Source organism: Podarcis liolepis (genome assembly GCF_965112155.1).
Source record: "Podarcis liolepis genome assembly, chromosome: 18".
Classification (NCBI taxonomy): Eukaryota; Metazoa; Chordata; class Lepidosauria; order Squamata; family Lacertidae; genus Podarcis; species Podarcis liolepis.
In genome coordinates this window covers 12,448,024-12,590,141 of record NC_139572.1, presented here as the reverse complement: position 1 = coordinate 12,590,141, position 142,118 = coordinate 12,448,024, and positions in this window count along the sequence as shown.

The following is a 142,118-nucleotide window of genomic DNA, read 5'->3' as shown; positions in this document are numbered from 1 at the left end:
GCGCCCGGGGCGGGGCGGAGGCTGGGTGTGCGCCGCCGACTCCCCCCCCCCCCCCTTGACCACACGCTGGGCACCAACCAGGGTAAACGTGCTTCATTTGAAGGGAGGGGAAGTATTGCTTAGCAGTGAGAGCACCCCTTTGACCTGGTGCCCCCGACCGACTCCACTCCCCCACCCTGAGCGACGCGGCCTCAGCATGTGAGCTCTGCGCCTGGTACAGCGTGGCTGAGACAGGTAAGCTTGGGGCGCTGGTGGTCGGAAACCCAGCAGGCGCAGAGCCACCCGCTCGGCCTTTTCCCCGGTGTGGTGGGGGAAATGCCGCCTGGCCCGCTTCTCCTAATTCCATATCAATATTATATAACGTGTTTCTAAACTGTAGGACGTATCGTATCAGATAATTCTTATTTATTGATTTCCAGACTACTGACGCGCCTGGTAGGGAAAAGAAAGACCATCCTGACCATTCTTATCATTTACTGATGCCCTGCTTCCCATCCCCCATTGGAGAGTGATAAAAACGAGAGAGGCTGAGACCAGATGACAATTCGCAATCCTCACCGGGGTCAGACTAGATGACCCCCGGACCCCTCAACCCTCCGCCCTTCTCATTGGAGCTGAGCCAATGTCTGTAGAGTCTCCCTGTATTTCATTAAGCCTTAGGTCGGTCTCCTTCTGAGAGAAAAGTGTTGTTGTTCCAAGGAATCCTTGGAAGTATTATGACTATGAGAATATGGTGTTCCTTCTAAGAAAAATGCTATTAAAGGTAGAAGCTTCCATAGCCAGCAATTATCTGAGTCCAGTTTTAAATGCCCTCCCTCGTTTCAGTCGCTTTGTTTTTTCCCCTTCTTACTTCCGTGCCAGGTAAATTTACTCCCGCGTAAGCTTCCTTTAACAAGGAAACTCCAACCCCAACCCAACCCTCTATGTGCGCTTTTGTTTGATTATTTCCAGATCAGATCAGGAAATAAAGCTGCTCAGGGCTGGTGAGCCACTTCTCATGGCATGAGGGGCCAGATCTGGGCCACAAATTGGCCACCCCTGATTGATGTAAACAACAAACTAGCACATTACAATGCAAGAGGAAGTGGTACTTACAGAAGATCTCTCAAGGCTGTTTTAAAGATGATCCGGAGCAATGGCCAGCCACCAATGCCAATGTAAATGCCCAGAGCAACTGCAATACTCCATGACCAGGCCAAGCCCAAAAAAATGCACCAGGCCAAGAGAACCAAGCGAGGCAGTGCAAACGCCAATCATACGCATTCTAGAGAAAGAGATAGGCTTCAGTGTTAACCACTAAGTTCATTTGTTTTGCATCAACGTTTTATTAAGTATGCAGTTGAGCAGTGTCAGAAACTCAAACTATATAAGCCAATTTTCATAGTTTTAGATGCCCCAAACTGAAAAACAAATGTGCATTTTTGAAAAACAACAACCCCGTAATAACCAATATTATTTTAGATTTTAAGATGAACTTTGTTTCATTAATTTTTTCTTTTACAGCTATGGATTGTAGGAAAGTTGTACCCAGCACAATGTCCAAAAAGCACTACATTTGTAGTGTTGTAGTGTTGTTGTTGTTACACTACATAAGAGACCCATAAATTGTATTCTTTATTGAGAAAGAACATTTCTTTGCAATAATTTTCACCATCGAAACCTTTTGATTGCATCATGCCCTAACGCTGAAAATGTAGGTTTCCTAAACCTAGTTTTTCCACCCGAAAAACTACATTTATACATTTTTTTAAGGCATTTATAAAATCTTTTGAGTGCTGGTGTCTTTTCCCCTTAAATCTTCATCATGTTATTGAAGCACATCGGAGCAGAGGCAGATGGGTCTTCGCAGCGGGACGGCTGGAAGGAGACGACCCAACTGGGGCTACCCAGCTGGCCTTGCGACCCTCTGCATGCCGACAACTGCAACTAACTTAAAGGAATGCTATTTCTCTTCTTTCTGAAGCACTTTCCAAAGATGGTGGGTGAGTATATATTGGGAAGGGACCCCAAGGGTCATCTAGTCCAACCTGCTACAAGGCAGGAATTTGCAGGTGTCCCTTACGGGGATCAACCTCACAACCTTTGTGTCCACAGCACAGCTAGATGCTGCACTCTTAAATGGCACTTTGAAGGCTAAAGGCTTAAATGGCACTTTGAAGGCCAAAGGAATCGGGGAGACGTTCCTCGATTCCCCTCTTAGAGAGTGATTTAACCCATCTTAGCATCCCTCAAAGCACCCTGGGAACTGTAGTTTCCTACGGGAGGAGAATATTCAGCACAGCCTTTCCAATCGAACGCTGGGAGTTGTAGCTCTGAGAGGGTCTCCTTGGGAAACTGAACAAACTACAGTTCCCACAATGTCCCCCAAAGCACCCTGGAAATGATTGCTTGCTCTGGGCATTGAGGGTTGCGATTCCCTTGACAGAACTACAGTTCCCAAGCCCATTTCTCTTCTTAGAGAACTCTGGGAACTGTAGTTCATGGGGGAACAGGGGTCTCCTAAGGGCACTTAGTGCCCAGAATGCTGGGAACTGTAGCTTGCTCAGGGCGCCTGATTCTTTCTCCTTCCAGGCTACCGGAATGGGTTGGCACCGCCGGGCGCCGCCTTGGCCCTCAACTTTGAAGGCACCACCTGCGGCTGGGAGGACATCAGCACGTCTGGGTACCGGTGGCACCCAGGGCAGGGCGGAGGCTGGGTGTGCGCCACCGACTCCCCCCCCCCCCTTGACCACACGCTGGGCACCAACCAGGGTAAACGTGCTTCATTTGAAGGGAGGGGAAGTATTGCTTAGCAGTGAGAGCACCCCTTTGACCTGGTGCCCCCGACCGACTCCACTCCCCCACCCTGAGCGACGCGGCCTCAGCATGTGAGCTCTGCGCCTGGTACAGCGTGGCTGAGACAGGTAAGCTTGGGGCGCTGGTGGTCGGAAACCCAACAGGCGCAGAGCCACCCGCTCGGCCTTTTCCCCGGTGTGGTGGGGGAAATGCCGCCTGGCCCGCTTCTCCTAATTCCATATCAATATTATATAACGTGTTTCTAAACTGTAGGACGTATCGTATCAGATAATTCTTATTTATTGATTTCCAGACTACTGACGCGCCTGGTAGGGAAAAGAAAGACCATCCTGACCATTCTTATCATTTACTGATGCCCTGCTTCCCATCCCCCATTGGAGAGTGATAAAAACGAGAGAGGCTGAGACCAGATGACAATTCGCAATCCTCACCGGGGTCAGACTAGATGACCCCCGGACCCCTCAACCCTCCGCCCTTCTCATTGGAGCTGAGCCAATGTCTGTAGAGTCTCCCTGTATTTCATTAAGCCTTAGGTCGGTCTCCTTCTGAGAGAAAAGTGTTGTTGTTCCAAGGAATCCTTGGAAGTATTATGACTATGAGAATATGGTGTTCCTTCTAAGAAAAATGCTATTAAAGGTAGAAGCTTCCATAGCCAGCAATTATCTGAGTCCAGTTTTAAATGCCCTCCCTCGTTTCAGTCGCTTTGTTTTTTCCCCTTCTTACTTCCGTGCCAGGTAAATTTACTCCCGCGTAAGCTTCCTTTAACAAGGAAACTCCAACCCCAACCCAACCCTCTATGTGCGCTTTTGTTTGATTATTTCCAGATCAGATCAGGAAATAAAGCTGCTCAGGGCTGGTGAGCCACTTCTCATGGCATGAGGGGCCAGATCTGGGCCACAAATTGGCCACCCCTGATTGATGTAAACAACAAACTAGCACATTACAATGCAAGAGGAAGTGGTACTTACAGAAGATCTCTCAAGGCTGTTTTAAAGATGATCCGGAGCAATGGCCAGCCACCAAGGCCAATGTAAATGCCCAGAGCAACTGCAATACTCCATGACCAGGCCAAGCCCAAAAAAATGCACCAGGCCAAGAGAACCAAGCGAGGCAGTGCAAACGCCAATCATACGCATTCTAGAGAAAGAGATAGGCTTCAGTGTTAACCACTAAGTTCATTTGTTTTGCATCAACGTTTTATTAAGTATGCAGTTGAGCAGTGTCAGAAACTCAAACTATATAAGCCAATTTTCATAGTTTTAGATGCCCCAAACTGAAAAACAAATGTGCATTTTTGAAAAACAACAACCCCGTAATAACCAATATTATTTTAGATTTTAAGATGAACTTTGTTTCATTAATTTTTTCTTTTACAGCTATGGATTGTAGGAAAGTTGTACCCAGCACAATGTCCAAAAAGCACTACATTTGTAGTGTTGTAGTGTTGTTGTTGTTACACTACATAAGAGACCCATAAATTGTATTCTTTATTGAGAAAGAACATTTCTTTGCAATAATTTTCACCATCGAAACCTTTTGATTGCATCATGCCCTAACGCTGAAAATGTAGGTTTCCTAAACCTAGTTTTTCCACCCAAAAAACTACATTTATACATTTTTTTAAGGCATTTATAAAATCTTTTGAGTGCTGGTGTCTTTTCCCCTGAAATCTTCATCATGTTATTGAAGCACATCGGAGCAGAGGCAGATGGGTCTTCGCAGCGGGACGGCTGGAAGGAGACGACCCAACTGGGGCTACCCAGCTGGCCTTGCGACCCTCTGCATGCCGACAACTGCAACTAACTTAAAGGAATGCTATTTCTCTTCTTTCTGAAGCACTTTCCAAAGATGGTGGGTGAGTATATATTGGGAAGGGACCCCAAGGGTCATCTAGTCCAACCTGCTACAAGGCAGGAATTTGCAGGTGTCCCTTACGGGGATCAACCTCACAACCTTTGTGTCCACAGCACAGCTAGATGCTGCACTCTTAAATGGCACTTTGAAGGCTAAAGGCTTAAATGGCACTTTGAAGGCCAAAGGAATCGGGGAGACGTTCCTCGATTCCCCTCTTAGAGAGTGATTTAACCCATCTTAGCATCCCTCAAAGCACCCTGGGAACTGTAGTTTCCTACGGGAGGAGAATATTCAGCACAGCCTTTCCAATCGAACGCTGGGAGTTGTAGCTCTGAGAGGGTCTCCTTGGGAAACTGAACAAACTACAGTTCCCACAATGTCCCCCAAAGCACCCTGGAAATGATTGCTTGCTCTGGGCATTGAGGGTTGCGATTCCCTTGACAGAACTACAGTTCCCAAGCCCATTTCTCTTCTTAGAGAACTCTGGGAACTGTAGCTCATGCGGGGAACAGGGGTCTCCTAAGGGCACAGTGCCCAGAATGCTGGGAACTGTAGCTTGCTCAGGGCGCCTGATTCCTTCTCCTTCCAGGCTACCGGAATGGGTTGGCACCACCGGGCGCCGCCTTGGCCCTCAACTTTGAAGGCACCACCTGCGGCTGGGAGGACATCAGCACGTCTAGGTACCGGTGGCGCCCGGGGCGGGGCGGAGGCTGGGTGTGCGCCGCCGACTCCCCCCCCCCTTGACCACACGCTGGGCACCAACCAGGGTAAACGTGCTTCATTTGAAGGGAGGGGAAGTATTGCTTAGCAGTGAGAGCACCCCTTTGACCTGGTGCCCCCGACCGACTCCACTCCCCCACCCTGAGCGACGCGGCCTCAGCATGTGAGCTCTGCGCCTGGTACAGCGTGGCCGAGACAGGTAAGCTTGGGGCGCTGGTGGTCGGAAACCCAACAGGCGCAGAGCCACCCGCTCGGCCTTTTCCCCGGTGTGGTGGGGGAAATGCCGCCTGGCCCGCTTCTCCTAATTCCATATCAATATTATATAACGTGTTTCTAAACTGTAGGACGTATCGTATCAGATAATTCTTATTTATTGATTTCCAGACTACTGACGCGCCTGGTAGGGAAAAGAAAGACCATCCTGACCATTCTTATCATTTACTGATGCCCTGCTTCCCATCCCCCATTGGAGAGTGATAAAAACGAGAGAGGCTGAGACCAGATGACAATTCGCAATCCTCACCGGGGTCAGACTAGATGACCCCCGGACCCCTCAACCCTCCGCCCTTCTCATTGGAGCTGAGCCAATGTCTGTAGAGTCTCCCTGTATTTCATTAAGCCTTAGGTCGGTCTCCTTCTGAGAGAAAAGTGTTGTTGTTCCAAGGAATCCTTGGAAGTATTATGACTATGAGAATATGGTGTTCCTTCTAAGAAAAATGCTATTAAAGGTAGAAGCTTCCATAGCCAGCAATTATCTGAGTCCAGTTTTAAATGCCCTCCCTCGTTTCAGTCGCTTTGTTTTTTCCCCTTCTTACTTCCGTGCCAGGTAAATTTACTCCCGCGTAAGCTTCCTTTAACAAGGAAACTCCAACCCCAACCCAACCCTCTATGTGCGCTTTTGTTTGATTATTTCCAGATCAGATCAGGAAATAAAGCTGCTCAGGGCTGGTGAGCCACTTCTCATGGCATGAGGGGCCAGATCTGGGCCACAAATTGGCCACCCCTGATTGATGTAAACAACAAACTAGCACATTACAATGCAAGAGGAAGTGGTACTTACAGAAGATCTCTCAAGGCTGTTTTAAAGATGATCCGGAGCAATGGCCAGCCACCAAGGCCAATGTAAATGCCCAGAGCAACTGCAATACTCCATGACCAGGCCAAGCCCAAAAAAATGCACCAGGCCAAGAGAACCAAGCGAGGCAGTGCAAACGCCAATCATACGCATTCTAGAGAAAGAGATAGGCTTCAGTGTTAACCACTAAGTTCATTTGTTTTGCATCAACGTTTTATTAAGTATGCAGTTGAGCAGTGTCAGAAACTCAAACTATATAAGCCAATTTTCATAGTTTTAGATGCCCCAAACTGAAAAACAAATGTGCATTTTTGAAAAACAACAACCCCGTAATAACCAATATTATTTTAGATTTTAAGATGAACTTTGTTTCATTAATTTTTTCTTTTACAGCTATGGATTGTAGGAAAGTTGTACCCAGCACTATGTCCAAAAAGCACTACATTTGTAGTGTTGTAGTGTTGTTGTTGTTACACTACATAAGAGACCCATAAATTGTATTCTTTATTGAGAAAGAACATTTCTTTGCAATAATTTTCACCATCGAAACCTTTTGATTGCATCATGCCCTAACGCTGAAAATGTAGGTTTCCTAAACCTAGTTTTTCCACCCGAAAAACTACATTTATACATTTTTTTAAGGCATTTATAAAATCTTTTGAGTGCTGGTGTCTTTTCCCCTGAAATCTTCATCATGTTATTGAAGCACATCGGAGCAGAGGCAGATGGGTCTTCGCAGCGGGACGGCTGGAAGGAGACGACCCAACTGGGGCTACCCAGCTGGCCTTGCGACCCTCTGCATGCCGACAACTGCAACTAACTTAAAGGAATGCTATTTCTCTTCTTTCTGAAGCACTTTCCAAAGATGGTGGGTGAGTATATATTGGGAAGGGACCCCAAGGGTCATCTAGTCCAACCTGCTACAAGGCAGGAATTTGCAGGTGTCCCTTACGGGGATCAACCTCACAACCTTTGTGTCCACAGCACAGCTAGATGCTGCACTCTTAAATGGCACTTTGAAGGCTAAAGGCTTAAATGGCACTTTGAAGGCCAAAGGAATCGGGGAGACGTTCCTCGATTCCCCTCTTAGAGAGTGATTTAACCCATCTTAGCATCCCTCAAAGCACCCTGGGAACTGTAGTTTCCTATGGGAGGAGAATATTCAGCACAGCCTTTCCAATCGAACGCTGGGAGTTGTAGCTCTGAGAGGGTCTCCTTGGGAAACTGAACAAACTACAGTTCCCACAATGTCCCCCAAAGCACCCTGGAAATGATTGCTTGCTCTGGGCATTGAGGGTTGCGATTCCCTTGACAGAACTACAGTTCCCAAGCCCATTTCTCTTCTTAGAGAACTCTGGGAACTGTAGCTCATGGGGGGAACAGGGGTATCCTAAGGGCACTTAGTGCCCAGAATGCTGGGAACTGTAGCTTGCTCAGGGCGCCTGATTCCTTCTCCTTCCAGGCTACCGGAATGGGTTGGCACCACCGGGCGCCGCCTTGGCCCTCAACTTTGAAGGCACCACCTGCGGCTGGGAGGACATCAGCACGTCTAGGTACCGGTGGCGCCCGGGGCGGGGCGGAGGCTGGGTGTGCGCCGCCGACTCCCCCCCCCCCTTGACCACACGCTGGGCACCAACCAGGGTAAACGTGCTTCATTTGAAGGGAGGGGAAGTATTGCTTAGCAGTGAGAGCACCCCTTTGACCTGGTGCCCCCGACCGACTCCACTCCCCCACCCTGAGCGACGCGGCCTCAGCATGTGAGCTCTGCGCCTGGTACAGCGTGGCTGAGACAGGTAAGCTTGGGGCGCTGGTGGTCGGAAACCCAGCAGGCGCAGAGCCACCCGCTCGGCCTTTTCCCCGGTGTGGTGGGGGAAATGCCGCCTGGCCCGCTTCTCCTAATTCCATATCAATATTATATAACGTGTTTCTAAACTGTAGGACGTATCGTATCAGATAATTCTTATTTATTGATTTCCAGACTACTGACGCGCCTGGTAGGGAAAAGAAAGACCATCCTGACCATTCTTATCATTTACTGATGCCCTGCTTCCCATCCCCCATTGGAGAGTGATAAAAACGAGAGAGGCTGAGACCAGATGACAATTCGCAATCCTCACCGGGGTCAGACTAGATGACCCCCGGACCCCTCAACCCTCCGCCCTTCTCATTGGAGCTGAGCCAATGTCTGTAGAGTCTCCCTGTATTTCATTAAGCCTTAGGTCGGTCTCCTTCTGAGAGAAAAGTGTTGTTGTTCCAAGGAATCCTTGGAAGTATTATGACTATGAGAATATGGTGTTCCTTCTAAGAAAAATGCTATTAAAGGTAGAAGCTTCCATAGCCAGCAATTATCTGAGTCCAGTTTTAAATGCCCTCCCTCGTTTCAGTCGCTTTGTTTTTTCCCCTTCTTACTTCCGTGCCAGGTAAATTTACTCCCGCGTAAGCTTCCTTTAACAAGGAAACTCCAACCCCAACCCAACCCTCTATGTGCGCTTTTGTTTGATTATTTCCAGATCAGATCAGGAAATAAAGCTGCTCAGGGCTGGTGAGCCACTTCTCATGGCATGAGGGGCCAGATCTGGGCCACAAATTGGCCACCCCTGATTGATGTAAACAACAAACTAGCACATTACAATGCAAGAGGAAGTGGTACTTACAGAAGATCTCTCAAGGCTGTTTTAAAGATGATCCGGAGCAATGGCCAGCCACCAATGCCAATGTAAATGCCCAGAGCAACTGCAATACTCCATGACCAGGCCAAGCCCAAAAAAATGCACCAGGCCAAGAGAACCAAGCGAGGCAGTGCAAACGCCAATCATACGCATTCTAGAGAAAGAGATAGGCTTCAGTGTTAACCACTAAGTTCATTTGTTTTGCATCAACGTTTTATTAAGTATGCAGTTGAGCAGTGTCAGAAACTCAAACTATATAAGCCAATTTTCATAGTTTTAGATGCCCCAAACTGAAAAACAAATGTGCATTTTTGAAAAACAACAACCCCGTAATAACCAATATTATTTTAGATTTTAAGATGAACTTTGTTTCATTAATTTTTTCTTTTACAGCTATGGATTGTAGGAAAGTTGTACCCAGCACAATGTCCAAAAAGCACTACATTTGTAGTGTTGTAGTGTTGTTGTTGTTACACTACATAAGAGACCCATAAATTGTATTCTTTATTGAGAAAGAACATTTCTTTGCAATAATTTTCACCATCGAAACCTTTTGATTGCATCATGCCCTAACGCTGAAAATGTAGGTTTCCTAAACCTAGTTTTTCCACCCGAAAAACTACATTTATACATTTTTTTAAGGCATTTATAAAATCTTTTGAGTGCTGGTGTCTTTTCCCCTGAAATCTTCATCATGTTATTGAAGCACATCGGAGCAGAGGCAGATGGGTCTTCGCAGCGGGACGGCTGGAAGGAGACGACCCAACTGGGGCTACCCAGCTGGCCTTGCGACCCTCTGCATGCCGACAACTGCAACTAACTTAAAGGAATGCTATTTCTCTTCTTTCTGAAGCACTTTCCAAAGATGGTGGGTGAGTATATATTGGGAAGGGACCCCAAGGGTCATCTAGTCCAACCTGCTACAAGGCAGGAATTTGCAGGTGTCCCTTACGGGGATCAACCTCACAACCTTTGTGTCCACAGCACAGCTAGATGCTGCACTCTTAAATGGCACTTTGAAGGCTAAAGGCTTAAATGGCACTTTGAAGGCCAAAGGAATCGGGGAGACGTTCCTCGATTCCCCTCTTAGAGAGTGATTTAACCCATCTTAGCATCCCTCAAAGCACCCTGGGAACTGTAGTTTCCTACGGGAGGAGAATATTCAGCACAGCCTTTCCAATCGAACGCTGGGAGTTGTAGCTCTGAGAGGGTCTCCTTGGGAAACTGAACAAACTACAGTTCCCACAATGTCCCCCAAAGCACCCTGGAAATGATTGCTTGCTCTGGGCATTGAGGGTTGCGATTCCCTTGACAGAACTACAGTTCCCAAGCCCATTTCTCTTCTTAGAGAACTCTGGGAACTGTAGTTCATGGGGGAACAGGGGTCTCCTAAGGGCACTTAGTGCCCAGAATGCTGGGAACTGTAGCTTGCTCAGGGCGCCTGATTCTTTCTCCTTCCAGGCTACCGGAATGGGTTGGCACCGCCGGGCGCCGCCTTGGCCCTCAACTTTGAAGGCACCACCTGCGGCTGGGAGGACATCAGCACGTCTGGGTACCGGTGGCACCCAGGGCAGGGCGGAGGCTGGGTGTGCGCCACCGACTCCCCCCCCCCCTTGACCACACGCTGGGCACCAACCAGGGTAAACGTGCTTCATTTGAAGGGAGGGGAAGTATTGCTTAGCAGTGAGAGCACCCCTTTGACCTGGTGCCCCCGACCGACTCCACTCCCCCACCCTGAGCGACGCGGCCTCAGCATGTGAGCTCTGCGCCGGGTACAGCGTGGCTGAGACAGGTAAGCTTGGGGCGCTGGTGGTCGGAAACCCAACAGGCGCAGAGCCACCCGCTTGGCCTTTTCCCCGGTGTGGTGGGGGAAATGCCGCCTGGCCCGCTTCTCCTAATTCCATATCAATATTATATAACGTTTTTCTAAACTGTAGGACGTATCGTATCAGATAATTCTTATTTATTGATTTCCAGACTACTGACGCGCCTGGTAGGGAAAAGAAAGACCATCCTGACCATTCTTATCATTTACTGATGCCCTGCTTCCCATCCCCCATTGGAGAGTGATAAAAACGAGAGAGGCTGAGACCAGATGACAATTCGCAATCCTCACCGGGGTCAGACTAGATGACCCCCGGACCCCTCAACCCTCCGCCCTTCTCATTGGAGCTGAGCCAATGTCTGTAGAGTCTCCCTGTATTTCATTAAGCCTTAGGTCGGTCTCCTTCTGAGAGAAAAGTGTTGTTGTTCCAAGGAATCCTTGGAAGTATTATGACTATGAGAATATGGTGTTCCTTCTAAGAAAAATGCTATTAAAGGTAGAAGCTTCCATAGCCAGCAATTATCTGAGTCCAGTTTTAAATGCCCTCCCTCGTTTCAGTCGCTTTGTTTTTTCCCCTTCTTACTTCCGTGCCAGGTAAATTTACTCCCGCGTAAGCTTCCTTTAACAAGGAAACTCCAACCCCAACCCAACCCTCTATGTGCGCTTTTGTTTGATTATTTCCAGATCAGATCAGGAAATAAAGCTGCTCAGGGCTGGTGAGCCACTTCTCATGGCATGAGGGGCCAGATCTGGGCCACAAATTGGCCACCCCTGATTGATGTAAACAACAAACTAGCACATTACAATGCAAGAGGAAGTGGTACTTACAGAAGATCTCTCAAGGCTGTTTTAAAGATGATCCGGAGCAATGGCCAGCCACCAAGGCCAATGTAAATGCCCAGAGCAACTGCAATACTCCATGACCAGGCCAAGCCCAAAAAAATGCACCAGGCCAAGAGAACCAAGCGAGGCAGTGCAAACGCCAATCATACGCATTCTAGAGAAAGAGATAGGCTTCAGTGTTAACCACTAAGTTCATTTGTTTTGCATCAACGTTTTATTAAGTATGCAGTTGAGCAGTGTCAGAAACTCAAACTATATAAGCCAATTTTCATAGTTTTAGATGCCCCAAACTGAAAAACAAATGTGCATTTTTGAAAAACAACAACCCCGTAATAACCAATATTATTTTAGAGTTTAAGATGAACTTTGTTTCATTAATTTTTTCTTTTACAGCTATGGATTGTAGGAAAGTTGTACCCAGCACTATGTCCAAAAAGCACTACATTTGTAGTGTTGTAGTGTTGTTGTTGTTACACTACATAAGAGACCCATAAATTGTATTCTTTATTGAGAAAGAACATTTCTTTGCAATAATTTTCACCATCGAAACCTTTTGATTGCATCATGCCCTAACGCTGAAAATGTAGGTTTCCTAAACCTAGTTTTTCCACCCGAAAAACTACATTTATACATTTTTTTAAGGCATTTATAAAATCTTTTGAGTGCTGGTGTCTTTTCCCCTGAAATCTTCATCATGTTATTGAAGCACATCGGAGCAGAGGCAGATGGGTCTTCGCAGCGGGACGGCTGGAAGGAGACGACCCAACTGGGGCTACCCAGCTGGCCTTGCGACCCTCTGCATGCCGACAACTGCAACTAACTTAAAGGAATGCTATTTCTCTTCTTTCTGAAGCACTTTCCAAAGATGGTGGGTGAGTATATATTGGGAAGGGACCCCAAGGGTCATCTAGTCCAACCTGCTACAAGGCAGGAATTTGCAGGTGTCCCTTACGGGGATCAACCTCACAACCTTTGTGTCCACAGCACAGCTAGATGCTGCACTCTTAAATGGCACTTTGAAGGCTAAAGGCTTAAATGGCACTTTGAAGGCCAAAGGAATCGGGGAGACGTTCCTCGATTCCCCTCTTAGAGAGTGATTTAACCCATCTTAGCATCCCTCAAAGCACCCTGGGAACTGTAGTTTCCTACGGGAGGAGAATATTCAGCACAGCCTTTCCAATCGAACGCTGGGAGTTGTAGCTCTGAGAGGGTCTCCTTGGGAAACTGAACAAACTACAGTTCCCACAATGTCCCCCAAAGCACCCTGGAAATGATTGCTTGCTCTGGGCATTGAGGGTTGCGATTCCCTTGACAGAACTACAGTTCCCAAGCCCATTTCTCTTCTTAGAGAACTCTGGGAACTGTAGCTCATGGGGGGAACAGGGGTCTCCTAAGGGCACTTAGTGCCCAGAATGCTGGGAACTGTAGCTTGCTCAGGGCGCCTGATTCTTTCTCCTTCCAGGCTACCGGAATGGGTTGGCACCGCCGGGCGCCGCCTTGGCCCTCAACTTTGAAGGCACCACCTGCGGCTGGGAGGACATCAGCACGTCTGGGTACCGGTGGCACCCAGGGCAGGGCGGAGGCTGGGTGTGCGCCACCGACTCCCCCCCCCCCCTTGACCACACGCTGGGCACCAACCAGGGTAAACGTGCTTCATTTGAAGGGAGGGGAAGTATTGCTTAGCAGTGAGAGCACCCCTTTGACCTGGTGCCCCCGACCGACTCCACTCCCCCACCCTGAGCGACGCGGCCTCAGCATGTGAGCTCTGCGCCTGGTACAGCGTGGCCGAGACAGGTAAGCTTGGGGCGCTGGTGGTCGGAAACCCAACAGGCGCAGAGCCACCCGCTCGGCCTTTTCCCCGGTGTGGTGGGGGAAATGCCGCCTGGCCCGCTTCTCCTAATTCCATATCAATATTATATAACGTGTTTCTAAACTGTAGGACGTATCGTATCAGATAATTCTTATTTATTGATTTCCAGACTACTGACGCGCCTGGTAGGGAAAAGAAAGACCATCCTGACCATTCTTATCATTTACTGATGCCCTGCTTCCCATCCCCCATTGGAGAGTGATAAAAACGAGAGAGGCTGAGACCAGATGACAATTCGCAATCCTCACCGGGGTCAGACTAGATGACCCCCGGACCCCTCAACCCTCCGCCCTTCTCATTGGAGCTGAGCCAATGTCTGTAGAGTCTCCCTGTATTTCATTAAGCCTTAGGTCGGTCTCCTTCTGAGAGAAAAGTGTTGTTGTTCCAAGGAATCCTTGGAAGTATTATGACTATGAGAATATGGTGTTCCTTCTAAGAAAAATGCTATTAAAGGTAGAAGCTTCCATAGCCAGCAATTATCTGAGTCCAGTTTTAAATGCCCTCCCTCGTTTCAGTCGCTTTGTTTTTTCCCCTTCTTACTTCCGTGCCAGGTAAATTTACTCCCGCGTAAGCTTCCTTTAACAAGGAAACTCCAACCCCAACCCAACCCTCTATGTGCGCTTTTGTTTGATTATTTCCAGATCAGATCAGGAAATAAAGCTGCTCAGGGCTGGTGAGCCACTTCTCATGGCATGAGGGGCCAGATCTGGGCCACAAATTGGCCACCCCTGATTGATGTAAACAACAAACTAGCACATTACAATGCAAGAGGAAGTGGTACTTACAGAAGATCTCTCAAGGCTGTTTTAAAGATGATCCGGAGCAATGGCCAGCCACCAATGCCAATGTAAATGCCCAGAGCAACTGCAATACTCCATGACCAGGCCAAGCCCAAAAAAATGCACCAGGCCAAGAGAACCAAGCGAGGCAGTGCAAACGCCAATCATACGCATTCTAGAGAAAGAGATAGGCTTCAGTGTTAACCACTAAGTTCATTTGTTTTGCATCAACGTTTTATTAAGTATGCAGTTGAGCAGTGTCAGAAACTCAAACTATATAAGCCAATTTTCATAGTTTTAGATGCCCCAAACTGAAAAACAAATGTGCATTTTTGAAAAACAACAACCCCGTAATAACCAATATTATTTTAGATTTTAAGATGAACTTTGTTTCATTAATTTTTTCTTTTACAGCTATGGATTGTAGGAAAGTTGTACCCAGCACAATGTCCAAAAAGCACTACATTTGTAGTGTTGTAGTGTTGTTGTTGTTACACTACATAAGAGACCCATAAATTGTATTCTTTATTGAGAAAGAACATTTCTTTGCAATAATTTTCACCATCGAAACCTTTTGATTGCATCATGCCCTAACGCTGAAAATGTAGGTTTCCTAAACCTAGTTTTTCCACCCGAAAAACTACATTTATACATTTTTTTAAGGCATTTATAAAATCTTTTGAGTGCTGGTGTCTTTTCCCCTGAAATCTTCATCATGTTATTGAAGCACATCGGAGCAGAGGCAGATGGGTCTTCGCAGCGGGACGGCTGGAAGGAGACGACCCAACTGGGGCTACCCAGCTGGCCTTGCGACCCTCTGCATGCCGACAACTGCAACTAACTTAAAGGAATGCTATTTCTCTTCTTTCTGAAGCACTTTCCAAAGATGGTGGGTGAGTATATATTGGGAAGGGACCCCAAGGGTCATCTAGTCCAACCTGCTACAAGGCAGGAATTTGCAGGTGTCCCTTACGGGGATCAACCTCACAACCTTTGTGTCCACAGCACAGCTAGATGCTGCACTCTTAAATGGCACTTTGAAGGCTAAAGGCTTAAATGGCACTTTGAAGGCCAAAGGAATCGGGGAGACGTTCCTCGATTCCCCTCTTAGAGAGTGATTTAACCCATCTTAGCATCCCTCAAAGCACCCTGGGAACTGTAGTTTCCTACGGGAGGAGAATATTCAGCACAGCCTTTCCAATCGAACGCTGGGAGTTGTAGCTCTGAGAGGGTCTCCTTGGGAAACTGAACAAACTACAGTTCCCACAATGTCCCCCAAAGCACCCTGGAAATGATTGCTTGCTCTGGGCATTGAGGGTTGCGATTCCCTTGACAGAACTACAGTTCCCAAGCCCATTTCTCTTCTTAGAGAACTCTGGGAACTGTAGCTCATGGGGGGAACAGGGGTATCCTAAGGGCACTTAGTGCCCAGAATGCTGGGAACTGTAGCTTGCTCAGGGCGCCTGATTCCTTCTCCTTCCAGGCTACCGGAATGGGTTGGCACCACCGGGCGCCGCCTTGGCCCTCAACTTTGAAGGCACCACCTGCGGCTGGGAGGACATCAGCACGTCTAGGTACCGGTGGCGCCCGGGGCGGGGCGGAGGCTGGGTGTGCGCCGCCGACTCCCCCCCCCCCCCCTTGACCACACGCTGGGCACCAACCAGGGTAAACGTGCTTCATTTGAAGGGAGGGGAAGTATTGCTTAGCAGTGAGAGCACCCCTTTGACCTGGTGCCCCCGACCGACTCCACTCCCCCACCCTGAGCGACGCGGCCTCAGCATGTGAGCTCTGCGCCTGGTACAGCGTGGCTGAGACAGGTAAGCTTGGGGCGCTGGTGGTCGGAAACCCAGCAGGCGCAGAGCCACCCGCTCGGCCTTTTCCCCGGTGTGGTGGGGGAAATGCCGCCTGGCCCGCTTCTCCTAATTCCATATCAATATTATATAACGTGTTTCTAAACTGTAGGACGTATCGTATCAGATAATTCTTATTTATTGATTTCCAGACTACTGACGCGCCTGGTAGGGAAAAGAAAGACCATCCTGACCATTCTTATCATTTACTGATGCCCTGCTTCCCATCCCCCATTGGAGAGTGATAAAAACGAGAGAGGCTGAGACCAGATGACAATTCGCAATCCTCACCGGGGTCAGACTAGATGACCCCCGGACCCCTCAACCCTCCGCCCTTCTCATTGGAGCTGAGCCAATGTCTGTAGAGTCTCCCTGTATTTCATTAAGCCTTAGGTCGGTCTCCTTCTGAGAGAAAAGTGTTGTTGTTCCAAGGAATCCTTGGAAGTATTATGACTATGAGAATATGGTGTTCCTTCTAAGAAAAATGCTATTAAAGGTAGAAGCTTCCATAGCCAGCAATTATCTGAGTCCAGTTTTAAATGCCCTCCCTCGTTTCAGTCGCTTTGTTTTTTCCCCTTCTTACTTCCGTGCCAGGTAAATTTACTCCCGCGTAAGCTTCCTTTAACAAGGAAACTCCAACCCCAACCCAACCCTCTATGTGCGCTTTTGTTTGATTATTTCCAGATCAGATCAGGAAATAAAGCTGCTCAGGGCTGGTGAGCCACTTCTCATGGCATGAGGGGCCAGATCTGGGCCACAAATTGGCCACCCCTGATTGATGTAAACAACAAACTAGCACATTACAATGCAAGAGGAAGTGGTACTTACAGAAGATCTCTCAAGGCTGTTTTAAAGATGATCCGGAGCAATGGCCAGCCACCAATGCCAATGTAAATGCCCAGAGCAACTGCAATACTCCATGACCAGGCCAAGCCCAAAAAAATGCACCAGGCCAAGAGAACCAAGCGAGGCAGTGCAAACGCCAATCATACGCATTCTAGAGAAAGAGATAGGCTTCAGTGTTAACCACTAAGTTCATTTGTTTTGCATCAACGTTTTATTAAGTATGCAGTTGAGCAGTGTCAGAAACTCAAACTATATAAGCCAATTTTCATAGTTTTAGATGCCCCAAACTGAAAAACAAATGTGCATTTTTGAAAAACAACAACCCCGTAATAACCAATATTATTTTAGATTTTAAGATGAACTTTGTTTCATTAATTTTTTCTTTTACAGCTATGGATTGTAGGAAAGTTGTACCCAGCACAATGTCCAAAAAGCACTACATTTGTAGTGTTGTAGTGTTGTTGTTGTTACACTACATAAGAGACCCATAAATTGTATTCTTTATTGAGAAAGAACATTTCTTTGCAATAATTTTCACCATCGAAACCTTTTGATTGCATCATGCCCTAACGCTGAAAATGTAGGTTTCCTAAACCTAGTTTTTCCACCCGAAAAACTACATTTATACATTTTTTAAAGGCATTTATAAAATCTTTTGAGTGCTGGTGTCTTTTCCCCTGAAATCTTCATCATGTTATTGAAGCACATCGGAGCAGAGGCAGATGGGTCTTCGCAGCGGGACGGCTGGAAGGAGACGACCCAACTGGGGCTACCCAGCTGGCCTTGCGACCCTCTGCATGCCGACAACTGCAACTAACTTAAAGGAATGCTATTTCTCTTCTTTCTGAAGCACTTTCCAAAGATGGTGGGTGAGTATATATTGGGAAGGGACCCCAAGGGTCATCTAGTCCAACCTGCTACAAGGCAGGAATTTGCAGGTGTCCCTTACGGGGCTCAACCTCACAACCTTTGTGTCCACAGCACAGCTAGATGCTGCACTCTTAAATGGCACTTTGAAGGCTAAAGGCTTAAATGGCACTTTGAAGGCCAAAGGAATCGGGGAGACGTTCCTCGATTCCCCTCTTAGAGAGTGATTTAACCCATCTTAGCATCCCTCAAAGCACCCTGGGAACTGTAGTTTCCTATGGGAGGAGAATATTCAGCACAGCCTTTCCAATTGAACGCTGGGAGTTGTAGCTCTGAGAGGGTCTCCTTGGGAAACTGAACAAACTACAGTTCCCACAATGTCCCCCAAAGCACCCTGGAAATGATTGCTTGCTCTGGGCATTGAGGGTTGCGATTCCCTTGACAGAACTACAGTTCCCAAGCCCATTTCTCTTCTTAGAGAACTCTGGGAACTGTAGCTCATGGGGGGAACAGGGGTATCCTAAGGGCACTTAGTGCCCAGAATGCTGGGAACTGTAGCTTGCTCAGGGTGCCTGATTCCTTCTCCTTCCAGGCTACCGGAATGGGTTGGCACCACCGGGCGCCGCCTTGGCCCTCAACTTTGAAGGCACCACCTGCGGCTGGGAGGACATCAGCACGTCTAGGTATCGGTGGCGCCCGGGGCGGGGCGGAGGCTGGGTGTGCGCCGCCGACTCCCCCCCCCCTTGACCACACGCTGGGCACCAACCAGGGTAAACGTGCTTCATTTGAAGGGAGGGGAAGTATTGCTTAGCAGTTAGAGCACCCCTTTGACCTGGTGCCCCCGACCGACTCCACTCCCCCACCCTGAGCGACGCGGCCTCAGCATGTGAGCTCTGCGCCTGGTACAGCGTGGCCGAGACAGGTAAGCTTGGGGCGCTGGTGGTCGGAAACCCTACAGGCGCAGAGCCACCCGCTCGGCCTTTTCCCCGGTGTGGTGGGGGAAATGCCGCCTGGCCCGCTTCTCCTAATTCCATATCAATATTATATAACGTGTTTCTAAACTGTAGGACGTATCGTATCAGATAATTCTTATTTATTGATTTCCAGACTACTGACGCGCCTGGTAGGGAAAAGAAAGACCATCCTGACCATTCTTATCATTTACTGATGCCCTGCTTCCCATCCCCCATTGGAGAGTGATAAAAACGAGAGAGGCTGAGACCAGATGACAATTCGCAATCCTCACCGGGGTCAGACTAGATGACCCCCGGACCCCTCAACCCTCCGCCCTTCTCATTGGAGCTGAGCCAATGTCTGTAGAGTCTCCCTGTATTTCATTAAGCCTTAGGTCGGTCTCCTTCTGAGAGAAAAGTGTTGTTGTTCCAAGGAATCCTTGGAAGTATTATGACTATGAGAATATGGTGTTCCTTCTAAGAAAAATGCTATTAAAGGTAGAAGCTTCCATAGCCAGCAATTATCTGAGTCCAGTTTTAAATGCCCTCCCTCGTTTCAGTCGCTTTGTTTTTTCCCCTTCTTACTTCCGTGCCAGGTAAATTTACTCCCGCGTAAGCTTCCTTTAACAAGGAAACTCCAACCCCAACCCAACCCTCTATGTGCGCTTTTGTTTGATTATTTCCTGATCAGATCAGGAAATAAAGCTGCTCAGGGCTGGTGAGCCACTTCTCATGGCATGAGGGGCCAGATCTGGGCCACAAATTGGCCACCCCTGATTGATGTAAACAACAAACTAGCACATTACAATGCAAGAGGAAGTGGTACTTACAGAAGATCTCTCAAGGCTGTTTTAAAGATGATCCGGAGCAATGGCCAGCCACCAATGCCAATGTAAATGCCCAGAGCAACTGCAATACTCCATGACCAGGCCAAGCCCAAAAAAATGCACCAGGCCAAGAGAACCAAGCGAGGCAGTGCAAACGCCAATCATACGCATTCTAGAGAAAGAGATAGGCTTCAGTGTTAACCACTAAGTTCATTTGTTTTGCATCAACGTTTTATTAAGTATGCAGTTGAGCAGTGTCAGAAACTCAAACTATATAAGCCAATTTTCATAGTTTTAGATGCCCCAAACTGAAAAACAAATGTGCATTTTTGAAAAACAACAACCCCGTAATAACCAATATTATTTTAGATTTTAAGATGAACTTTGTTTCATTAATTTTTTCTTTTACAGCTATGGATTGTAGGAAAGTTGTACCCAGCACAATGTCCAAAAAGCACTACATTTGTAGTGTTGTAGTGTTGTTGTTGTTACACTACATAAGAGACCCATAAATTGTATTCTTTATTGAGAAAGAACATTTCTTTGCAATAATTTTCACCATCGAAACCTTTTGATTGCATCATGCCCTAACGCTGAAAATGTAGGTTTCCTAAACCTAGTTTTTCCACCCGAAAAACTACATTTATACATTTTTTAAAGGCATTTATAAAATCTTTTGAGTGCTGGTGTCTTTTCCCCTGAAATCTTCATCATGTTATTGAAGCACATCGGAGCAGAGGCAGATGGGTCTTCGCAGCGGGACGGCTGGAAGGAGACGACCCAACTGGGGCTACCCAGCTGGCCTTGCGACCCTCTGCATGCCGACAACTGCAACTAACTTAAAGGAATGCTATTTCTCTTCTTTCTGAAGCACTTTCCAAAGATGGTGGGTGAGTATATATTGGGAAGGGACCCCAAGGGTCATCTAGTCCAACCTGCTACAAGGCAGGAATTTGCAGGTGTCCCTTACGGGGCTCAACCTCACAACCTTTGTGTCCACAGCACAGCTAGATGCTGCACTCTTAAATGGCACTTTGAAGGCTAAAGGCTTAAATGGCACTTTGAAGGCCAAAGGAATCGGGGAGACGTTCCTCGATTCCCCTCTTAGAGAGTGATTTAACCCATCTTAGCATCCCTCAAAGCACCCTGGGAACTGTAGTTTCCTACGGGAGGAGAATATTCAGCACAGCCTTTCCAATCGAACGCTGGGAGTTGTAGCTCTGAGAGGGTCTCCTTGGGAAACTGAACAAACTACAGTTCCCACAATGTCCCCCAAAGCACCCTGGAAATGATTGCTTGCTCTGGGCATTGAGGGTTGCGATTCCCTTGACAGAACTACAGTTCCCAAGCCCATTTCTCTTCTTAGAGAACTCTGGGAACTGTAGCTCATGGGGGGAACAGGGGTCTCCTAAGGGCACTTAGTGCCCAGAATGCTGGGAACTGTAGCTTGCTCAGGGCGCCTGATTCTTTCTCCTTCCAGGCTACCGGAATGGGTTGGCACCGCCGGGCGCCGCCTTGGCCCTCAACTTTGAAGGCACCACCTGCGGCTGGGAGGACATCAGCACGTCTGGGTACCGGTGGCACCCAGGGCAGGGCGGAGGCTGGGTGTGCGCCACCGACTCCCCCCCCCCTTCGACCACACGCTGGGCACCAACCAGGGTAAACGTGCTTCATTTGAAGGGAGGGGAAGTATTGCTTAGCAGTGAGAGCACCCCTTTGACCTGGTGCCCCCGACCGACTCCACTCCCCCACCCTGAGCGACGCGGCCTCAGCATGTGAGCTCTGCGCCTGGTACAGCGTGGCTGAGACAGGTAAGCTTGGGGCGCTGGTGGTCGGAAACCCAGCAGGCGCAGAGCCACCCGCTCGGCCTTTTCCCCGGTGTGGTGGGGGAAATGCCGCCTGGCCCGCTTCTCCTAATTCCATATCAATATTATATAACGTGTTTCTAAACTGTAGGACGTATCGTATCAGATAATTCTTATTTATTGATTTCCAGACTACTGACGCGCCTGGTAGGGAAAAGAAAGACCATCCTGACCATTCTTATCATTTACTGATGCCCTGCTTCCCATCCCCCATTGGAGAGTGATAAAAACGAGAGAGGCTGAGACCAGATGACAATTCGCAATCCTCACCGGGGTCAGACTAGATGACCCCCGGACCCCTCAACCCTCCGCCCTTCTCATTGGAGCTGAGCCAATGTCTGTAGAGTCTCCCTGTATTTCATTAAGCCTTAGGTCGGTCTCCTTCTGAGAGAAAAGTGTTGTTGTTCCAAGGAATCCTTGGAAGTATTATGACTATGAGAATATGGTGTTCCTTCTAAGAAAAATGCTATTAAAGGTAGAAGCTTCCATAGCCAGCAATTATCTGAGTCCAGTTTTAAATGCCCTCCCTCGTTTCAGTCGCTTTGTTTTTTCCCCTTCTTACTTCCGTGCCAGGTAAATTTACTCCCGCGTAAGCTTCCTTTAACAAGGAAACTCCAACCCCAACCCAACCCTCTATGTGCGCTTTTGTTTGATTATTTCCTGATCAGATCAGGAAATAAAGCTGCTCAGGGCTGGTGAGCCACTTCTCATGGCATGAGGGGCCAGATCTGGGCCACAAATTGGCCACCCCTGATTGATGTAAACAACAAACTAGCACATTACAATGCAAGAGGAAGTGGTACTTACAGAAGATCTCTCAAGGCTGTTTTAAAGATGATCCGGAGCAATGGCCAGCCACCAATGCCAATGTAAATGCCCAGAGCAACTGCAATACTCCATGACCAGGCCAAGCCCAAAAAAATGCACCAGGCCAAGAGAACCAAGCGAGGCAGTGCAAACGCCAATCATACGCATTCTAGAGAAAGAGATAGGCTTCAGTGTTAACCACTAAGTTCATTTGTTTTGCATCAACGTTTTATTAAGTATGCAGTTGAGCAGTGTCAGAAACTCAAACTATATAAGCCAATTTTCATAGTTTTAGATGCCCCAAACTGAAAAACAAATGTGCATTTTTGAAAAACAACAACCCCGTAATAACCAATATTATTTTAGATTTTAAGATGAACTTTGTTTCATTAATTTTTTCTTTTACAGCTATGGATTGTAGGAAAGTTGTACCCAGCACAATGTCCAAAAAGCACTACATTTGTAGTGTTGTAGTGTTGTTGTTGTTACACTACATAAGAGACCCATAAATTGTATTCTTTATTGAGAAAGAACATTTCTTTGCAATAATTTTCACCATCGAAACCTTTTGATTGCATCATGCCCTAACGCTGAAAATGTAGGTTTCCTAAACCTAGTTTTTCCACCCGAAAAACTACATTTATACATTTTTTTAAGGCATTTATAAAATCTTTTGAGTGCTGGTGTCTTTTCCCCTGAAATCTTCATCATGTTATTGAAGCACATCGGAGCAGAGGCAGATGGGTCTTCGCAGCGGGACGGCTGGAAGGAGATGACCCAACTGGGGCTACCCAGCTGGCCTTGCGACCCTCTGCATGCCGACAACTGCAACTAACTTAAAGGAATGCTATTTCTCTTCTTTCTGAAGCACTTTCCAAAGATGGTGGGTGAGTATATATTGGGAAGGGACCCCAAGGGTCATCTAGTCCAACCTGCTACAAGGCAGGAATTTGCAGGTGTCCCTTACGGGGCTCAACCTCACAACCTTTGTGTCCACAGCACAGCTAGATGCTGCACTCTTAAATGGCACTTTGAAGGCTAAAGGCTTAAATGGCACTTTGAAGGCCAAAGGAATCGGGGAGACGTTCCTCGATTCCCCTCTTAGAGAGTGATTTAACCCATCTTAGCATCCCTCAAAGCACCCTGGGAACTGTAGTTTCCTACGGGAGGAGAATATTCAGCACAGCCTTTCCAATCGAACGCTGGGAGTTGTAGCTCTGAGAGGGTCTCCTTGGGAAACTGAACAAACTACAGTTCCCACAATGTCCCCCAAAGCACCCTGGAAATGATTGCTTGCTCTGGGCATTGAGGGTTGCGATTCCCTTGACAGAACTACAGTTCCCAAGCCCATTTCTCTTCTTAGAGAACTCTGGGAACTGTAGCTCATGGGGGGAACAGGGGTCTCCTAAGGGCACTTAGTGCCCAGAATGCTGGGAACTGTAGCTTGCTCAGGGCGCCTGATTCTTTCTCCTTCCAGGCTACCGGAATGGGTTGGCACCGCCGGGCGCCGCCTTGGCCCTCAACTTTGAAGGCACCACCTGCGGCTGGGAGGACATCAGCACGTCTGGGTACCGGTGGCACCCAGGGCAGGGCGGAGGCTGGGTGTGCGCCACCGACTCCCCCCCCCCCTTCGACCACACGCTGGGCACCAACCAGGGTAAACGTGCTTCATTTGAAGGGAGGGGAAGTATTGCTTAGCAGTGAGAGCACCCCTTTGACCTGGTGCCCCCGACCGACTCCACTCCCCCACCCTGAGCGACGCGGCCTCAGCATGTGAGCTCTGCGCCTGGTACAGCGTGGCCGAGACAGGTAAGCTTGGGGCGCTGGTGGTCGGAAACCCAACAGGCGCAGAGCCACCCGCTCGGCCTTTTCCCCGGTGTGGTGGGGGAAATGCCGCCTGGCCCGCTTCTCCTAATTCCATATCAATATTATATAACGTGTTTCTAAACTGTAGGACGTATCGTATCAGATAATTCTTATTTATTGATTTCCAGACTACTGACGCGCCTGGTAGGGAAAAGAAAGACCATCCTGACCATTCTTATCATTTACTGATGCCCTGCTTCCCATCCCCCATTGGAGAGTGATAAAAACGAGAGAGGCTGAGACCAGATGACAATTCGCAATCCTCACCGGGGTCAGACTAGATGACCCCCGGACCCCTCAACCCTCCGCCCTTCTCATTGGAGCTGAGCCAATGTCTGTAGAGTCTCCCTGTATTTCATTAAGCCTTAGGTCGGTCTCCTTCTGAGAGAAAAGTGTTGTTGTTCCAAGGAATCCTTGGAAGTATTATGACTATGAGAATATGGTGTTCCTTCTAAGAAAAATGCTATTAAAGGTAGAAGCTTCCATAGCCAGCAATTATCTGAGTCCAGTTTTAAATGCCCTCCCTCGTTTCAGTCGCTTTGTTTTTTCCCCTTCTTACTTCCGTGCCAGGTAAATTTACTCCCGCGTAAGCTTCCTTTAACAAGGAAACTCCAACCCCAACCCAACCCTCTATGTGCGCTTTTGTTTGATTATTTCCAGATCAGATCAGGAAATAAAGCTGCTCAGGGCTGGTGAGCCACTTCTCATGGCATGAGGGGCCAGATCTGGGCCACAAATTGGCCACCCCTGATTGATGTAAACAACAAACTAGCACATTACAATGCAAGAGGAAGTGGTACTTAGGCTGTTTTAAAGATGATCCGGAGCAATGGCCAGCCACCAAGGCCAATGTAAATGCCCAGAGCAACTGCAATACTCCATGACCAGGCCAAGCCCAAAAAAATGCACCAGGCCAAGAGAACCAAGCGAGGCAGTGCAAACGCCAATCATACGCATTCTAGAGAAAGAGATAGGCTTCAGTGTTAACCACTAAGTTCATTTGTTTTGCATCAACGTTTTATTAAGTATGCAGTTGAGCAGTGTCAGAAACTCAAACTATATAAGCCAATTTTCATAGTTTTAGATGCCCCAAACTGAAAAACAAATGTGCATTTTTGAAAAACAACAACCCCGTAATAACCAATATTATTTTAGATTTTAAGATGAACTTTGTTTCATTAATTTTTTCTTTTACAGCTATGGATTGTAGGAAAGTTGTACCCAGCACAATGTCCAAAAAGCACTACATTTGTAGTGTTGTAGTGTTGTTGTTGTTACACTACATAAGAGACCCATAAATTGTATTCTTTATTGAGAAAGAACATTTCTTTGCAATAATTTTCACCATCGAAACCTTTTGATTGCATCATGCCCTAACGCTGAAAATGTAGGTTTCCTAAACCTAGTTTTTCCACCCGAAAAACTACATTTATACATTTTTTTAAGGCATTTATAAAATCTTTTGAGTGCTGGTGTCTTTTCCCCTGAAATCTTCATCATGTTATTGAAGCACATCGGAGCAGAGGCAGATGGGTCTTCGCAGCGGGACGGCTGGAAGGAGATGACCCAACTGGGGCTACCCAGCTGGCCTTGCGACCCTCTGCATGCCGACAACTGCAACTAACTTAAAGGAATGCTATTTCTCTTCTTTCTGAAGCACTTTCCAAAGATGGTGGGTGAGTATATATTGGGAAGGGACCCCAAGGGTCATCTAGTCCAACCTGCTACAAGGCAGGAATTTGCAGGTGTCCCTTACGGGGCTCAACCTCACAACCTTTGTGTCCACAGCACAGCTAGATGCTGCACTCTTAAATGGCACTTTGAAGGCTAAAGGCTTAAATGGCACTTTGAAGGCCAAAGGAATCGGGGAGACGTTCCTCGATTCCCCTCTTAGAGAGTGATTTAACCCATCTTAGCATCCCTCAAAGCACCCTGGGAACTGTAGTTTCCTACGGGAGGAGAATATTCAGCACAGCCTTTCCAATCGAACGCTGGGAGTTGTAGCTCTGAGAGGGTCTCCTTGGGAAACTGAACAAACTACAGTTCCCACAATGTCCCCCAAAGCACCCTGGAAATGATTGCTTGCTCTGGGCATTGAGGGTTGCGATTCCCTTGACAGAACTACAGTTCCCAAGCCCATTTCTCTTCTTAGAGAACTCTGGGAACTGTAGCTCATGGGGGGAACAGGGGTCTCCTAAGGGCACTTAGTGCCCAGAATGCTGGGAACTGTAGCTTGCTCAGGGCGCCTGATTCTTTCTCCTTCCAGGCTACCGGAATGGGTTGGCACCACCGGGCGCCGCCTTGGCCCTCAACTTTGAAGGCACCACCTGCGGCTGGGAGGACATCAGCACGTCTGGGTACCGGTGGCACCCAGGGCAGGGCGGAGGCTGGGTGTGCGCCACCGACTCCCCCCCCCCCTTCGACCACACGCTGGGCACCAACCAGGGTAAACGTGCTTCATTTGAAGGGAGGGGAAGTATTGCTTAGCAGTGAGAGCACCCCTTTGACCTGGTGCCCCCGACCGACTCCACTCCCCCACCCTGAGCGACGCGGCCTCAGCATGTGAGCTCTGCGCCTGGTACAGCGTGGCTGAGACAGGTAAGCTTGGGGCGCTGGTGGTCGGAAACCCAACAGGCGCAGAGCCACCCGCTCGGCCTTTTCCCCGGTGTGGTGGGGGAAATGCCGCCTGGCCCGCTTCTCCTAATTCCATATCAATATTATATAACGTGTTTCTAAACTGTAGGACGTATCGTATCAGATAATTCTTATTTATTGATTTCCAGACTACTGACGCGCCTGGTAGGGAAAAGAAAGACCATCCTGACCATTCTTATCATTTACTGATGCCCTGCTTCCCATCCCCCATTGGAGAGTGATAAAAACGAGAGAGGCTGAGACCAGATGACAATTCGCAATCCTCACCGGGGTCAGACTAGATGACCCCCGGACCCCTCAACCCTCCGCCCTTCTCATTGGAGCTGAGCCAATGTCTGTAGAGTCTCCCTGTATTTCATTAAGCCTTAGGTCGGTCTCCTTCTGAGAGAAAAGTGTTGTTGTTCCAAGGAATCCTTGGAAGTATTATGACTATGAGAATATGGTGTTCCTTCTAAGAAAAATGCTATTAAAGGTAGAAGCTTCCATAGCCAGCAATTATCTGAGTCCAGTTTTAAATGCCCTCCCTCGTTTCAGTCGCTTTGTTTTTTCCCCTTCTTACTTCCGTGCCAGGTAAATTTACTCCCGCGTAAGCTTCCTTTAACAAGGAAACTCCAACCCCAACCCAACCCTCTATGTGCGCTTTTGTTTGATTATTTCCAGATCAGATCAGGAAATAAAGCTGCTCAGGGCTGGTGAGCCACTTCTCATGGCATGAGGGGCCAGATCTGGGCCACAAATTGGCCACCCCTGATTGATGTAAACAACAAACTAGCACATTACAATGCAAGAGGAAGTGGTACTTACAGAAGATCTCTCAAGGCTGTTTTAAAGATGATCCGGAGCAATGGCCAGCCACCAAGGCCAATGTAAATGCCCAGAGCAACTGCAATACTCCATGACCAGGCCAAGCCCAAAAAAATGCACCAGGCCAAGAGAACCAAGCGAGGCAGTGCAAACGCCAATCATACGCATTCTAGAGAAAGAGATAGGCTTCAGTGTTAACCACTAAGTTCATTTGTTTTGCATCAACGTTTTATTAAGTATGCAGTTGAGCAGTGTCAGAAACTCAAACTATATAAGCCAATTTTCATAGTTTTAGATGCCCCAAACTGAAAAACAAATGTGCATTTTTGAAAAACAACAACCCCGTAATAACCAATATTATTTTAGATTTTAAGATGAACTTTGTTTCATTAATTTTTTCTTTTACAGCTATGGATTGTAGGAAAGTTGTACCCAGCACAATGTCCAAAAAGCACTACATTTGTAGTGTTGTAGTGTTGTTGTTGTTACACTACATAAGAGACCCATAAATTGTATTCTTTATTGAGAAAGAACATTTCTTTGCAATAATTTTCACCATCGAAACCTTTTGATTGCATCATGCCCTAACGCTGAAAATGTAGGTTTCCTAAACCTAGTTTTTCCACCCGAAAAACTACATTTATACATTTTTTTAAGGCATTTATAAAATCTTTTGAGTGCTGGTGTCTTTTCCCCTGAAATCTTCATCATGTTATTGAAGCACATCGGAGCAGAGGCAGATGGGTCTTCGCAGCGGGACGGCTGGAAGGAGACGACCCAACTGGGGCTACCCAGCTGGCCTTGCGACCCTCTGCATGCCGACAACTGCAACTAACTTAAAGGAATGCTATTTCTCTTCTTTCTGAAGCACTTTCCAAAGATGGTGGGTGAGTATATATTGGGAAGGGACCCCAAGGGTCATCTAGTCCAACCTGCTACAAGGCAGGAATTTGCAGGTGTCCCTTACGGGGATCAACCTCACAACCTTTGTGTCCACAGCACAGCTAGATGCTGCACTCTTAAATGGCACTTTGAAGGCTAAAGGCTTAAATGGCACTTTGAAGGCCAAAGGAATCGGGGAGACGTTCCTCGATTCCCCTCTTAGAGAGTGATTTAACCCATCTTAGCATCCCTCAAAGCACCCTGGGAACTGTAGTTTCCTACGGGAGGAGAATATTCAGCACAGCCTTTCCAATCGAACGCTGGGAGTTGTAGCTCTGAGAGGGTCTCCTTGGGAAACTGAACAAACTACAGTTCCCACAATGTCCCCCAAAGCACCCTGGAAATGATTGCTTGCTCTGGGCATTGAGGGTTGCGATTCCCTTGACAGAACTACAGTTCCCAAGCCCATTTCTCTTCTTAGAGAACTCTGGGAACTGTAGCTCATGGGGGGAACAGGGGTCTCCTAAGGGCACTTAGTGCCCAGAATGCTGGGAACTGTAGCTTGCTCAGGGCGCCTGATTCTTTCTCCTTCCAGGCTACCGGAATGGGTTGGCACCACCGGGCGCCGCCTTGGCCCTCAACTTTGAAGGCACCACCTGCGGCTGGGAGGACATCAGCACGTCTGGGTACCGGTGGCACCCAGGGCAGGGCGGAGGCTGGGTGTGCGCCACCGACTCCCCCCCCCCCCTTCGACCACACGCTGGGCACCAACCAGGGTAAACGTGCTTCATTTGAAGGGAGGGGAAGTATTGCTTAGCAGTGAGAGCACCCCTTTGACCTGGTGCCCCCGACCGACTCCACTCCCCCACCCTGAGCGACGCGGCCTCAGCATGTGAGCTCTGCGCCTGGTACAGCGTGGCTGAGACAGGTAAGCTTGGGGCGCTGGTGGTCGGAAACCCAACAGGCGCAGAGCCACCCGCTCGGCCTTTTCCCCGGTGTGGTGGGGGAAATGCCGCCTGGCCCGCTTCTCCTAATTCCATATCAATATTATATAACGTGTTTCTAAACTGTAGGACGTATCGTATCAGATAATTCTTATTTATTGATTTCCAGACTACTGACGCGCCTGGTAGGGAAAAGAAAGACCATCCTGACCATTCTTATCATTTACTGATGCCCTGCTTCCCATCCCCCATTGGAGAGTGATAAAAACGAGAGAGGCTGAGACCAGATGACAATTCGCAATCCTCACCGGGGTCAGACTAGATGACCCCCGGACCCCTCAACCCTCCGCCCTTCTCATTGGAGCTGAGCCAATGTCTGTAGAGTCTCCCTGTATTTCATTAAGCCTTAGGTCGGTCTCCTTCTGAGAGAAAAGTGTTGTTGTTCCAAGGAATCCTTGGAAGTATTATGACTATGAGAATATGGTGTTCCTTCTAAGAAAAATGCTATTAAAGGTAGAAGCTTCCATAGCCAGCAATTATCTGAGTCCAGTTTTAAATGCCCTCCCTCGTTTCAGTCGCTTTGTTTTTTCCCCTTCTTACTTCCGTGCCAGGTAAATTTACTCCCGCGTAAGCTTCCTTTAACAAGGAAACTCCAACCCCAACCCAACCCTCTATGTGCGCTTTTGTTTGATTATTTCCAGATCAGATCAGGAAATAAAGCTGCTCAGGGCTGGTGAGCCACTTCTCATGGCATGAGGGGCCAGATCTGGGCCACAAATTGGCCACCCCTGATTGATGTAAACAACAAACTAGCACATTACAATGCAAGAGGAAGTGGTACTTACAGAAGATCTCTCAAGGCTGTTTTAAAGATGATCCGGAGCAATGGCCAGCCACCAAGGCCAATGTAAATGCCCAGAGCAACTGCAATACTCCATGACCAGGCCAAGCCCAAAAAAATGCACCAGGCCAAGAGAACCAAGCGAGGCAGTGCAAACGCCAATCATACGCATTCTAGAGAAAGAGATAGGCTTCAGTGTTAACCACTAAGTTCATTTGTTTTGCATCAACGTTTTATTAAGTATGCAGTTGAGCAGTGTCAGAAACTCAAACTATATAAGCCAATTTTCATAGTTTTAGATGCCCCAAACTGAAAAACAAATGTGCATTTTTGAAAAACAACAACCCCGTAATAACCAATATTATTTTAGATTTTAAGATGAACTTTGTTTCATTAATTTTTTCTTTTACAGCTATGGATTGTAGGAAAGTTGTACCCAGCACTATGTCCAAAAAGCACTACATTTGTAGTGTTGTAGTGTTGTTGTTGTTACACTACATAAGAGACCCATAAATTGTATTCTTTATTGAGAAAGAACATTTCTTTGCAATAATTTTCACCATCGAAACCTTTTGATTGCATCATGCCCTAACGCTGAAAATGTAGGTTTCCTAAACCTAGTTTTTCCACCCGAAAAACTACATTTATACATTTTTTTAAGGCATTTATAAAATCTTTTGAGTGCTGGTGTCTTTTCCCCTGAAATCTTCATCATGTTATTGAAGCACATCGGAGCAGAGGCAGATGGGTCTTCGCAGCGGGACGGCTGGAAGGAGACGACCCAACTGGGGCTACCCAGCTGGCCTTGCGACCCTCTGCATGCCGACAACTGCAACTAACTTAAAGGAATGCTATTTCTCTTCTTTCTGAAGCACTTTCCAAAGATGGTGGGTGAGTATATATTGGGAAGGGACCCCAAGGGTCATCTAGTCCAACCTGCTACAAGGCAGGAATTTGCAGGTGTCCCTTACGGGGATCAACCTCACAACCTTTGTGTCCACAGCACAGCTAGATGCTGCACTCTTAAATGGCACTTTGAAGGCTAAAGGCTTAAATGGCACTTTGAAGGCCAAAGGAATCGGGGAGACGTTCCTCGATTCCCCTCTTAGAGAGTGATTTAACCCATCTTAGCATCCCTCAAAGCACCCTGGGAACTGTAGTTTCCTACGGGAGGAGAATATTCAGCACAGCCTTTCCAATTGAACGCTGGGAGTTGTAGCTCTGAGAGGGTCTCCTTGGGAAACTGAACAAACTACAGTTCCCACAATGTCCCCCAAAGCACCCTGGAAATGATTGCTTGCTCTGGGCATTGAGGGTTGCGATTCCCTTGACAGAACTACAGTTCCCAAGCCCATTTCTCTTCTTAGAGAACTCTGGGAACTGTAGCTCATGGGGGGAACAGGGGTCTCCTAAGGGCACTTAGTGCCCAGAATGCTGGGAACTGTAGCTTGCTCAGGGCGCCTGATTCTTTCTCCTTCCAGGCTACCGGAATGGGTTGGCACCGCCGGGCGCCGCCTTGGCCCTCAACTTTGAAGGCACCACCTGCGGCTGGGAGGACATCAGCACGTCTGGGTACCGGTGGCACCCAGGGCAGGGCGGAGGCTGGGTGTGCGCCACCGACTCCCCCCCCCCTTCGACCACACGCTGGGCACCAACCAGGGTAAACGTGCTTCATTTGAAGGGAGGGGAAGTATTGCTTAGCAGTGAGAGCACCCCTTTGACCTGGTGCCCCCGACCGACTCCACTCCCCCACCCTGAGCGACGCGGCCTCAGCATGTGAGCTCTGCGCCTGGTACAGCGTGGCTGAGACAGGTAAGCTTGGGGCGCTGGTGGTCGGAAACCCAACAGGCGCAGAGCCACCCGCTCGGCCTTTTCCCCGGTGTGGTGGGGGAAATGCCGCCTGGCCCGCTTCTCCTAATTCCATATCAATATTATATAACGTGTTTCTAAACTGTAGGACGTATCGTATCAGATAATTCTTATTTATTGATTTCCAGACTACTGACGCGCCTGGTAGGGAAAAGAAAGACCATCCTGACCATTCTTATCATTTACTGATGCCCTGCTTCCCATCCCCCATTGGAGAGTGATAAAAACGAGAGAGGCTGAGACCAGATGACAATTCGCAATCCTCACCGGGGTCAGACTAGATGACCCCCGGACCCCTCAACCCTCCGCCCTTCTCATTGGAGCTGAGCCAATGTCTGTAGAGTCTCCCTGTATTTCATTAAGCCTTAGGTCGGTCTCCTTCTGAGAGAAAAGTGTTGTTGTTCCAAGGAATCCTTGGAAGTATTATGACTATGAGAATATGGTGTTCCTTCTAAGAAAAATGCTATTAAAGGTAGAAGCTTCCATAGCCAGCAATTATCTGAGTCCAGTTTTAAATGCCCTCCCTCGTTTCAGTCGCTTTGTTTTTTCCCCTTCTTACTTCCGTGCCAGGTAAATTTACTCCCGCGTAAGCTTCCTTTAACAAGGAAACTCCAACCCCAACCCAACCCTCTATGTGCGCTTTTGTTTGATTATTTCCTGATCAGATCAGGAAATAAAGCTGCTCAGGGCTGGTGAGCCACTTCTCATGGCATGAGGGGCCAGATCTGGGCCACAAATTGGCCACCCCTGATTGATGTAAACAACAAACTAGCACATTACAATGCAAGAGGAAGTGGTACTTACAGAAGATCTCTCAAGGCTGTTTTAAAGATGATCCGGAGCAATGGCCAGCCACCAATGCCAATGTAAATGCCCAGAGCAACTGCAATACTCCATGACCAGGCCAAGCCCAAAAAAATGCACCAGGCCAAGAGAACCAAGCGAGGCAGTGCAAACGCCAATCATACGCATTCTAGAGAAAGAGATAGGCTTCAGTGTTAACCACTAAGTTCATTTGTTTTGCATCAACGTTTTATTAAGTATGCAGTTGAGCAGTGTCAGAAACTCAAACTATATAAGCCAATTTTCATAGTTTTAGATGCCCCAAACTGAAAAACAAATGTGCATTTTTGAAAAACAACAACCCCGTAATAACCAATATTATTTTAGAGTTTAAGATGAACTTTGTTTCATTAATTTTTTCTTTTACAGCTATGGATTGTAGGAAAGTTGTACCCAGCACTATGTCCAAAAAGCACTACATTTGTAGTGTTGTAGTGTTGTTGTTGTTACACTACATAAGAGACCCATAAATTGTATTCTTTATTGAGAAAGAACATTTCTTTGCAATAATTTTCACCATCGAAACCTTTTGATTGCATCATGCCCTAACGCTGAAAATGTAGGTTTCCTAAACCTAGTTTTTCCACCCGAAAAACTACATTTATACATTTTTTTAAGGCATTTATAAAATCTTTTGAGTGCTGGTGTCTTTTCCCCTGAAATCTTCATCATGTTATTGAAGCACATCGGAGCAGAGGCAGATGGGTCTTCGCAGCGGGACGGCTGGAAGGAGACGACCCAACTGGGGCTACCCAGCTGGCCTTGCGACCCTCTGCATGCCGACAACTGCAACTAACTTAAAGGAATGCTATTTCTCTTCTTTCTGAAGCACTTTCCAAAGATGGTGGGTGAGTATATATTGGGAAGGGACCCCAAGGGTCATCTAGTCCAACCTGCTACAAGGCAGGAATTTGCAGGTGTCCCTTACGGGGATCAACCTCACAACCTTTGTGTCCACAGCACAGCTAGATGCTGCACTCTTAAATGGCACTTTGAAGGCTAAAGGCTTAAATGGCACTTTGAAGGCCAAAGGAATCGGGGAGACGTTCCTCGATTCCCCTCTTAGAGAGTGATTTAACCCATCTTAGCATCCCTCAAAGCACCCTGGGAACTGTAGTTTCCTACGGGAGGAGAATATTCAGCACAGCCTTTCCAATCGAACGCTGGGAGTTGTAGCTCTGAGAGGGTCTCCTTGGGAAACTGAACAAACTACAGTTCCCACAATGTCCCCCAAAGCACCCTGGAAATGATTGCTTGCTCTGGGCATTGAGGGTTGCGATTCCCTTGACAGAACTACAGTTCCCAAGCCCATTTCTCTTCTTAGAGAACTCTGGGAACTGTAGCTCATGGGGGGAACAGGGGTCTCCTAAGGGCACTTAGTGCCCAGAATGCTGGGAACTGTAGCTTGCTCAGGGCGCCTGATTCTTTCTCCTTCCAGGCTACCGGAATGGGTTGGCACCGCCGGGCGCCGCCTTGGCCCTCAACTTTGAAGGCACCACCTGCGGCTGGGAGGACATCAGCACGTCTGGGTACCGGTGGCACCCAGGGCAGGGCGGAGGCTGGGTGTGCGCCACCGACTCCCCCCCCCCTTCGACCACACGCTGGGCACCAACCAGGGTAAACGTGCTTCATTTGAAGGGAGGGGAAGTATTGCTTAGCAGTGAGAGCACCCCTTTGACCTGGTGCCCCCGACCGACTCCACTCCCCCACCCTGAGCGACGCGGCCTCAGCATGTGAGCTCTGCGCCTGGTACAGCGTGGCTGAGACAGGTAAGCTTGGGGCGCTGGTGGTCGGAAACCCAACAGGCGCAGAGCCACCCGCTCGGCCTTTTCCCCGGTGTGGTGGGGGAAATGCCGCCTGGCCCGCTTCTCCTAATTCCATATCAATATTATATAACGTGTTTCTAAACTGTAGGACGTATCGTATCAGATAATTCTTATTTATTGATTTCCAGACTACTGACGCGCCTGGTAGGGAAAAGAAAGACCATCCTGACCATTCTTATCATTTACTGATGCCCTGCTTCCCATCCCCCATTGGAGAGTGATAAAAACGAGAGAGGCTGAGACCAGATGACAATTCGCAATCCTCACCGGGGTCAGACTAGATGACCCCCGGACCCCTCAACCCTCCGCCCTTCTCATTGGAGCTGAGCCAATGTCTGTAGAGTCTCCCTGTATTTCATTAAGCCTTAGGTCGGTCTCCTTCTGAGAGAAAAGTGTTGTTGTTCCAAGGAATCCTTGGAAGTATTATGACTATGAGAATATGGTGTTCCTTCTAAGAAAAATGCTATTAAAGGTAGAAGCTTCCATAGCCAGCAATTATCTGAGTCCAGTTTTAAATGCCCTCCCTCGTTTCAGTCACTTTGTTTTTTCCCCTTCTTACTTCCGTGCCAGGTAAATTTACTCCCGCGTAAGCTTCCTTTAACAAGGAAACTCCAACCCCAACCCAACCCTCTATGTGCGCTTTTGTTTGATTATTTCCAGATCAGATCAGGAAATAAAGCTGCTCAGGGCTGGTGAGCCACTTCTCATGGCATGAGGGGCCAGATCTGGGCCACAAATTGGCCACCCCTGATTGATGTAAACAACAAACTAGCACATTACAATGCAAGAGGAAGTGGTACTTACAGAAGATCTCTCAAGGCTGTTTTAAAGATGATCCGGAGCAATGGCCAGCCACCAATGCCAATGTAAATGCCCAGAGCAACTGCAATACTCCATGACCAGGCCAAGCCCAAAAAAATGCACCAGGCCAAGAGAACCAAGCGAGGCAGTGCAAACGCCAATCATACGCATTCTAGAGAAAGAGATAGGCTTCAGTGTTAACCACTAAGTTCATTTGTTTTGCATCAACGTTTTATTAAGTATGCAGTTGAGCAGTGTCAGAAACTCAAACTATATAAGCCAATTTTCATAGTTTTAGATGCCCCAAACTGAAAAACAAATGTGCATTTTTGAAAAACAACAACCCCGTAATAACCAATATTATTTTAGAGTTTAAGATGAACTTTGTTTCATTAATTTTTTCTTTTACAGCTATGGATTGTAGGAAAGTTGTACCCAGCACTATGTCCAAAAAGCACTACATTTGTAGTGTTGTAGTGTTGTTGTTGTTACACTACATAAGAGACCCATAAATTGTATTCTTTATTGAGAAAGAACATTTCTTTGCAATAATTTTCACCATCGAAACCTTTTGATTGCATCATGCCCTAACGCTGAAAATGTAGGTTTCCTAAACCTAGTTTTTCCACCCGAAAAACTACATTTATACATTTTTTTAAGGCATTTATAAAATCTTTTGAGTGCTGGTGTCTTTTCCCCTGAAATCTTCATCATGTTATTGAAGCACATCGGAGCAGAGGCAGATGGGTCTTCGCAGCGGGACGGCTGGAAGGAGACGACCCAACTGGGGCTACCCAGCTGGCCTTGCGACCCTCTGCATGCCGACAACTGCAACTAACTTAAAGGAATGCTATTTCTCTTCTTTCTGAAGCACTTTCCAAAGATGGTGGGTGAGTATATATTGGGAAGGGACCCCAAGGGTCATCTAGTCCAACCTGCTACAAGGCAGGAATTTGCAGGTGTCCCTTACGGGGATCAACCTCACAACCTTTGTGTCCACAGCACAGCTAGATGCTGCACTCTTAAATGGCACTTTGAAGGCTAAAGGCTTAAATGGCACTTTGAAGGCCAAAGGAATCGGGGAGACGTTCCTCGATTCCCCTCTTAGAGAGTGATTTAACCCATCTTAGCATCCCTCAAAGCACCCTGGGAACTGTAGTTTCCTACGGGAGGAGAATATTCAGCACAGCCTTTCCAATCGAACGCTGGGAGTTGTAGCTCTGAGAGGGTCTCCTTGGGAAACTGAACAAACTACAGTTCCCACAATGTCCCCCAAAGCACCCTGGAAATGATTGCTTGCTCTGGGCATTGAGGGTTGCGATTCCCTTGACAGAACTACAGTTCCCAAGCCCATTTCTCTTCTTAGAGAACTCTGGGAACTGTAGCTCATGGGGGGAACAGGGGTCTCCTAAGGGCACTTAGTGCCCAGAATGCTGGGAACTGTAGCTTGCTCAGGGCGCCTGATTCTTTCTCCTTCCAGGCTACTGGAATGGGTTGGCACCACCGGGCGCCGCCTTGGCCCTCAACTTTGAAGGCACCACCTGCGGCTGGGAGGACATCAGCACGTCTGGGTACCGGTGGCACCCAGGGCAGGGCGGAGGCTGGGTGTGCGCCACCGACTCCCCCCCCCCTTCGACCACACGCTGGGCACCAACCAGGGTAAACGTGCTTCATTTGAAGGGAGGGGAAGTATTGCTTAGCAGTGAGAGCACCCCTTTGACCTGGTGCCCCCGACCGACTCCACTCCCCCACCCTGAGCGACGCGGCCTCAGCATGTGAGCTCTGCGCCTGGTACAGCGTGGCTGAGACAGGTAAGCTTGGGGCGCTGGTGGTCGGAAACCCAACAGGCGCAGAGCCACCCGCTCGGCCTTTTCCCCGGTGTGGTGGGGGAAATGCCGCCTGGCCCGCTTCTCCTAATTCCATATCAATATTATATAACGTGTTTCTAAACTGTAGGACGTATCGTATCAGATAATTCTTATTTATTGATTTCCAGACTACTGACGCGCCTGGTAGGGAAAAGAAAGACCATCCTGACCATTCTTATCATTTACTGATGCCCTGCTTCCCATCCCCCATTGGAGAGTGATAAAAACGAGAGAGGCTGAGACCAGATGACAATTCGCAATCCTCACCGGGGTCAGACTAGATGACCCCCGGACCCCTCAACCCTCCGCCCTTCTCATTGGAGCTGAGCCAATGTCTGTAGAGTCTCCCTGTATTTCATTAAGCCTTAGGTCGGTCTCCTTCTGAGAGAAAAGTGTTGTTGTTCCAAGGAATCCTTGGAAGTATTATGACTATGAGAATATGGTGTTCCTTCTAAGAAAAATGCTATTAAAGGTAGAAGCTTCCATAGCCAGCAATTATCTGAGTCCAGTTTTAAATGCCCTCCCTCGTTTCAGTCGCTTTGTTTTTTCCCCTTCTTACTTCCGTGCCAGGTAAATTTACTCCCGCGTAAGCTTCCTTTAACAAGGAAACTCCAACCCCAACCCAACCCTCTATGTGCGCTTTTGTTTGATTATTTCCTGATCAGATCAGGAAATAAAGCTGCTCAGGGCTGGTGAGCCACTTCTCATGGCATGAGGGCCAGATCTGGGCCACAAATTGGCCACCCCTGATTGATGTAAACAACAAACTAGCACATTACAATGCAAGAGGAAGTGGTACTTACAGAAGATCTCTCAAGGCTGTTTTAAAGATGATCCGGAGCAATGGCCAGCCACCAATGCCAATGTAAATGCCCAGAGCAACTGCAATACTCCATGACCAGGCCAAGCCCAAAAAAATGCACCAGGCCAAGAGAACCAAGCGAGGCAGTGCAAACGCCAATCATACGCATTCTAGAGAAAGAGATAGGCTTCAGTGTTAACCACTAAGTTCATTTGTTTTGCATCAACGTTTTATTAAGTATGCAGTTGAGCAGTGTCAGAAACTCAAACTATATAAGCCAATTTTCATAGTTTTAGATGCCCCAAACTGAAAAACAAATGTGCATTTTTGAAAAACAACAACCCCGTAATAACCAATATTATTTTAGAGTTTAAGATGAACTTTGTTTCATTAATTTTTTCTTTTACAGCTATGGATTGTAGGAAAGTTGTACCCAGCACTATGTCCAAAAAGCACTACATTTGTAGTGTTGTAGTGTTGTTGTTGTTACACTACATAAGAGACCCATAAATTGTATTCTTTATTGAGAAAGAACATTTCTTTGCAATAATTTTCACCATCGAAACCTTTTGATTGCATCATGCCCTAACGCTGAAAATGTAGGTTTCCTAAACCTAGTTTTTCCACCCGAAAAACTACATTTATACATTTTTTTAAGGCATTTATAAAATCTTTTGAGTGCTGGTGTCTTTTCCCCTGAAATCTTCATCATGTTATTGAAGCACATCGGAGCAGAGGCAGATGGGTCTTCGCAGCGGGACGGCTGGAAGGAGACGACCCAACTGGGGCTACCCAGCTGGCCTTGCGACCCTCTGCATGCCGACAACTGCAACTAACTTAAAGGAATGCTATTTCTCTTCTTTCTGAAGCACTTTCCAAAGATGGTGGGTGAGTATATATTGGGAAGGGACCCCAAGGGTCATCTAGTCCAACCTGCTACAAGGCAGGAATTTGCAGGTGTCCCTTACGGGGATCAACCTCACAACCTTTGTGTCCACAGCACAGCTAGATGCTGCACTCTTAAATGGCACTTTGAAGGCTAAAGGCTTAAATGGCACTTTGAAGGCCAAAGGAATCGGGGAGACGTTCCTCGATTCCCCTCTTAGAGAGTGATTTAACCCATCTTAGCATCCCTCAAAGCACCCTGGGAACTGTAGTTTCCTACGGGAGGAGAATATTCAGCACAGCCTTTCCAATCGAACGCTGGGAGTTGTAGCTCTGAGAGGGTCTCCTTGGGAAACTGAACAAACTACAGTTCCCACAATGTCCCCCAAAGCACCCTGGAAATGATTGCTTGCTCTGGGCATTGAGGGTTGCGATTCCCTTGACAGAACTACAGTTCCCAAGCCCATTTCTCTTCTTAGAGAACTCTGGGAACTGTAGCTCATGGGGGGAACAGGGGTCTCCTAAGGGCACTTAGTGCCCAGAATGCTGGGAACTGTAGCTTGCTCAGGGCGCCTGATTCTTTCTCCTTCCAGGCTACTGGAATGGGTTGGCACCACCGGGCGCCGCCTTGGCCCTCAACTTTGAAGGCACCACCTGCGGCTGGGAGGACATCAGCACGTCTGGGTACCGGTGGCACCCAGGGCAGGGCGGAGGCTGGGTGTGCGCCACCGACTCCCCCCCCCCTTCGACCACACGCTGGGCACCAACCAGGGTAAACGTGCTTCATTTGAAGGGAGGGGAAGTATTGCTTAGCAGTGAGAGCACCCCTTTGACCTGGTGCCCCCGACCGACTCCACTCCCCCACCCTGAGCGACGCGGCCTCAGCATGTGAGCTCTGCGCCTGGTACAGCGTGGCTGAGACAGGTAAGCTTGGGGCGCTGGTGGTCGGAAACCCAACAGGCGCAGAGCCACCCGCTCGGCCTTTTCCCCGGTGTGGTGGGGGAAATGCCGCCTGGCCCGCTTCTCCTAATTCCATATCAATATTATATAACGTGTTTCTAAACTGTAGGACGTATCGTATCAGATAATTCTTATTTATTGATTTCCAGACTACTGACGCGCCTGGTAGGGAAAAGAAAGACCATCCTGACCATTCTTATCATTTACTGATGCCCTGCTTCCCATCCCCCATTGGAGAGTGATAAAAACGAGAGAGGCTGAGACCAGATGACAATTCGCAATCCTCACCGGGGTCAGACTAGATGACCCCCGGACCCCTCAACCCTCCGCCCTTCTCATTGGAGCTGAGCCAATGTCTGTAGAGTCTCCCTGTATTTCATTAAGCCTTAGGTCGGTCTCCTTCTGAGAGAAAAGTGTTGTTGTTCCAAGGAATCCTTGGAAGTATTATGACTATGAGAATATGGTGTTCCTTCTAAGAAAAATGCTATTAAAGGTAGAAGCTTCCATAGCCAGCAATTATCTGAGTCCAGTTTTAAATGCCCTCCCTCGTTTCAGTCGCTTTGTTTTTTCCCCTTCTTACTTCCGTGCCAGGTAAATTTACTCCCGCGTAAGCTTCCTTTAACAAGGAAACTCCAACCCCAACCCAACCCTCTATGTGCGCTTTTGTTTGATTATTTCCTGATCAGATCAGGAAATAAAGCTGCTCAGGGCTGGTGAGCCACTTCTCATGGCATGAGGGCCAGATCTGGGCCACAAATTGGCCACCCCTGATTGATGTAAACAACAAACTAGCACATTACAATGCAAGAGGAAGTGGTACTTACAGAAGATCTCTCAAGGCTGTTTTAAAGATGATCCGGAGCAATGGCCAGCCACCAATGCCAATGTAAATGCCCAGAGCAACTGCAATACTCCATGACCAGGCCAAGCCCAAAAAAATGCACCAGGCCAAGAGAACCAAGCGAGGCAGTGCAAACGCCAATCATACGCATTCTAGAGAAAGAGATAGGCTTCAGTGTTAACCACTAAGTTCATTTGTTTTGCATCAACGTTTTATTAAGTATGCAGTTGAGCAGTGTCAGAAACTCAAACTATATAAGCCAATTTTCATAGTTTTAGATGCCCCAAACTGAAAAACAAATGTGCATTTTTGAAAAACAACAACCCCGTAATAACCAATATTATTTTAGAGTTTAAGATGAACTTTGTTTCATTAATTTTTTCTTTTACAGCTATGGATTGTAGGAAAGTTGTACCCAGCACTATGTCCAAAAAGCACTACATTTGTAGTGTTGTAGTGTTGTTGTTGTTACACTACATAAGAGACCCATAAATTGTATTCTTTATTGAGAAAGAACATTTCTTTGCAATAATTTTCACCATCGAAACCTTTTGATTGCATCATGCCCTAACGCTGAAAATGTAGGTTTCCTAAACCTAGTTTTTCCACCCAAAAAACTACATTTATACATTTTTTTAAGGCATTTATAAAATCTTTTGAGTGCTGGTGTCTTTTCCCCTGAAATCTTCATCATGTTATTGAAGCACATCGGAGCAGAGGCAGATGGGTCTTCGCAGCGGGACAGCTGGAAGGAGACGACCCAACTGGGGCTACCCAGCTGGCCTTGCGACCCTCTGCATGCCGACAACTGCAACTAACTTAAAGGAATGCTATTTCTCTTCTTTCTGAAGCACTTTCCAAAGATGGTGGGTGAGTATATATTGGGAAGGGACCCCAAGGGTCATCTAGTCCAACCTGCTACAAGGCAGGAATTTGCAGGTGTCCCTTACGGGGATCAACCTCACAACCTTTGTGTCCACAGCACAGCTAGATGCTGCACTCTTAAATGGCACTTTGAAGGCTAAAGGCTTAAATGGCACTTTGAAGGCCAAAGGAATCGGGGAGACGTTCCTCGATTCCCCTCTTAGAGAGTGATTTAACCCATCTTAGCATCCCTCAAAGCACCCTGGGAACTGTAGTTTCCTACGGGAGGAGAATATTCAGCACAGCCTTTCCAATCGAACGCTGGGAGTTGTAGCTCTGAGAGGGTCTCCTTGGGAAACTGAACAAACTACAGTTCCCACAATGTCCCCCAAAGCACCCTGGAAATGATTGCTTGCTCTGGGCATTGAGGGTTGCGATTCCCTTGACAGAACTACAGTTCCCAAGCCCATTTCTCTTCTTAGAGAACTCTGGGAACTGTAGCTCATGGGGGGAACAGGGGTCTCCTAAGGGCACTTAGTGCCCAGAATGCTGGGAACTGTAGCTTGCTCAGGGCGCCTGATTCTTTCTCCTTCCAGGCTACCGGAATGGGTTGGCACCACCGGGCGCCGCCTTGGCCCTCAACTTTGAAGGCACCACCTGCGGCTGGGAGGACATCAGCACGTCTGGGTACCGGTGGCACCCAGGGCAGGGCGGAGGCTGGGTGTGCGCCACCGACTCCCCCCCCCCCCCTTCGACCACACGCTGGGCACCAACCAGGGTAAACGTGCTTCATTTGAAGGGAGGGGAAGTATTGCTTAGCAGTGAGAGCACCCCTTTGACCTGGTGCCCCCGACCGACTCCACTCCCCCACCCTGAGCGACGCGGCCTCAGCATGTGAGCTCTGCGCCTGGTACAGCGTGGCTGAGACAGGTAAGCTTGGGGCGCTGGTGGTCGGAAACCCAACAGGCGCAGAGCCACCCGCTCGGCCTTTTCCCCGGTGTGGTGGGGGAAATGCCGCCTGGCCCGCTTCTCCTAATTCCATATCAATATTATATAACGTGTTTCTAAACTGTAGGACGTATCGTATCAGATAATTCTTATTTATTGATTTCCAGACTACTGACGCGCCTGGTAGGGAAAAGAAAGACCATCCTGACCATTCTTATCATTTACTGATGCCCTGCTTCCCATCCCCCATTGGAGAGTGATAAAAACGAGAGAGGCTGAGACCAGATGACAATTCGCAATCCTCACCGGGGTCAGACTAGATGACCCCCGGACCCCTCAACCCTCCGCCCTTCTCATTGGAGCTGAGCCAATGTCTGTAGAGTCTCCCTGTATTTCATTAAGCCTTAGGTCGGTCTCCTTCTGAGAGAAAAGTGTTGTTGTTCCAAGGAATCCTTGGAAGTATTATGACTATGAGAATATGGTGTTCCTTCTAAGAAAAATGCTATTAAAGGTAGAAGCTTCCATAGCCAGCAATTATCTGAGTCCAGTTTTAAATGCCCTCCCTCGTTTCAGTCGCTTTGTTTTTTCCCCTTCTTACTTCCGTGCCAGGTAAATTTACTCCCGCGTAAGCTTCCTTTAACAAGGAAACTCCAACCCCAACCCAACCCTCTATGTGCGCTTTTGTTTGATTATTTCCTGATCAGATCAGGAAATAAAGCTGCTCAGGGCTGGTGAGCCACTTCTCATGGCATGAGGGCCAGATCTGGGCCACAAATTGGCCACCCCTGATTGATGTAAACAACAAACTAGCACATTACAATGCAAGAGGAAGTGGTACTTACAGAAGATCTCTCAAGGCTGTTTTAAAGATGATCCGGAGCAATGGCCAGCCACCAATGCCAATGTAAATGCCCAGAGCAACTGCAATACTCCATGACCAGGCCAAGCCCAAAAAAATGCACCAGGCCAAGAGAACCAAGCGAGGCAGTGCAAACGCCAATCATACGCATTCTAGAGAAAGAGATAGGCTTCAGTGTTAACCACTAAGTTCATTTGTTTTGCATCAACGTTTTATTAAGTATGCAGTTGAGCAGTGTCAGAAACTCAAACTATATAAGCCAATTTTCATAGTTTTAGATGCCCCAAACTGAAAAACAAATGTGCATTTTTGAAAAACAACAACCCCGTAATAACCAATATTATTTTAGAGTTTAAGATGAACTTTGTTTCATTAATTTTTTCTTTTACAGCTATGGATTGTAGGAAAGTTGTACCCAGCACAATGTCCAAAAAGCACTACATTTGTAGTGTTGTAGTGTTGTTGTTGTTACACTACATAAGAGACCCATAAATTGTATTCTTTATTGAGAAAGAACATTTCTTTGCAATAATTTTCACCATCGAAACCTTTTGATTGCATCATGCCCTAACGCTGAAAATGTAGGTTTCCTAAACCTAGTTTTTCCACCCGAAAAACTACATTTATACATTTTTTTAAGGCATTTATAAAATCTTTTGAGTGCTGGTGTCTTTTCCCCTGAAATCTTCATCATGTTATTGAAGCACATCGGAGCAGAGGCAGATGGGTCTTCGCAGCGGGACGGCTGGAAGGAGACGACCCAACTGGGGCTACCCAGCTGGCCTTGCGACCCTCTGCATGCCGACAACTGCAACTAACTTAAAGGAATGCTATTTCTCTTCTTTCTGAAGCACTTTCCAAAGATGGTGGGTGAGTATATATTGGGAAGGGACCCCAAGGGTCATCTAGTCCAACCTGCTACAAGGCAGGAATTTGCAGGTGTCCCTTACGGGGATCAACCTCACAACCTTTGTGTCCACAGCACAGCTAGATGCTGCACTCTTAAATGGCACTTTGAAGGCTAAAGGCTTAAATGGCACTTTGAAGGCCAAAGGAATCGGGGAGACGTTCCTCGATTCCCCTCTTAGAGAGTGATTTAACCCATCTTAGCATCCCTCAAAGCACCCTGGGAACTGTAGTTTCCTACGGGAGGAGAATATTCAGCACAGCCTTTCCAATCGAACGCTGGGAGTTGTAGCTCTGAGAGGGTCTCCTTGGGAAACTGAACAAACTACAGTTCCCACAATGTCCCCCAAAGCACCCTGGAAATGATTGCTTGCTCTGGGCATTGAGGGTTGCGATTCCCTTGACAGAACTACAGTTCCCAAGCCCATTTCTCTTCTTAGAGAACTCTGGGAACTGTAGCTCATGGGGGGAACAGGGGTCTCCTAAGGGCACTTAGTGCCCAGAATGCTGGGAACTGTAGCTTGCTCAGGGCGCCTGATTCTTTCTCCTTCCAGGCTACCGGAATGGGTTGGCACCGCCGGGCGCTGCCTTGGCCCTCAACTTTGAAGGCACCACCTGCGGCTGGGAGGACATCAGCACGTCTGGGTACCGGTGGCACCCAGGGCAGGGCGGAGGCTGGGTGTGCGCCACCGACTCCCCCCCCCCTTCGACCACACGCTGGGCACCAACCAGGGTAAACGTGCTTCATTTGAAGGGAGGGGAAGTATTGCTTAGCAGTTAGAGCACCCCTTTGACCTGGTGCCCCCGACCGACTCCACTCCCGCACCCTGAGCGACGCGGCCTCAGCATGTGAGCTCTGCGCCTGGTACAGCGTGGCCGAGACAGGTAAGCTTGCGGCGCTGGTGGTCGGAAACCCAACAGGCGCAGAGCCACCCGCTCGGCCTTTTCCCCGGTGTGGTGGGGGAAATGCCGCCTGGCCCGCTTCTCCTAATTCCATATCAATATTATATAACGTGTTTCTAAACTGTAGGACGTATCGTATCAGATAATTCTTATTTATTGATTTCCAGACTACTGACGCGCCTGGTAGGGAAAAGAAAGACCATCCTGACCATTCTTATCATTTACTGATGCCCTGCTTCCCATCCCCCATTGGAGAGTGATAAAAACGAGAGAGGCTGAGACCAGATGACAATTCGCAATCCTCACCGGGGTCAGACTAGATGACCCCCGGACCCCTCAACCCTCCGCCCTTCTCATTGGAGCTGAGCCAATGTCTGTAGAGTCTCCCTGTATTTCATTAAGCCTTAGGTCGGTCTCCTTCTGAGAGAAAAGTGTTGTTGTTCCAAGGAATCCTTGGAAGTATTATGACTATGAGAATATGGTGTTCCTTCTAAGAAAAATGCTATTAAAGGTAGAAGCTTCCATAGCCAGCAATTATCTGAGTCCAGTTTTAAATGCCCTCCCTCGTTTCAGTCGCTTTGTTTTTTCCACTTCTTACTTCTGTGCCAGGTAAATTTGCTCCCGCGTAAGCTTCCTTTAACAAGGAAACTCCAACCCCAACCCTCTATGTGCGCTTTTGTTTGATTATTTCCTGATCAGATCAGGAAATAAAGCTGCTCAGGGCTGGTGAGCCACTTCTCATGGCATGAGGGGCCAGATCTGGGCCACAAATTGGCCACCCCTGATTGATGTAAACAACAAACTAGCACATTACAATGCAAGAGGAAGTGGTACTTACAGAAGATCTCTCAAGGCTGTTTTAAAGATGATCCGGAGCAATGGCCAGCCACCAATGCCAATGTAAATGCCCAGAGCAACTGCAATACTCCATGACCAGGCCAAGCCCAAAAAAATGCACCAGGCCAAGAGAACCAAGCGAGGCAGTGCAAACGCCAATCATACGCATTCTAGAGAAAGAGATAGGCTTCAGTGTTAACCACTAAGTTCATTTGTTTTGCATCAACGTTTTATTAAGTATGCAGTTGAGCAGTGTCAGAAACTCAAACTATATAAGCCAATTTTCATAGTTTTAGATGCCCCAAACTGAAAAACAAATGTGCATTTTTGAAAAACAACAACCCCGTAATAACCAATATTATTTTAGAGTTTAAGATGAACTTTGTTTCATTAATTTTTTCTTTTACAGCTATGGATTGTAGGAAAGTTGTACCCAGCACAATGTCCAAAAAGCACTACATTTGTAGTGTTGTAGTTGTTACACTACATAAGAGACCCATAAATTGTATTCTTTATTGAGAAAGAACATTTCTTTGCAATAATTTTCACCATCGAAAACTTTTGATTGCATCATGCCCTAACGCTGAAAATGTAGGTTTCCTAAACCTAGTTTTTCCACCCAAAAAACTACATTTATACATTTTTTTTTAGGCATTTATAAAATCCTTTGAGTGCTGGTGTCTTTTCCCCTGAAATCTTCATCATGTTATTGAAGCACATCGGAGCAGAGGCAGATGGGTCTTCGCAGCGGGACGGCTGGAAGGAGACGACCCAACTGGGGCTACCCAGCTGGCCTTGCGACCCTCTGCATGCCGACAACTGCAACTAACTTAAAGGAATGCTATTTCTCTTCTTTCTGAAGCACTTTCCAAAGATGGTGGGTGAGTATATATTGGGAAGGGACCCCAAGGGTCATCTAGTCCAACCTGCTACAAGGCAGGAATTTGCAGGTGTCCCTTACGGGGATCAACCTCACAACCTTTGTGTCCACAGCACAGCTAGATGCTGCACTCTTCAATGGCACTTTGAAGGCTGTTTAGGTATGGCTGAGGGATCCACACTTCTCCTGCAGCTGCAAGTTAAGTTACGCCATGAAGCACCCCTTGCCATCCCCTTTTGCTGACTGAGAGCAGAGGAAGTGCTGCCTAAAGTTCTCGGGGTGATTGCACATATGCTAATAACATTTCTACCTCCAGGCAAAGGAAAAAACATGAGCCTACTCTGAAGGCTCATAAATGTAGAAAGTGCTTTTATTTAGAGCACCTCTCTTAACATTGCAAGCTGCTGCAAGTGTCCAAAACTGCTGTGAAGTTGCTGGTTTGTAAATATTAATTATTCCTACTTTATTAATCTGAATTACTCAAATGGCTTTTAGTGCTGGCCACTACAGCAGGGGCTGATTCCCATTTATTCTTGTGGTGTTCAATTCAGAGTATCTGTTAAAAAAATCAAACAGAAAGCAACGGCGGGTTGCCATTAAGGCTGGGGGGGGGGAGGGAGCAAACTGGGTCTTCTAGACCCAAACTGGGATTTTGGATGCTCCATTAGACAAATTAGCCAGCTCACTGCCTATCTAATTCACCGGGCATTCAATTATTTGCTTGCAAATTAATTATCTTTTTAAATTTTATGCCATTTCCAAAACATTTATCTTAAGATGTAACGTGCAAGCGTACCACTTTTCGATGCTGATTAATCTCCGCTTGGATTATGTGGATATATCGATAGGTGAAAGAATTGGTGTCTTGAGTAATTACTTGGTTAAAGCAATGGTTCAGCGGAAGAAATTAAGTTTTCAACACATTGCTTTGTCACCTTTAGATAGCCTAACAAGAAAAGGAAAAAGGAGACAAACCTCACTAACATGGGTGAAGCCAGAAGGTGCTGCCCTACCCCAATCAAATAAATAAAAATACTTTACTGTATTTTTACCGTACTGTACTGTGCTGGTTAGGGGGGTGGGGCGGTGTTATATCAGGACTGGGGTTGTTTAAAAATGTTCTTAAGTGTTATATGTCAATTTCTATTTATATTTTTTCTCTTTTACCTTCATGCCTGCAGCTGACTTTTCCTCTACCTCCTCTTCTCCCTTCATCAGGCGAAGCTTCCTCCTCCTCCTTTTCAGAGCAGGAATTCAACAGAGCCCATACAGACATAAGAAATATCAGTAGGGTCGATTATTTTCACAAGAAGGGAAAGGGGGGGTCCACGTAAAAGGAGACATACAATATGTCAAGCACAGATAGTAGTGAAAGAAATAATAAAGTGGGAAAGGAGACTCTCTTCCCTATGAGCCATCATACGACTAACTGGAAGAAAGTCCGCGTGGCTCTTGAAAGAGCGTGTGGCTCTTGCTGGCTTTTCCGGGAGGTGGGGGAAGGGACAGAGGGCAGCCCATCAGTCCCTCCCCCCACCTACCAGAAAAGCCCCCAAGAGCCGTGTTTCCTTTAAAGAGCTGCACAGAGCGTGTGTGCGGCTCTTGGGGGAAAAACACATTTCTCCAGTTAGTCGTATAATGGTCAGGTGCGTCTTATGGAGCGAAAAATATGGTGCCTGGTTACAAAAACACTGCTTTAAAAAGTGGTTCATCCGTCAGTGACGGGCTGCTGTTCTCCCTCCTCGGGGAAACGCCTGCAAGCGCCGCACACACGCTCCGGGATGCATACAGGCTCTGCTCAGCGCTCCCTTTAAAGAATATTTTTTTCTTGTATTCCCCCTCTAAAAACTAGGTGTGTCTTTATGGTCAGGTGCGTCTTATGGAGCGAAAAATATGGTGCCTGGTTACAAAACCACTGCTTAAAGAAGTGCTTCATCTGAACAATACTTTGTTTCAGATACAGTTTTTTCACTATATTGTTTCAGATACAGTTTTCAATACACTGCTTGGTCACCCTTGGTTAGGCTCACAAAGGCGGCCTGAGGGGGAAAGCAATGGAGATCTGAACTCACAGCCAGTTACTCTGGAGTTGCTGTAGCCAAGGGGAGCTTCCCCGCCCCAATTCAAATAAATAAAAATACTATACTGTTAAGGCTTAGGGGGGAAGAGGCCATGTCCCACTTGGGTGGGTGTGATTTATAATAATAATAATAATAATAATAATAATAATAATAATAATAATAATAATTTAACATTTAATGATAATGATAATTTATTACTATTTCCCAGCCACCAACAGAATATTTAAAAAAAACGATAAAACATAATATACTACAAACTTCCCTAACCCTTTTATAAGAATAACAATTATAATAATGATAACAATTTAAACATTAATGATAATCATAATTTATTATCCTTCCCCAGCCACTGTGGGCTGCTCCCAACAGAATATTAAAAACGCGACAAAATAATATATATTACAAACTCCACTAAGCCTTTTATTATAATAACTAAAAAGTAGTAATTTAAAAAGTAATGATAATAATAATTTATTACGATTCCCCAGCCAACAGAATACAATATTAAAAACACGACAAAACTTACCAGCTTCCTTCGCGTGTGAGAAACACTGAGGAGAAAACAGGTGTAGAGAAAAAGCGGCAAATGGCTGGCTCCGCCCACAGCCCGACCTGTGATTGGCCAAAAGGCCAACCTATTGCTGCCGAGATTTTGAGTGTTGCTGGGGCTGCTTGTGATTGTTGCTGGGGGAAGAAAGGGCAGAAGACTCACCATCGCCGCCATGTTGGTTGAGGGCAGCGGGGCCTGGCCTGACCGTTGGGTGGTGCTGGTCTCCCTCGTTAGGTGGGCCCATCGTTGGGGGTCCCTGCGGAGAAGGAAGGCCGGAGGGCCCCCCCATCCCCAACAGTGCCTGAGGGGCCTGGTTTCGCCTAATTATTATTAATGATTATCCTCATTATTCGCCTTCTCCTTATTCTCCTCCTCCTCGCAGCGTTTCCCTGAGCGCTGCTTCCAAGCTCCCTCAGGAGCAGCCCAGGTAGACTGCCTCTGGCCCAGGAGGCTCCGCCAGAGCAGAAGAGGCGCCTGGGGTGCCAGGGGAGTCCCACGTCTTTTGGGGTGCAGGGGCCAAAGTCCTGGTTTCTGCCTCCGCCCCGCCGGCTTTTGGCCCGCCTCGCCCTGCAGGTAAGTTGCAGATAACACATCTTAGCATCCCTCAAAGCACCCTGGGAACTGTAGTTTCCTACGGGAGGAGAATATTCAGCACAGCCTTTCCAATCGAACGCTGGGAGTTGTAGCTCTGAGAGGGTCTCCTTGGGAAACTGAACAAACTACAGTTCCCACAATGTCCCCCAAAGCACCCTGGAAATGATTGCTTGCTCTGGGCATTGAGGGTTGCGATTCCCTTGACAGAACTACAGTTCCCAAGCCCATTTCTCTTCTTAGAGAACTCTGGGAACTGTAGCTCATGCGGGGAACAGGGGTCTCCTAAGGGCACAGTGCCCAGAATGCTGGGAACTGTAGCTTGCTCAGGGCGCCTGATTCCTTCTCCTTCCAGGCTACCGGAATGGGTTGGCACCACCGGGCGCCGCCTTGGCCCTCAACTTTGAAGGCACCACCTGCGGCTGGGAGGACATCAGCACGTCTAGGTACCGGTGGCGCCCGGGGCGGGGCGGAGGCTGGGTGTGCGCCGCCGACTCCCCCCCCCCCTTGACCACACGCTGGGCACCAACCAGGGTAAACGTGCTTCATTTGAAGGGAGGGGAAGTATTGCTTAGCAGTAAGAGCACCCCTTTGACCTGGTGCCCCCGACCGACTCCACTCCCCCACCCTGAGCGACGCGGCCTCAGCATGTGAGCTCTGCGCCTGGTACAGCGTGGCTGAGACAGGTAAGCTTGGGGCGCTGGTGGTCGGAAACCCAACAGGCGCAGAGCCACCCGCTCGGCCTTTTCCCCGGTGTGGTGGGGGAAATGCCGCCTGGCCCGCTTCTCCTAATTCCATATCAATATTATATAACGTGTTTCTAAACTGTAGGACGTATCGTATCAGATAATTCTTATTTATTGATTTCCAGACTACTGACGCGCCTGGTAGGGAAAAGAAAGACCATCCTGACCATTCTTATCATTTACTGATGCCCTGCTTCCCATCCCCCATTGGAGAGTGATAAAAACGAGAGAGGCTGAGACCAGATGACAATTCGCAATCCTCACCGGGGTCAGACTAGATGACCCCCGGACCCCTCAACCCTCCGCCCTTCTCATTGGAGCTGAGCCAATGTCTGTAGAGTCTCCCTGTATTTCATTAAGCCTTAGGTCGGTCTCCTTCTGAGAGAAAAGTGTTGTTGTTCCAAGGAATCCTTGGAAGTATTATGACTATGAGAATATGGTGTTCCTTCTAAGAAAAATGCTATTAAAGGTAGAAGCTTCCATAGCCAGCAATTATCTGAGTCCAGTTTTAAATGCCCTCCCTCGTTTCAGTCGCTTTGTTTTTTCCCCTTCTTACTTCCGTGCCAGGTAAATTTACTCCCGCGTAAGCTTCCTTTAACAAGGAAACTCCAACCCCAACCCAACCCTCTATGTGCGCTTTTGTTTGATTATTTCCTGATCAGATCAGGAAATAAAGCTGCTCAGGGCTGGTGAGCCACTTCTCATGGCATGAGGGGCCAGATCTGGGCCACAAATTGGCCACCCCTGATTGATGTAAACAACAAACTAGCACATTACAATGCAAGAGGAAGTGGTACTTACAGAAGATCTCTCAAGGCTGTTTTAAAGATGATCCGGAGCAATGGCCAGCCACCAATGCCAATGTAAATGCCCAGAGCAACTGCAATACTCCATGACCAGGCCAAGCCCAAAAAAATGCACCAGGCCAAGAGAACCAAGCGAGGCAGTGCAAACGCCAATCATACGCATTCTAGAGAAAGAGATAGGCTTCAGTGTTAACCACTAAGTTCATTTGTTTTGCATCAACGTTTTATTAAGTATGCAGTTGAGCAGTGTCAGAAACTCAAACTATATAAGCCAATTTTCATAGTTTTAGATGCCCCAAACTGAAAAACAAATGTGCATTTTTGAAAAACAACAACCCCGTAATAACCAATATTATTTTAGATTTTAAGATGAACTTTGTTTCATTAATTTTTTCTTTTACAGCTATGGATTGTAGGAAAGTTGTACCCAGCACAATGTCCAAAAAGCACTACATTTGTAGTGTTGTAGTGTTGTTGTTGTTACACTACATAAGAGACCCATAAATTGTATTCTTTATTGAGAAAGAACATTTCTTTGCAATAATTTTCACCATCGAAACCTTTTGATTGCATCATGCCCTAACGCTGAAAATGTAGGTTTCCTAAACCTAGTTTTTCCACCCGAAAAACTACATTTATACATTTTTTTAAGGCATTTATAAAATCTTTTGAGTGCTGGTGTCTTTTCCCCTGAAATCTTCATCATGTTATTGAAGCACATCGGAGCAGAGGCAGATGGGTCTTCGCAGCGGGACGGCTGGAAGGAGACGACCCAACTGGGGCTACCCAGCTGGCCTTGCGACCCTCTGCATGCCGACAACTGCAACTAACTTAAAGGAATGCTATTTCTCTTCTTTCTGAAGCACTTTCCAAAGATGGTGGGTGAGTATATATTGGGAAGGGACCCCAAGGGTCATCTAGTCCAACCTGCTACAAGGCAGGAATTTGCAGGTGTCCCTTACGGGGCTCAACCTCACAACCTTTGTGTCCACAGCACAGCTAGATGCTGCACTCTTAAATGGCACTTTGAAGGCTAAAGGCTTAAATGGCACTTTGAAGGCCAAAGGAATCGGGGAGACGTTCCTCGATTCCCCTCTTAGAGAGTGATTTAACCCATCTTAGCATCCCTCAAAGCACCCTGGGAACTGTAGTTTCCTATGGGAGGAGAATATTCAGCACAGCCTTTCCAATTGAACGCTGGGAGTTGTAGCTCTGAGAGGGTCTCCTTGGGAAACTGAACAAACTACAGTTCCCACAATGTCCCCCAAAGCACCCTGGAAATGATTGCTTGCTCTGGGCATTGAGGGTTGCGATTCCCTTGACAGAACTACAGTTCCCAAGCCCATTTCTCTTCTTAGAGAACTCTGGGAACTGTAGCTCATGGGGGGAACAGGGGTATCCTAAGGGCACTTAGTGCCCAGAATGCTGGGAACTGTAGCTTGCTCAGGGTGCCTGATTCCTTCTCCTTCCAGGCTACCGGAATGGGTTGGCACCACCGGGCGCCGCCTTGGCCCTCAACTTTGAAGGCACCACCTGCGGCTGGGAGGACATCAGCACGTCTAGGTATCGGTGGCGCCCGGGGCGGGGCGGAGGCTGGGTGTGCGCCGCCGACTCCCCCCCCCCCCTTGACCACACGCTGGGCACCAACCAGGGTAAACGTGCTTCATTTGAAGGGAGGGGAAGTATTGCTTAGCAGTTAGAGCACCCCTTTGACCTGGTGCCCCCGACCGACTCCACTCCCCCACCCTGAGCGACGCGGCCTCAGCATGTGAGCTCTGCGCCTGGTACAGCGTGGCCGAGACAGGTAAGCTTGGGGCGCTGGTGGTCGGAAACCCAACAGGCGCAGAGCCACCCGCTCGGCCTTTTCCCCGGTGTGGTGGGGGAAATGCCGCCTGGCCCGCTTCTCCTAATTCCATATCAATATTATATAACGTGTTTCTAAACTGTAGGACGTATCGTATCAGATAATTCTTATTTATTGATTTCCAGACTACTGACGCGCCTGGTAGGGAAAAGAAAGACCATCCTGACCATTCTTATCATTTACTGATGCCCTGCTTCCCATCCCCCATTGGAGAGTGATAAAAACGAGAGAGGCTGAGACCAGATGACAATTCGCAATCCTCACCGGGGTCAGACTAGATGACCCCCGGACCCCTCAACCCTCCGCCCTTCTCATTGGAGCTGAGCCAATGTCTGTAGAGTCTCCCTGTATTTCATTAAGCCTTAGGTCGGTCTCCTTCTGAGAGAAAAGTGTTGTTGTTCCAAGGAATCCTTGGAAGTATTATGACTATGAGAATATGGTGTTCCTTCTAAGAAAAATGCTATTAAAGGTAGAAGCTTCCATAGCCAGCAATTATCTGAGTCCAGTTTTAAATGCCCTCCCTCGTTTCAGTCGCTTTGTTTTTTCCCCTTCTTACTTCCGTGCCAGGTAAATTTACTCCCGCGTAAGCTTCCTTTAACAAGGAAACTCCAACCCCAACCCAACCCTCTATGTGCGCTTTTGTTTGATTATTTCCAGATCAGATCAGGAAATAAAGCTGCTCAGGGCTGGTGAGCCACTTCTCATGGCATGAGGGGCCAGATCTGGGCCACAAATTGGCCACCCCTGATTGATGTAAACAACAAACTAGCACATTACAATGCAAGAGGAAGTGGTACTTACAGAAGATCTCTCAAGGCTGTTTTAAAGATGATCCGGAGCAATGGCCAGCCACCAAGGCCAATGTAAATGCCCAGAGCAACTGCAATACTCCATGACCAGGCCAAGCCCAAAAAAATGCACCAGGCCAAGAGAACCAAGCGAGGCAGTGCAAACGCCAATCATACGCATTCTAGAGAAAGAGATAGGCTTCAGTGTTAACCACTAAGTTCATTTGTTTTGCATCAACGTTTTATTAAGTATGCAGTTGAGCAGTGTCAGAAACTCAAACTATATAAGCCAATTTTCATAGTTTTAGATGCCCCAAACTGAAAAACAAATGTGCATTTTTGAAAAACAACAACCCCGTAATAACCAATATTATTTTAGATTTTAAGATGAACTTTGTTTCATTAATTTTTTCTTTTACAGCTATGGATTGTAGGAAAGTTGTACCCAGCACAATGTCCAAAAAGCACTACATTTGTAGTGTTGTAGTGTTGTTGTTGTTACACTACATAAGAGACCCATAAATTGTATTCTTTATTGAGAAAGAACATTTCTTTGCAATAATTTTCACCATCGAAACCTTTTGATTGCATCATGCCCTAACGCTGAAAATGTAGGTTTCCTAAACCTAGTTTTTCCACCCGAAAAACTACATTTATACATTTTTTTAAGGCATTTATAAAATCTTTTGAGTGCTGGTGTCTTTTCCCCTGAAATCTTCATCATGTTATTGAAGCACATCGGAGCAGAGGCAGATGGGTCTTCGCAGCGGGACGGCTGGAAGGAGACGACCCAACTGGGGCTTACCCAGCTGGCCTTGCGACCCTCTGCATGCCGACAACTGCAACTAACTTAAAGGAATGCTATTTCTCTTCTTTCTGAAGCACTTTCCAAAGATGGTGGGTGAGTATATATTGGGAAGGGACCCCAAGGGTCATCTAGTCCAACCTGCTACAAGGCAGGAATTTGCAGGTGTCCCTTACGGGGATCAACCTCACAACCTTTGTGTCCACAGCACAGCTAGATGCTGCACTCTTAAATGGCACTTTGAAGGCTAAAGGCTTAAATGGCACTTTGAAGGCCAAAGGAATCGGGGAGACGTTCCTCGATTCCCCTCTTAGAGAGTGATTTAACCCATCTTAGCATCCCTCAAAGCACCCTGGGAACTGTAGTTTCCTATGGGAGGAGAATATTCAGCACAGCCTTTCCAATTGAACGCTGGGAGTTGTAGCTCTGAGAGGGTCTCCTTGGGAAACTGAACAAACTACAGTTCCCACAATGTCCCCCAAAGCACCCTGGAAATGATTGCTTGCTCTGGGCATTGAGGGTTGCGATTCCCTTGACAGAACTACAGTTCCCAAGCCCATTTCTCTTCTTAGAGAACTCTGGGAACTGTAGCTCATGGGGGGAACAGGGGTATCCTAAGGGCACTTAGTGCCCAGAATGCTGGGAACTGTAGCTTGCTCAGGGCGCCTGATTCCTTCTCCTTCCAGGCTACCGGAATGGGTTGGCACCACCGGGCGCCACCTTGGCCCTCAACTTTGAAGGCACCACCTGCGGCTGGGAGGACATCAGCACGTCTAGGTACCGGTGGCGCCCGGGGCGGGGCGGAGGCTGGGTGTGCGCCGCCGACTCCCCCCCCCTTGACCACACGCTGGGCACCAACCAGGGTAAACGTGCTTCATTTGAAGGGAGGGGAAGTATTGCTTAGCAGTTAGAGCACCCCTTTGACCTGGTGCCCCCGACCGACTCCACTCCCCCACCCTGAGCGACGCGGCCTCAGCATGTGAGCTCTGCGCCTGGTACAGCGTGGCTGAGACAGGTAAGCTTGGGGCGCTGGTGGTCGGAAACCCAACAGGCGCAGAGCCACCCGCTCGGCCTTTTCCCCGGTGTGGTGGGGGAAATGCCGCCTGGCCCGCTTCTCCTAATTCCATATCAATATTATATAACGTGTTTCTAAACTGTAGGACGTATCGTATCAGATAATTCTTATTTATTGATTTCCAGACTACTGACGCGCCTGGTAGGGAAAAGAAAGACCATCCTGACCATTCTTATCATTTACTGATGCCCTGCTTCCCATCCCCCATTGGAGAGTGATAAAAACGAGAGAGGCTGAGACCAGATGACAATTCGCAATCCTCACCGGGGTCAGACTAGATGACCCCCGGACCCCTCAACCCTCCGCCCTTCTCATTGGAGCTGAGCCAATGTCTGTAGAGTCTCCCTGTATTTCATTAAGCCTTAGGTCGGTCTCCTTCTGAGAGAAAAGTGTTGTTGTTCCAAGGAATCCTTGGAAGTATTATGACTATGAGAATATGGTGTTCCTTCTAAGAAAAATGCTATTAAAGGTAGAAGCTTCCATAGCCAGCAATTATCTGAGTCCAGTTTTAAATGCCCTCCCTCGTTTCAGTCGCTTTGTTTTTTCCCCTTCTTACTTCCGTGCCAGGTAAATTTACTCCCGCGTAAGCTTCCTTTAACAAGGAAACTCCAACCCCAACCCAACCCTCTATGTGCGCTTTTGTTTGATTATTTCCAGATCAGATCAGGAAATAAAGCTGCTCAGGGCTGGTGAGCCACTTCTCATGGCATGAGGGGCCAGATCTGGGCCACAAATTGGCCACCCCTGATTGATGTAAACAACAAACTAGCACATTACAATGCAAGAGGAAGTGGTACTTACAGAAGATCTCTCAAGGCTGTTTTAAAGATGATCCGGAGCAATGGCCAGCCACCAAGGCCAATGTAAATGCCCAGAGCAACTGCAATACTCCATGACCAGGCCAAGCCCAAAAAAATGCACCAGGCCAAGAGAACCAAGCGAGGCAGTGCAAACGCCAATCATACGCATTCTAGAGAAAGAGATAGGCTTCAGTGTTAACCACTAAGTTCATTTGTTTTGCATCAACGTTTTATTAAGTATGCAGTTGAGCAGTGTCAGAAACTCAAACTATATAAGCCAATTTTCATAGTTTTAGATGCCCCAAACTGAAAAACAAATGTGCATTTTTGAAAAACAACAACCCCGTAATAACCAATATTATTTTAGATTTTAAGATGAACTTTGTTTCATTAATTTTTTCTTTTACAGCTATGGATTGTAGGAAAGTTGTACCCAGCACAATGTCCAAAAAGCACTACATTTGTAGTGTTGTAGTTGTTACACTACATAAGAGACCCATAAATTGTATTCTTTATTGAGAAAGAACATTTCTTTGCAATAATTTTCACCATCGAAACCTTTTGATTGCATCATGCCCTAACGCTGAAAATGTAGGTTTCCTAAACCTAGTTTTTCCACCCAAAAAACTACATTTATACATTTTTTTTTAGGCATTTATAAAATCTTTTGAGTGCTGGTGTCTTTTCCCCTGAAATCTTCATCATGTTATTGAAGCACATCGGAGCAGAGGCAGATGGGTCTTCGCAGCGGGACGGCTGGAAGGAGACGACCCAACTGGGGCTACCCAGCTGGCCTTGCGACCCTCTGCATGCCGACAACTGCAACTAACTTAAAGGAATGCTATTTCTCTTCTTTCTGAAGCACTTTCCAAAGATGGTGGGTGAGTATATATTGGGAAGGGACCCCAAGGGTCATCTAGTCCAACCTGCTACAAGGCAGGAATTTGCAGGTGTCCCTTACGGGGATCAACCTCACAACCTTTGTGTCCACAGCACAGCTAGATGCTGCACTCTTCAATGGCACTTTGAAGGCTGTTTAGGTATGGCTGAGGGATCCACACTTCTCCTGCAGCTGCAAGTTAAGTTACGCCATGAAGCACCCCTTGCCATCCCCTTTTGCTGACTGAGAGCAGAGGAAGTGCTGCCTAAAGTTCTCGGGGTGATTGCACATATGCTAATAACATTTCTACCTCCAGGCAAAGGAAAAAACATGAGCCTACTCTGAAGGCTCATAAATGTAGAAAGTGCTTTTATTTAGAGCACCTCTCTTAACATTGCAAGCTGCTGCAAGTGTCCAAAACTGCTGTGAAGTTGCTGGTTTGTAAATATTAATTATTCCTACTTTATTAATCTGAATTACTCAAATGGCTTTTAGTGCTGGCCACTACAGCAGGGGCTGATCCCCATTTATTCTTGTGGTGTTCAATTCAGAGTATCTGTTAAAAAAATCAAACAGAAAGCAACGGCGGGTTGCCATTAAGGCTGGGGGGGGAGGGAGCAAACTGGGTCTTCTAGACCCAAACTGGGATTTTGGATGCTCCATTAGACAAATTAGCCAGCTCACTGCCTATCTAATTCACCGGGCATTCAATTATTTGCTTGCAAATTAATTATCTTTTTAAATTTTATGCCATTTCCAAAACATTTATCTTAAGATGTAACGTGCAAGCGTACCACTTTTCGATGCTGATTAATCTCCGCTTGGATTATGTGGATATATCGATAGGTGAAAGAATTGGTGTCTTGAGTAATTACTTGGTTAAAGCAATGGTTCAGCGGAAGAAATTAAGTTTTCAACACATTGCTTTGTCACCTTTAGATAGCCTAACAAGAAAAGGAAAAAGGAGACAAACCTCACTAACATGGGTGAAGCCAGAAGGTGCTGCCCTACCCCAATCAAATAAATAAAAATACTTTACTGTATTTTTACCGTACTGTACTGTGCTGGTTAGGGGGGCGGGGCGGTGTTATATCAGGACTGGGGTTGTTTAAAAATGTTCTTAAGTGTTATATGTCAATTTCTATTTATATTTTTTCTCTTTTACCTTCATGCCTGCAGCTGACTTTTCCTCTACCTCCTCTTCTCCCTTCATCAGGCGAAGCTTCCTCCTCCTCCTTTTCAGAGCAGGAATTCAACAGAGCCCATACAGACATAAGAAATATCAGTAGGGTCGATTATTTTCACAAGAAGGGAAAGGGGGGGTCCACGTAAAAGGAGACATACAATATGTCAAGCACAGATAGTAGTGAAAGAAATAATAAAGTGGGAAAGGAGACTCTCTTCCCTATGAGCCATCATACGACTAACTGGAAGAAAGTCCGCGTGGCTCTTGAAAGAGCGTGTGGCTCTTGCTGGCTTTTCCGGGAGGTGGGGGAAGGGACAGAGGGCAGCCCATCAGTCCCTCCCCCCACCTACCAGAAAAGCCCCCAAGAGCCGTGTTTCCTTTAAAGAGCTGCACAGAGCGTGTGTGCGGCTCTTGGGGGAAAAACACATTTCTCCAGTTAGTCGTATAATGGTCAGGTGCGTCTTATGGAGCGAAAAATATGGTGCCTGGTTACAAAAACACTGCTTTAAAAAGTGGTTCATCCGTCAGTGACGGGCTGCTGTTCTCCCTCCTCGGGGAAACGCCTGCAAGCGCCGCACACACGCTCCGGGATGCATACAGGCTCTGCTCAGCGCTCCCTTTAAAGAATATTTTTTTCTTGTATTCCCCCTCTAAAAACTAGGTGTGTCTTTATGGTCAGGTGCGTCTTATGGAGCGAAAAATATGGTGCCTGGTTACAAAACCACTGCTTAAAGAAGTGCTTCATCTGAACAATACTTTGTTTCAGATACAGTTTTTTCACTATATTGTTTCAGATACAGTTTTCAATACACTGCTTGGTCACCCTTGGTTAGGCTCACAAAGGCGGCCTGAGGGGGAAAGCAATGGAGATCTGAACTCACAGCCAGTTACTCTGGAGTTGCTGTAGCCAAGGGGAGCTTCCCCGCCCCAATTCAAATAAATAAAAATACTATACTGTTAAGGCTTAGGGGGGAAGAGGCCATGTCCCACTTGGGTGGGTGTGATTTATAATAATAATAATAATAATAATAATAATAATAATAATTTAACATTTAATGATAATGATAATTTATTACTATTTCCCAGCCACCAACAGAATATTTAAAAAAACGATAAAACATAATATACTACAAACTTCCCTAACCCTTTTATAAGAATAACAATTATAATAATGATAACAATTTAAACATTAATGATAATCATAATTTATTATCCTTCCCCAGCCACTGTGGGCTGCTCCCAACAGAATATTAAAAACGCGACAAAATAATATATATTACAAACTCCACTAAGCCTTTTATTATAATAACTAAAAAGTAGTAATTTAAAAAGTAATGATAATAATAATTTATTACGATTCCCCAGCCAACAGAATACAATATTAAAAACACGACAAAACTTACCAGCTTCCTTCGCGTGTGAGAAACACTGAGGAGAAAACAGGTGTAGAGAAAAAGCGGCAAATGGCTGGCTCCGCCCACAGCCCGACCTGTGATTGGCCAAAAGGCCAACCTATTGCTGCCGAGATTTTGAGTGTTGCTGGGGCTGCTTGTGATTGTTGCTGGGGGAAGAAAGGGCAGAAGACTCACCATCGCCGCCATGTTGGTTGAGGGCAGCGGGGCCTGGCCTGACCGTTGGGTGGTGCTGGTCTCCCTCGTTAGGTGGGCCCATCGTTGGGGGTCCCTGCGGAGAAGGAAGGCCGGAGGGCCCCCCCATCCCCAACAGTGCCTGAGGGGCCTGGTTTCGCCTAATTATTATTAATGATTATCCTCATTATTCGCCTTCTCCTTATTCTCCTCCTCCTCGCAGCGTTTCCCTGAGCGCTGCTTCCAAGCTCCCTCAGGAGCAGCCCAGGTAGACTGCCTCTGGCCCAGGAGGCTCCGCCAGAGCAGAAGAGGCGCCTGGGGTGCCAGGGGAGTCCCACGTCTTTTGGGGTGCAGGGGCCAAAGTCCTGGTTTCTGCCTCCGCCCCGCCGGCTTTTGGCCCGCCTCGCCCTGCAGGTAAGTTGCAGATAACACATCTTAGCATCCCTCAAAGCACCCTGGGAACTGTAGTTTCCTACGGGAGGAGAATATTCAGCACAGCCTTTCCAATCGAACGCTGGGAGTTGTAGCTCTGAGAGGGTCTCCTTGGGAAACTGAACAAACTACAGTTCCCACAATGTCCCCCAAAGCACCCTGGAAATGATTGCTTGCTCTGGGCATTGAGGGTTGCGATTCCCTTGACAGAACTACAGTTCCCAAGCCCATTTCTCTTCTTAGAGAACTCTGGGAACTGTAGCTCATGCGGGGAACAGGGGTCTCCTAAGGGCACAGTGCCCAGAATGCTGGGAACTGTAGCTTGCTCAGGGCGCCTGATTCCTTCTCCTTCCAGGCTACCGGAATGGGTTGGCACCACCGGGCGCCGCCTTGGCCCTCAACTTTGAAGGCACCACCTGCGGCTGGGAGGACATCAGCACGTCTAGGTACCGGTGGCGCCCGGGGCGGGGCGGAGGCTGGGTGTGCGCCGCCGACTCCCCCCCCCCCCTTGACCACACGCTGGGCACCAACCAGGGTAAACGTGCTTCATTTGAAGGGAGGGGAAGTATTGCTTAGCAGTGAGAGCACCCCTTTGACCTGGTGCCCCCGACCGACTCCACTCCCCCACCCTGAGCGACGCGGCCTCAGCATGTGAGCTCTGCGCCTGGTACAGCGTGGCCGAGACAGGTAAGCTTGGGGCGCTGGTGGTCGGAAACCCAACAGGCGCAGAGCCACCCGCTCGGCCTTTTCCCCGGTGTGGTGGGGGAAATGCCGCCTGGCCCGCTTCTCCTAATTCCATATCAATATTATATAACGTGTTTCTAAACTGTAGGACGTATCGTATCAGATAATTCTTATTTATTGATTTCCAGACTACTGACGCGCCTGGTAGGGAAAAGAAAGACCATCCTGACCATTCTTATCATTTACTGATGCCCTGCTTCCCATCCCCCATTGGAGAGTGATAAAAACGAGAGAGGCTGAGACCAGATGACAATTCGCAATCCTCACCGGGGTCAGACTAGATGACCCCCGGACCCCTCAACCCTCCGCCCTTCTCATTGGAGCTGAGCCAATGTCTGTAGAGTCTCCCTGTATTTCATTAAGCCTTAGGTCGGTCTCCTTCTGAGAGAAAAGTGTTGTTGTTCCAAGGAATCCTTGGAAGTATTATGACTATGAGAATATGGTGTTCCTTCTAAGAAAAATGCTATTAAAGGTAGAAGCTTCCATAGCCAGCAATTATCTGAGTCCAGTTTTAAATGCCCTCCCTCGTTTCAGTCGCTTTGTTTTTTCCCCTTCTTACTTCCGTGCCAGGTAAATTTACTCCCGCGTAAGCTTCCTTTAACAAGGAAACTCCAACCCCAACCCAACCCTCTATGTGCGCTTTTGTTTGATTATTTCCTGATCAGATCAGGAAATAAAGCTGCTCAGGGCTGGTGAGCCACTTCTCATGGCATGAGGGGCCAGATCTGGGCCACAAATTGGCCACCCCTGATTGATGTAAACAACAAACTAGCACATTACAATGCAAGAGGAAGTGGTACTTACAGAAGATCTCTCAAGGCTGTTTTAAAGATGATCCGGAGCAATGGCCAGCCACCAATGCCAATGTAAATGCCCAGAGCAACTGCAATACTCCATGACCAGGCCAAGCCCAAAAAAATGCACCAGGCCAAGAGAACCAAGCGAGGCAGTGCAAACGCCAATCATACGCATTCTAGAGAAAGAGATAGGCTTCAGTGTTAACCACTAAGTTCATTTGTTTTGCATCAACGTTTTATTAAGTATGCAGTTGAGCAGTGTCAGAAACTCAAACTATATAAGCCAATTTTCATAGTTTTAGATGCCCCAAACTGAAAAACAAATGTGCATTTTTGAAAAACAACAACCCCATAATAACCAATATTATTTTAGATTTTAAGATGAACTTTGTTTCATTAATTTTTTCTTTTACAGCTATGGATTGTAGGAAAGTTGTACCCAGCACAATGTCCAAAAAGCACTACATTTGTAGTGTTGTAGTGTTGTTGTTGTTACACTACATAAGAGACCCATAAATTGTATTCTTTATTGAGAAAGAACATTTCTTTGCAATAATTTTCACCATCGAAACCTTTTGATTGCATCATGCCCTAACGCTGAAAATGTAGGTTTCCTAAACCTAGTTTTTCCACCCGAAAAACTACATTTATACATTTTTTTAAGGCATTTATAAAATCTTTTGAGTGCTGGTGTCTTTTCCCCTGAAATCTTCATCATGTTATTGAAGCACATCGGAGCAGAGGCAGATGGGTCTTCGCAGCGGGACGGCTGGAAGGAGACGACCCAACTGGGGCTACCCAGCTGGCCTTGCGACCCTCTGCATGCCGACAACTGCAACTAACTTAAAGGAATGCTATTTCTCTTCTTTCTGAAGCACTTTCCAAAGATGGTGGGTGAGTATATATTGGGAAGGGACCCCAAGGGTCATCTAGTCCAACCTGCTACAAGGCAGGAATTTGCAGGTGTCCCTTACGGGGCTCAACCTCACAACCTTTGTGTCCACAGCACAGCTAGATGCTGCACTCTTAAATGGCACTTTGAAGGCTAAAGGCTTAAATGGCACTTTGAAGGCCAAAGGAATCGGGGAGACGTTCCTCGATTCCCCTCTTAGAGAGTGATTTAACCCATCTTAGCATCCCTCAAAGCACCCTGGGAACTGTAGTTTCCTATGGGAGGAGAATATTCAGCACAGCCTTTCCAATTGAACGCTGGGAGTTGTAGCTCTGAGAGGGTCTCCTTGGGAAACTGAACAAACTACAGTTCCCACAATGTCCCCCAAAGCACCCTGGAAATGATTGCTTGCTCTGGGCATTGAGGGTTGCGATTCCCTTGACAGAACTACAGTTCCCAAGCCCATTTCTCTTCTTAGAGAACTCTGGGAACTGTAGCTCATGGGGGGAACAGGGGTATCCTAAGGGCACTTAGTGCCCAGAATGCTGGGAACTGTAGCTTGCTCAGGGTGCCTGATTCCTTCTCCTTCCAGGCTACCGGAATGGGTTGGCACCACCGGGCGCCGCCTTGGCCCTCAACTTTGAAGGCACCACCTGCGGCTGGGAGGACATCAGCACGTCTAGGTATCGGTGGCGCCCGGGGCGGGGCGGAGGCTGGGTGTGCGCCGCCGACTCCCCCCCCCCCTTGACCACACGCTGGGCACCAACCAGGGTAAACGTGCTTCATTTGAAGGGAGGGGAAGTATTGCTTAGCAGTTAGAGCACCCCTTTGACCTGGTGCCCCCGACCGACTCCACTCCCCCACCCTGAGCGACGCGGCCTCAGCATGTGAGCTCTGCGCCTGGTACAGCGTGGCCGAGACAGGTAAGCTTGGGGCGCTGGTGGTCGGAAACCCAACAGGCGCAGAGCCACCCGCTCGGCCTTTTCCCCGGTGTGGTGGGGGAAATGCCGCCTGGCCCGCTTCTCCTAATTCCATATCAATATTATATAACGTGTTTCTAAACTGTAGGACGTATCGTATCAGATAATTCTTATTTATTGATTTCCAGACTACTGACGCGCCTGGTAGGGAAAAGAAAGACCATCCTGACCATTCTTATCATTTACTGATGCCCTGCTTCCCATCCCCCATTGGAGAGTGATAAAAACGAGAGAGGCTGAGACCAGATGACAATTCGCAATCCTCACCGGGGTCAGACTAGATGACCCCCGGACCCCTCAACCCTCCGCCCTTCTCATTGGAGCTGAGCCAATGTCTGTAGAGTCTCCCTGTATTTCATTAAGCCTTAGGTCGGTCTCCTTCTGAGAGAAAAGTGTTGTTGTTCCAAGGAATCCTTGGAAGTATTATGACTATGAGAATATGGTGTTCCTTCTAAGAAAAATGCTATTAAAGGTAGAAGCTTCCATAGCCAGCAATTATCTGAGTCCAGTTTTAAATGCCCTCCCTCGTTTCAGTCGCTTTGTTTTTTCCCCTTCTTACTTCCGTGCCAGGTAAATTTACTCCCGCGTAAGCTTCCTTTAACAAGGAAACTCCAACCCCAACCCAACCCTCTATGTGCGCTTTTGTTTGATTATTTCCAGATCAGATCAGGAAATAAAGCTGCTCAGGGCTGGTGAGCCACTTCTCATGGCATGAGGGGCCAGATCTGGGCCACAAATTGGCCACCCCTGATTGATGTAAACAACAAACTAGCACATTACAATGCAAGAGGAAGTGGTACTTACAGAAGATCTCTCAAGGCTGTTTTAAAGATGATCCGGAGCAATGGCCAGCCACCAATGCCAATGTAAATGCCCAGAGCAACTGCAATACTCCATGACCAGGCCAAGCCCAAAAAAATGCACCAGGCCAAGAGAACCAAGCGAGGCAGTGCAAACGCCAATCATACGCATTCTAGAGAAAGAGATAGGCTTCAGTGTTAACCACTAAGTTCATTTGTTTTGCATCAACGTTTTATTAAGTATGCAGTTGAGCAGTGTCAGAAACTCAAACTATATAAGCCAATTTTCATAGTTTTAGATGCCCCAAACTGAAAAACAAATGTGCATTTTTGAAAAACAACAACCCCGTAATAACCAATATTATTTTAGATTTTAAGATGAACTTTGTTTCATTAATTTTTTCTTTTACAGCTATGGATTGTAGGAAAGTTGTACCCAGCACAATGTCCAAAAAGCACTACATTTGTAGTGTTGTAGTTGTTACACTACATAAGAGACCCATAAATTGTATTCTTTATTGAGAAAGAACATTTCTTTGCAATAATTTTCACCATCGAAACCTTTTGATTGCATCATGCCCTAACGCTGAAAATGTAGGTTTCCTAAACCTAGTTTTTCCACCCAAAAAACTACATTTATACATTTTTTTTTAGGCATTTATAAAATCTTTTGAGTGCTGGTGTCTTTTCCCCTGAAATCTTCATCATGTTATTGAAGCACATCGGAGCAGAGGCAGATGGGTCTTCGCAGCGGGACGGCTGGAAGGAGACGACCCAACTGGGGCTACCCAGCTGGCCTTGCGACCCTCTGCATGCCGACAACTGCAACTAACTTAAAGGAATGCTATTTCTCTTCTTTCTGAAGCACTTTCCAAAGATGGTGGGTGAGTATATATTGGGAAGGGACCCCAAGGGTCATCTAGTCCAACCTGCTACAAGGCAGGAATTTGCAGGTGTCCCTTACGGGGATCAACCTCACAACCTTTGTGTCCACAGCACAGCTAGATGCTGCACTCTTAAATGGCACTTTGAAGGCTGTTTAGGTATGGCTGAGGGATCCACACTTCTCCTGCAGCTGCAAGTTAAGTTACGCCATGAAGCACCCCTTGCCATCCCCTTTTGCTGACTGAGAGCAGAGGAAGTGCTGCCTAAAGTTCTCGGGGTGATTGCACATATGCTAATAACATTTCTACCTCCAGGCAAAGGAAAAAACATGAGCCTACTCTGAAGGCTCATAAATGTAGAAAGTGCTTTTATTTAGAGCACCTCTCTTAACATTGCAAGCTGCTGCAAGTGTCCAAAACTGCTGTGAAGTTGCTGGTTTGTAAATATTAATTATTCCTACTTTATTAATCTGAATTACTCAAATGGCTTTTAGTGCTGGCCACTACAGCAGGGGCTGATCCCCATTTATTCTTGTGGTGTTCAATTCAGAGTATCTGTTAAAAAAATCAAACAGAAAGCAACGGCGGGTTGCCATTAAGGCTGGGGGGGGAGGGAGCAAACTGGGTCTTCTAGACCCAAACTGGGATTTTGGATGCTCCATTAGACAAATTAGCCAGCTCACTGCCTATCTAATTCACCGGGCATTCAATTATTTGCTTGCAAATTAATTATCTTTTTAAATTTTATGCCATTTCCAAAACATTTATCTTAAGATGTAACGTGCAAGCGTACCACTTTTCGATGCTGATTAATCTCCGCTTGGATTATGTGGATATATCGATAGGTGAAAGAATTGGTGTCTTGAGTAATTACTTGGTTAAAGCAATGGTTCAGCGGAAGAAATTAAGTTTTCAACACATTGCTTTGTCACCTTTAGATAGCCTAACAAGAAAAGGAAAAAGGAGACAAACCTCACTAACATGGGTGAAGCCAGAAGGTGCTGCCCTACCCCAATCAAATAAATAAAAATACTTTACTGTATTTTTACCGTACTGTACTGTGCTGGTTAGGGGGGCGGGGCGGTGTTGTATCAGGACTGGGGTTGTTTAAAAATGTTCTTAAGTGTTATATGTCAATTTCTATTTATATTTTTTCTCTTTTACCTTCATGCCTGCAGCTGACTTTTCCTCTACCTCCTCTTCTCCCTTCATCAGGCGAAGCTTCCTCCTCCTCCTTTTCAGAGCAGGAATTCAACAGAGCCCATACAGACATAAGAAATATCAGTAGGGTCGATTATTTTCACAAGAAGGGAAAGGGGGGGTCCACGTAAAAGGAGACATACAATATGTCAAGCACAGATAGTAGTGAAAGAAATAATAAAGTGGGAAAGGAGACTCTCTTCCCTATGAGCCATCATACGACTAACTGGAAGAAAGTCCGCGTGGCTCTTGAAAGAGCGTGTGGCTCTTGCTGGCTTTTCCGGGAGGTGGGGGAAGGGACAGAGGGCAGCCCATCAGTCCCTCCCCCCACCTACCAGAAAAGCCCCCAAGAGCCGTGTTTCCTTTAAAGAGCTGCACAGAGCGTGTGTGCGGCTCTTGGGGGAAAAACACATTTCTCCAGTTAGTCGTATAATGGTCAGGTGCGTCTTATGGAGCGAAAAATATGGTGCCTGGTTACAAAAACACTGCTTTAAAAAGTGGTTCATCCGTCAGTGACGGGCTGCTGTTCTCCCTCCTCGGGGAAACGCCTGCAAGCGCCGCACACACGCTCCGGGATGCATACAGGCTCTGCTCAGCGCTCCCTTTAAAGAATATTTTTTTCTTGTATTCCCCCTCTAAAAACTAGGTGTGTCTTTATGGTCAGGTGCGTCTTATGGAGCGAAAAATATGGTGCCTGGTTACAAAACCACTGCTTAAAGAAGTGCTTCATCTGAACAATACTTTGTTTCAGATACAGTTTTTTCACTATATTGTTTCAGATACAGTTTTCAATACACTGCTTGGTCACCCTTGGTTAGGCTCACAAAGGCGGCCTGAGGGGGAAAGCAATGGAGATCTGAACTCACAGCCAGTTACTCTGGAGTTGCTGTAGCCAAGGGGAGCTTCCCCGCCCCAATTCAAATAAATAAAAATACTATACTGTTAAGGCTTAGGGGGGAAGAGGCCATGTCCCACTTGGGTGGGTGTGATTTATAATAATAATAATAATAATAATAATAATTTAACATTTAATGATAATGATAATTTATTACTATTTCCCAGCCACCAACAGAATATTTAAAAAAACGATAAAACATAATATACTACAAACTTCCCTAACCCTTTTATAAGAATAACAATTATAATAATGATAACAATTTAAACATTAATGATAATCATAATTTATTATCCTTCCCCAGCCACTGTGGGCTGCTCCCAACAGAATATTAAAAACGCGACAAAATAATATATATTACAAACTCCACTAAGCCTTTTATTATAATAACTAAAAAGTAGTAATTTAAAAAGTAATGATAATAATAATTTATTACGATTCCCCAGCCAACAGAATACAATATTAAAAACACGACAAAACTTACCAGCTTCCTTCGCGTGTGAGAAACACTGAGGAGAAAACAGGTGTAGAGAAAAAGCGGCAAATGGCTGGCTCCGCCCACAGCCCGACCTGTGATTGGCCAAAAGGCCAACCTATTGCTGCCGAGATTTTGAGTGTTGCTGGGGCTGCTTGTGATTGTTGCTGGGGGAAGAAAGGGCAGAAGACTCACCATCGCCGCCATGTTGGTTGAGGGCAGCGGGGCCTGGCCTGACCGTTGGGTGGTGCTGGTCTCCCTCGTTAGGTGGGCCCATCGTTGGGGGTCCCTGCGGAGAAGGAAGGCCGGAGGGCCCCCCCATCCCCAACAGTGCCTGAGGGGCCTGGTTTCGCCTAATTATTATTAATGATTATCCTCATTATTCGCCTTCTCCTTATTCTCCTCCTCCTCGCAGCGTTTCCCTGAGCGCTGCTTCCAAGCTCCCTCAGGAGCAGCCCAGGTAGACTGCCTCTGGCCCAGGAGGCTCCGCCAGAGCAGAAGAGGCGCCTGGGGTGCCAGGGGAGTCCCACGTCTTTTGGGGTGCAGGGGCCAAAGTCCTGGTTTCTGCCTCCGCCCCGCCGGCTTTTGGCCCGCCTCGCCCTGCAGGTAAGTTGCAGATAACACATCTTAGCATCCCTCAAAGCACCCTGGGAACTGTAGTTTCCTACGGGAGGAGAATATTCAGCACAGCCTTTCCAATCGAACGCTGGGAGTTGTAGCTCTGAGAGGGTCTCCTTGGGAAACTGAACAAACTACAGTTCCCACAATGTCCCCCAAAGCACCCTGGAAATGATTGCTTGCTCTGGGCATTGAGGGTTGCGATTCCCTTGACAGAACTACAGTTCCCAAGCCCATTTCTCTTCTTAGAGAACTCTGGGAACTGTAGCTCATGCGGGGAACAGGGGTCTCCTAAGGGCACAGTGCCCAGAATGCTGGGAACTGTAGCTTGCTCAGGGCGCCTGATTCCTTCTCCTTCCAGGCTACCGGAATGGGTTGGCACCGCCGGGCGCCGCCTTGGCCCTCAACTTTGAAGGCACCACCTGCGGCTGGGAGGACATCAGCACGTCTGGGTACCGGTGGCACCCAGGGCAGGGCGGAGGCTGGGTGTGCGCCGCCGACTCCCCCCCCCTCGACCACACGCTGGGCACCAACCAGGGTAAACGTGCTTCATTTGAAGGGAGGGGAAGTATTGCTTAGCAGTTAGAGCACCCCTTTGACCTGGTGCCCCCGACCGACTCCACTCCCCCACCCTGAGCGACGCGGCCTCAGCATGTGAGCTCTGCGCCTGGTACAGCGTGGCTGAGACAGGTAAGCTTGGGGCGCTGGTGGTCGGAAACCCAACAGGCGCAGAGCCACCCGCTCGGCCTTTTCCCCGGTGTGGTGGGGGAAATGCCGCCTGGCCCGCTTCTCCTAATTCCATATCAATATTATATAACGTGTTTCTAAACTGTAGGACGTATCGTATCAGATAATTCTTATTTATTGATTTCCAGACTACTGACGCGCCTGGTAGGGAAAAGAAAGACCATCCTGACCATTCTTATCATTTACTGATGCCCTGCTTCCCATCCCCCATTGGAGAGTGATAAAAACGAGAGAGGCTGAGACCAGATGACAATTCGCAATCCTCACCGGGGTCAGACTAGATGACCCCCGGACCCCTCAACCCTCCGCCCTTCTCATTGGAGCTGAGCCAATGTCTGTAGAGTCTCCCTGTATTTCATTAAGCCTTAGGTCGGTCTCCTTCTGAGAGAAAAGTGTTGTTGTTCCAAGGAATCCTTGGAAGTATTATGACTATGAGAATATGGTGTTCCTTCTAAGAAAAATGCTATTAAAGGTAGAAGCTTCCATAGCCAGCAATTATCTGAGTCCAGTTTTAAATGCCCTCCCTCGTTTCAGTCGCTTTGTTTTTTCCCCTTCTTACTTCCGTGCCAGGTAAATTTACTCCCGCGTAAGCTTCCTTTAACAAGGAAACTCCAACCCCAACCCAACCCTCTATGTGCGCTTTTGTTTGATTATTTCCTGATCAGATCAGGAAATAAAGCTGCTCAGGGCTGGTGAGCCACTTCTCATGGCATGAGGGGCCAGATCTGGGCCACAAATTGGCCACCCCTGATTGATGTAAACAACAAACTAGCACATTACAATGCAAGAGGAAGTGGTACTTACAGAAGATCTCTCAAGGCTGTTTTAAAGATGATCCGGAGCAATGGCCAGCCACCAATGCCAATGTAAATGCCCAGAGCAACTGCAATACTCCATGACCAGGCCAAGCCCAAAAAAATGCACCAGGCCAAGAGAACCAAGCGAGGCAGTGCAAACGCCAATCATACGCATTCTAGAGAAAGAGATAGGCTTCAGTGTTAACCACTAAGTTCATTTGTTTTGCATCAACGTTTTATTAAGTATGCAGTTGAGCAGTGTCAGAAACTCAAACTATATAAGCCAATTTTCATAGTTTTAGATGCCCCAAACTGAAAAACAAATGTGCATTTTTGAAAAACAACAACCCCGTAATAACCAATATTATTTTAGAGTTTAAGATGAACTTTGTTTCATTAATTTTTTCTTTTACAGCTATGGATTGTAGGAAAGTTGTACCCAGCACAATGTCCAAAAAGCACTACATTTGTAGTGTTGTAGTGTTGTAGTTGTTACACTACATAAGAGACCCATAAATTGTATTCTTTATTGAGAAAGAACATTTCTTTGCAATAATTTTCACCATCGAAACCTTTTGATTGCATCATGCCCTAACGCTGAAAATGTAGGTTTCCTAAACCTAGTTTTTCCACCCGAAAAACTACATTTATACATTTTTTTAAGGCATTTATAAAATCTTTTGAGTGCTGGTGTCTTTTCCCCTGAAATCTTCATCATGTTATTGAAGCACATCGGAGCAGAGGCAGATGGGTCTTCGCAGCGGGACGGCTGGAAGGAGACGACCCAACTGGGGCTACCCAGCTGGCCTTGCGACCCTCTGCATGCCGACAACCGCAACTAACTTAAAGGAATGCTATTTCTCTTCTTTCTGAAGCACTTTCCAAAGATGGTGGGTGAGTATATATTGGGAAGGGACCCCAAGGGTCATCTAGTCCAACCTGCTACAAGGCAGGAATTTGCAGGTGTCCCTTACGGGGCTCAACCTCACAACCTTTGTGTCCACAGCACAGCTAGATGCTGCACTCTTAAATGGCACTTTGAAGGCTAAAGGCTTAAATGGCACTTTGAAGGCCAAAGGAATCGGGGAGACGTTCCTCGATTCCCCTCTTAGAGAGTGATTTAACCCATCTTAGCATCCCTCAAAGCACCCTGGGAACTGTAGTTTCCTATGGGAGGAGAATATTCAGCACAGCCTTTCCAATTGAACGCTGGGAGTTGTAGCTCTGAGAGGGTCTCCTTGGGAAACTGAACAAACTACAGTTCCCACAATGTCCCCCAAAGCACCCTGGAAATGATTGCTTGCTCTGGGCATTGAGGGTTGCGATTCCCTTGACAGAACTACAGTTCCCAAGCCCATTTCTCTTCTTAGAGAACTCTGGGAACTGTAGCTCATGGGGGGAACAGGGGTATCCTAAGGGCACTTAGTGCCCAGAATGCTGGGAACTGTAGCTTGCTCAGGGCGCCTGATTCCTTCTCCTTCCAGGCTACCGGAATGGGTTGGCACCACCGGGCGCCGCCTTGGCCCTCAACTTTGAAGGCACCACCTGCGGCTGGGAGGACATCAGCACGTCTGGGTACCGGTGGCACCCAGGGCAGGGCGGAGGCTGGGTGTGCGCCACCGACTCCCCCCCCCCCCTTCGACCACACGCTGGGCACCAACCAGGGTAAACGTGCTTCATTTGAAGGGAGGGGAAGTATTGCTTAGCAGTTAGAGCACCCCTTTGACCTGGTGTCCCCGACCGACTCCACTCCCCCACCCTGAGCGACGCGGCCTCAGCATGTGAGCTCTGCGCCTGGTACAGCGTGGCCGAGACAGGTAAGCTTGCGGCGCTGGTGGTCGGAAACCCAACAGGCGCAGAGCCACCCGCTCGGCCTTTTCCCCGGTGTGGTGGGGGAAATGCCGCCTGGCCCGCTTCTCCTAATTCCATATCAATATTATATAACGTGTTTCTAAACTGTAGGACGTATCGTATCAGATAATTCTTATTTATTGATTTCCAGACTACTGACGCGCCTGGTAGGGAAAAGAAAGACCATCCTGACCATTCTTATCATTTACTGATGCCCTGCTTCCCATCCCCCATTGGAGAGTGATAAAAACGAGAGAGGCTGAGACCAGATGACAATTCGCAATCCTCACCGGGGTCAGACTAGATGACCCCCGGACCCCTCAACCCTCCGCCCTTCTCATTGGAGCTGAGCCAATGTCTGTAGAGTCTCCCTGTATTTCATTAAGCCTTAGGTCGGTCTCCTTCTGAGAGAAAAGTGTTGTTGTTCCAAGGAATCCTTGGAAGTATTATGACTATGAGAATATGGTGTTCCTTCTAAGAAAAATGCTATTAAAGGTAGAAGCTTCCATAGCCAGCAATTATCTGAGTCCAGTTTTAAATGCCCTCCCTCGTTTCAGTCGCTTTGTTTTTTCCCCTTCTTACTTCCGTGCCAGGTAAATTTACTCCCGCGTAAGCTTCCTTTAACAAGGAAACTCCAACCCCAACCCAACCCTCTATGTGCGCTTTTGTTTGATTATTTCCAGATCAGATCAGGAAATAAAGCTGCTCAGGGCTGGTGAGCCACTTCTCATGGCATGAGGGGCCAGATCTGGGCCACAAATTGGCCACCCCTGATTGATGTAAACAACAAACTAGCACATTACAATGCAAGAGGAAGTGGTACTTACAGAAGATCTCTCAAGGCTGTTTTAAAGATGATCCGGAGCAATGGCCAGCCACCAATGCCAATGTAAATGCCCAGAGCAACTGCAATACTCCATGACCAGGCCAAGCCCAAAAAAATGCACCAGGCCAAGAGAACCAAGCGAGGCAGTGCAAACGCCAATCATACGCATTCTAGAGAAAGAGATAGGCTTCAGTGTTAACCACTAAGTTCATTTGTTTTGCATCAACGTTTTATTAAGTATGCAGTTGAGCAGTGTCAGAAACTCAAACTATATAAGCCAATTTTCATAGTTTTAGATGCCCCAAACTGAAAAACAAATGTGCATTTTTGAAAAACAACAACCCCGTAATAACCAATATTATTTTAGATTTTAAGATGAACTTTGTTTCATTAATTTTTTCTTTTACAGCTATGGATTGTAGGAAAGTTGTACCCAGCACAATGTCCAAAAAGCACTACATTTGTAGTGTTGTAGTGTTGTTGTTGTTACACTACATAAGAGACCCATAAATTGTATTCTTTATTGAGAAAGAACATTTCTTTGCAATAATTTTCACCATCGAAACCTTTTGATTGCATCATGCCCTAACGCTGAAAATGTAGGTTTCCTAAACCTAGTTTTTCCACCCGAAAAACTACATTTATACATTTTTTTAAGGCATTTATAAAATCTTTTGAGTGCTGGTGTCTTTTCCCCTGAAATCTTCATCATGTTATTGAAGCACATCGGAGCAGAGGCAGATGGGTCTTCGCAGCGGGACGGCTGGAAGGAGACGACCCAACTGGGGCTACCCAGCTGGCCTTGCGACCCTCTGCATGCCGACAACTGCAACTAACTTAAAGGAATGCTATTTCTCTTCTTTCTGAAGCACTTTCCAAAGATGGTGGGTGAGTATATATTGGGAAGGGACCCCAAGGGTCATCTAGTCCAACCTGCTACAAGGCAGGAATTTGCAGGTGTCCCTTACGGGGATCAACCTCACAACCTTTGTGTCCACAGCACAGCTAGATGCTGCACTCTTAAATGGCACTTTGAAGGCTAAAGGCTTAAATGGCACTTTGAAGGCCAAAGGAATCGGGGAGACGTTCCTCGATTCCCCTCTTAGAGAGTGATTTAACCCATCTTAGCATCCCTCAAAGCACCCTGGGAACTGTAGTTTCCTACGGGAGGAGAATATTCAGCACAGCCTTTCCAATCGAACGCTGGGAGTTGTAGCTCTGAGAGGGTCTCCTTGGGAAACTGAACAAACTACAGTTCCCACAATGTCCCCCAAAGCACCCTGGAAATGATTGCTTGCTCTGGGCATTGAGGGTTGCGATTCCCTTGACAGAACTACAGTTCCCAAGCCCATTTCTCTTCTTAGAGAACTCTGGGAACTGTAGCTCATGGGGGGAACAGGGGTCTCCTAAGGGCACTTAGTGCCCAGAATGCTGGGAACTGTAGCTTGCTCAGGGCGCCTGATTCTTTCTCCTTCCAGGCTACCGGAATGGGTTGGCACCGCCGGGCGCCGCCTTGGCCCTCAACTTTGAAGGCACCACCTGCGGCTGGGAGGACATCAGCACGTCTGGGTACCGGTGGCACCCAGGGCAGGGCGGAGGCTGGGTGTGCGCCACCGACTCCCCCCCCCCCCTTCGACCACACGCTGGGCACCAACCAGGGTAAACGTGCTTCATTTGAAGGGAGGGGAAGTATTGCTTAGCAGTGAGAGCACCCCTTTGACCTGGTGCCCCCGACCGACTCCACTCCCCCACCCTGAGCGACGCGGCCTCAGCATGTGAGCTCTGCGCCTGGTACAGCGTGGCTGAGACAGGTAAGCTTGGGGCGCTGGTGGTCGGAAACCCAACAGGCGCAGAGCCACCCGCTCGGCCTTTTCCCCGGTGTGGTGGGGGAAATGCCGCCTGGCCCGCTTCTCCTAATTCCATATCAATATTATATAACGTGTTTCTAAACTGTAGGACGTATCGTATCAGATAATTCTTATTTATTGATTTCCAGACTACTGACGCGCCTGGTAGGGAAAAGAAAGACCATCCTGACCATTCTTATCATTTACTGATGCCCTGCTTCCCATCCCCCATTGGAGAGTGATAAAAACGAGAGAGGCTGAGACCAGATGACAATTCGCAATCCTCACCGGGGTCAGACTAGATGACCCCCGGACCCCTCAACCCTCCGCCCTTCTCATTGGAGCTGAGCCAATGTCTGTAGAGTCTCCCTGTATTTCATTAAGCCTTAGGTCGGTCTCCTTCTGAGAGAAAAGTGTTGTTGTTCCAAGGAATCCTTGGAAGTATTATGACTATGAGAATATGGTGTTCCTTCTAAGAAAAATGCTATTAAAGGTAGAAGCTTCCATAGCCAGCAATTATCTGAGTCCAGTTTTAAATGCCCTCCCTCGTTTCAGTCACTTTGTTTTTTCCCCTTCTTACTTCCGTGCCAGGTAAATTTACTCCCGCGTAAGCTTCCTTTAACAAGGAAACTCCAACCCCAACCCAACCCTCTATGTGCGCTTTTGTTTGATTATTTCCAGATCAGATCAGGAAATAAAGCTGCTCAGGGCTGGTGAGCCACTTCTCATGGCATGAGGGGCCAGATCTGGGCCACAAATTGGCCACCCCTGATTGATGTAAACAACAAACTAGCACATTACAATGCAAGAGGAAGTGGTACTTACAGAAGATCTCTCAAGGCTGTTTTAAAGATGATCCGGAGCAATGGCCAGCCACCAATGCCAATGTAAATGCCCAGAGCAACTGCAATACTCCATGACCAGGCCAAGCCCAAAAAAATGCACCAGGCCAAGAGAACCAAGCGAGGCAGTGCAAACGCCAATCATACGCATTCTAGAGAAAGAGATAGGCTTCAGTGTTAACCACTAAGTTCATTTGTTTTGCATCAACGTTTTATTAAGTATGCAGTTGAGCAGTGTCAGAAACTCAAACTATATAAGCCAATTTTCATAGTTTTAGATGCCCCAAACTGAAAAACAAATGTGCATTTTTGAAAAACAACAACCCCGTAATAACCAATATTATTTTAGATTTTAAGATGAACTTTGTTTCATTAATTTTTTCTTTTACAGCTATGGATTGTAGGAAAGTTGTACCCAGCACAATGTCCAAAAAGCACTACATTTGTAGTGTTGTAGTGTTGTTGTTGTTACACTACATAAGAGACCCATAAATTGTATTCTTTATTGAGAAAGAACATTTCTTTGCAATAATTTTCACCATCGAAACCTTTTGATTGCATCATGCCCTAACGCTGAAAATGTAGGTTTCCTAAACCTAGTTTTTCCACCCGAAAAACTACATTTATACATTTTTTTAAGGCATTTATAAAATCTTTTGAGTGCTGGTGTCTTTTCCCCTGAAATCTTCATCATGTTATTGAAGCACATCGGAGCAGAGGCAGATGGGTCTTCGCAGCGGGACGGCTGGAAGGAGACGACCCAACTGGGGCTACCCAGCTGGCCTTGCGACCCTCTGCATGCCGACAACTGCAACTAACTTAAAGGAATGCTATTTCTCTTCTTTCTGAAGCACTTTCCAAAGATGGTGGGTGAGTATATATTGGGAAGGGACCCCAAGGGTCATCTAGTCCAACCTGCTACAAGGCAGGAATTTGCAGGTGTCCCTTACGGGGATCAACCTCACAACCTTTGTGTCCACAGCACAGCTAGATGCTGCACTCTTAAATGGCACTTTGAAGGCTAAAGGCTTAAATGGCACTTTGAAGGCCAAAGGAATCGGGGAGACGTTCCTCGATTCCCCTCTTAGAGAGTGATTTAACCCATCTTAGCATCCCTCAAAGCACCCTGGGAACTGTAGTTTCCTACGGGAGGAGAATATTCAGCACAGCCTTTCCAATCGAACGCTGGGAGTTGTAGCTCTGAGAGGGTCTCCTTGGGAAACTGAACAAACTACAGTTCCCACAATGTCCCCCAAAGCACCCTGGAAATGATTGCTTGCTCTGGGCATTGAGGGTTGCGATTCCCTTGACAGAACTACAGTTCCCAAGCCCATTTCTCTTCTTAGAGAACTCTGGGAACTGTAGCTCATGGGGGGAACAGGGGTCTCCTAAGGGCACTTAGTGCCCAGAATGCTGGGAACTGTAGCTTGCTCAGGGCGCCTGATTCTTTCTCCTTCCAGGCTACCGGAATGGGTTGGCACCGCCGGGCGCCGCCTTGGCCCTCAACTTTGAAGGCACCACCTGCGGCTGGGAGGACATCAGCACGTCTGGGTACCGGTGGCACCCAGGGCAGGGCGGAGGCTGGGTGTGCGCCACCGACTCCCCCCCCCCCTTCGACCACACGCTGGGCACCAACCAGGGTAAACGTGCTTCATTTGAAGGGAGGGGAAGTATTGCTTAGCAGTTAGAGCACCCCTTTGACCTGGTGCCCCCGACCGACTCCACTCCCCCACCCTGAGCGACGCGGCCTCAGCATGTGAGCTCTGCGCCTGGTACAGCGTGGCTGAGACAGGTAAGCTTGGGGCGCTGGTGGTCGGAAACCCAACAGGCGCAGAGCCACCCGCTCGGCCTTTTCCCCGGTGTGGTGGGGGAAATGCCGCCTGGCCCGCTTCTCCTAATTCCATATCAATATTATATAACGTGTTTCTAAACTGTAGGACGTATCGTATCAGATAATTCTTATTTATTGATTTCCAGACTACTGACGCGCCTGGTAGGGAAAAGAAAGACCATCCTGACCATTCTTATCATTTACTGATGCCCTGCTTCCCATCCCCCATTGGAGAGTGATAAAAACGAGAGAGGCTGAGACCAGATGACAATTCGCAATCCTCACCGGGGTCAGACTAGATGACCCCCGGACCCCTCAACCCTCCGCCCTTCTCATTGGAGCTGAGCCAATGTCTGTAGAGTCTCCCTGTATTTCATTAAGCCTTAGGTCGGTCTCCTTCTGAGAGAAAAGTGTTGTTGTTCCAAGGAATCCTTGGAAGTATTATGACTATGAGAATATGTCTGCATATCTCTGCATGCCGACAACTGCAACTAACTTAAAGGAATGCTATTTCTCTTCTTTCTGAAGCACTTTCCAAAGATGGTGGGTGAGTATATATTGGGAAGGGACCCCAAGGGTCATCTAGTCCAACCTGCTACAAGGCAGGAATTTGCAGGTGTCCCTTACGGGGATCAACCTCACAACCTTTGTGTCCACAGCACAGCTAGATGCTGCACTCTTAAATGGCACTTTGAAGGCTGTTTAGGTATGGCTGAGGGATCCACACTTCTCCTGCAGCTGCAAGTTAAGTTACGCCATGAAGCACCCCTTGCCATCCCCTTTTGCTGACTGAGAGCAGAGGAAGTGCTGCCTAAAGTTCTCGGGGTGATTGCACATATGCTAATAACATTTCTACCTCCAGGCAAAGGAAAAAACATAAGCCTACTCTGAAGGCTCATAAATGTAGAAAGTGCTTTTATTTAGAGCACCTCTCTTAACATTGCAAGCTGCTGCAAGTGTCCAAAACTGCTGTGAAGTTGCTGGTTTGTAAATATTAATTATTCCTACTTTATTAATCTGAATTACTCAAATGGCTTTTAGTGCTGGCCACTACAGCAGGGGCTGATCCCCATTTATTCTTGTGGTGTTCAATTCAGAGTATCTGTTAAAAAAATCAAACAGAAAGCAACGGCGGGTTGCCATTAAGGCTGGGGGGGGAGGGAGCAAACTGGGTCTTCTAGACCCAAACTGGGATTTTGGATGCTCCATTAGACAAATTAGCCAGCTCACTGCCTATCTAATTCACCGGGCATTCAATTATTTGCTTGCAAATTAATTATCTTTTTAAATTTTATGCCATTTCCAAAACATTTATCTTAAGATGTAACGTGCAAGCGTACCACTTTTCGATGCTGATTAATCTCCGCTTGGATTATGTGGATATATCGATAGGTGAAAGAATTGGTGTCTTGAGTAATTACTTGGTTAAAGCAATGGTTCAGCGGAAGAAATTAAGTTTTCAACACATTGCTTTGTCACCTTTAGATAGCCTAACAAGAAAAGGAAAAAGGAGACAAACCTCACTAACATGGGTGAAGCCAGAAGGTGCTGCCCTACCCCAATCAAATAAATAAAAATACTTTACTGTATTTTTACCGTACTGTACTGTGCTGGTTAGGGGGGCGGGGCGGTGTTATATCAGGACTGGGGTTGTTTAAAAATGTTCTTAAGTGTTATATGTCAATTTCTATTTATATTTTTTCTCTTTTACCTTCATGCCTGCAGCTGACTTTTCCTCTACCTCCTCTTCTCCCTTCATCAGGCGAAGCTTCCTCCTCCTCCTTTTCAGAGCAGGAATTCAACAGAGCCCATACAGACATAAGAAATATCAGTAGGGTCGATTATTTTCACAAGAAGGGAAAGGGGGGGTCCACGTAAAAGGAGACATACAATATGTCAAGCACAGATAGTAGTGAAAGAAATAATAAAGTGGGAAAGGAGACTCTCTTCCCTATGAGCCATCATACGACTAACTGGAAGAAAGTCCGCGTGGCTCTTGAAAGAGCGTGTGGCTCTTGCTGGCTTTTCCGGGAGGTGGGGGAAGGGACAGAGGGCAGCCCATCAGTCCCTCCCCCCACCTACCAGAAAAGCCCCCAAGAGCCGTGTTTCCTTTAAAGAGCTGCACAGAGCGTGTGTGCGGCTCTTGGGGGAAAAACACATTTCTCCAGTTAGTCGTATAATGGTCAGGTGCGTCTTATGGAGCGAAAAATATGGTGCCTGGTTACAAAAACACTGCTTTAAAAAGTGGTTCATCCGTCAGTGACGGGCTGCTGTTCTCCCTCCTCGGGGAAACGCCTGCAAGCGCCGCACACACGCTCCGGGATGCATACAGGCTCTGCTCAGCGCTCCCTTTAAAGAATATTTTTTTCTTGTATTCCCCCTCTAAAAACTAGGTGTGTCTTTATGGTCAGGTGCGTCTTATGGAGCGAAAAATATGGTGCCTGGTTACAAAACCACTGCTTAAAGAAGTGCTTCATCTGAACAATACTTTGTTTCAGATACAGTTTTTTCACTATATTGTTTCAGATACAGTTTTCAATACACTGCTTGGTCACCCTTGGTTAGGCTCACAAAGGCGGCCTGAGGGGGAAAGCAATGGAGATCTGAACTCACAGCCAGTTACTCTGGAGTTGCTGTAGCCAAGGGGAGCTTCCCCGCCCCAATTCAAATAAATAAAAATACTATACTGTTAAGGCTTAGGGGGGAAGAGGCCATGTCCCACTTGGGTGGGTGTGATTTATAATAATAATAATAATAATAATAATAATTTAACATTTAATGATAATGATAATTTATTACTATTTCCCAGCCACCAACAGAATATTTAAAAAAACGATAAAACATAATATACTACAAACTTCCCTAACCCTTTTATAAGAATAACAATTATAATAATGATAACAATTTAAACATTAATGATAATCATAATTTATTATCCTTCCCCAGCCACTGTGGGCTGCTCCCAACAGAATATTAAAAACGCGACAAAATAATATATATTACAAACTCCACTAAGCCTTTTATTATAATAACTAAAAAGTAGTAATTTAAAAAGTAATGATAATAATAATTTATTACGATTCCCCAGCCAACAGAATACAATATTAAAAACACGACAAAACTTACCAGCTTCCTTCGCGTGTGAGAAACACTGAGGAGAAAACAGGTGTAGAGAAAAAGCGGCAAATGGCTGGCTCCGCCCACAGCCCGACCTGTGATTGGCCAAAAGGCCAACCTATTGCTGCCGAGATTTTGAGTGTTGCTGGGGCTGCTTGTGATTGTTGCTGGGGGAAGAAAGGGCAGAAGACTCACCATCGCCGCCATGTTGGTTGAGGGCAGCGGGGCCTGGCCTGACCGTTGGGTGGTGCTGGTCTCCCTCGTTAGGTGGGCCCATCGTTGGGGGTCCCTGCGGAGAAGGAAGGCCGGAGGGCCCCCCCATCCCCAACAGTGCCTGAGGGGCCTGGTTTCGCCTAATTATTATTAATGATTATCCTCATTATTCGCCTTCTCCTTATTCTCCTCCTCCTCGCAGCGTTTCCCTGAGCGCTGCTTCCAAGCTCCCTCAGGAGCAGCCCAGGTAGACTGCCTCTGGCCCAGGAGGCTCCGCCAGAGCAGAAGAGGCGCCTGGGGTGCCAGGGGAGTCCCACGTCTTTTGGGGTGCAGGGGCCAAAGTCCTGGTTTCTGCCTCCGCCCCGCCGGCTTTTGGCCCGCCTCGCCCTGCAGGTAAGTTGCAGATAACACATCTTAGCATCCCTCAAAGCACCCTGGGAACTGTAGTTTCCTACGGGAGGAGAATATTCAGCACAGCCTTTCCAATCGAACGCTGGGAGTTGTAGCTCTGAGAGGGTCTCCTTGGGAAACTGAACAAACTACAGTTCCCACAATGTCCCCCAAAGCACCCTGGAAATGATTGCTTGCTCTGGGCATTGAGGGTTGCGATTCCCTTGACAGAACTACAGTTCCCAAGCCCATTTCTCTTCTTAGAGAACTCTGGGAACTGTAGCTCATGGGGGGAACAGGGGTCTCCTAAGGGCACTTAGTGCCCAGAATGCTGGGAACTGTAGCTTGCTCAGGGCGCCTGATTCTTTCTCCTTCCAGGCTACCGGAATGGGTTGGCACCACCGGGCGCCGCCTTGGCCCTCAACTTTGAAGGCACCACCTGCGGCTGGGAGGACATCAGCACGTCTGGGTACCGGTGGCACCCAGGGCAGGGCGGAGGCTGGGTGTGCGCCACCGACTCCCCCCCCCCCTTCGACCACACGCTGGGCACCAACCAGGGTAAACGTGCTTCATTTGAAGGGAGGGGAAGTATTGCTTAGCAGTGAGAGCACCCCTTTGACCTGGTGCCCCCGACCGACTCCACTCCCCCACCCTGAGCGACGCGGCCTCAGCATGTGAGCTCTGCGCCTGGTACAGCGTGGCTGAGACAGGTAAGCTTGGGGCGCTGGTGGTCGGAAACCCAACAGGCGCAGAGCCACCCGCTCGGCCTTTTCCCCGGTGTGGTGGGGGAAATGCCGCCTGGCCCGCTTCTCCTAATTCCATATCAATATTATATAACGTGTTTCTAAACTGTAGGACGTATCGTATCAGATAATTCTTATTTATTGATTTCCAGACTACTGACGCGCCTGGTAGGGAAAAGAAAGACCATCCTGACCATTCTTATCATTTACTGATGCCCTGCTTCCCATCCCCCATTGGAGAGTGATAAAAACGAGAGAGGCTGAGACCAGATGACAATTCGCAATCCTCACCGGGGTCAGACTAGATGACCCCCGGACCCCTCAACCCTCCGCCCTTCTCATTGGAGCTGAGCCAATGTCTGTAGAGTCTCCCTGTATTTCATTAAGCCTTAGGTCGGTCTCCTTCTGAGAGAAAAGTGTTGTTGTTCCAAGGAATCCTTGGAAGTATTATGACTATGAGAATATGGTGTTCCTTCTAAGAAAAATGCTATTAAAGGTAGAAGCTTCCATAGCCAGCAATTATCTGAGTCCAGTTTTAAATGCCCTCCCTCGTTTCAGTCGCTTTGTTTTTTCCCCTTCTTACTTCCGTGCCAGGTAAATTTACTCCCGCGTAAGCTTCCTTTAACAAGGAAACTCCAACCCCAACCCAACCCTCTATGTGCGCTTTTGTTTGATTATTTCCAGATCAGATCAGGAAATAAAGCTGCTCAGGGCTGGTGAGCCACTTCTCATGGCATGAGGGGCCAGATCTGGGCCACAAATTGGCCACCCCTGATTGATGTAAACAACAAACTAGCACATTACAATGCAAGAGGAAGTGGTACTTACAGAAGATCTCTCAAGGCTGTTTTAAAGATGATCCGGAGCAATGGCCAGCCACCAAGGCCAATGTAAATGCCCAGAGCAACTGCAATACTCCATGACCAGGCCAAGCCCAAAAAAATGCACCAGGCCAAGAGAACCAAGCGAGGCAGTGCAAACGCCAATCATACGCATTCTAGAGAAAGAGATAGGCTTCAGTGTTAACCACTAAGTTCATTTGTTTTGCATCAACGTTTTATTAAGTATGCAGTTGAGCAGTGTCAGAAACTCAAACTATATAAGCCAATTTTCATAGTTTTAGATGCCCCAAACTGAAAAACAAATGTGCATTTTTGAAAAACAACAACCCCGTGATAACCAATATTATTTTAGATTTTAAGATGAACTTTGTTTCATTAATTTTTTCTTTTACAGCTATGGATTGTAGGAAAGTTGTACCCAGCACAATGTCCAAAAAGCACTACATTTGTAGTGTTGTTGTTGTTACACTACATAAGAGACCCATAAATTGTATTCTTTATTGAGAAAGAACATTTCTTTGCAATAATTTTCACCATCGAAACCTTTTGATTGCATCATGCCCTAACGCTGAAAATGTAGGTTTCCTAAACCTAGTTTTTCCACCCGAAAAACTACATTTATACATTTAATTTTTAGGCATTTATAAAATCTTTTGAGTGCTGGTGTCTTTTCCCCTGAAATCTTCATCATGTTATTGAAGCACATCGGAGCAGAGGCAGATGGGTCTTCGCAGCGGGACGGCTGGAAGGAGACGACCCAACTGGGGCTACCCAGCTGGCCTTGCGACCCTCTGCATGCCGACAACTGCAACTAACTTAAAGGAATGCTATTTCTCTTCTTTCTGAAGCACTTTCCAAAGATGGTGGGTGAGTATATATTGGGAAGGGACCCCAAGGGTCATCTAGTTCAACCTGCTACAAGGCAGGAATTTGCAGGTGTCCCTTACGGGGATCAACCTCACAACCTTTGTGTCCACAGCACAGCTAGATGCTGCACTCTTAAATGGCACTTTGAAGGCTGTTTAGGTATGGCTGAGGGATCCACACTTCTCCTGCAGCTGCAAGTTAAGTTACGCCATGAAGCACCCCTTGCCATCCCCTTTTGCTGACTGAGAGCAGAGGAAGTGCTGCCTAAAGTTCTCGGGGTGATTGCACATATGCTAATAACATTTCTACCTCCAGGCAAAGGAAAAAACATGAGCCTACTCTGAAGGCTCATAAATGTAGAAAGTGCTTTTATTTAGAGCACCTCTCTTAACATTGCAAGCTGCTGCAAGTGTCCAAAACTGCTGTGAAGTTGCTGGTTTGTAAATATTAATTATTCCTACTTTATTAATCTGAATTACTCAAATGGCTTTTAGTGCTGGCCACTACAGCAGGGGCTGATCCCCACTAAGCCTTTTATTATAATAACTAAAAAATAGTAATTTAAAAAGTAATGATAATAATAATTTATTACTATTCCCCAGCCAACAGAATACAATATTAAAAACACGACAAAACTTACCAGCTTCCTTCGCGTGTGAGAAACACTGAGGAGAAAACAGGTGTAGAGAAAAAGCGGCAAATGGCTGGCTCCGCCCACAGCCCGACCTGTGATTGGCCAAAAGGCCAACCTATTGCTGCCGAGATTTTGAGTGTTGCTGGGGCTGCTTGTGATTGTTGCTGGGGGAAGAAAGGGCAGAAGACTCACCATCGCCGCCATGTTGGTTGAGGGCAGCGGGGCCTGGCCTGACCGTTGGGTGGTGCTGGTCTCCCTCGTTAGGTGGGCCCATCGTTGGGGGTCCCTGCGGAGAAGGAAGGCCGGAGGGCCCCCCCATCCCCAACAGTGCCTGAGGGGCCTGGTTTCGCCTAATTATTATTAATGATTATCCTCATTATTCGCCTTCTCCTTATTCTCCTCCTCCTCGCAGCGTTTCCCTGAGCGCTGCTTCCAAGCTCCCTCAGGAGCAGCCCAGGTAGACTGCCTCTGGCCCAGGAGGCTCCGCCAGAGCAGAAGAGGCGCCTGGGGTGCCAGGGGAGTCCCACATCTTTTGGGGTGCAGGGGCCAAAGTCCTGGTTTCTGCCTCCACCCCGCCGGCTTTTGGCCCGCCTCGCCCTGCAGGTAAGTTGGGGGCAAAGTCCTACAGGGCGCTGCTGGGGGGGGGCGCGCCTGTGGCTTCTGTGGGTGTTTAATTGTCCTTTATATATTGTTCCCCGATCAAGGATTCTGAGTTCAATCATTTTGGAAACTGTTGCTAAACCACCTGATTTACATCTAGCCTATCTACTCCAGAATATTGACTCTTATGGAACATTACAGGTTGCAAGATTCCTGAATTCTGTTCTTTCATATAAAAGACTTCATGGAATGCTGCATGACTATTAAATCTAGTAAATTCTTTCCACCATCTTTATATTCAAGGCCACAATGTGGTACATCTAGAGACTGTATGTAATGTGAAGGAGATTATGCGTTGAAATATTTCTGTTGATATTTTAAAATGTAAAATGCTATTTTATTTTATTTACTGATTGGTTTTACCTGGTGGGCTTATAGCTGAATATATCTGTGGGTGCTGTGGGGTGCCCTGCTGGGCTGGGGTGAGCCGAGGCGCAAAGGAAGACGGGGGCTGCGAATCCTGTCCCTCTCTCTTTTCCCTCTCTCAATTCCCAAAGTCCTGGGAATTATAGCTCCGAGCTTCCTTGCAGTCGGTTGGAGTAGATGACCCTTGAGGCCCTTCCATCTCTCCCATTCTAGGATGCTCCCTGTCTCTCTCACTCTTCCTTTCCTTTTAATGGGCTTCAGTGTTAACCACTAAGTTCATTTGCTTTGCATCAATATTTTATGAAGTATGCAGTTGAGCAGCGGAAATCACCAGCGGCAGTGGCAGAGGCCCAGGCGGTAGAGGCTCAGGCTGTGGAGGCACCAGAGGCACCGGTAGAGGCCCAGGCGGTAGAGGCTCTGGTGGCGGAGGCACCAGCGTTGGCGGCAGAGGTCCAGATGGAAGAGGCTCAGGTGGTGGAGGCACCAGCGGCAGAGGCCCAGGCTGAAGAGGCTCAGGCGGCAGAGGTCCAGACGGAAGAGGCTCCGTGGTGGAGGCACCAGCAGCAGCGGCATAGGCTCAGGTGGTACACATTCGGGAATCAGAGTCACCAGCGGCAGCAGCAATGGCGGAGGCACCAGCGGTAGTGGCAGAGGCCCAGGCGGTAGAGGTTCGGACAGCGGAGGCACCAGGGGCACCGGTAGAGGCCCAAGCGGTAGAGGCTCTGGGGGCAGAGGCACCAGCGGCAGTGGCCCAGGCGGTAGAGGCTTGGGCTGCGGAGGCACCAGCAGCAGCGACAGAGACCCAGGTGGGAGAGACAACAGCGGCAGCAACAAAGGCCCAGGCGGTAGAGGCTCTGGTGGCGGAGGCACCAGCGGCAATGGCAGAGGCCCACACGCTAGAGGCTCAGGCTGCGGAGGCACCAGCAGCACCGGCACAGGTCCAGACGGAAGAGGCTCAGGTGGGGGAGGCACCAGCACCAGCTGCAAAAGCTCAGGTGGTACAGATTTGGGCTACGGAGGCACCAGCGGCAGCAGCAGTGGCGCAGGCGGCATTGGCTGAGGCGGCAGAGGCCCAGGCGGTAGAGAGTCTGGATGTGGAGGCACTAGCGGCACCGGCAGAGATCCAGGAAGTAGAGGCTCGCGCTGCGGAGGCACCAAGGGCAGGGGCAGGGGCAGAGGCCCAGGCGGTAGAGGTTCGGACAGCGGAGGCACCAGGGGCACCGGTAGAGGCCCAAGCGGTAGAGGCTCTGGGGGCAGAGGCACTAGCGGCAGTGGCCCAGGCGGTAGAGGCTTGGGCTGCGGAGGCACCAGCAGCAGCGACAGAGACCCAGGTGGGAGAGACAACAGTGGCAGCAACAAAGGCCCAGGCGGTAGAGGCTCTGGTGGCGGAGGCACCAGCGGCAATGGCAGAGGCCCACACGCTAGAGGCTCAGGCTGCGGAGGCACCAGCAGCACCGGCACAGGTCCAGACGGAAGAGGCTCAGGTGGGGGAGGCACCAGCACCAGCTGCAAAAGCTCAGGTGGTACAGATTTGGGCTACGGAGGCACCAGCGGCAGCAGCAGTGGCGCAGGCGGCATTGGCTGAGGCGGCAGAGGCCCAGGCGGTAGAGAGTCTGGATGTGGAGGCACTAGCGGCACCGGCAGAGATCCAGGAAGTAGAGGCTCGCGCTGCGGAGGCACCAAGGGCAGGGGCAGGGACAGAGGCCCAGGCAGTAGAGGCTATGGCTGTGGAGGCACCAACGGCAGTGGCAAGGGTCCAGGCGTTAGTGGTTCAGGGTGAGGAGTTACCAGCGGCAGAGGCCCAGGCGGAAGAGGCTCAGGCGGCGGAGACACCAGTGTTAGCGGCAGAGGTCCAGACGGAAGAGGCTCAGGTGGCTGTGGAGTCACCAGCGGCACCGGCAAAGGCCCAGGCGGTAGAGGCTCTAGCGGCGGAAGTACCAGCAGCAGCGGCAAGACCCCAGGCATTAGAGGTTCGGGCTGCGGAGTCACCAGCGGCAGTGGCAGAGGCCCAGGCGGTAGAGGCTCAGGCTGTGGAGGCACCAGCAACACCGGCAAAGGCGCAGGCGGTGGAGGCTCGGGCTGCGGAGGCAGCAGCGGCAGAGGCCCAGGCTGAAGAGGCTCAGACGGCAGAGGCACTAGTGGCAGCGGCAGAGGTCCAGACGGAAGAGGCTCCGGTGGCTGAGGCACCAGCGGCCGCGGCATAGGCTCAGGTGGTACAGATTCGGGAAACGGAGGCACCAGCGGCAGCAGCAATGGCGCAGGGGCCATTGGCTGAGGCGGTAGAGGCCCAGGCGGTAGAGACTCTGGAACTGGAGGCACCAGACCAGAGCATCAGTCGGTAGAGGCTCCGACGGCGGAGGCAACAACAGCAGCTACAGAGACCCAGGTGGCAGGTGCTCTGGTGGCGGAGGCACCAGTGGCAGTGGCTGAGGCCCAGGCGGTAGAGGCTCAGGCTGCGGAGACACCAGCGGCACCGGCAAGGTTCCAGGCGTTAGCAGCTCAGGGTGAGGAGTTACCAGCACCAGTGGCAGAGGCCCATGTGGCAGAGGCCCAGGCAGTAAAGGCTCGGGCTGTCGAGGCACCAACGGCAGAGGCCCAGGCAGTAGACGCTCTGGCGCCAGAAGTACCAGCGACAGCGGCAAGGGCCCAGGCGGTAGAGTCTCTGGTGGTGGAGGCACCAGTGGCAGAGGCCCAGGCGCTAGTGGCTCAGGCTGCGGTGGCGGCAGCGGCAGAGGTCCAGATGGAAGAGGCTCAGGTTGCGGAGGCACCAGCGGCACCTGCAAAACCTCAGGTGGTACAGATTCTGGCAACGGAGGCACCAGTGGCAGCAGCAGTGGCGAACGCCGCATTGGCTGAGGTGGTAGAGGCCCAGGCGGTAGAGACTATGGAAGTGGAGGCACCAGTGGCAGAGGACCAGGCGATAGAGACTCTGGCGGCGGAGGCAACAGCAGCATCTACCGATACCCAGGTGGCAGAGGCTCTGGCGGCGGAGGCACCAGCGGCTGTGGCGGAGGCCCAGGCGGTAGAGGTTCGGGCTGCGGAGTCACCAGCGGCAGTGGCGGAGGCCCAGCGGGTAGAGGTTCAGGCTGCGGAGGCACCGGCCGAGGCCCAGGTAGTAGAGGCTCGCGCTGCGGAGGCACCAGCGGCACCTGCAGAGGCCCAGGCAGTAGAGGCTATGGCTGTGGAGGCACCAACGGCAGCGGCAAGCGTCCAGGCATTAGCTGCTCAGGGTGAGGCTTTGCCAGCAGCAGAGGCCCATGAGGCAGAGGCCCGGGCGGTAAAGGCTCGGGCGGTGGAGACACCAGCAGCAGAGGCCCAGGTAGTAGATGTTCTGGCGGCATAAGTACCAGCGGTAGCGGCAAGGGCCCAGGCGGTAGAGGCTCTGGTGGCCGAAGCACCAGCGGCAGCGGCAGAGGCCCAGGTGGAAGAAGCTCAGGTGGCAGAGGCAGCAGCGGAAGAGGTCCAGACGGAAGAGGCTCAAGTGGCGGAGGCACCAGCGGCAGAGGCAGAAGCTCAGTTGGTACAGTTTCGGGCAACGGAGGCACCAGCGGCAGCAGCAGTGGCGCAGGCGGCATTGGCTGAGGCGGCAGATGCCAAGGCGGTAAAGGCTCAGGCTGCTGAGGCACCAGCGGAACCGGCAGAGGCCAAGGAAGTCGAGGCTCTGGCGGTGGAATTACTAGCGGCAACGGCAAGGGCCTACGCGGTAGAGGCTTTGGCGGTGGAGGCACCAGCGGCAATGGCAGAGGCCCAGGCGGTAGAGGCTCAGGCTGCGGAGGAACCAGGGGCACCGGCAGAGGCCCGGCGGTAGAGGCTTGGGCTGCGGAGGCACCAGCGGCAGCGGTACAGCCCGAGGCGGTAGAGGCTCTAGCAGTGGAAGCACTAGTGCTATCGGCAGAGGACCATGCGGTAGAGGCTCTGACGGTGGAGGAACGAGCAGCAGCGACAGAGGCCCAGGCGGTAGAGGCTCTGGCGGAGGAGGCACCAGCGGCACCGGCAGAGGCCCAGGCGGTAGATCCTCCGGAGGAGGAGGCACCAGCGGCAGTGGCAGAGGCCCAAGCGCTAGAGGCTCAGGCTGCGGAGGCGGCAGTGGCAGAGGTCCAGACGGAAGAGGCTCAGGTGGCGGAGGCACCAGCGGCAGCTGCAAAAGCTCAGGTGGTACAGCTTCGGGCAACGGAGGCACCAGCGGCAGCAGCAGTGGTGCAGGCGGCATTGGCTGAGCCGGTAGAGGCCAAGGTGGTAGAGACTATGGAAGTGGAGGCACCAGCGCCAGAGGACCAGGCGGTAAAGGCTCAGGCTGCTGAGTCACCAGCGGCAGTAACAAGCATACAGGCTCATGGTGAGGAGTTACCAACGCCAGTGGCAGGGGCCCATGTGACAGAGGCCCAGGCGGTAAAGGCTCGGGCTGTGGAGACGCCAACGGCAGAGACCCAGGCAGTAGACGCTCTGGCGGCGGAAGTACCAGCGGCAGTGACAGAGGCCCAGGCGGTAGAGGCTCAGGTTGTGGAGTCACCAGCGGCTCTGCAGAGGCCGAGGCGTTAGAGGCTCTGGCGGCGGAAACACCAGCGGCGGAGGCCCAGGTGGAAAAGGCTCATGTGGCGGAGGCGGCAGCGGCAGAGGTCCAGACGGAAAGGGCTCAAGTGGCGGAGGCACCAACGGCAGCGGCAAGCGTCCAGGCATTAGCGGCTCAGGGTGAGGAGTTACCAGCGGCAGAGGCCCACGTGGCAGAGGCCCAGGCGGTAAAGGCTCGGTCTGTGGAGGCACCAAGAGCAGAGGCCCAGGCAGTAGAGGCTCTGGCGGCGGAAGTACCAGCGGTAGCGGCAAGGGCCCAGGCGGTATAGATTCTGGCGGCGGAGGCACCAGCGGCAGCGGTAGAGCCCCAGTCGGTAGAGGCTCTAGCAGTGGAAGCACTAGTGCTATCGGCAGAGGACCATGCGGTAGAGGCTCTGATGGCGGAGGAACCAGCAGCAGCGACAGAGACACAGGTGGCAGAGGCTCTGGCGGCGGATGCACGAGCGGCAATAGCAGAGGCCCAGGCGGTAGAGGCTCGGGCTGCGGAGGCACCAACGGCAGAGACCAAGGCAGTCGAGGCTGTGGCGGTGGAATTACTAACTGCAGTAGCAAAGGCCCAGGCGGTATAGGCTCTGGCGGTGTTGGCACCAGCGGCAATGGCAGAGGCCCAGGCGCTAGAGGCTCAGGCTGCAGAGAAACCAGCGGCAGCGGCACATGACCAGGCGGTAGAGGTTCGGGCGGCGGAGTCACCAGGGCACCGCAGAGGCCGAGGCTGTGGAGGCTCTGGCGGCGGAAGCACCAGCTGCAGAGGCCCAGGTGGAAAAGGCTCATGTGGCGGAGGCGGCAGCGGCAGAGGTCCAGACAGAAGAGGCTCAAGTGGCGGAAGCACCAGCGGCAGCGGCAGAAGCTCAGGTGGTACAGATTCGGGCAACGCAGGCACCAGCGGCAGCAGCAGTGGCGCACGCGGCATTGGCTGAGGCGGGAAAGGCCCAGGCATTAGCGGCTCAGGGTGAGGAGTTACCAGCGGCAGAGGCCCACGTGGCAGAGGCCCAGGCGGTAAAGGCTCGCGCTGCGGATGCAACAGCGGAAGAGGCAGAGGCCCAGGCTTTAGAGGCTGGGGCTGCGGAGTCACCAGCGGCAGCAGCAGAGACCAAGGCAGTCGAGGCTATGGCGGTGGAATTACTAGCGGCAGTGGCAAGGGCACAGGCGGTAAAGGCTCTGGCGGTGGAGGCACCAGCGGAAATGGCAAAGGCCCAGGCGCTAGAGGCTCAGGCTGCAGAGACACCAGCGGCACAGGACCAGGCGGTAGAGGTTCGGGCTGCGGAGTCAGCAGTGGCAGAGGCCCAGGGAGTAGAGGCTCTGGCGGTGGAAGCACCAGCGGCAGGGGACCGGGCAGTAGGGGCCCGGGCTGCGGAGGTACCAGCGGCAGCAGCAGAGGCCCAGGTGTTAGAGGCTCGGCGGCGGAGGCACCAGCGGCAGCGGCCCAGGCGGTAGAGGCTCAGGCTGTGGAGTCACCAGCGGCACCGGCAAAGGCCCAGGCGGTAGAGGCTCTCGCGGGGGAAGTATCAACGGCGGTGACAGAGGCCGAGGCGGTAGAGGCTCTGGCGGCAGAAGAACCAGCGGCAGCGGCAGAGGCCCAGGTGGAAGACGCTCATGTGGCGGAGGCGGCAGCGGCAGACGTCCAGACGGAAGAGGCTCAAGTGGCGGAGGCACCAGCGGCAGCGGCAGAAGCTCAGGTGGTACAGATTCGGGCAACGGAGGCACCAGCGGCAGCAGCAGTGGCGCACGCGCCATTGGCTGAGGCGGCAGAGACCCAGGCGGTAGAGAGTCTGGATGTGGAGGCACCAGCGACACCGGCAGAGGCCGAGGCGGTAGCGGCTCTGGCGGCGGAAGCACCAGCGGCAGCGGCAGAGGCCCAGGTGGAAGAGGCTCATGTGGCGGAGGCGGCAGCGGCAGAGGTCCAGACGGAAGAGCCTCAAGTGGCGGAAGCACCAGCGGCAGCGGCAGAAGCTCAGGTGGTACAGATTCGGGCAACGCAGGCACTAGCGGCAGCAGCAGTGGCGCACGCGGCATTGGCTGAGGCGGCAAAGGCCCAGGCGTTAGAGAGTCTGGATGTAGAGGCACCAGCGCCAGAGGCCCAGGCGGTAAAGGCCCAGGCTGCTGAGGCACCAGCGGAACCGACAGAGGCCCAGGCGGTAGAGGCTCGGGCTGCGGACGCACCAACGGAAGAGGCAGAGGCCCAGGCTGTAGAGGCTTGGGCTGCGGAGGCACCAGCGGCAGCGGCAGAGACCAAGGCAGTCAAGGCTGTGGCGGTGGAATTACTAGCGGCAGTGGCAAGGGCCCAGGCGGTATAGGCTCTGGTGGTGGTGGCACTAGCGGCAATAGCAGAGGCCCAGGCACTAGAGGCTCAGGCTGCAGAGACACCAGCGGCAGCGGCACAGGACCAGGCAGTAGAGGTTCGGGCTCCGGAGTCACCAGCGGCAGTGGCATAGGCCCAAGCGGTAGAGGCTCAGGCTGTGGAGGCGCCAGCGGAACCGTCAGAGGCCCAGATAGTAGAGGCTCGTGCTGCGGAGGCACCAGCGGCACCGGCAAAGACCCTGGCGGTAGAGACTCCCGCGGCGGAAGTACCAGCAGCAGCGGCAAGAGCCCAGGCGTTAGAGGTTCGGGCTGCGGAGTCACCAGCTGCAGTGGCAGAGGCGCAGGTGGTAGAGGCTCAGGCTGTGGAGGCACCAGCGGCACCGGCAGAGGCCGAGGCGGTGGAGGCTCGGGCTGTGGAGGCACCAGTGGCAGAGGCCCAGGCTGAAGAGGCTCAGACGGCAGAGGCACCAGTGGCAGCGGCAGAGGTCCAGACGGAAGAGGCTCTGGTGGCTAAGGCACCAGCGGCCGCGGCATAGGCTCAGGTGCTACCGATTCGGGAAACGGAGGCACCAGCGGAAGCAGCAATGGCGCAGTGGCCATTGCCTGAGGCGGTAGAGGCCCAGGCGGTAGACACTCTGGAACTGGAGGCACCAGCACCAGAGCATCACGCGGTAGAGGCTCTGGCGGCGGAGGGAAGAATAGCAGCTACAGAGACCCAGGTGGCAGGTGATCTGGCAGCGGAGGCAGCTGCGGCAGTGGCAGAGGCCCAGGTAGTAGAGGCTCATGCTGCAGAGGCACCAGCGGCAGAGGCCCAGGCAGTATATGCTATGGCTGTGGAGGCACCAACGGCAGCGGCAAGTGTCCAGGCATTAGCGGCGCAGGGTGAGAAGTTTCCAGCGCCAGGGCAGAAGCCCATGTGGCAGAGGCCCAGGCGGTAGAGGCTCAGGCTATGGAGGCACCAGCGGCACCGGCAGAGGCCGAGGCGGTGGAGGCTCGGGCTGCGGAGGCACCAGCGGCAGATGCCCAGGCTGAAGAGGCTCAGACGGCAGAGACACCAGTGACAGCGGCAGAGGTCCAGACGGAAGAGGCTCTGGTGGCTGAGGCACCAGCGGCCGCGGCATAGGCTCAGGTGGTACAGATTCGGGAAACAGAGGCACCAGCGGCAGCAACAATGGCGCAGGGGCCATCAGCAGAGCCGGTAGAGGCCCAGGCGGTAGAGACTCTGGAACTGGAGGCACCAGCACCAGGGCATCAGGCGGTAGAGGCTCTGGCGGCGGAGGCAACAACAGCAGCTACAGAGACCCAGGTGGCAGTGGCTCTGGCAGCGGAGGCACTAGCGGCAGTGGCTTTGGCTTAGACGGTAGAGGCTCGCGCTGCGGAGGCACCAACGCAGCGACAGAGACCCAGGTGGCAGTGGCTCTGGCGCCAGAAGTACCAGCGGCAGCGGCAAGGGCCCAGGTGGTAGAGGCTCGGGCTGCGGAGGCACCAGTGGCAGAGGCCCAGGCGCTAGAGGCTCAGGCTGCGGAGGCGGCAGCGGCAGAGGTCCAGACGGAAGAGGCTCAGGTGGCAGAGGCACCGGCGGCAGCTGCAAAAGCTCAGGTGGTACAGCTTCGGGCAACGGAGGCACAAGCGGCAGCAGCAGTGGCGCAGGCGGCATTGGCTGAGGCGGTAGAGGCCAAGGCGGTAGAGACTATGGAAGTGGAGGCACCACGCCAGAGGACCAGGCGGTAGAGGCTCTGGCGGCGGAGGCACCAGCAGCAGCTACCGAGACCCAAGTGGCAGAGGCTCTGGCGACGGAGGCACCCGCGACACCGGCAGAGGCCCAGATAGTAGAGGTTCATGCTGCGGAGGTGGCAGCGGAAGCGGCTGCGGCCCAGGCAGTAGAGGCTATGGCTGTGGAGGCACCAACGGCAGTGGCAAGCATCCAGGCGTTAGCAGCTCAGGGTGAGGAGTTACCAGCGCCAGTGGCAGGGGCCCATGTGGCAGAGGCCCAGGCGATAAAGGCTTGGGCTGTGGAAACCCCAACGGTAGAGACCCAGGCAGTAGACGCTCTGGCGGCGGAAGTATCAGCGGAAGTAACAGGCCCAGGCGGTAGAGGCTCAGGCTGTGGAGGCACCAGCGGCACCGGCAGAGGCCGAGGCGGTAGAGGCTCTGATGGCGGAAGCAGCAGCGACAGAGGTCCAGACGGAAGAGGGTCAAGTGGCGGAGGCACCAGCAGCAGAAGCTAAGGTGGTACAGATTCGGGCAACAGAGGCACCAGCGGCAGCAGTAGTGGCGCACACGCCATTGGCTGAGGCGGCAGAGGCCCAGGCGGTAGAGAGTCTGGATTTGGAGGCATCAGTGCCAGAGGTCCAGGCGGTAAAGGCTCAGGCTGCTGAGGCACCAGCGGAACCGGCAGAGGCCGAGGCGGTGGAGGCTCGTGCTGCGGAGGCACAAGAGACCCAGGCTGAAGAGGCTCAGACGGCAGAGGCACCAGTGGCAGCGGCGGAGGTCCAGACATAAGAGGCTCCGGTGGCTGAGGCACCAGCGGCAGCAGAAGAGGTACAGACCGAAGAGTCACCAGCGTCCACACGGAAGAGTCTTAGGTGGCGGAGGCACCAGCCGCAGAGGCCCAGAGTGAAGAGGCTCAGGCGGGAAAGGCACGAGCGGCAGTGGCAGAGGTCCAGACGTAACAGGCTCCAATGGCGGAAGCACCAGCGGCAGTGGCATAGGGTCAGGTGGTACAGATTCCAGAAACGGAGGCCGCAGCGGCAGCAGCAATCGCGCAATCAGCATTGGCTGAGGCGGTAGAGGCCCAGGCTGTAGAGGCTCGGGCTGCGGAGGCACCAGCGGCAGCGCCAGAGACCCAGGTGGCAGGTGCTCTGGCGGTGGAGGCACCAGCGGCAGTGGCAGAGGCCCAAGCGGTAGAGATTCGGGCTGCGGAGTCACCATCGGCAGTGGCGGAGGCCCAGTAGGTAGAGGTTCAGGCTGCGGAGGCACCAGCGGCACCGGCCGAGGCCCAGGTAGTAGAGGCTCCCGCTGCGGAGTCACCAGCGGCAGCGGTAGAGGCCCAGGCAGTAGAGGCTATGGCTGTGGAGGCACCAACGGCAGCGGCAAGCGTCCAGGCGTTAGCAGCTCAGGGTGAGTTACCAGCGCCAGCGGCAGAGGCCTACGTGGCAGAGGCCCAGGCGGTAAAGGCTCAGGCTGTGGAGGCACCAACGGCAGAGGCCCAGGCAGTAGAGGCTCTGGCGGCGGAAGCACCAGCGGGAGCGGCAGAGGCCCAGGTGGAAGAAGCTCTGCTGGCAGAGGTGGCAGAGGTCCAGACGGAAGAGGCTCAAGAGGCGGAGGCACCAGCGGCAGAGGCAGAAGCTCAGGTGGAACAGATTCGGGCAACGGAGGCACCAGCGGCAGCAGCAGTGGCGCAGGAGGCATTGGCTGAGGCGGCAGAGGCCCAAGCGGTATAGAGGCTGGATGTGGAGGCACCAGCGCCAGAGGCCCAGGCGGTAAAGGCTCAGGCTGCTGAGGCACCAGCGGAACTGGCAGAGGCTCAGGCGGTAGAGGCTCGGGCTGCGGAGGCACCAGTGGTAGCGGCAGAGGCCAAGCTGTAGAGGCTCGGGCTGCGGAGGCGACAGCGGGAGAGGCCAAGGAAGTCGAGGCTCTGGCGGTGGAATTACTAGCGGCAACGGCAAGGGCCCAGGCGGTAGAGGCTCTTTCCATGGAGGCACTAGCAGCAATGGCAGAGGCCCAGGCACTAGAGGTTCAGGCTGCGGAGACACCAGCGGCAGCGGCACAGGACCAGGCGGTAGAGTCTCTGGCGGTGGAGGCACCAGCGGCAATGGCAGAGGCCCAGGCGCTAGAGGCTCAGGCTGCAGAGATACCAGCGGCACAGGACCAGGCGGTAGAGGTTCGGTCTGCGGAGTCACCAGTGGCAGAGGCCCAAGCGGTAGAGGCTCAGGCTGTGGAGGCGCCAGCGGAACCGGCAGAGGCCCAGATAGTAGAGGCTCATGCTGCGGAGGTACGAGCGTCAGCGGCAGAGGCCCAGGCAGTACAGGCTCTGGCGGTGGAAGCACCTGCGGCAATGGACTGGGCAGTAGGGGCCCGGGCTGCGGAGGAGCCAGCGGCATCAGTAGAGGCCCAGGTGTTAGAGGCTTAGGCTGAAGAGACACCAGCGGCACAGGAGCAGGCGGTAGAGGTTCGGGCTGCGGAGTCACCAGTGGCAGAGGCCCAAGCGGTAGAGGCTCAGGCTGTGGAGGCGCCAGCGGAACCGGCAGAGGCCCAGATAGTAGAGGCTCAGGCTGTGGAGTCACCAGCGGCACCGGCAAAGGCCCAGGCGGTAGAGGCTCTCGCGGCGGAAGTACCAGCAGCAGCGGCAAGAGCCCAGGCGTTAGAGGCTCGGGCTGCGGAGTCACCAGGGGCAGTGGCAGAGGCGCAGGCGGTAGAGACTCAGGCTGTGGAGGCACCAGCGGCACCGGCAGAGGCCGAGGCGGTGGAGGCTCGTGCTGCGGAGGCACCAGAGGCCCAGGCTGAGGAGGCTCAGACGGCAGAGGCACCAGTGGCAGCGGCAGAGGTCCAGACATAAGAGGCTCCGGTGGCTGAGGCACCAGCGGCCGCGGCATAGGCTCAGGTGGTACAGATTACGGGAAACGGAGGCACCAGCGGCAGCAGCAATGGCGCAGGCAGCATTGGCAGAGGCGGTAGAGCCCCAGGCGGTAGAGACTCTGAAACTGGTGGCACCAGCACCAGAGCATCAGGCGGTAGATGCTCTGACGGCGAAGGCACCAGCAGCAGCTACAGAGGCCCGGCTGTAGAGGCTTGGGCTGTGGAGGCACCAGCGGCAGCGGTAGAGCCCCAGGCGGTAGAGGCTCTAGCAGTGGAAGCACTAGTGCTATCGGCAGAGAACCATGCGGTAGAGGCTCTGACGGCGGAAGAACCAGCAGCAGTGACAGAGATCCAGGTGGCAGAGGCTTTGGAGGCAGAGGCAACAGCGGCAGCAACAAAGGCCCATTCGGTAGAGGTTCTGGTTCGGGCTGCGGAGTCACCAGCTGCAGTGGCAGAGGCGCAGGCAGTAGAGGCTCAGGCTGTGGAGGCGTCAGCGGAACTGTCCAGACGGAAGAGGTTTAGGTGGCGGAGGCACCAGCGGCAGAGGCCCAGGCTGAAGAGGCTCAGGCGGCAGTGGTGGAGGTCCAGATGGAAGAGGCTCAGGTGGCGGAGGCACCAGCGTCAGCGGAAGAGGTCCAGACGGAAGAGGCTCCGGTGGTGGAGGCACCAGCAGCAGCGGCATAGGCTCAGGTGCTACACAGAGGCACCAGAGGTAGCAGCAGTGGCGCAGGCAGCATTGGCTAAGGCGGTAGAGGCCCAGGCGGTAGAGACTCTGGAACTGGAGGCACCAGAGCATCAGGCGGTAGAGGCTCTGACGGCAGAGGCACCACCAGCAGCTACAGAGACCCAACGGCAGCAACGGAGCTACAGAGACCAGGCGGTAGAGTCTCTAGCGGCGGAGGCCCCAGCAGCAGCTACCGAGACCCAAGTGGCAGAGTCTCTGGCGGCGGAGGCACCAGCGGCACCGCCAGAGGACCAGATAGTAGAGGTTCGCGCTGCGGAGGCACCAGCGGCAGCGGCCCAGGCAGTAGAGGCTATGGCTGTGGAGGCACCAACGGCAGCGGCAAGCATCCAGGCGTCAGCGGCTCAGGGTGAGGAGTTACCAGCGCCAGCGGCAGGGGCCCATGTGGCAGAGGTCCAGGCGTTAAAGGCTCGGGCTGTGGAGACCCCAACGGCAGAGACCCAGGCAGTAGATGCTCTGGCGGCGGAAGTACCAGCGGTAGCGGCAAGGGCCCAGGCGGTATAGGCTCTGGCGGCGGAGTCACCAGCGGCACCGGCAGAGGCCCAGGTGGCAGAGGCACCAGCGGCAGAGGCCCAGGCTGAAGAGGCTCAGGCGGCAGTGGTGGAGGTCCAGATGGAAGAGGCTCAGGTGACGGAGGCACCAGCGGCAGAGGTCCAGACGGAAGAGGCTCCGGTGGTGGAGGCACCAGCAGCAGCGGTATAGGCTCAGGTGCTACACATTCGGGAAACAGAGGCACCAGCGGTAGCAGCAATGGCGCAGGCAGCATTGGCTGAGGCGGTAGAGGCCCAGGTGGTAGAGGCTCTGACGGCAGAGGCACCACCAGCAGCTACAGAGACCCAACGGCAACAACGGAGCTACAAAGACCAGGCGGTAGAGTCTCTGGCGGTAGAGGCCCCAGCAGCAGCTACCGAGACCCAAGTGGCAGAGTCTCTGGTGGCGGAGGCACCAGCGGCACCGCCAGAGGCCCAGATAGTAGAGGCTCATGCTGCGGAGGCACCAGCGGCAGAGGCCCAGGCTGAGGAGGCTCAGGCGGCAGTGGTGGAAGTCCAGACGGAAGAGGTTCCGGTGCCTGACGCACCAGCGGCCGCGGCATAGGCTCAGGTGGTACAGATTGGGGAAACGGAGGCACCAGCGGCAGCAGCAATGGCGCAGGGGCCATTGGCTGAGGCGGCAGAGGTCCAGGCGGTAGAGACTCTGGAACTGGAGGTACCAGAGCATCAGGCCGTAGAGGCTCTGACGGCAGAGGCACCAACAGCAGCTTCAGAGACCCAGGTGGCAGGTGCTCTGGCGGCGGAGGCACCAGCAGGACCGGCAGAGGCCCAGGTAGTAGAGGCTCATGCTGCAGAGGCACCAGCGGCAGAGGCCCAGGCAGTATAGGCTATGGCTGTGGAGGCACCAACGGCAGCGGCAAGCGTCCAGGCATTAGCGGCTCAGGGTGAGAAGTTTCCAGCGCCAGCGGCAGAGGCCCATGTGGTAGAGGCCCAGACGGTAAAGGCTCGGGCTGTGGAGGCACCAACGGCAGAGGCCCAGGCAGTAGAGGCTCTGGTGGAGGAAGTACCAGCGGTAGCGGCAAGGGCCCAGGCGGTATAGGCTCTGGCGGCGGAGTCACCAGCGGCACCGGCAGAGGCCCAGGTGGAAGAAGCTCAGGTGGCAGAGGTTGCAGTGGCAGAGGTCCAGACGGAAGAGGCTCAAGTGGCGGAGGCACCAGCGGCAGAGGCAGAAGCTCAGGTGGTACAAATTCGGGCAACGCAGGCACCAGCGGCAGCAGCAGTGGCGCACGCGGCATTGGCTGAGGCGGCAGAGGTCCAGGCGGTAAAGGCTCAGGCTTCCGCCGCCAGAGCCTCTACCACTTCGGCCAATGCTGCCTGCGCGATTGCTGCTGCCACTGCTGCCTCCGTTTCTGGAATCTGTATCACCTGAGCCTATGCCGCTGCCTCTGGTGCCTCCGCCATTGGAGCCTCTTCCGTCTGGACCTCTGCCACTGCCGATGGTGCCTCTGCCGCCTGATCCTCTTCAGTCTGGGCCTCTGCTGCTGGTGCCTCCGCCACCTAAGACTCTTCCGTCTGGACATCTGCCGCTAACACTTGTGCCTCCGGCACTTGAGCCTCTTCCGTCTGGACCTCTGCCGCTGCCGCCTCCGCCACATGAGCCTCTTCCACCTGGGCCTCTGCCACTGGTGCTTCCGCCGCCAGAGCGTCTACCACCTCGGCCTCTGCCGGTGCCGCTGGTGCCTCCACAGCCTGAGCCTCTACCGCCTGGGCCTCTGTCACTGCCGCTGGTACTTCCACCTCCAGAGCGTCTACTGCCTGGGTCTCTGCCGTTGGGGTCTACACAGCCCGAGCCTTTACTGCCTGGGCCTCTGTCACATGGGCCCATGCGGCTGGCGCTGGTAACTCCTCAGCCTGAGCCGCTAAAGCCTGGATGCTTGCCGCGGCCGTTGGGGCCTCCACCACCAGAGCCTCTACCGCTTGGGCCTCTGCCACTGCCGCTGGTGCTTCCGCCGCCAGAGCCTCTACCACCTGGGTCTCTGTAGCTGCTGTTGATGCCTCTGCCGTCAGAGCCTCTACCGCCTGATGCTCTGGTACCTCCAGTTCCAGAGTCTCTACCGCCTGGGCCTCTACCGCCTCAGTCAATGCTGCCTGCGCCATTGCTGCTGCCGCTGGTGCCTCTGTTTCCCGAATATGTACCACCTGAGCCTATGCCCCTGCCGCTGGTGCCTCCACCGCCAGAGCCTATACCGCCTGGGCCCTTGCCACTGCAGCTAGTAATTCCACTGCCAGAGCCTCGATTGCCTTGGTCTCTGCCGCTGCCGCTGGTGCCTCCGCAGCCCGAGCCTCTACAGCCTGGGCCTCTGCCTCTTCCGCTGGTGCCTCCGCAGCCCGAGCCTCTACCGCCTGGGCCTTTGCCGCTGGTACTTCTGGCGCCAGAGCTTCTACTGCCTGGGCCTCTGCCGTTGGTGCAAAGCCCAGGCAGGTAGAGACTCTGGAACTGGAGGTGCCAGAGCATCAGGCGGTAGAGGCTCAGGCAGTAGAGGCTCGCGCTGCGGAGGCGGCAGCGGCAAGGTTCCAGGCATTAGCAGCTCAAGGTGAGGAGTTACCAGCGCCAGCAGCATGGGCCCATGTGGCAGAGGCCCAGGCAGTAAAGGCTCGGGCTGTCAAGGCACCAACGGCAGAGGCCCAGGCAGTAGAGGCTCTGGCGCCAGAAGTACCAGCGACAGCAGCAAGGGCCCAGGCGGTACAGTCTCTGGCGGTGGAGGCACCAGTGGCAGTGGCAGAGGCCCAGGCGCTAGAGGCTCAGGCTGCGGAGGCACCAGCGGAAGAGGCAGAGGCCCAGGCTGTAGAGGCTCTGGCGGTGGAATTACTAGTGGCAATGGCAAGGGCCCAAGCGGTACAGGCTCTGGCGGTGGAGGCACCAGCGGCAATGGCAGAGGCCCAGGCACTAGAGGCTCAGGCTGCGGAGATAGCAGCGGCACAGGACCAGGCGGTAGAGGCTCTGGTGGTCGAAGCACCAGCAGCAGCGGCAAGGGCCCAGGCGGTAGAGGCTCAGGCTGCGGAGGAACCAGGTGCACCGGCAGAGGCCCGGCGGTAGAGGCTTGGGCTGCGGAGGCATCAGGGGCAGCGAAACAGCCCAAGGCGGTAGAGGCTCTAGCAGTGGAAGCACTAGTGCTATCGGCAGAGGACCATGCGGTAGAGGGTCTGGTGGCGGAGGCAACAGCGGCAGCGGCAGAGGCCCAGGCGGAAAAGGCTCAGGAGGCAGAGACACCAGCGTTAGCAGCAGATGTCCAGACGGAAGAGTCTTGGGTGGCGGAGGCACCAGCGGCCGTGGCAGAGGTCCAGACGGAAGAGGCTCCAATGGCGGAGGCATCAGCGGCATAGGCTCAGGTGGTACAGATTCCAGAAACGGAGGCAGCAGCGGCAGCAGCAATCGCGCAGGCAGCATTGGCTGAGGCGGTAGAGCCCCAGGCGGTAGAGACTCTGGAACTCGTGGCACCAGCACCAGAGCATCAGGCGGTAGAGGCTCAAGCTGCGGAGGCACCAGCGGCACCTGCATAGGCCCAGGCAGTAGAGGCTCGCATTGCGGAGGCACCAGCGGCACCGGCAGAGTCCCAGGAAGTAGAGGCTATGGCTGTGGAGGCACCAATGGCAGCGGCAAGTGTCCAGGCGTTAGCGGCTCAGGGTGAGGATCTGCCAGCAGCAGAGACCCATGTGGCAGAGGCCCAGGCGGTAAAGGCTCGGGCTGTGGAGGCACGAACGGGAGAGCACCAGGCAGTAGAGGCTCTAGCGGCGGAAGTACCAGCGGCAGGGGCAAGGGCCCAGGCGGTAGAGGCTCTGGCGGTGGAGGCAGCAGTGGCAGTGGCAGAGGCCCAGGCGCTAGAGGCTCAGGCTGCGGAGGCACCAGGGACACCGGCAGAGGCCCAGGTGGTAGAGGCTCAGGCTGCGGAGGCACCTGCGGCACCGGCAGAGGCCCAGGCGGTGGAGGCTCACTCTGCGGAGGCACCAGCGGAAGCGGTAGAGCCCCAGGCGGTAGAGGCTCTGACGGCGGAGGCAACAACAGCAGCTACAGAGACCCAGGTGGCAGGTGCTCTGACGGCGGAGGCACCAGCGGCAGTGGCAGAGGCCCAGGTGGTAGAGGCTCAGGCTGCGGAGGCACCAGCGGCACCGGCAGAGGCCCAGGAGGTGGGGGCTCAGGCTGCGGAGGCACCAGCGGAAGCGGTAGAGCCCCAGGCGGTAGAGGCTCTGACAGCGGAGGCAACAACAGCAGCTACTGAGACCCAGGTGGCAGGTGCTCTGACGGCGGAGGCACCAGCGGCAGTGGCAGAGGCCCAGGCGGTAGAGGCTCAGGCTGCGGAGGCACCGGCGGCACAGGACCAGGCGGTAGAGGCTCTGGTCGTCGAAGCACGAGCAGCAGCGGCAAGGGCCCAGGCGGTAGAGGCTCAGGCTGCGGAGGAACCAGGTGCACCGGCAGAGGCCCGGCGGTAGAGGCTTGGGCTGCGGAGGCACCAGGGGCAGCGGCAAGGGCCCGAGGCGGTAGAGGCTCTAGCAGTGGAAGCACTAGTGCTATCGGCAGAGAACCATGCGGTAGAGGCTCTGACGGCGGAGGAACCAGCAGCAGCGACAGACCCAGGTGGCAGAGGCTCTGGTGGCAGAGGCAACAGTGGCAGCAACAAAGCCCCAGGCGGAAAAGGCTCAGGAGTCGGAGACACCAGCGTTAGCGGTAGATGTCCAGACGGAAGAGTCTTAGGTGGCGGAGGCACCAGCAGCAGAGGCCCAGACTGAAGAGGATCAGGCGGCAGAGGCACCATCGGCAGTGGCAGAGGTCCAGACGGAAGAGGCTCCAATGGCGGAGGCACCAGAGGCAGCGGCATAGGCTGAGGTGATACAGATTCCAGAAACGGAGGCAGCAGCGGCAGCAGCAATTGCGCAGGCAGCATTGGCTGAGGCGGTAGAGGCCCAGGCTGTAGAGGCTCGGGCTGCAGAGGCACCAGCGGCAGCGGCAGAGACCAAGGCAGTCGAGGCTGTGGCGGTGGAATTACTAGCTGCAGTGGCAAGGGCCCAGGCGGTAGAGGCTCAGGTTGTGTAGGCACCAGCGGCACCGGCAGAGGCCAAGGTGGTAGAGGCTCTGGCGGCGGAAGCACCTGCGGCAGCGGCAGAGGCCCAGGTGGAAGAGGCTCATGTGGTGGAGGCGGCAGCGGCAGAGGTCCAGACGGAAGAGGCTCAAGTGCCGGAGGCACCAGCGGCAGCGGCAGAAGCTCAGGTGGTACAGATTCGGGCAACGGAGGCACCAGCGGCAGCAGCAGTGGCGCACGCGCCATTGGCTGAAGCGGCAGAGGCTCAGGCGGTAGAGATTCTCGATGTGGAGGAATCAGTGCCAGAGGCCCAGGCGGTAAAGGCTCAGGCTGCTGAGGCACCAGCGGAACCAGCAGAGGCCCAGGCAGTAGAGGCTCTAGCGGTGGAAGCACTAGTGGCATCAGCCGAGGAACAGGAGGAATAGACTCTGACGGCAGAGGAACCAGCAGCAGCGACAGAGACCCAGGTGGCAGTGGCTCTGGTGGCGGAGGCAACAGCGGCTCTGGCAGAGGCCCAGGTAGTAGAGGCTTGCGCTGCGGAGGCACCAGCGGCAGAGGCCCAGGCAGTAGAGGCAGTAGAGCAGCGACAGACCCAGGTGGCAGAGGCTCTGGTGGCAGAGGGAACAGCGGCAGCAACAAAGCCCCAGGCGGAAAAGGCTCAGGAGTGGGAGACACCAGCGTTAGCGGTAGATGTCCAGACGGAAGAGTCTTAGGTGGCGGAGGCGCTAGAGACTCTGGAACTGGTGGCACCAGCACCAGAGCATCAGGCGGTAGAGGCTCTGACGGCGGAGGCACCAGCAGCAGTTACAGAGGCCCACGGGGTAGAGGCTCAAGCTGCGGAGGCACCAGCAGGACTCTATCAGTCTCTATCACTGAGCCTTTTCCGCCTGGGGCTTTGTTGCTGCCGCTGTTGCCTGTGCCACCAGAGCCTCTGCCACCTGGGTCTGTCGCTGCTGCTGGTTCCTCGGCCGTCAGAGCCTCTACCGCATGGTTCTCTGCCGATAGCACTAGTGCTTCCACTGCTAGAGCCTCTACCGCCTCGGGCCCTTGCCGCTGCCCCTGGTGCCTCCGCAGCCCAAGCCTCTACCGCCGGGCCTCTGCCGGTGCACCTGGTTCCTCCGCAGCCTGAGCCTCTACCGCCTGGACCCTTTCCACTGCTGCTCGTGCTTCGACGACCAGAGCCTCTACCGCCTGATCCTATGCCGCCGGTGCCTCCGCAGCCTGAGCCTCTACCGCCTGGGCCTCTGCCACTGCCGCTGGTGCCTCCGCCGTCAGAGCACCTGCCACCTGGGTCTCTGTAGCTGCTGTTGTTGCCTGCGCTGCCAGAGCCTCTACCGCCTGATGCTCTGGTCCTGGTGCCTCTAGTTCCAGAGTCTCTACCGCCTGGGCCTCTGCCTCTTCCGCTGGTGCGTCCGCAGCCCGAGCCTCTACCGCCTGGGCCTCTGCCGGTTCCGCTGGTGCCTCAGCAGCCTGAGCCTTTACTGCCTGGGCCTTTGCCGCCTCAGCCAATGCCGCGTGCGCCACTGCTCCTGCCGCTGGTGCCTGCGTTGCCCGAATCTGTACCACCTGAGCTTCTGCCGCTGGTGCCTCCGCCACTTGAGACTGTTCCGTCTGGACCTCCGCCATATGAGCCTCCGCCGCTGCCGCTGGTGTTTCCGCCGCCAGAGCCAGAGCCGCTACCGCCTCAGCCTCTGCTGGTGCCGCTGGTAACTCCTCACCCTGAGCCGCTAACGCCTGGATGCTTGCCGCTGCCGTTGGTGCCGCCACAGCCATAGCCTCTACTGCCTGGGCCTCTGCCGCTGGTGCCTCCGCAGCGCAAGCCTCTACTACCTGGGCCTCTGCCACTGCCGCTGTTGCCTCCGCCGCCAGAGCCACTGCAACCTGGGTCTCTGTCGCTGCTGCTGGTTCCTCTGCCGTCAGAGTCTATTCCTCCTGTTCCTCTGCTGATGCCACTAGTGCTTCCACCACTAGAGCCTCTACTGCCTGGGCCTCTGCTGGTTCCGCTGGCGCCTCAGCAGCCTGAGCCTTTACCGCCTGGGCCTCTGGCACTGATTCCTCCACATCGAGAATCTCTACCGCCTGAGCCTCTGCCGCTTCAGCCAATGGCGCGTGCGCCACTGCTGCTGCGGCTGGTGCCTCCGTTGCCCGAATCTATACCACCTGAGCTTCTGCCGCTGCCGCTGGTGCCTCCGGCACTTGAGCCTCTTCCGTCTGGACCTCTGCCGCTGCCACCTCCTCCACATGAGCCTCTTCCACCTGGGCCTCTGCCGCTGCCGCTGGTGCTTCCGCCGCCAGAGCCTCTACCGTCTTGGCCTCTGCCGGTGCCGCTGGTGCCTACACAGCCTGAGCCTCTACCGCCTGGGCCCTTGCCACTGCAGCTAGTAATTCCACCGCCACAGCCTCGACTGCCTTGGTCTCTGCCGCTGCTGCTGGTGCCTCTGCAGCCCGAGCCTCTACAGCCTGGGCCTCTACCGCCTCAGCCAATGCTGCCAGCGCGATTGCTGCTGCCGCTGCTGCCTCCGTTTCTGGAATCTGTATCACCTCAGCCAGGCGCTAGAGACTCTGGAACTGGTGGCACCAGCACCAGAGCATCAGGCGGTAGAGACTCTGGCAGCGGAGGCACCAGCAGCAGCTACCGAAGCCCAGGTGGCAGAGGCCCTGGCGGCGGAGGCGGCAGCGGCATAGGCTCTGGCGTCAGAGGCACCAGCAGCAGCTACAGAGACCCAGGTGGCAGAGGCTCTGTCGGCAGAAGAACCAGTGGCAGTGGCAGAGGCCCAAGCGGTAGAGGCTCAGGCTTCGGAAGCACCAGTGGCAGTGGCAGAGGCCCAGGCGCTAGAGGCTCTGGCGGAGGAGGCACCAGTGGCAGTGGCAGAGGCCCAGGCGCTAGAGGCTCAGGCTGCGGATGGGGCAGCGGCAGAGATCCAGGCGGAAGAGGCTCAGCTGGCAGAGGCAACAGCGGCAGCTCCAAAAGCTCTGGTGGTACAGCTTTGGGCAACGGAGGCACCAGCGGCAGCAGCAGTGGCGCAGGCGGCATTGGCTGAGGTTGTAGAGGCCCAGGCGGTAGAGACTATGGAAGTGGAGGCACCAGCGGCAATGGCAGAGGCCCAGGCGGTAGAGGCTCTGGTGGTCGAAGCACCAGCAGCAGCGGCAGCTGTAGAGCCCCAGGCGGCAGAGTCTCTAGCAGTGGAAGCAGTAGTGCTATCGGCAGAGGACCATGCGGTAGAGGCTCTGACGGTGGAGGAACCAGCAGCAGCGACAGAGACCCAGGGGGCAGAGGCTCTGGCGGCAGAGGCAACAGCGGCAGCAACAAAGGCCCAGGCGGTAGAAGCTCTGGTGGCGGAGGCAGCAGTGGCAGGGGCCCAGGCGGTAGAGGCTCTGGCGGCGGAGGCGGCAGTGGCAGAGGCCCAGGCGGTAGAGGCTCAGGCTGCGGACATACCAGCGGAACCAGCAGGAGCTCAGGCAGAAGAGGCTCGCGCTGCAGAGGCTCCAGGGGCAGCGGCAAGGTTCCAGGCGTTAGCAGCTCAGGGTGAGGAGTTACCAGCGGCAGAGGCCCATGTGGCAGGAGCCCAGGCGGTAAAGGCTCGGGCTGTTGAGGCACCAACGGCAGAGGCCCAGGCAGTAGAGGCTCTGGCGGCAGAGGCACCATCGGCAGTGTCAGAGTTCCAGACGGAAGAGGCTCCAATGGCGGAGGCACCAGAGGCAGCGGCATAGGCTCAGGTGATACAGATTCCAGAAACGGAGGCAGCAGCGGCAGCAGCAATCGCGCAATCAGCATTGGCTGAGGCGGTAGAGGCCCAGGCTGTAGAGGCTCGGGCTGCGGAGGCACCATCGGCAGAGACCAAGGCAGTCGAGGCTGTGGCGGTGGAATTACTAGCTGCAGTGGCAAGGGCCCAGGCGGTAGAGGCTCAGGCTGTGGAGGCACCAGCGGCAGAGGCCGAGGCGGTAGAGGCTCTGGCGAGGGAAGCGGCAGCGGCAGAGGCCCAGGTGGAAGAGGCTTGGGCTGCGGAGGCACCAGCGGCGGAGGTAGAGTCCCAGGCGGTAGAGGCGCTAGCGGTGGAAACACTAGTGGCATCAGCAGAGGACCAGGCGGAATAGACTCTGTCGGCAGAGGCACCACCACCAGCTACAGAGATCCAACGGCACCAACGGAGCTACAGAGACCAGGCGGTAGAGTCTCTGGCGGCGGAGACCCCAGCAGCAGCTATCGAGACCCAAGTGGCAGAGTCTCTGGCGGCGGAGGCACCAGCGGCACCGTCAGAGGCCCAGATAGTAGAGGTTCGTGCTGCGGAGGCACCAGCGGCAGCGGCCCAGGCAGTAGAGGCTATGGCTGTGGAGGCACCAACGGCAGTGGCAAGCATCCAGGCGTTAGCGGCTCTGGGTGAGGAGTTACCAGCGCCAGCGGCATGGGCCCATGTGGCAGAGGCCCAGGCGGTAAAGGCTCGGGCTGTGGAGACCCCAACGGCAGAGGCCCAGGCAGTAGATGCTCTGGCGGCGGAAGTACCAGCGGCAGTGACAGAGGCCCAGGCGGTAGAGGCTCAGGCTGTGGAGGCAACAGCGGCACCGGCAGAGGCCCAGGCGGAAAAGGCTCAGGAGGCGGAGACACCGGCGTTAGCGGCAGATGTCCACACGGAAGAGTCTTAGGTGGCGGAGGCACCAGCGGCACCGGCAGAAGCCCAGGCGGTAGAGGCTCTGGCAGCGGAAGCACCAGCGGCAGTGGCAGAGGCCCAGGTGGAAGAGGGTCATGTGGCGGAGGCGGCAGCGGCAGAGGTCTAGACGGAAGAGGCTCAAGTGGCAGAGGCACCAGTGGCAGAAGCGCAGGTGGTACAGATTCGGGCAACGGAGGCACCAGCGGCAGCAGCAGTGGCGCAGGAGGCATTGGCTGAGGCGGCTGAGGCCCAGGCTGTAGAGAGTCTGGATGTGGAGGCACCAGCGCCAGAGGCCCAGGCGGTAAAGGCTCAGGCTGCTGAGGCACCAGCGGAACCGGCAGAGGCCCAGGTGGTAGAGGCTCAGGCGGCAGAGGCGGCAGAGGCCCAGGCGGTAGAGGCTCAGGGTGTGGAGGCACCAGTGGCACTAGCAGAGGCTCAGGCGGTAGAGGCTCAGGCTGTGGAGTCACCAGCGGGACCGGCAAAGGCCCAGGTGGTAAAGGCTCTCGCGGCGGAAGTACCAGCAGCAGCGGCAAGACCCAGGCGTTAGAGGTTCGGGCTGCGGTGTCACCAGCGGCAGTGGCAGAGCCGCAGGCTGTAGAGGCTCAGGCTGTAGAGACACCAGTGGCACCGGCAGAGGCTGAGGCGGTGGAGGCTCGGGCTGCGGAGGCACCAGAGGCCCAGGCTGAAGAGGCTAAGACGGCAGAGGCACCAGTGGCATCGGCAGAGTTCCAGACATAAGAGGCTCCGGTGGCTGAGGCACCAGTGGCTGCGGCATAGGCTCAGGTGGTACAGATTCGGGAAACGGAGGCACCAGCGGCAGCAGCAATGGCACAGGGGCCATTGGCTGAGGCGGTAGAGGCCCAGGCGGTAGAGACTCTGGAACTGGAGGCACCAGCACCAGAGCATCAGGCGGTAGAGGCTCTGACGGCGGAGGCAACAACAGCAGCTACAGAGACCCAGGTGGCAGGTGCTCTGGTGGCGGAGGCACCAGCGGCAGTGGCAGAGGCCCAAGCGGAAGAGATTCGGGCTGCGGAGTCACCAGCGGCAGTGGCGGAGGCCCAGTGGGTAGAGGTTCAGGCTGCGGAGGCCGCAGCGGCACCGGCCGAGGCCCAGGTAGTAGAGGTTATGGCTGTGGAGGCACCAAAGGCAGCGGCATGCCTCCAGGCGTTAGCGTCTCAGGGTGAGTTACCAGCGGCAGAGGCCCATGTGGCAGAGGCCCAGGCGGTAAAGGCTTGGGCTGTGGAGGCACCAACGGCAGAGGCCCAGGCAGTAGAGGCTCTGGTGGCAGAAGTACCAGCGGTAGTGGCAAGGGCCCAGGCGGTATAGGCTCTGGCGGTGGAAGCACCAGCGGCAGAGGCCCAGGTGGAAGAAGCTCAGGTGGCAGAGGCAGCAGAGGCAGAGGTCCAGACGGAAGAGGCTCAAGTGGCGGAGGCACCAGCGGCAGAGGTAGAAGCTCAGGTGGTACAGATTCGGGCAACGGAGGCACCAGCGGCAGCAGCAGTGGCGCACGCGGCATTGGCAGAGGCCCAGGCGGTAGAGAGTATGGATGTGGAGGCATCAGTGCCAGAGGCCCAGGCGGTAAAGGCTCAGGCTGCTGAGGCACCAGCGGAACCGGCAGAGGCTCATGCGGTAGAGGCTCGGGCTGCGGAGGCGACAGCGGGGGTGAGGCCAAGGAAGTCTTGGCTCTGGCGGTGCAATTACTAGCGGCAACGGCAAGGGCCCAGGCGGTAGACGCTCTGGCCATGGAGGCACCAGCAGCAATGGCAGAGGCCCAGGTGCTAGAGGCTCAGGCTGCAGAGACACCAGCGGCACAGGACCAGGCGGTAGAGGTTCGGTCTGCGGAGTCACCAGTGGCAGTGGCAGAGGCCCAAGCGGTAGAGGCTCAGGCTGTGGAGGCGCCAGCGGAACCGGCAGAGGCCCAGATAGTAGAGGCTCATGCTGCGGAGGCGGCAGAGGCAGAGGCCCAGGCGGTAGAGGCTCTCGCGGCGGAAGTACCAGCAGCAGCGGCAAGAGCCCAGGCGTTAGAGGTTCGGGCTGCGGAGTCACCAGCGGCAGTGGCAGAGGCGCAGGCGGTAGAGGCTCAGGCTGTGGAGGCACCAGCGGCACCGGCAGAGGCCGAGGCGGTGGAGACTCGGGCTGCGGAGGCACCAGAGGCCCAGGCTGAAGAGGCTCAGACGGCAGAGGCACCAGTGGCAGCGGCAGAGTTCCAGACGGAAGAGGCTCCGGTGGCTGAGGCACCAGCGGCCGCGGCATAGGCTCAGGTGGTACAGATTCGGGAAATGGACGCACCAGCGGCAGCAGCAATGGCGCAGGGGCTATTGGCTGAGGCGTTAGAGGCCCAGTTGGTAGAGACTCTGGAACTGGAGGCACCAGCACCAGAGCATCAGGCGGTAGAGGCTCTGACGGCAGAGGCACCAACAGCAGCTTCAGAGACCCAGGTGGCAGGTTCTCTGGTGGCTGAGGCACCAGCAGTACCGGCAGAGGCCCAGGTAGTAGAGGCTCACGCTGCAGAGGCACCAACGGCAGCGGCAGAGGCCCAGGCAGTATAGGCTATGACTGTGGAGGCACCAATGGCAGCGGCAAGCGTCCAGGTATTAGCGGCTCAGGGTGAGGAGTTGCCAGCGCCAGCGGCAGAGGCCCATGTGGCAGAGGCCCAGGCGGTAAAGGCTCGGGCTGTGGAGTCACCAACGCCAGAGGCCCAGGCAGTAGAGGCTCTGGCGGTGGAAGTACCAGCGGTAGCGGCAAGGGCCCAGGCGGTATAGGCTCTGGCGACGGAGTCACCAGCGGCACCGGCAGAGGCCCAGGTGGAAGAAGCTCATGTGGCAGAGGCTGCAGCGGCAGAGGTCCAGACGGAAGAGGCTCAAGTGGCGGAGGAACCAGCCGCAGAGGTAGAAGCTCAGGTGGTACAGATTCGGGCAACGGAGGCGGCAGCGGCAGCGGCAGTGGCGCACGCAGCATTGGCTGAGGCGGCAGAGGCCCAGGCGGTAGAGAGTCTGGATGTGGAGGCACCAGCACCAGAGGCCCAGGCGGTAGAGGTTCAGGCTGTTGAGGCACCAGCGGAACCGGCAGAGGTGCAGGCGGTAGAGGCTCGGGCTGCGGAGGCACCAGCGGTAGAGACAGAGGCCCAAGCTGTAGAGGCTCGGGCTGCAGAGGCGACAGCGGGAGAGGCCAAGGAAGTCGAGGCTCTGGCGGTGGAATTACTAGCGGCAACGGCAAGGGCCCAGGCAGTAGAGGCACTGGCCATGGAGGCACCAGCAGCAATGGCAGAGGCCCAGGCACTAGAGGCTCAGGCTGCGGAGACACCAGCGGCAGCGGCACAGGAGTAGGCGGTAGAGGCTCTGGTGGTCGAAGCAGCAGCAGCGGCAAGGGCCCAGGCCGTAGAGGCTCAGGCTGCGGAGGAACCAGGGGCACCGGCAGAGGCCCGGCGGTAGAGGCTTGGGCTGCGGAGGCACCAGCGGCAGCGGTAGAGCCCCAGGTGGCAGAGGCTCTAGCAGTGGAAGCACTAGTGCTATCGGCAGAGGACCATGCGGTAGAGGCTCTGACGGCGGAGGAACCAGCAGCAGTGATAGAGACCCAGGTTGCCACCTGGGCTTTGGTGGCAGAGGCAACAGCGGCAGCAACAAAGGCCCATTCGGTAGAGGCTCTGGTTCGGGCTGCGGAGTCACCAGCTGCAGTGGCAGCGGTGCAGGCAGTAGAGGCTCAGGCTGTGGAGGCGCCAGCGGAACTGTCCAGACGGAAGAGGCTTAGGTGGCGGAGGCACCAGCGGCAGAGGCCCAGGCTGAAGAGGCTCAGGCGGCAGTGGTGGAGGTCCAGATGGAAGAGGCTCAGGTGGCGGAGGCACCAGCGGCAGCGGAAGAGGTACAGACCGAAGAGGCTCCGATGGCCGAGGCACCAGCGGCAGAGGTCCAGGCGGAAGAGGCTCCGGTGGTGGAGGCACCAGCAGCAGCGGCATAGGCTCAGGTGCTACACATTCGGGAAACAGAGGCACCAGCGGTAGCAGCAATGGCGCAGGCAGCATTGGCTGAGGCGGTAGAGGCCCAGGCGGTAGAGGCTCTGAGGGCAGAGGCACCACCAGCAGCTACAGAGACCCAACGGCAACAACGGAGCTACAAAGACCAGGCGGTAGAGTCTCTGGCGGCAGAGGCCCCAGCAGCAGCTACCGAGACCCAAGTGGCAGAGTCTCTGGTGGCGGAGGCACCAGCGGCACCGCCAGAGGCCCAGATAGTAGAGGTTCGTGCTGCGGAGGCACCAGCGGCAGTGGCCCAGGCAGTAGAGGCTATGGCTGTGGAGGCACCAACGGCAGCGGCAAGCATCCAGGCGTTAGCGGCACAGGGTGAGGAGTTACCAGCGCCAGGGGCCCATGTGGTAGAAGCCCAGGCAGTAAAGGCTCAGGCTGTGGAGACCCCAACGGCAGAGACCCAGGCAGTAGATGCTCTGGCGGCGGAAGTACCAGCAGCAGGTGGCAGAGGCAGCAGCGGCAGAGGTCCAGACGGAAGAGGCTCAAGTGGCGGAGGCACCAGCAGCAGAGGCAGAAGCTCAGTTGGTACAGATTCGGGTAACGGAGGCACCAGCGGCAGCAGCAGTGGCGCAGGAGGCATTGGCTGAGGCGGCAGAGGCACCAGTGGCAGCGGCGGAGGTCCAGACATAAGAGGCTCCGGTGACTGAGGCACCAGCGGCCGTGGCATTGGCTCATGTGGTACAGATTCGGGAAACGGAGGCACCAGCGGCAGCAGCAATGGCGCAGGGGCCATTGGCTGAGGCGGTAGAGGCCCAGGCGGTAGAGACTCTGGAACTGGAGGTACCAGAGCATCAGGCGGTAGAGGCTCTGACGGCAGAGGCACCTACAGCAGCTTCGGAGACCCAGGTGGCAGGTGCTCTGGCGGCGGAGGCACCAGCGGCAGTGGCAGAGGCTTAGGCGGTAGAGGCTCAGGCTGCAGAGGCTGAGGACATTTCACCCCTCCCATACCCAAGAATCTCCTGATCATCTCCTGATGGTCTCTGCTGACTCTCCAGAGAAGAGGAGGCATGTCCTGCCTATCTACTTATTCTGTCCAGCAACATATCTGTGTGTGAGAGAGAGAGTCAGTCAGTCAGTGTATCGGAGAAAGTGAGAGTGTTAGAGATCCTAGAGATAAGATTGCTGCTAAGAGCAGCTGCAGACTCTCAGTGTAGCATTGATTTATGTTTAGAATATTCAGCTCTGTATATAGTTTTGTATCATGGTTGTAGTTACAGAATAAAAGGAAGATATTCTACAGTGCTGCTCTCCGAGTGGTTTATACTCTGCAAGACTTTGCAAAACTCTGCTGCGCAACGACTGTATTATTGAGACAGTGAATCCGGTGCTCTCAGCTCTGAGCTGTGCGTCCACAGCACTGTGACCGTTTCCTGTGAGAAGGAGGTCTCTGGCGGTGCTTCCCAGCTCGCCTAGCCCAGTCGGGGTTGAGGTACATGAGTCCAGTTGGCGCACTGGCTCTAGGGCGATGCTGACAGAGGCACCAGCGGCACCGGCAGAGGCTCAGGCAGTAGAGGCTCGCGCTGCGGAGGTACCAGCGGCAAGGTTCCAGGCGTTAGAGGCTCAGGGTGAGGAGTTACCAGTGCCAGCGGCAGAGGCCCATGTGGCAAAGGCCCAGGCAGTAAAGGCTCGGGCTGTCGAGGCACCAACGGCAGAGGCCCAGGCAGGAGAGGCTCTGGCGCCAGAAATACCAGCGACAGCGGCAAGGGCCCAGGCAGTATAGGCTCTGGCGGTGGAGGCACCAGGGCAGTGGCAGAGGCCCGGGCGCTAGTGGCTCAGGCTGCGGTGGCGGCAGCGGCAGAGGTCCAGATGGAAGAGGCTCAGGTTGCGGAGGCACCAGCGGCAGCTGCAAAACCTCAGGTGGTACAGATTCTGGCAACGGAGGCACCAGTGGCAGCAGCAGTGGCGCACGCGGCATTGGCTGAGGCGGTAGAGGCCCAGGCGGTAGAGACTATGGAAGTGGAGGCACCAGCGCCAGAGGACCAGGCGATAGAGGCTCTGGCGGCGGAGGCACCAGCAGCAGCTACCGATACCCAGGTGGCAGAGGCTCTGGCGGCGGAGGCACAGGCGGCAGTGGCAGAGGCCCAGGGGATAGAGGTTCAGGCTGCGGAGGCACCAGCGGCACTGACAGAGGCCCAGATAGTAGAGGCTCGGGCTGCGGAGGCGACAGCGGCAGAGGCCAAGGAAGTCGAGGCTCTGGCGGTGGAATTACTAGCGGCAACGGCAAGTGCCCAAGCGGTACAGGCTCTGGCGGTGGAGGCACCAGCGGCAATGGCAGAGGCCCAGGCACTAGAGGCTCAGGTTGCGGAGACAGCAGCGGCACAGGACCAGGCGGTAGAGGCTCTGGTGGTCGAAGCACCAGCAGCAGCGGCAAGGGCCCAGGCGGTAGAGGCTCAGGCTGCGGAGGAACCAGCAGCAGTGACAGAGGCTCTGGCGGCAGAGGCAACAGTGGCAGCAACAAAGGCCCAGGCGGTAGAGGCTCTGGTGGCGGAGGCACCAGCGGCAGCGGCCCAGGCGGAAAAGGCTCAGGAGGCGGAGACAGCAGCGTTAGCGGCAGATGTCCAGACGGAAGAGTCTTAGGTGGCGGAGGCACCAGCGGCAGAGGCCCAGACCGAAGAGGCTCAGGTGGCAGAGGCACCAGCGGTAGTGGCAGAGGTCCAGACGGAAGAGGCTCCAATGGCGGAGGCACCAGCGGCAGCGGCATAGGCTCAGGTGGTACAGATTCCAGAAACGGAGGCAGCAGCGGCAGCAGCAGTCGCGCAGGCAGCATTGGCTGAGGCGGTAGAGCCCCAGGCGCTAGAGACTCTGGAACTGGTGGCACCAGCACCAGAGCATCAGGCGGTAGAGGCTCTGACGGCGGAGGCACCAGCAGCAGTTACAGAGGCCCACGCGGTAGAGGCTCAAGCTGCGGAGGCACCAGCAGGACTGGCAGAGGCCCAGGCAGTAGAGGCTCGCATTGCGGAGGCACCAGCGGCACCGGCAGAGGCCCAGGAAGTAGAGGCTATGGCTGTGGAGGCACCAATGGCAGCGCCATGTGTCTAGGCGTTAGCGGCTCAGGGTGAGGATTTGCCAGCAGCAGAGACCCATGTGACAGACCCAACGGCAGAGGACCAGGCAGTAGAAGCTCTAGCGGCGGAAGTACCAGCGGCAGGGGCGAGGGCCCAGGCGGTAGAGGCTCTTGCGGTGGAGGCACCAGTGGCAGTGGCAGAGGCCTAGGCGCTAGAGGCTCAGGCTGCGGCGGCAGTGGTGGAGGTCCATATGGGAGAGGCTCAGGTGGCGGAGGCACCAGCGGCAGAGGCCCAGGCTGAAGAGGCTCAGGCGGCAGAGGCACCAGCGGCAGCGGGAGAGGGACAGACCGAAGAGGCTCCGGTGGCGGAGGCACCAGCGGCAGAGGTCCAGACGGAAGAGGCTCCGGTGGTGGAGGCACCAGCAGCAGCGGCATAGGCTCAGGTGGTACACATTCGGGAAACAGAGACACCAGCGGCAGAAGCAATGGCGCAGGCAGCATTGGCTGAAGCGGTAGAGGCCCAGGCGGGAGAGACTCTGGCAGCGGAGGCACCAGCAGCAGCTACCGAAGCCCAGGTGGCAGAGGCCCTGGCGGCGGAGGCGGCAGCGGCATAGGCTCTGGCGTCAGAGGCACCAGCAGCAGCTACAGAGACCCAGGTGACAGAGGCTCTGTCGGTGGAAGAACCAGTGGCAGTGGCAGAGGCCCAAGCGGTAGAGGCTCTGGCGGCGGAGGCACCAGCCGCAGTGGCAGAGGTTAGGCGGTAGAGGCTCAGGCTTCGGAAGCACCAGTGGCAGTGGCAGAGGCCCAGGCGCTAGAGGCTCTGGCGGAGGAGGCACCAGTGGCAGTGGCAGAGGCCCAGGCGATAGAGGCTCAGGCTGCGGATGGGGCAGCGGCAGAGATCCAGGCGGAAGAGGCTCAGCTGGCAGAGGCAACAGCGGCAGCTCCAAAAGCTCTGGTGGTACAGCTTTGGGCAACGGAGGCACCAGCGGCAGCAGCAGTGGCGCAGGCGGCATTGGCTGAGGTTGTAGAGGCCCAGGCGGTAGAGACTATGGAAGTGGAGGCACCAGCGGCAATGGCAGAGGCCCAGGCGGTAGAGGCTCTGGTGGTCGAAGCACCAGCAGCAGCGGCAGCTGTAGAGCCCCAGGCGGCAGAGTCTCTAGCAGTGGAAGCACTAGTGCTATCGGCAGAGGACCATGCGGTAGAGGCTCTGACGGTGGAGGAACCAGCAGCAGCGACAGAGACCCAGGGGGCAGAGGCTCTGGCGGCAGAGGCAACAGCGGCAGCAACAAAGGCCCAGGCGGTAGAAGCTCTGGTGGCGGAGGCACCAGTGGCAGTGGCAGGGGCCCAGGCGGTAGAGGCTCTGGCGGCGGAGGCACCAGCGGCAGTGACAGAGGCCCAGGCGGTAGAGGCTCAGGCTGCGGACATACCAGCGGAACCAGCAGGAGCTCAGGCAGAAGAGGCTCGCGCTGCAGAGGCTCCAGGGGCAGCGGCAAGGTTCCAGGCGTTAGCAGCTCAGGGTGAGGAGTTACCAGCGGCAGAGGCCCATGTGGCAGGAGCCCAGGCGGTAAAGGCTCGGGCTGTTGAGGCACCAACGGCAGAGGCCCAGGCAGTAGAGGCTCTGGCGGCAGAGGGACCATCGGCAGTGTCAGAGTTCCAGACGGAAGAGGCTCCAATGGCGGAGGCACCAGAGGCAGCGGCATAGGCTCAGGTGATACAGATTCCAGAAACGGAGGCAGCAGCGGCAGCAGCAATCGCGCAATCAGCATTGGCTGAGGCGGTAGAGGCCCAGGCTGTAGAGGCTCGGGCTGCGGAGGCACCATCGGCAGAGACCAAGGCAGTCGAGGCTGTGGCGGTGGAATTACTAGCTGCAGTGGCAAGGGCCCAGGCGGTAGAGGCTCAGGCTGTGGAGGCACCAGCGGCAGAGGCCGAGGCGGTAGAGGCTCTGGCGGCGGAAGCACCAGCGGCAGCGGCAGAGGCCCAGGTGGAAGAGGCTCATGTGGAGGAGGTGGCAGCGGCAGAGGTCCAGACGGAAGAGGCTCAAGTGCCGGAGGCACCAGCGGCAGCGGCAGAAGCTCAGGTGGTACAGATTCGGGCAACGGAGGCACCAGCGGCATCAGTAGTGGCGCACGCGCCATTGGCTGAGGGGGCAGAGGCCCAGGCGGTAGAGAGTCTCGATGTGCAGGAATCAGTGCCAGAGGCCCAGGCGGTAAAGGCTCAGGCTGCTGAGGCACCAGCGGAACCGGCAGAGGCCCAGGCAGTAGAGGCTTGGGCTGCGGAGGCACCAGCGGCGGAGGTAGAGTCCCAGGCGGTAGAGGCGCTAGCGGTGGAAACACTAGTGGCATCAGCAGAGGACCAGGCGGAATAGACTCTGTCGGCAGAGGCACCACCACCAGCTACAGAGATCCAACGGCACCAACGGAGCTACAGAGACCAGGCGGTAGAGTCTCTGGCGGCGGAGGCCCCAGCAGCAGCTATCGAGACCCAAGTGGCAGAGTCTCTGGCGGCGGAGGCACCAGCGGCACCGTCAGAGACCCAGATAGTAGAGGTTCGTGCTGCGGAGGCACCAGCGGCAGCGGCCCAGGCAGTAGAGGCTATGGCTGTGGAGGCACCAACGGCAGCGGCAAGCATCCAGGCATTAGCGGCTCTGGGTGAGGAGTTACCAGCGCCAGCGGCATGGGCCCATGTGGCAGAGGCCCAGGCGGTAAAGGCTCGGGCTGTGGAGACCCCAACGGCAGAGGCCCAGGCAGTAGATGCTCTGGCGGTGGAAGTACCAGCGGCAGTGACAGAGGCCCAGGCTGTGGAGGCACCAGGGGCACCGGCAGAAGCCGAGGCGGTAGAGGCTCTGGCAGCGGAAGCACCAGCGGCAGTGGCAGAGGCCCAGGTGGAAGAGGGTCATGTGGCGGAGGCGGCAGCGGCAGCGGCAGAGGTCTAGACGGAAGAGGCTCAAGTGGCAGAGGCACCAGTGGCAGAAGCTCAGGTGGTACAGATTCGGGCAACGGAGGCACCAGCGGCAGCAGCAGTGGCGCAGGAGGCATTGGCTGAGGCGGCTTAGGCCCAGGCGGTAGAGAGTCTGGATGTGGAGGCACCAGCGCCAGAGGCCCAGGCGGTAAAGGCTCAGGCTGCTGAGGCACCAGCGGAACCGGCAGAGGCCCAGGTGGTAGAGGCTCAGGAGGCGGCAGCGGCAGATGCCCAGGCGGTAGAGGCTCAGGGTGTGGAGGCACCAGTGGCACTAGCAGAGGCTCAGGCGGTAGAGGCTCAGGCTGTGGAGTCACCAGCGGGATCGGCAAAGGCCCAGGTGGTAAAGGCTCTCGCGGCGGAAGTACCAGCAGCAGCGGCAAGACCCAGGCGTTAGAGGTTCGGGCTGCGGAGTCACCAGGGGCAGTGGCAGAGCCGCAGGCTGTAGAGGCTCAGGCTGTAGAGACACCAGCGGCACCGGCAGAGGCTGAGGCGGTGGAGGCTCGGGCTGCGGAGGCACCAGAGGCCCAGGCTGAAGAGGCTAAGACGGCAGAGGCACCAGTGGCATCGGCAGAGTTCCAGACATAAGAGGCTCCGGTGGCTGAGGCACCAGCGGCCGCGGCATAGGGTCAGGTGGTACAGATTCGGGAAACGGAGGCACCAGCGGCAGCAGCAATGGCACAGGGGCCATTGGCTGAGGCGGTAGAGGCCCAGGCGGTGGAGACTCTGGAACTGGAGGCACCAGCACCAGAGCATCAGGCGGTAGAGGCTCTGACGGCGGAGGCAACAACAGCAGCTACAGAGACCCAGGTGGCAGGTGCTCTGGTGGCGGAGGCACCAGCGGCAGTGGCAGAGGCCCAAGCGGAAGAGATTCGGGCTGCGGAGTCACCAGCGGCAGTGGCGGAGGCCCAGTGGGTAGAGGTTCAGGCTGCGGAGGCCGCAGCGGCACCGGCCGAGGCCCAGGTAGTAGAGGTTATGGCTGTGGAGGCACCAAAGGCAGCGGCATGCCTCCAGGCGTTAGCGTCTCAGGGTGAGTTACCAGCGGCAGAGGCCCATGTGGCAGAGGCCCAGGCGGTAAAGGCTTGGGCTGTGGAGGCACCAACGGCAGAGGCCCAGGCAGTAGAGGCTCTGGTGGCAGAAGTACCAGCGGTAGTGGCAAGGGCCCAGGCGGTATAGGCTCTGGCGGTGGAAGCACCAGCGGCAGAGGCCCAGGTGGAAGAAGCTCAGGTGGCAGAGGCAGCAGAGGCAGAGGTCCAGACGGAAGAGGCTCAAGTGGGGGAGGCACCAGCGGCAGAGGTAGAAGCTCAGGTGGTACAGATTCGGGCAACGGAGGCACCAGCGGCAGCAGCAGTGGTGCACGCGGCATTGGCAGAGGCCCAGGCGGTAGAGAGTCTGGATTTGGAGGCACCAGCGCCAGAGGCCCAGGCGGTAAAGGCTCAGGCTGCTGAGGCACCAGCGGAACCGGCAGAGGCTCATGCGGTAGAGGCTCGGGCTGCGGAGGCACCAGTGGTAGAGGCAGAGGCCCAAGGTGTAGAGGCTCGGGCTGCGGAGGCGACAGCGGGGGTGAGGCCAAGGAAGTCTTGGCTCTGGCGGTGCAATTACTAGCGGCAACGGCAAGGGCCCAGGCGGTAGACGCTCTGGCCATGGAGGCACCAGCAGCAATGGCAGAGGCCCAGGCACTAGAGGCTCAGGCTGCGGAGACACCAGCGGCAGTGGCACAGGACCAGGCGGTAGAGGCTCTGGCAGTGGAAGCACCAGCGGCAATGGCAGAGGCCCAGGTGCTAGAGGCTCAGGCTGCAGAGACACCCGCGGCACAGGACCAGGCGGTAGATGTTCGGTCTGCGGAGTCACCAGTGGCAGTGGCAGAGGCCCAAGCGGTAGAGGCTCAGGCTGTGGAGGCGCCAGCGGAACCGGCAGATTCCCAGATAGTAGAGGCTCATGCTGCGGAGGCACCAGCGGCAGCGGCAGAGGCCCAGGCAGTAGAGGCTCTGGCGGTGGAAGCACCAGCGGCAATGGACCGGGCAGTAGGGGCCCGGGCTGCGGAGGCACCAGCGGCATCAGCAGAGACCCAGGTGTTAGAGGCTCACGCGGAAGAGACACCAGAGGCACAGGACCAGGCGGTAGAGGTTCGGTCTGCGGAGTCACCAGTGGCAGAGGCCCAAGCGGTAGAGGCTCAGGCTGTGGAGGCGCCAGCGGAACCGGCAGAGGCCCAGATAGTAGAGGCTCATGCTGCGGAGGCACCAGCGGCAGCGGCAGAGGCCCAGGCAGTAGAGGTTCTGGCAGTGGAAGCACCAGCGGCAGCAGCAGAGGCCCAGGCGGTAGAGGCTCAGGCTGTGGAGGCACCAGCGGCACTAGCAGAGGCTCAGGCGATAGCGGCTCAGGCTGTGGAGTCACCAGCGGCACCGGCAAAGGCCCAGGCGGTAGAGGCTCTCGCGGCGGAAGTACCAGCAGCAGCGGCAAGAGCCCAGGCGTTAGAGGTTCGGGCTGCGGAGTCACCAGCGGCAGTGGCAGAGGCGCAGGCGGTAGAGGCTCAGGCTGTGGAGGCACCAGCGGCACCGGCAGAGGCCGAGGCGGTGGAGACTCGGGCTGCGGAGGCACCAGAGGCCCAGGCTGAAGAGGCTCAGACGGCAGAGGCACCAGTGGCAGCGGCAGAGGTCCAGACGGAAGAGGCTCCGGTGGCTGAGGCACCAGCGGCCGCGGCATAGGCTCAGGTGGTACAGATTCGGGAAATAGACGCACCAGCGGCAGCAGCAATGGCGCAGGGGCTATTGGCTGAGGCGTTAGAGGCCCAGTCAGTAGAGACTCTGGAACTGGAGGTACCAGAGCATCAGGCGGTAGAGGCTCTGACGGCAGAGGCACCAACAGCAGCTTCAGAGACCCAGGTGGCAGGTTCTCTGGCGGCTGAGGCACCAGCAGTACCGGCAGAGGCCCAGGTAGTAGAGGCTCACGCTGCAGAGGCACCAGCGGCAGAGGCCCAGGCAGTATAGGCTATGACTGTGGAGGCGCCAACGGCAGCGGCAAGCGTCCAGGCATTAGCGGCTCAGGGTGAGGAGTTGCCAGCGCCAGCGGCAGAGGCCCATGTGGCAGAGGCCCAGGCGGTAAAGGCTCGGGCTGTGGAGTCACCAACGCCAGAGGCCCAGGCAGTAGAGGCTCTGGCGGCGGAAGTACCAGCGGTAGCGGCAAGGGCCCAGGCGGTATAGGCTCTGGCGACGGCAGAGGCCCAGGTGGAAGAAGCTCATGTGGCAGAGGCTGCAGCGGCAGAGGTCCAGACGGAAGAGGCTCAAGTGGCGGAGGAACCAGCCGCTGAGGCAGAAGCTCAGGTGGTACAGATTCGGGCAATGGAGGCGGCAGCGGCAGTGGCGCACGCAGCATTGGCTGAGGCGGCAGAGGCCCAGGCGGTAGAGAGTCTGGATGTGGAGGCACCAGCGCCAGAGGCCCAGGCGGTAAAGGTTCAGGCTGTTGAGGTTCAGGCTGTTGAGGCACCAGCGGAACCGGCAGAGGTGCAGGCGGTAGAGGCTCGGGCTGCGGAGGCACCAGCGGTAGAGACAGAGGCCCAAGCTGTAGAGGCTCGGGCTGCAGAGGCGACAGCGGGAGAGGCCAAGGAAGTCTTGGCTCTGGCGGTGCAATTACTAGCGGCAACGGCAAGGGCCCAGGCGGTAGACGCTCTGGCCATGGAGGCACCAGCAGCAATGGCAGAGGCCCAGGCACTAGAGGCTCAGGCTGCGGAGACACCAGCGGCAGCGGCACAGGACTAGGCGGTAGAGGCTCTGGTGGTCAAAGCAGCAGCAGCGGCAAGGGCCCAGGCCGTAGAGGCTCAGGCTGCGGAGGAACCAGGGGCACCGGCAGAGGCCCGGCGGTAGAGGCTTGGGCTGCGGAGGCACCAGCGGCAGCGGTAGAGCCCCAGGTGGCAGAGGCTGTAGCAGTGGAAGCACTAGTGCTATCGGCAGAGGACCATGCGGTAGAGGCTCTGACGGCGGAGGAACCAGCAGCAGTGATAGAGACCCAGGTGGCAGAGGCTTTGGTGGCAGAGGCAACAGCGGCAGCAACAAAGGCCCATTCGGTAGAGGCTCTGGTTCGGGCTGCGGAGTCACCAGCTGCAGTGGCAGCGGTGCAGGCAGTAGAGGCTCAGGCTGTGGAGGCGCCAGCGGAACTGTCCAGACGGAAGAGGCTTAGGTGGCGGAGGCACCAGCGGCAGAGGCCCAGGCTGAAGAGGCTCAGGCGGCAGTGGTGGAGGTCCAGATGGAAGAGGCTCAGGTGGCGGAGGCACCAGCGGCAGCGGAAGAGGTACAGACCGAAGAGGCTCCGATGGCCGAGGCACCAGCGGCAGAGGTCCAGGCGGAAGAGGCTCCGGTGGTGGAGGCACCAACAGCAGCGGCATAGGCTCAGGTGCTACACATTCGGGAAACAGAGGCACCAGCGGTAGCAGCAATGGCGCAGGCAGCATTGGCTGAGGCGGTAGAGGCCCAGGCGGTAGAGGCTCTGAGGGCAGAGGCACCACCAGCAGCTACAGAGACCCAACGGCAACAACGGAGCTACAAAGACCAGGCGGTAGAGTCTCTGGCGGCAGAGGCCCCAGCAGCAGCTACCGAGACCCAAGTGGCAGAGTCTCTGGTGGCGGAGGCACCAGCGGCACCGCCAGAGGCCCAGATAGTAGAGGTTCGCGCTGCGGAGGCACCAGCGGCAGTGGCCCAGGCAGTAGAGGCTATGGCTGTGGAGGCACCAACGGCAGCGGCAAGCATCCAGGCGTTAGCGGCACAGGGTGAGGAGTTACCAGCGCCAGCGGCAGGGGCCCATGTGGTAGAAGCCCAGGCAGTAAAGGCTCAGGCTGTGGAGACCTCAACGGCAGAGACCCAGGCAGTAGATGCTCTGGCGGCGGAAGTACCAGCGGCAGTGACAGAGGCCCAGGCGGTAGAGGCTCAGGCTGTGGAGGCACCAGCGACAGAGGCCGAGGCGGTAGAGGCTCTGGCGGCGGAAGCACCAGTGGCAGAGGCCCAGGTGGAAGAGGCTCATGTGGCGGAGGCGGCAGCGGCAGAGGTCCAGACGGAAGAGGCTCGAGTGGCAGAGGCACCAACGGCAGCGACAGAAGCTCAGGTGGTACAGATTCGGGCAACGGAGGCACGAGCGGCAGCAGCAGTGGCGCACACGGCAATGGCTGAGGCGGCAGAGGCCCAGGCGGTAGAGAGTCTGGATGTCGAGGCACCAGCGCCAGAGGCCCAGGCGGTAAAGTCTCAGGCTGCTGAGGCACCAGCGGAACCGGCAGAGGCCCAGGTGGTAGAGGCTCAGGCTGCGGAGGCACCAGCGGCAGCAGCAGAGGCCCAGGCGGTAAAGGCTCAGGCTGTGGAGGCACCAGTGGCACTAGCAGAGGCTCAGGCGGTAGAGGCTCAGGCTGTGGAGTCACCAGCGGGACCGGCAAAGGCCCAGGCGGTCGAGGCTCGGGCTGCGGAGGCACCAGAGGTCCAGGCTGAAGAGGCTAAGACGGCAGAGGCACCAGTGGCAGCGGCGGAGGTCCAGACATAAGAGGCTCCGGTGGCTGAGGCACCAGCGGCCGCGGCATAGGCTCAGGTGGTACAGATTCGGGAAATGGAGGCACCAGCGGCAGCAGCAATGGCACAGGGGCCATTGGCTGAGGCGGTACAGGCCCAGGCGGTAGAGACTGGAAGTGGAGGCACCAGCACCAGGCGGTAGAGGCTCTGACGGCGGAGGCAACAACAGCAGCTACAGAGACCCAGGTGGCAGGTTCTCTGGCGGCGGAGGCACAGGGGGCAGCGGCAGAGGCTTAGGCGGTAGAGGCTCAGGCTGCGGAGGCACCAGCGGCAGCTGCAAAAGCTCAGGTGGTAGAGATTCTGGCAACGGAGGCACCAGTGGCAGCAGCAGTGGCGCACGCGGTATTGGCTGAGGCGGTAGAGGTCCAGGCGGTAGAAACTATGGAAGTGGAGGCACCAGCGCCAGCGGACCAGGCGATATAGGCTCTGGCGGCGGAGGCACCAGCAGCAGCTACCGATACCCAGGTGGCAGAGGCTCTGGCGGCGGAGGCACAGGGGGCAGTGGCAGAGGCCCAGGCGGTAGAGGTTCAGGCTGTGGAGGCACCAGCGGTAGAGGCAGAGGCCCAAGCTGTAGAGGCTCGGGCTGCGGAGGCGACAGCGGCAGAGACCAAGGAAGTCGAGGCTCTGGTGGTGGAATTACTAGCGGCAACGGCAAGGGCCCAAGCGGTACAGGCTCTGGCGGTGGAGGCACCAGCGGCAAAGTCAGAGCCCCAGGCACTAGAGGCTCAGGCTGCGGAGACAGCAGCGGTACAGGACCAGGCGGTAGAGGCTCTGGTGGTCGAAGCACCAGCAGCAGAGGCAAGGGTCCAGGCGGTAGAGGCTCAGGCTGCGGAGGAACCAGGTGCACCGGCAGAGGCCCGGCTGTAGAGGCTTGGGCTGCGGAGGCACCAGTGGCAGCGGTAGAGCACCCAGGCGGTAGAGGCTCTAGCAGTGGAAGCACTAGTGCTATCAGCAGAGGACCATGCGGTAGAGGCTCTGATGGCCGAGGAACCAGCAGCAGCGACAGAGGCCCAGGCGGAAAAGGCTCAGGAGGCGGAGACACCAGCGTTAGCGGCAGATGTCCACACGGAAGAGTCTTAGGTGGCGGAGGCACCAGCGGCAGTGGAAGAGGTACAGACCGAAAAGGCTCCAGTGGCGGAGTCACCAGCGGCAGAGGTCCAGGCGGAATAGGCTCCGGTGGTGGAGGCACCAGTGGAGTTACCAGCGCCAGCGGCAGGGGCCCATGTGGCAGAGGCCCAGGCGGTAAAGGCTTGGGCTGTGGAGACCCCAACGGCAGAGACCCAGGCAGTAGATGCTCTGGCGGCGGAAGTACCAGCGGCAGTGACAGAGGCCCAGGCGGTAGAGGCTCAGGCTGTGGAGGCAACAGCGGCACCGGCAGAGGCCCAGGCGGAAAAGGCTCAGGAGGCGGAGACACCGGCGTTAGCGGCAGATGTCCACACGGAAGAGTCTTAGGTGGCGGAGGCACCAGCAGCAGAGGTCCAGAGTGAAGAGGCTCAGGCGGCAGACGCACCAGCGGCAGTGGCAGAGGTCCAGACGTAAGAGGCTCCAATGGCGGAGGCGGCAGCGGCAGCGGCATAGGCTCAGGTGGTACAGATTCCAGAAACGGAGGCAGCAGCGGCAGCAGCAATCGCGCAGGCAGCATTGGCTGAGGCGGTAGAGCTCCAGGCGGTAGAGACTCTGGAACTGGTGGCACCAGCACCAGAGCATCAGGCGGTAGAGGCTCTGGCGGAGGAGGCACCATTGGCAGAGGCCCAGGCGCTAGAGGCTCAGGTAGCGGAGGCACCAGCGGCAGCGGCAGAAGCTCAGATGGTACACATTCGGGCAACGCAGGCACCAGCGGCAGCAGCAGTGGCGCAGGCGGCATTGGCTGAGGCGGTAGAGGCCAAGGCGGTAGAGACTATGGAAGTGGAGGCACCAGCGACACCGGCAGAGGCCCAGATAGTAGAGGTTCACGCTGCAGAGGCATCAGCGGCAGCTCCAAAAGTTCAGGTGGTACACATTCGGGAAACAGAGGAACCAGCGGCAGCAGCAATGGCGCAGGCAGCATTGACAGAGGCGGTAGAGGCCCAGGCGGTAGAGACTCTGGAACTGGAGGTACCAGAGCATCAGGCGGTAGAGGCTCTGACGGCAGAGGCACCTACAGCAGCTTCGGAGACCCAGGTGGCAGGTGCTCTGGCGGCGGAGGCACCAGCGGCAGTGGCAGAGGCTTAGGCGGTAGAGGCTCAGGCTGCAGAGGCTGAGGACATTTCACCCCTCCCATACCCAAGAATCTCCTGATCATCTCCTGATGGTCTCTGCTGACTCTCCAGAGAAGAGGAGGCGTGTCCTGCCTATCTACTTATTCTGTCCAGCAACATATCTGTGTGTGAGAGAGAGAGTCAGTCAGTCAGTGTATCGGAGAAAGTGAGAGTGTTAGAGATCCTAGAGATAAGATTGCTGCTAAGAGCAGCTGCAGACTCTCAGTGTAGCATTGATTTATGTTTAGAATATTCAGCTCTGTATATAGTTTTGTATCATGGTTGTAGTTACAGAATAAAAGGAAGATATTCTACAGTGCTGCTCTCCGAGTGGTTTATACTCTGCAAGACTTTGCAAAACTCTGCTGCGCAACGACTGTATTATTGAGACAGTGAATCCGGTGCTCTCAGCTCTGAGCTGTGCGTCCACAGCACTGTGACCGTTTCCTGTGAGAAGGAGGTCTCTGGCGGTGCTTCCCAGCTCGCCTAGCCCAGTCGGGGTTGAGGTACATGAGTCCAGTTGGCGCACTGGCTCTAGGGCGATGCTGACAGAGGCACCAGCGGCACCGGCAGAGGCTCAGGCAGTAGAGGCTCGCGCTGCGGAGGTACCAGCGGCAAGGTTCCAGGCGTTAGAGGCTCAGGGTGAGGAGTTACCAGTGCCAGCGGCAGAGGCCCATGTGGCAAAGGCCCAGGCAGTAAAGGCTCGGGCTGTCGAGGCACCAACGGCAGAGGCCCAGGCAGGAGAGGCTCTGGCGCCAGAAATACCAGCGACAGCGGCAAGGGCCCAGGCAGTATAGGCTCTGGCGGTGGAGGCACCAGGGCAGTGGCAGAGGCCCGGGCGCTAGTGGCTCAGGCTGCGGTGGCGGCAGCGGCAGAGGTCCAGATGGAAGAGGCTCAGGTTGCGGAGGCACCAGCGGCAGCTGCAAAACCTCAGGTGGTACAGATTCTGGCAACGGAGGCACCAGTGGCAGCAGCAGTGGCGCACGCGGCATTGGCTGAGGCGGTAGAGGCCCAGGCGGTAGAGACTATGGAAGTGGAGGCACCAGCGCCAGAGGACCAGGTGGCAGAGGCTCTGGCGGCGGAGGCACAGGCGGCAGTGGCAGAGGCCCAGGGGATAGAGGTTCAGGCTGCGGAGGCACCAGCGGCACTGACAGAGGCCCAGATAGTAGAGGCTCGGGCTGCGGAGGCGACAGCGGCAGAGGCCAAGGAAGTCGAGGCTCTGGCGGTGGAATTACTAGCGGCAACGGCAAGTGCCCAAGCGGTACAGGCTCTGGCGGTGGAGGCACCAGCGGCAATGGCAGAGGCCCAGGCACTAGAGGCTCAGGTTGCGGAGACAGCAGCGGCACAGGACCAGGCGGTAGAGGCTCTGGTGGTCGAAGCACCAGCAGCAGCGGCAAGGGCCCAGGCGGTAGAGGCTCAGGCTGCGGAGGAACCAGCAGCAGTGACAGAGGCTCTGGCGGCAGAGGCAACAGTGGCAGCAACAAAGGCCCAGGCGGTAGAGGCTCTGGTGGCGGAGGCACCAGCGGCAGCGGCCCAGGCGGAAAAGGCTCAGGAGGCGGAGACAGCAGCGTTAGCGGCAGATGTCCAGACGGAAGAGTCTTAGGTGGCGGAGGCACCAGCGGCAGAGGCCCAGACCGAAGAGGCTCAGGTGGCAGAGGCACCAGCGGTAGTGGCAGAGGTCCAGACGGAAGAGGCTCCAATGGCGGAGGCACCAGCGGCAGCGGCATAGGCTCAGGTGGTACAGATTCCAGAAACGGAGGCAGCAGCGGCAGCAGCAGTCGCGCAGGCAGCATTGGCTGAGGCGGTAGAGCCCCAGGCGCTAGAGACTCTGGAACTGGTGGCACCAGCACCAGAGCATCAGGCGGTAGAGGCTCTGACGGCGGAGGCACCAGCAGCAGTTACAGAGGCCCACGCGGTAGAGGCTCAAGCTGCGGAGGCACCAGCAGGACTGGCAGAGGCCCAGGCAGTAGAGGCTCGCATTGCGGAGGCACCAGCGGCACCGGCAGAGGCCCAGGAAGTAGAGGCTATGGCTGTGGAGGCACCAATGGCAGCGCCATGTGTCTAGGCGTTAGCGGCTCAGGGTGAGGATTTGCCAGCAGCAGAGACCCATGTGACAGACCCAACGGCAGAGGACCAGGCAGTAGAAGCTCTAGCGGCGGAAGTACCAGCGGCAGGGGCGAGGGCCCAGGCGGTAGAGGCTCTTGCGGTGGAGGCACCAGTGGCAGTGGCAGAGGCCTAGGCGCTAGAGGCTCAGGCTGCGGAGGCACCGGCGGCAGTGGTGGAGGTCCATATGGGAGAGGCTCAGGTGGCGGAGGCACCAGCGGCAGAGGCCCAGGCTGAAGAGGCTCAGGCGGCAGAGGCACCAGCGGCAGCGGGAGAGGGACAGACCGAAGAGGCTCCGGTGGCGGAGGCACCAGCGGCAGAGGTCCAGACGGAAGAGGCTCCGGTGGTGGAGGCACCAGCAGCAGCGGCATAGGCTCAGGTGGTACACATTCGGGAAACAGAGACACCAGCGGCAGAAGCAATGGCGCAGGCAGCATTGGCTGAAGCGGTAGAGGCCCAGGCGGGAGAGACTCTGGCAGCGGAGGCACCAGCAGCAGCTACCGAAGCCCAGGTGGCAGAGGCCCTGGCGGCGGAGGCGGCAGCGGCATAGGCTCTGGCGTCAGAGGCACCAGCAGCAGCTACAGAGACCCAGGTGACAGAGGCTCTGTCGGTGGAAGAACCAGTGGCAGTGGCAGAGGCCCAAGCGGTAGAGGCTCTGGCGGCGGAGGCACCAGCCGCAGTGGCAGAGGTTAGGCGGTAGAGGCTCAGGCTTCGGAAGCACCAGTGGCAGTGGCAGAGGCCCAGGCGCTAGAGGCTCTGGCGGAGGAGGCACCAGTGGCAGTGGCAGAGGCCCAGGCGATAGAGGCTCAGGCTGCGGATGGGGCAGCGGCAGAGATCCAGGCGGAAGAGGCTCAGCTGGCAGAGGCAACAGCGGCAGCTCCAAAAGCTCTGGTGGTACAGCTTTGGGCAACGGAGGCACCAGCGGCAGCAGCAGTGGCGCAGGCGGCATTGGCTGAGGTTGTAGAGGCCCAGGCGGTAGAGACTATGGAAGTGGAGGCACCAGCGGCAATGGCAGAGGCCCAGGCGGTAGAGGCTCTGGTGGTCGAAGCACCAGCAGCAGCGGCAGCTGTAGAGCCCCAGGCGGCAGAGTCTCTAGCAGTGGAAGCACTAGTGCTATCGGCAGAGGACCATGCGGTAGAGGCTCTGACGGTGGAGGAACCAGCAGCAGCGACAGAGACCCAGGGGGCAGAGGCTCTGGCGGCAGAGGCAACAGCGGCAGCAACAAAGGCCCAGGCGGTAGAAGCTCTGGTGGCGGAGGCACCAGTGGCAGTGGCAGGGGCCCAGGCGGTAGAGGCTCTGGCGGCGGAGGCACCAGCGGCAGTGACAGAGGCCCAGGCGGTAGAGGCTCAGGCTGCGGACATACCAGCGGAACCAGCAGGAGCTCAGGCAGAAGAGGCTCGCGCTGCAGAGGCTCCAGGGGCAGCGGCAAGGTTCCAGGCGTTAGCAGCTCAGGGTGAGGAGTTACCAGCGGCAGAGGCCCATGTGGCAGGAGCCCAGGCGGTAAAGGCTCGGGCTGTTGAGGCACCAACGGCAGAGGCCCAGGCAGTAGAGGCTCTGGCGGCAGAGGGACCATCGGCAGTGTCAGAGTTCCAGACGGAAGAGGCTCCAATGGCGGAGGCACCAGAGGCAGCGGCATAGGCTCAGGTGATACAGATTCCAGAAACGGAGGCAGCAGCGGCAGCAGCAATCGCGCAATCAGCATTGGCTGAGGCGGTAGAGGCCCAGGCTGTAGAGGCTCGGGCTGCGGAGGCACCATCGGCAGAGACCAAGGCAGTCGAGGCTGTGGCGGTGGAATTACTAGCTGCAGTGGCAAGGGCCCAGGCGGTAGAGGCTCAGGCTGTGGAGGCACCAGCGGCAGAGGCCGAGGCGGTAGAGGCTCTGGCGGCGGAAGCACCAGCGGCAGCGGCAGAGGCCCAGGTGGAAGAGGCTCATGTGGAGGAGGTGGCAGCGGCAGAGGTCCAGACGGAAGAGGCTCAAGTGCCGGAGGCACCAGCGGCAGCGGCAGAAGCTCAGGTGGTACAGATTCGGGCAACGGAGGCACCAGCGGCATCAGTAGTGGCGCACGCGCCATTGGCTGAGGGGGCAGAGGCCCAGGCGGTAGAGAGTCTCGATGTGCAGGAATCAGTGCCAGAGGCCCAGGCGGTAAAGGCTCAGGCTGCTGAGGCACCAGCGGAACCGGCAGAGGCCCAGGCAGTAGAGGCTTGGGCTGCGGAGGCACCAGCGGCGGAGGTAGAGTCCCAGGCGGTAGAGGCGCTAGCGGTGGAAACACTAGTGGCATCAGCAGAGGACCAGGCGGAATAGACTCTGTCGGCAGAGGCACCACCACCAGCTACAGAGATCCAACGGCACCAACGGAGCTACAGAGACCAGGCGGTAGAGTCTCTGGCGGCGGAGGCCCCAGCAGCAGCTATCGAGACCCAAGTGGCAGAGTCTCTGGCGGCGGAGGCACCAGCGGCACCGTCAGAGACCCAGATAGTAGAGGTTCGTGCTGCGGAGGCACCAGCGGCAGCGGCCCAGGCAGTAGAGGCTATGGCTGTGGAGGCACCAACGGCAGCGGCAAGCATCCAGGCATTAGCGGCTCTGGGTGAGGAGTTACCAGCGCCAGCGGCATGGGCCCATGTGGCAGAGGCCCAGGCGGTAAAGGCTCGGGCTGTGGAGACCCCAACGGCAGAGGCCCAGGCAGTAGATGCTCTGGCGGTGGAAGTACCAGCGGCAGTGACAGAGGCCCAGGCTGTGGAGGCACCAGGGGCACCGGCAGAAGCCGAGGCGGTAGAGGCTCTGGCAGCGGAAGCACCAGCGGCAGTGGCAGAGGCCCAGGTGGAAGAGGGTCATGTGGCGGAGGCGGCAGCGGCAGCGGCAGAGGTCTAGACGGAAGAGGCTCAAGTGGCAGAGGCACCAGTGGCAGAAGCTCAGGTGGTACAGATTCGGGCAACGGAGGCACCAGCGGCAGCAGCAGTGGCGCAGGAGGCATTGGCTGAGGCGGCTTAGGCCCAGGCGGTAGAGAGTCTGGATGTGGAGGCACCAGCGCCAGAGGCCCAGGCGGTAAAGGCTCAGGCTGCTGAGGCACCAGCGGAACCGGCAGAGGCCCAGGTGGTAGAGGCTCAGGAGGCGGCAGCGGCAGATGCCCAGGCGGTAGAGGCTCAGGGTGTGGAGGCACCAGTGGCACTAGCAGAGGCTCAGGCGGTAGAGGCTCAGGCTGTGGAGTCACCAGCGGGATCGGCAAAGGCCCAGGTGGTAAAGGCTCTCGCGGCGGAAGTACCAGCAGCAGCGGCAAGACCCAGGCGTTAGAGGTTCGGGCTGCGGAGTCACCAGGGGCAGTGGCAGAGCCGCAGGCTGTAGAGGCTCAGGCTGTAGAGACACCAGCGGCACCGGCAGAGGCTGAGGCGGTGGAGGCTCGGGCTGCGGAGGCACCAGAGGCCCAGGCTGAAGAGGCTAAGACGGCAGAGGCACCAGTGGCATCGGCAGAGTTCCAGACATAAGAGGCTCCGGTGGCTGAGGCACCAGCGGCCGCGGCATAGGGTCAGGTGGTACAGATTCGGGAAACGGAGGCACCAGCGGCAGCAGCAATGGCACAGGGGCCATTGGCTGAGGCGGTAGAGGCCCAGGCGGTGGAGACTCTGGAACTGGAGGCACCAGCACCAGAGCATCAGGCGGTAGAGGCTCTGACGGCGGAGGCAACAACAGCAGCTACAGAGACCCAGGTGGCAGGTGCTCTGGTGGCGGAGGCACCAGCGGCAGTGGCAGAGGCCCAAGCGGAAGAGATTCGGGCTGCGGAGTCACCAGCGGCAGTGGCGGAGGCCCAGTGGGTAGAGGTTCAGGCTGCGGAGGCCGCAGCGGCACCGGCCGAGGCCCAGGTAGTAGAGGTTATGGCTGTGGAGGCACCAAAGGCAGCGGCATGCCTCCAGGCGTTAGCGTCTCAGGGTGAGTTACCAGCGGCAGAGGCCCATGTGGCAGAGGCCCAGGCGGTAAAGGCTTGGGCTGTGGAGGCACCAACGGCAGAGGCCCAGGCAGTAGAGGCTCTGGTGGCAGAAGTACCAGCGGTAGTGGCAAGGGCCCAGGCGGTATAGGCTCTGGCGGTGGAAGCACCAGCGGCAGAGGCCCAGGTGGAAGAAGCTCAGGTGGCAGAGGCAGCAGAGGCAGAGGTCCAGACGGAAGAGGCTCAAGTGGGGGAGGCACCAGCGGCAGAGGTAGAAGCTCAGGTGGTACAGATTCGGGCAACGGAGGCACCAGCGGCAGCAGCAGTGGTGCACGCGGCATTGGCAGAGGCCCAGGCGGTAGAGAGTCTGGATTTGGAGGCACCAGCGCCAGAGGCCCAGGCGGTAAAGGCTCAGGCTGCTGAGGCACCAGCGGAACCGGCAGAGGCTCATGCGGTAGAGGCTCGGGCTGCGGAGGCACCAGTGGTAGAGGCAGAGGCCCAAGGTGTAGAGGCTCGGGCTGCGGAGGCGACAGCGGGGGTGAGGCCAAGGAAGTCTTGGCTCTGGCGGTGCAATTACTAGCGGCAACGGCAAGGGCCCAGGCGGTAGACGCTCTGGCCATGGAGGCACCAGCAGCAATGGCAGAGGCCCAGGCACTAGAGGCTCAGGCTGCGGAGACACCAGCGGCAGTGGCACAGGACCAGGCGGTAGAGGCTCTGGCAGTGGAAGCACCAGCGGCAATGGCAGAGGCCCAGGTGCTAGAGGCTCAGGCTGCAGAGACACCCGCGGCACAGGACCAGGCGGTAGATGTTCGGTCTGCGGAGTCACCAGTGGCAGTGGCAGAGGCCCAAGCGGTAGAGGCTCAGGCTGTGGAGGCGCCAGCGGAACCGGCAGATTCCCAGATAGTAGAGGCTCATGCTGCGGAGGCACCAGCGGCAGCGGCAGAGGCCCAGGCAGTAGAGGCTCTGGCGGTGGAAGCACCAGCGGCAATGGACCGGGCAGTAGGGGCCCGGGCTGCGGAGGCACCAGCGGCATCAGCAGAGACCCAGGTGTTAGAGGCTCACGCGGAAGAGACACCAGAGGCACAGGACCAGGCGGTAGAGGTTCGGTCTGCGGAGTCACCAGTGGCAGAGGCCCAAGCGGTAGAGGCTCAGGCTGTGGAGGCGCCAGCGGAACCGGCAGAGGCCCAGATAGTAGAGGCTCATGCTGCGGAGGCACCAGCGGCAGCGGCAGAGGCCCAGGCAGTAGAGGTTCTGGCAGTGGAAGCACCAGCGGCAGCAGCAGAGGCCCAGGCGGTAGAGGCTCAGGCTGTGGAGGCACCAGCGGCACTAGCAGAGGCTCAGGCGATAGCGGCTCAGGCTGTGGAGTCACCAGCGGCACCGGCAAAGGCCCAGGCGGTAGAGGCTCTCGCGGCGGAAGTACCAGCAGCAGCGGCAAGAGCCCAGGCGTTAGAGGTTCGGGCTGCGGAGTCACCAGCGGCAGTGGCAGAGGCGCAGGCGGTAGAGGCTCAGGCTGTGGAGGCACCAGCGGCACCGGCAGAGGCCGAGGCGGTGGAGACTCGGGCTGCGGAGGCACCAGAGGCCCAGGCTGAAGAGGCTCAGACGGCAGAGGCACCAGTGGCAGCGGCAGAGGTCCAGACGGAAGAGGCTCCGGTGGCTGAGGCACCAGCGGCCGCGGCATAGGCTCAGGTGGTACAGATTCGGGAAATGGACGCACCAGCGGCAGCAGCAATGGCGCAGGGGCTATTGGCTGAGGCGTTAGAGGCCCAGTCGGTAGAGACTCTGGAACTGGAGGTACCAGAGCATCAGGCGGTAGAGGCTCTGACGGCAGAGGCACCAACAGCAGCTTCAGAGACCCAGGTGGCAGGTTCTCTGGCGGCTGAGGCACCAGCAGTACCGGCAGAGGCCCAGGTAGTAGAGGCTCACGCTGCAGAGGCACCAGCGGCAGAGGCCCAGGCAGTATAGGCTATGACTGTGGAGGCGCCAACGGCAGCGGCAAGCGTCCAGGCATTAGCGGCTCAGGGTGAGGAGTTGCCAGCGCCAGCGGCAGAGGCCCATGTGGCAGAGGCCCAGGCGGTAAAGGCTCGGGCTGTGGAGTCACCAACGCCAGAGGCCCAGGCAGTAGAGGCTCTGGCGGCGGAAGTACCAGCGGTAGCGGCAAGGGCCCAGGCGGTATAGGCTCTGGCGACGGCAGAGGCCCAGGTGGAAGAAGCTCATGTGGCAGAGGCTGCAGCGGCAGAGGTCCAGACGGAAGAGGCTCAAGTGGCGGAGGAACCAGCCGCTGAGGCAGAAGCTCAGGTGGTACAGATTCGGGCAATGGAGGCGGCAGCGGCAGTGGCGCACGCAGCATTGGCTGAGGCGGCAGAGGCCCAGGCGGTAGAGAGTCTGGATGTGGAGGCACCAGCGCCAGAGGCCCAGGCGGTAAAGGTTCAGGCTGTTGAGGTTCAGGCTGTTGAGGCACCAGCGGAACCGGCAGAGGTGCAGGCGGTAGAGGCTCGGGCTGCGGAGGCACCAGCGGTAGAGACAGAGGCCCAAGCTGTAGAGGCTCGGGCTGCAGAGGCGACAGCGGGAGAGGCCAAGGAAGTCTTGGCTCTGGCGGTGCAATTACTAGCGGCAACGGCAAGGGCCCAGGCGGTAGACGCTCTGGCCATGGAGGCACCAGCAGCAATGGCAGAGGCCCAGGCACTAGAGGCTCAGGCTGCGGAGACACCAGCGGCAGCGGCACAGGACTAGGCGGTAGAGGCTCTGGTGGTCAAAGCAGCAGCAGCGGCAAGGGCCCAGGCCGTAGAGGCTCAGGCTGCGGAGGAACCAGGGGCACCGGCAGAGGCCCGGCGGTAGAGGCTTGGGCTGCGGAGGCACCAGCGGCAGCGGTAGAGCCCCAGGTGGCAGAGGCTGTAGCAGTGGAAGCACTAGTGCTATCGGCAGAGGACCATGCGGTAGAGGCTCTGACGGCGGAGGAACCAGCAGCAGTGATAGAGACCCAGGTGGCAGAGGCTTTGGTGGCAGAGGCAACAGCGGCAGCAACAAAGGCCCATTCGGTAGAGGCTCTGGTTCGGGCTGCGGAGTCACCAGCTGCAGTGGCAGCGGTGCAGGCAGTAGAGGCTCAGGCTGTGGAGGCGCCAGCGGAACTGTCCAGACGGAAGAGGCTTAGGTGGCGGAGGCACCAGCGGCAGAGGCCCAGGCTGAAGAGGCTCAGGCGGCAGTGGTGGAGGTCCAGATGGAAGAGGCTCAGGTGGCGGAGGCACCAGCGGCAGCGGAAGAGGTACAGACCGAAGAGGCTCCGATGGCCGAGGCACCAGCGGCAGAGGTCCAGGCGGAAGAGGCTCCGGTGGTGGAGGCACCAACAGCAGCGGCATAGGCTCAGGTGCTACACATTCGGGAAACAGAGGCACCAGCGGTAGCAGCAATGGCGCAGGCAGCATTGGCTGAGGCGGTAGAGGCCCAGGCGGTAGAGGCTCTGAGGGCAGAGGCACCACCAGCAGCTACAGAGACCCAACGGCAACAACGGAGCTACAAAGACCAGGCGGTAGAGTCTCTGGCGGCAGAGGCCCCAGCAGCAGCTACCGAGACCCAAGTGGCAGAGTCTCTGGTGGCGGAGGCACCAGCGGCACCGCCAGAGGCCCAGATAGTAGAGGTTCGCGCTGCGGAGGCACCAGCGGCAGTGGCCCAGGCAGTAGAGGCTATGGCTGTGGAGGCACCAACGGCAGCGGCAAGCATCCAGGCGTTAGCGGCACAGGGTGAGGAGTTACCAGCGCCAGCGGCAGGGGCCCATGTGGTAGAAGCCCAGGCAGTAAAGGCTCAGGCTGTGGAGACCTCAACGGCAGAGACCCAGGCAGTAGATGCTCTGGCGGCGGAAGTACCAGCGGCAGTGACAGAGGCCCAGGCGGTAGAGGCTCAGGCTGTGGAGGCACCAGCGACAGAGGCCGAGGCGGTAGAGGCTCTGGCGGCGGAAGCACCAGTGGCAGAGGCCCAGGTGGAAGAGGCTCATGTGGCGGAGGCGACAGCGGCAGAGGTCCAGACGGAAGAGGCTCGAGTGGCAGAGGCACCAACGGCAGCGACAGAAGCTCAGGTGGTACAGATTCGGGCAACGGAGGCACGAGCGGCAGCAGCAGTGGCGCACACGGCAATGGCTGAGGCGGCAGAGGCCCAGGCGGTAGAGAGTCTGGATGTCGAGGCACCAGCGCCAGAGGCCCAGGCGGTAAAGTCTCAGGCTGCTGAGGCACCAGCGGAACCGGCAGAGGCCCAGGTGGTAGAGGCTCAGGCTGCGGAGGCACCAGCGGCAGCAGCAGAGGCCCAGGCGGTAAAGGCTCAGGCTGTGGAGGCACCAGTGGCACTAGCAGAGGCTCAGGCGGTAGAGGCTCAGGCTGTGGAGTCACCAGCGGGACCGGCAAAGGCCCAGGCGGTCGAGGCTCGGGCTGCGGAGGCACCAGAGGTCCAGGCTGAAGAGGCTAAGACGGCAGAGGCACCAGTGGCAGCGGCGGAGGTCCAGACATAAGAGGCTCCGGTGGCTGAGGCACCAGCGGCCGCGGCATAGGCTCAGGTGGTACAGATTCGGGAAATGGAGGCACCAGCGGCAGCAGCAATGGCACAGGGGCCATTGGCTGAGGCGGTACAGGCCCAGGCGGTAGAGACTGGAAGTGGAGGCACCAGCACCAGGCGGTAGAGGCTCTGACGGCGGAGGCAACAACAGCAGCTACAGAGACCCAGGTGGCAGGTTCTCTGGCGGCGGAGGCACAGGGGGCAGCGGCAGAGGCTTAGGCGGTAGAGGCTCAGGCTGCGGAGGCACCAGCGGCAGCTGCAAAAGCTCAGGTGGTAGAGATTCTGGCAACGGAGGCACCAGTGGCAGCAGCAGTGGCGCACGCGGTATTGGCTGAGGCGGTAGAGGTCCAGGCGGTAGAAACTATGGAAGTGGAGGCACCAGCGCCAGCGGACCAGGCGATATAGGCTCTGGCGGCGGAGGCACCAGCAGCAGCTACCGATACCCAGGTGGCAGAGGCTCTGGCGGCGGAGGCACAGGGGGCAGTGGCAGAGGCCCAGGCGGTAGAGGTTCAGGCTGTGGAGGCACCAGCGGTAGAGGCAGAGGCCCAAGCTGTAGAGGCTCGGGCTGCGGAGGCGACAGCGGCAGAGACCAAGGAAGTCGAGGCTCTGGTGGTGGAATTACTAGCGGCAACGGCAAGGGCCCAAGCGGTACAGGCTCTGGCGGTGGAGGCACCAGCGGCAAAGTCAGAGCCCCAGGCACTAGAGGCTCAGGCTGCGGAGACAGCAGCGGTACAGGACCAGGCGGTAGAGGCTCTGGTGGTCGAAGCACCAGCAGCAGAGGCAAGGGTCCAGGCGGTAGAGGCTCAGGCTGCGGAGGAACCAGGTGCACCGGCAGAGGCCCGGCTGTAGAGGCTTGGGCTGCGGAGGCACCAGTGGCAGCGGTAGAGCACCCAGGCGGTAGAGGCTCTAGCAGTGGAAGCACTAGTGCTATCAGCAGAGGACCATGCGGTAGAGGCTCTGATGGCCGAGGAACCAGCAGCAGCGACAGAGGCCCAGGCGGAAAAGGCTCAGGAGGCGGAGACACCAGCGTTAGCGGCAGATGTCCACACGGAAGAGTCTTAGGTGGCGGAGGCACCAGCGGCAGTGGAAGAGGTACAGACCGAAAAGGCTCCAGTGGCGGAGTCACCAGCGGCAGAGGTCCAGGCGGAATAGGCTCCGGTGGTGGAGGCACCAGTGGAGTTACCAGCGCCAGCGGCAGGGGCCCATGTGGCAGAGGCCCAGGCGGTAAAGGCTTGGGCTGTGGAGACCCCAACGGCAGAGACCCAGGCAGTAGATGCTCTGGCGGCGGAAGTACCAGCGGCAGTGACAGAGGCCCAGGCGGTAGAGGCTCAGGCTGTGGAGGCAACAGCGGCACCGGCAGAGGCCCAGGCGGAAAAGGCTCAGGAGGCGGAGACACCGGCGTTAGCGGCAGATGTCCACACGGAAGAGTCTTAGGTGGCGGAGGCACCAGCAGCAGAGGTCCAGAGTGAAGAGGCTCAGGCGGCAGACGCACCAGCGGCAGTGGCAGAGGTCCAGACGTAAGAGGCTCCAATGGCGGAGGCACCAGCGGCAGCGGCATAGGCTCAGGTGGTACAGATTCCAGAAACGGAGGCAGCAGCGGCAGCAGCAATCGCGCAGGCAGCATTGGCTGAGGCGGTAGAGCTCCAGGCGGTAGAGACTCTGGAACTGGTGGCACCAGCACCAGAGCATCAGGCGGTAGAGGCTCTGGCGGAGGAGGCACCATTGGCAGAGGCCCAGGCGCTAGAGGCTCAGGTAGCGGAGGCACCAGCGGCAGCGGCAGAAGCTCAGATGGTACACATTCGGGCAACGCAGGCACCAGCGGCAGCAGCAGTGGCGCAGGCGGCATTGGCTGAGGCGGTAGAGGCCAAGGCGGTAGAGACTATGGAAGTGGAGGCACCAGCGACACCGGCAGAGGCCCAGATAGTAGAGGTTCACGCTGCAGAGGCATCAGCGGCAGCTCCAAAAGTTCAGGTGGTACACATTCGGGAAACAGAGGAACCAGCGGCAGCAGCAATGGCGCAGGCAGCATTGACAGAGGCGGTAGAGGCCCAGGCGGTAGAGACTCTGGAACTGGAGGTACCAGAGCATCAGGCGGTAGAGGCTCTGACGGCAGAGGCACCAACAGCAGCTACAGAGACCCAGGTGGTAGAGGCTCTGGCGGCGGAAGCACCAGCGGCAGTGGCAGAGGCCCAAGCGGTAGAGGCTCTGGTGGCGGAGGCCCCAACGGCCGCGGCAAGCATCCAGGCTTTAGCGGCTCAGGGTGAGGAGTTACCAGCGCCAGCGGCATGGGCCCATGTGACAGAGGCCCAGGCAGTAAAGGCTCGGGCTGTGTAGACCCCAACGGCAGAGACCCAGGCAGTAGACGCTCTGGCGGTGGAAGTACCAGCGCCAGTGACAGAGGCCCAGGCGGTAGAGGCTCAGGCTGTGGAGGCACCAGCGGCACCGGCAGAGGCCGAGGCGGTAGAGGCTCTGGCGGCGGAAGCACCAGCGGCAGACGCCCAGGTGGAAGAGGCTCATGTGGCGGAGGCGGCAGCGGCAGAGGTCCAGACGGAAGAGGCTCAAGTGCCGGAGGCACCAGCGGCAGCGGCGGAAGCTCAGGTGGTACAGATTCAGGCAACGGAGGCACCAGCAGCAGCAGCAGTGGCGCACGCGCCATAGGCTGAGGCGGCAAAGGCCCAGGTGGTAGAGTCTGGATGTGGAGGCATCAGTGCCAGAGGCCCAGGCGGTAAAGGCTCGGGCTGTCGAGGCACCAACGGCAGAGGCCCAGGCAGTAGAGGCTCTGGCGCCAGAAGTACCAGCGACAGAAGCAAGGGCCCAGGCGGTACAGTCTCTGGCGGTGGAGGCACCAGTGGCAGTGGCAGAGGCCCAGGCGCTAGAGGCTCAGGCTGCGGAGGCACCGGCGGCACAGGACCAGACGGTAGAGGCTCTGGTGGTCAAAGCACCAGCAGCAGCGGCAAGGGCCCGGGCGGTAGAGGCTCAGGCTGCGGAGGAACCAGGGGCACCGGCAGAGGCCCGGCGGTAGAGGCTTGGGCTGCGGAGGCATCAGCGGCAGCGGTACAGTCCCAGGCGGTAGAGGCTCTAGCAGTGGAAGCACTAGTGCTATCGGCAGAGGACCATGCGGTAGAGGCTCTGACGGCGGAGGAACCAGCAGCAGTGATAGAGACCCAGGTGGCAGAGGCTTTGGTGGCAGAGGCAACAGCGGCAGCAACAAAGGCCCATTCGGTAGAGGCTCTGGTTCGGGCTGCGGAGTCACCAGCTGCAGTGGCAGCGGTGCAGGCAGTAGAGGCTCAGGCTGTGGAGGCGCCAGCGGAACTGTCCAGACGGAAGAGGCTTAGGTGGCGGAGGCACCAGCGGCAGAGGCCCAGGCTGAAGAGGCTCAGGCGGCAGTGGTGGAGGTCCAGATGGAAGAGGCTCAGGTGGCGGAGGCACCAGCGGCAGCGGAAGAGGTACAGACCGAAGAGGCTCCGATGGCCGAGGCACCAGCGGCAGAGGTCCAGGCGGAAGAGGCTCCGGTGGTGGAGGCACCAACAGCAGCGGCATAGGCTCAGGTGCTACACATTCGGGAAACAGAGGCACCAGCGGTAGCAGCAATGGCGCAGGCAGCATTGGCTGAGGCGGTAGAGGCCCAGGCGGTAGAGGCTCTGAGGGCAGAGGCACCACCAGCAGCTACAGAGACCCAACGGCAACAACGGAGCTACAAAGACCAGGCGGTAGAGTCTCTGGCGGCAGAGGCCCCAGCAGCAGCTACCGAGACCCAAGTGGCAGAGTCTCTGGTGGCGGAGGCACCAGCGGCACCGCCAGAGGCCCAGATAGTAGAGGTTCGCGCTGCGGAGGCACCAGCGGCAGTGGCCCAGGCAGTAGAGGCTATGGCTGTGGAGGCACCAACGGCAGCGGCAAGCATCCAGGCGTTAGCGGCACAGGGTGAGGAGTTACCAGCGCCAGCGGCAGGGGCCCATGTGGTAGAAGCCCAGGCAGTAAAGGCTCAGGCTGTGGAGACCCCAACGGCAGAGACCCAGGCAGTAGATGCTCTGGCGGCGGAAGTACCAGCGGCAGTGACAGAGGCCCAGGCGGTAGAGGCTCAGGCTGTGGAGGCACCAGCGACAGAGGCCGAGGCGGTAGAGGCTCTGGCGGCGGAAGCACCAGTGGCAGAGGCCCAGGTGGAAGAGGCTCATGTGGCGGAGGCGGCAGCGGCAGAGGTCCAGACGGAAGAGGCTCGAGTGGCAGAGGCACCAACGGCAGCGACAGAAGCTCAGGTGGTACAGATTCGGGCAACGGCGGCACGAGCGGCAGCAGCAGTGGCGCACACGGCAATGGCTGAGGCGGCAGAGGCCCAGGCGGTAGAGAGTCTGGATGTCGAGGCACCAGCGCCAGAGGCCCAGGCGGTAAAGTCTCAGGCTGCTGAGGCACCAGCGGAACCGGCAGAGGCCCAGGTGGTAGAGGCTCAGGCTGCGGAGGCACCAGCGGCAGCAGCAGAGGCCCAGGCGGTAAAGGCTCAGGCTGTGGAGGCACCAGTGGCACTAGCAGAGGCTCAGGCGGTAGAGGCTCAGGCTGTGGAGTCACCAGCGGGACCGGCAAAGGCCCAGGCGGTCGAGGCTCGGGCTGCGGAGGCACCAGAGGTCCAGGCTGAAGAGGCTAAGACGGCAGAGGCACCAGTGGCAGCGGCGGAGGTCCAGACATAAGAGGCTCCGGTGGCTGAGGCACCAGCGGCCGCGGCATAGGCTCAGGTGGTACAGATTCGGGAAATGGAGGCACCAGCGGCAGCAGCAATGGCACAGGGGCCATTGGCTGAGGCGGTACAGGCCCAGGCGGTAGAGACTGGAAGTGGAGGCACCAGCACCAGGCGGTAGAGGCTCTGACGGCGGAGGCAACAACAGCAGCTACAGAGACCCAGGTGGCAGGTTCTCTGGCGGCGGAGGCACAGGGGGCAGCGGCAGAGGCTTAGGCGGTAGAGGCTCAGGCTGCGGAGGCACCAGCGGCAGCTGCAAAAGCTCAGGTGGTAGAGATTCTGGCAACGGAGGCACCAGTGGCAGCA